Source organism: Mauremys reevesii, linkage group 15 (assembly GCF_016161935.1).
Source record: "Mauremys reevesii isolate NIE-2019 linkage group 15, ASM1616193v1, whole genome shotgun sequence".
NCBI classification, from domain to species: domain Eukaryota; kingdom Metazoa; phylum Chordata; order Testudines; family Geoemydidae; genus Mauremys; species Mauremys reevesii.
Window position 1 is genome coordinate 13,874,627 of NC_052637.1, and position 131,754 is coordinate 14,006,380.

Consider the following 131,754-nt stretch of genomic DNA (forward strand, 5'->3'; position numbering starts at 1 on the left):
AGCAGGCCTGGCACCCCACAGACCTCACAATGTCAACATGCTGGAAGACCTATGACACCCAATGGGGCTGCAGCATGAAGTCCTGTATCGTGGCCACCTCCCACCAGAAGAGGGAATGGAGCAGGTCCTAGGTGGGCCCCTGCAGTAACTCTGGGCTGCCTCCAGGCAGGAGGTGGCAGATATTCTTGGCCAGCTCCATCAGGTGGAAGATGTCGGCATGCTGGTTGAAGAGCTGGCTGGAGAAGGTGGAGCACGAGTGCCAGCTGGAGAGGAGGAGCACATGGGTCCTGCCAGGAGTGGATGGCATGGTGCTGTACCACCAGCGCAGCCAGAAGAGCAGGAGCATTGATGAGAGCAGGAGCACCTGGTGCAGGGTGCTGACTCTGGTGAACATTCTGCCCAGGTGGTGAAGTAGCTGCAGTTTAACATGAGAAGAGGGAAGAAGCCCCCAAACTATCCGTATCTGAGAATTAAATACAGAGGGGGGCAATGTTGATGGTGATTTTAGATCAATATTCAGAAAGAGAGAATCAGAGGGATTAAATATTAGGTGTATGTCTGGTCTGTGCTGGCTGGAGCTGAAGATTCTCAGATGCCCACATCGCTCAGTCTTCTCCAAGCAGAGCGAGCTTTGTTCATGGATGGAGCCAAGGAAGGACACAGTGCAGGGCCCAACACCATCTGCTGGGCCTTTTTCACTCTCTTCTGCCTTCTGGGACTCCTGGTGACTGACCTCTGGTTTCCCAGTCCCAGCAGCATGTGGGCACATGATCAGAGAGATTAAAATGCAAACCTCCTAGATGGGAAAGGCTCCATATCCCATTGTCTGGCCCCCTGAGCCAGCCAGTCTCCCTCACCTGAGACTGGATCGGAGCTGCTGCCCCATAGAGAACCAAGCCAGCCAGTCCCAACTCATTTCTCTGGCTCATGTCCTTTTTCTCCACAATAGCCTCCCCAGCCCCCTGCTTTAGGGCCCCTGGACATCCTTGTTCCTCAGCGTATAGATCGGGGAGTTGAGCATGGGGGCGATGATGCCATAGAAGATGGAGACCATCTTGCCCCGGTCCTGCGAGTAGCTGGATGGAGGCTGTGGATACATGGAAATGGTGGAGCCGTACAAGAGTGACACCATGGCCAGGTGGGAGACGCAGGTGTTGAAGGCTTGAGCTTGCCCTGGGCTGAGCGAATCCTCAGCACTGTGGTAACAATGTAGTTGTAGGAGACCGGGATGAGGGCCAGTGGCACCATCAGGAAGAGACCACTGACAGCAAATGCCTGGGCCTCATTGACAGAGGTGTCGACACAGGCCAGCTTGAGCAGGGCTAGCACCTCATAGAAGAAGTGGTTGACCCAGTTCTGGTCGCACTGGGGCAGCAGCATGGTCAGAATGGTCTGCAGGATGGAGTTGCCAAAGCTGCACAACCAAACAGTGGCTAGATCTAGAAAACTAGATCTGTGACAGTTGGTGGGAGTAATAGGATCCAAATGCCAAGAAATGGATTTGTCATTGAAAATTGATGCTTAGATTGTAAGCTCTTTCCAACAGGGACTTTTTTTTCTTTATTTCTGCTGGTCCTGGTTGTGACTGTGTCTCCTAACTGTGACTCCAGTTTTATTCTTATCCATAAGAATAATATGCCGAGTAATTAAATCATAGAGCAGTGGATCTGTGGCAATCGATAGCAGTCATAATATACTTTAACAGCCCCCCTCTCTGCCTGCCTCCCGAGAACCCTCTCATGGCCAGGTTAGGTCTGTGGTGGCTAGTCTCTCTTTGTCCTCTTCAGGACTCCTTAAGAAATCCATACAATCTGTCTCATGACTAACAGCAGCCCTGCCCGGGGCTCATTCAATAACAGAAACAGTTCAAAACAATCCTCCAGGTCCCAAAAGAAAGCCCATCACAGCAACACAAAAGCTTATATTCAGCTTTGGGGTCTTCTACCACACCCAGGGCTCCTCTTCTGTCCCAGTCACCACTTCATAAAGCCATCACTCCCAGCCCTTCTGAGCTGGAGCTCAACTTGACAGCTTCCACCTCCTGTTCCCTTCCCAGCTGGCTCTTTATTAGGAACACACTTCCACTGGCCGGCCTTGGTTAAACATGTTGCAGGAGCCCATTTAAAATGAAGTGGCAATAAACATGAAGTGGGGAATTAACACCTCTGCAGTTGTCAGACAATGGAAGGTAAGTAGACAGCAGGGTGTGTTACAAATTGTTGTAATCATAGAATCATAGAATCTCAGGGTTGGAAGGGACCTCAGGAGGTCATCTAGTCCAACCCCCTGCTCAAAGCAGGACCAAACCCAACTAAATCATCCCAGCCAGGGCTTTGTCAAGCCTGACCTTAAAAACCTCTAAGGAAGGAGATTCCACTACCTCCCTAGGTAACCCATTCCAGTGCTTCACCACCCTACTAGTGAAAAAGTTTTTCCTAATGTCCAACCTAAACCTCCCCCTCTGCAACTTGAGACCATTACTCCTTGTTCTGTCATCTTCTACCACTGAGAACAGTCTAGATCCATCCTCTTTGGACCCCCTTTCAGGTAGTTGAAAGCAGCTATCAAATCCCCCCTCATTCTTCTCTTCTGCAGACTAAACAATCCCAGTTCCCTCAGCCTCTCCTCATAAGTCATGTGCTCTAGCCCCCTAATCATTTTGGTTGCCCTCCGCTGGACTCTCTCCAATTTATCCACATCCTTCTTGTAGTGTAGGGCCCAAAACTGGACACAGTACTCCAGATGAGGCCTCACCAGTGCTGAGTAGAGGGGAATGATCACATCCCTCGATCTGCTGGAAATGCCCCTACTTATACAACCCAAAATGCCATTAGCCTTCTTGGCAACAAAGGCACACTGTTGACTCATATTCAGCTTTTTGTCCACCGTAACCCCTAGGTCCTTTTCTGCAGAACTGCTGCCCAGCCATTCGGTCCCTAGTCTGTAACAGTGCATGGGATTCTTCCGTCCTAAGTGCAGGACTCTGCACTTGTCCTTGTTGACCCTCATTATATTTCTTTTGGCCCAATCCTCTAATTTGTCTAGGTCCCTCTGTATCCTATCCCTACCCTCCAGCGTATCAACCACTCCTCCAGTTTAGTGTCATCTGCAAACTTGCTAAGGGTGCAGTCCACACCATCCTCCAGATCGTTAATGAAGATATTGAATAAAACCGGCCCCAGCACCGACACTTGGGGCACTCCACTTGATACCGGCTGCCAACTAGACATGGAACCATTGATCACTACCCGTTGAGCCGGACCATCTAGCCAGTTTTCTATCCATCTTACCGTCCATTCATCCAGCCCATACTTCTTTAACTTGCTGGCAAGAATACTGTGGGAGATTGTATCAAAAGCTTTGCTAAAGTCCAGAAATAGCACATCCACTGCTTTCCCCTCATCCACAGAGCCGGTTATCTCATCATAGAAGGCAATTAGGTTAGTCAGACATGACTTGCCCTTGGTGAATCCATGCTGACTGTTCCTGATCACATTCCCCTCCTTTAAGTGGTTCAGGATTGATTCCTTGAGGACCTGTTCCATGATTTTTCCAGGGACTGAGGTGAGACTGACTAGCCTGTAGTTCCCTGTATCTTCCTTCTTCCCTTTTTTAAAGATGGGCACTACGTTAGATTTTTTCCAGTCATCCGGGACCTCCCCCGATCGCCATGATTTTTCAAAGATAATGGCCAATGGCTCTGCAATTTCATCGGCCAACTCCTTTAGCACCCTCGGATGCAGCGCATCCAGCCCCATGGACTTGTGCTCGTCCAGCTTTCCTAAATAGTCCTGAACTACTTCTTTCTCCACAGAGAGCTGGTCACCTCCTCCCCATACCGTGCTGCAGAGTGCAGCTGTCTGGGAACTGACCTTGTCTCTGAAGACAGAGGCAAAAAAAGCATTGAGTACACTAGCTTTCTCCACATCCTCTGTCATTAGGTTCCCTCCCTCATTCAGCAAGGGGCCCACACTTTCCTTGACTTTCTTCCTGTTGCTAACATACCTAAAGAAACCCTTCTTGTTACTCCTAACATCTCCGGCTAGCTGCAACTCCAAGTGTGATTTGGCCTTCCTAATTTCACACCTGCATGCCTAGAACAATACTTTTATACTCCTCCCTGGTTATTTGTCCAATCTTCCACTTCTTGTAAGCTGTTTTTTTGTGTTTAAGACGAGCAAGGATTTCACTGTTAAGCCAAGCTGGTTGCCTGCCATATTTACTTTTCTTCCTACACATCGAGATGGTTTGTTCCTGCAACCTCAATAAGGTTTCTTTAAAATACAGCCAGCCTTCCTCAACTCCTTTCCCCGTCATGTTATTCTCCCAGGGGACCTTGCCCATCAGTTCCCTGAGGGAGTCAAAGTCTGCTTTTCTGAAGTCCAGGGTCTCTGTTCTACTGCTCTCCTTTCTTCCTTGTGTCAGGATCCTGAACTCGACCATCTCATGGTCACTGCCTCCCAGGTTCCCATCCGCTATTGCTTCCTCTACTATTTCTTCCCTGTTTGTGAGCAGCAGGTCAAGAAGAGCTTTTCCCCTAGTTGGTTCCTCCAGCACTTGCACCAGGAAATTGTCCCCTACACTTTCCAGAAACTTCCTGGATTGTCTGTGCACCGCTGTATTGCTCTCCCAGCAGATATCAGGGTGATTAAAGTCACCCATGAAAACCAGGGCCTGCAATCTTGCAACTTCTGTTAGTTGCTGGAAGAAAGCCTCGTCCACCTCATCCCCCTGGTCTGGTGGTCTCTAGCAGACTCCCACCACGACATTACCCTTGTTGTTCATACTTCTAAATTTAATCCAGAGACTCTCAGGTTTTTCTGCAGTTTCATACCGGAGCTCTGAGCAGTCATACTGCTCTCTTACATACAACGCAACTCCCCCACCTTTTCTGCCCTGCCTGTCCTTCCTGAACAGTTTATATCCATCCATGACAGTACTCCAATCATGTGAGTTATCCCACCAAGTCTATGTTATTCCAATTACATCATAATTCCCTGACTGTGCCAGGACTTCTAGTTCTCCCTGCTTGTTCCCCAGGCTTCTTGCATTTGTGTATAGGCACTTAAGATAACTCGCTGATTGTCCCGCTTTCTCAGTCTGAGACAGGAGTCCTCCCCTCTTGCAGTCTCCTGCTTGTTCTTCCTCCCAGTATCCCACTTCCCCACTTACCTCGGGGCTTTGGTCTCCTTCCCCCGGTGAACCTAGTTTAAAGCCCTCCTCACTAGGTTAGCCAGCCTGCTTGCGAAGATGCTCTTCCCTCTCTTCATGAGGTGGAGCCCGTCTCTGCCTAGCAATCCTTCTTCTTGGAAGACCATCCCATGGTCAAAGAATCCAAAATCTTCTCTCCGACACCATCTGCGTAGCCATTCGTTGATTTCCACGATTCGACGGTCTCTATCCTGGCCTTTTCCTGCCACAGGGAGGATAGATGAGAACACCACTTGTGCCTCAAACTCCTTTATCCTTCTTCCCAGAGCCACGTAGTCTGCAGTGGTACGCTCAAGGTCATTCTTGGCAGTATCATTGGTGCCCATGTGGAGAAGCAGGAAGGGGTAGCGATCCGAGGGCTTGATGAGTCTCGGCAGTCTCTCCGTCACATCGTGAATCCTAGCCCCTGGCAAGCAGCACCCCTCTCGGTTTTCCCGGTCAGGGTGGCAGATAGATGACTCCGTCCCCCTGAGGAGAGAGTCCCCGACCACCACCACCCTCCTCCTCCTCCTGGGAGTGGTGGTCGTGGAACCCCCATCCCTAGGACGGCGCATCTCATGCCTTCCAATCAGTGGAGTCTCCTTCTGCTCTGTTCCCTCAGATGTATCATCCACTCCACTCTCTGCACTAGTACCTGTGGAGAGAACACGAAAACGGTTGCTCACCTGTATCTGTGTTTCTCGTACATGGACGTTTCTGGTACTCTTTCCTCTTCTGGATGTCACATGCCGCCAGTTATCCTCACTGGCCTTCTGTCCCCGCTGCGTAGCCTGCTCTGAATCTTCAGAACATTGTGACCACTGAAGCTGATCCTGACGTCTATCCAGGAAATCCTCATTTTCTTTTATGGAACGCAGGGTTGATATCCGTTTCTCCAGACCTTGAATCTTCTCCTCCAATATGGAGATCAGCTTGCACTTTGTACAGACAAAGTCGCTTCTATCCTGTGGAAGGAAGACAAACATGGCGCATCCTGTGCAGGTCACAACGGCAGATCGCTCAGCATCCATGGTCTCTTCCTTCTAAGAGCTCACTCTAGGCGAACTCCCAGGCAAACTCCTTCTGTTTGCCTCTCTGCTGTTCGCTGCTCAGCTGGTTGCAGTTGACTGCCTTTTTATAACAGTCAGGCCCAGCTGTAATGGGCCTGTAATGGTCCCTCCCTCTTCCGCTCAGAGGGAGGCCACTCACGCTGGTCCTTCTGGCCAGGACCAGAGTCTGCAGGACTGCCCCAAGCCCACAATAGGGCTGTGTAATCAATAGTTCTAGTCAGGCTTTAGCCTGGTTTTGGGTGGCCCAAGCTGTCAGCCCTTAAACAGAGTCTATCAGGGCTGGCTTTGGCCTTGGCCTTGGCCTTGGCGGAGCTCAGGCAGCCAGCAAAAAAACGGTCTTAGGTGAGCTGTCCTGGGCTTGAGGAGGCTCAGGTGGCCAGTAAGCAAAGCAGTCTCAGGGCTGGCTTCAGCCTGGGTGGGGCTCAGGCAGCTGGTCAGGGAGGCTCCTCTTCAGGGCTAGGGCTTCTCTGAACATTGTAGGGAGTCAGCCACCCTGGGGTGGGATGGTGGGGGGACGTGGACCCACCCTACTCCACCATGTCCCAGCCCAGGACCCTGGCAGGGGCAGGATTGTCTGCTCCTTCGTTGATGGGGATCCAGCCGCAACATACAGACTGAGCCACCCCTGGCTCGGCAGCCAGCTGCTGCATGGTTGCCCGGGGCCACTTCCTGCCAGCCCGCGGTTTAGTACCTCTAGCCTCCAGGCTTCTTCCGGATCCTCAGGGTACACTGCGGCAGGCACGCGGGGCCAGTCCTCATCAGCGTCTGAGGATCAGGAACAGTCAGGCAAATGTTCCTCTCGCAGATGTGGCCGAATAGGCAGAGCATCCTTCTCCACCGGTCTCTCCAAACTGTGCTGCTGAGCTGGCCTTTTATACTTCCAGCCATGCCCTGATGCTTCCAGTGAGGTGGGCAGGGAAATCTTGGATCCACCCCCCAAGGGAAATGTAATGGTGCCTCCCTCTCCCGCTTGGCAGGAGGTAACTCGGCCTCACTACAGGTCATAAAACCAGAGTCTCAGTTAAGTCCAGGCTTTTGAGTGTCCAGAATGTCACAGCCGCAAGGACCTCCTCACTCAGGGGGTCCAATGGGGAGGCAGATCAGCCTTGTATGTTGATAATGCTGGTGCAGGCATTGCAAAGCATGTCGGGAAGGGTCAAAGGTGTGAGAGTGGAGTGAAAGATTCTTTTACAGGTTGTGAGAGGCCAAAGAGGGAGGGAGAGAGCAGAGAACAGGTTAACTCCACACTTCATCTACCTCAGTCTGAAGATAAGATGCTGACTCCAGCCCAAGGCCACAGGACACATTTGACTCTCGGCTGCCGGCCAAGAAAGATGGGGACCTATTCCACCCCGACCAGTCGTGAGAAAAAAGGATTCAGCTGAACAGAACCACAGGGGCTGCAAAAATGAGCGAGACAGTGAAGACCAGTGCGGGAGGGCAGGGAGACAACCATTTTCACTTCCCTGTGGCTGGTGTGTTTTGGGAAAGCTGAGAAAGCCATGGAAGACCAGTTTGGACTGGTACAAAGAGCACAAGGAACACAGGTCCCTGAACGAAACGCCCCAAAAAGAACCCAGGACTTAAAAACCCTCCTGAGAGCTGAAGCAAGTTGGAGATCAACAGCGCACCCTGGATGACCCGTGAACAAGAGAAGAATTCCCATCCACCCTTTCCCCTCTTCTTCTTATGTTACACCCAGGCTTGGCCAGTCTCGGGTAACGTGGGTATGAGTATGAAAGTGGGTTAGGTCAGGGATGTTAGGGGGCTTATTCCTTCACCCTCTCACTTCCCTGGTCCTTCTCGCATGAACAGAGAGCAACAATACCCAAAATCCAAAGGCGCAAACAATTCAATGTTTATTGGGGTGAACTTCCAGCAAGCATGATTCCAGTTTCCTTCCTTAGTGTCCCCCTTCCCAGCTCTGACACCACAGAGCCTTGCCTGTGTCCCGGTTCCTGTTCCCATCCCCTGTTCCCATTTTCCCCTTTAGCAAGACATGATTTTAATTCCCCCATCCACAGTTCCTGTTCCCATTTCTCCCCCCGCCCCCGCTCCTTCCTGATTGACTGTAGACTATATAGTAAAACTTGAATTTTGCTTAGCTATACCTTAACCAATCATTTCACTGAAATTTAACTAACCAATCCTAACATACTGTAACATGGTTATTTAACCAATTATATTCCACCACCTTAATTGGTTTACACCCAACAAAATTAATTATACAGCAGACAGAAACAATCACAGAACCAGACAGAGACCATGCAAATAAACATACAAAACAACACAGAGGTGAGGATTTCACAACTACATCTATACAGACATAAGGGTTTTCCAGCTGTGTCTATTGATAAGTGAGTTCTTGCCAGACAGGATGCTATTAAACTAAGTTTCCTTTTACATCTTCTACGCTTTACCCTTTCTCTGGAGGTGATAGGAATATCAGGACAGGATTGTATTCCTAACAGCCCAATAGCACCTTATTTCAATGTGACTAGTTTGGAATGTGAGGATGTGACCATACACTTCCCAGCTTATGGCTGCCTAACTACATCTTAGCTGAAGGCCTTAGCCTGTCACAGTAAGAGAAGGCCATTACACAGACAGTGATCTTGATTCTTTCTTTTATACCTCTATAACTAGCTAAGCAATAAGAATGCACCTAAATACTTAAAGTATAGGCCTTTGCAGACAGGCCTGAATGTCTATATCCTAACACTCCACCCCTTTTTTTCTTTTTCTTTTGGGATCCTCCTGCCCAGGTATCCCTGGAAAACCAGAGGACATATGGCGACACATTTCCTGATAGGTCCAGGCATCAAGGTGGAAGGTGTCGATATTCCATTTGTCCCATTGCCCCTTGTGTAGTATAGTGCCCTGCACCTTCTCTCATACGGGCATACCACACTTATTCCAATTAGTGTCCCTGACTTGCCATTATATTGGGCCCGAGAAGGTTGAGTCCGGGTTGTCTTGCACACTGCGGGGTGGGGCGGGCTTATTACATTACTTATAGGTTATCTCCATATTCAGTGTAACACAATTACAGTTAACAATATACAATGCACAGCAACACTGAGTCCTGACCACTGCAGTATGGTCCAACATCCGAGCCACAACCAAAACACTGCCTCTCCTCCTTCGACAGGGTTAAGATCTTAATGTGTCCTGTTGCTGGCAGCTGCAACAAGCTGCCCCTGCAAGTTTTATGTGCTTTTGTCCATATCATAAGTCCGTTGAATGTCCACAGAGAAATGGGTTATTGTCCAAACCAACTTAACAACTTGCTATTTCAGGCAGCATGCCCTGGTTTGATTATTTACAGCAACAAGATTTACAGATCCATTTGTGCACCAGAGTCCAGATAGCAGCGCATAGATGTGTGTAGTTTGGTGGTGCTGGTGTAATTGTGCCCTCAGAAATATGTGCATTTCCAGCAAAACACCTTATACACAGAACACCCAATTGTCTGCCCCTTGCCATAGGCCATGGATCCTGCTCCTGCATAGTCATAGGAGAGGGGCACAGCCAAACATCTTGTGTGATTTACACCATTTTACACACCCCACCATTGATTTCCAGTGAGCTCCTCCCCTTCTCATTATTCCCATAGGGCTTATGGGGCCCACCTTAGTTGCTGTTCCATTTCCAGGCACCATGGTAGCTATTACACAGGTGCTGGCCTTCTAGTTGAGCATTTTGCATTCCCATACACATCTCCCATCCAGGTCAGCCTTTTGAAGCCATCCCCCATCCATGTCATGCTAGCAACAAGACAAACATCACAGACAAACAACACAAAACATAGATCCATTGTGTTCTGGGTTATTCTTCTGCTAGCGCCAGCATGCTTGTAGAGTGTCTGAAAAACAAAAGAAATAATTTCCACCCCCCTGGTGGGGACAGATTATTTCTTAATAATAATACCAATTTCTTTTACAATTTCTTTTGCTAATTGCAGGAAAAACAGAAGAATTACCTCCAGGCTGTCCTTATTTTGTTCTATAGTCAGGCTAGTGAATTACCCCATTCACTGATCATTTATGAAATTTATGAGATGTCGTGCCTCAGTTTCCCACAGCTTCAGATTTCTGCTCTGTACACACACACACACACATACACACACTCCTTAGGGTTAACCTGTCCCCTTTATTTTCAGGTTTGACTTGTTTTTTCACCTCCATTTTCTGGAGGGCCATAATTTGAGTCTTCTAGTAGCTTGTTTGCTGACCAGATGTATTCATTATTCTCAGGTTCTTTGTGCTGCAAAGGGCAGTTTCCTCCTTCCCCCATCAGCTGGGTAATTTGCATTCACAGAGAGGCTTTCTTGGCTTGCCTTTGGATTCAAAGCTATCAGCAGCTCAGAGACTGTTTTAAAAGGGACACATTCTACTTCCACCAGAGTTCTGATTACTTTTCACTTTCATCTCCTGCTCCAAAACACACAGAAATCTGCAAAAGAAAGCGCAACTTATTGTGGCCCCTTTTGGAGCCCTAACAGGATTTTAATTAAGTACCATGTTTTGGTTGTATTTCTTTTACCCCTTTTCCAATATACACTGCACATGTCCTGGGAAATAGTTTAACCTCCATAACATTATAATATTAACCATATTAATTTTACACAAGGTGTAACTGCCTCCGTGTGCCCACAGAGTTTTCATGTACCCCCAAAGTAACAGTCCAATCCTCCAGAGCCACCCCAAGGCTCAGTGTTCCCATCACTGCTGCCCTTTTCCTTTTCTTATGCAAATACAATTTTATTTTGTCTAACATCCCTTGCACTGTGATTACTTTTTTTACACAACTGTACCCCGATTACACTCCCATCTTGTACAACCAGAGACAGCCAGGGGCAGTCAAGTTAAGTTCCAATAGAAACCCCTGACATTCCTTTAGTGATTTTGATTACATTACCCAATAGTCAAATAATTTTGATTAGATTAATCCTCCACCTGCTGCCTGCAGCAGTCCCTTATAGACCATTTCTGTGGGGAAAGGGCCCATTTTCCCTCAAAATAGCCACAAAGGCTTCTGGGGACAGAAGAGTGGTAGTAGGCACTCTACCTGACCCCCTGGTATAATTTAATTACCAAGCTTCCATGCAATGTGACTGCACAGAGTTGCACATACAGTTACATTTATATAACTGGGTTTTATTATTAAACCAAAACCTTTCTTCTTGTAACACCACAACTGTTACCTGTACCATTTTACAACTCCCAAATATTTATTTTCCTCCAAACCCTGTATTATAAATTTTTGCAAAAGGTATTTTTAACTTTTAACTTACTTCTTTAAAATCACTTACTCCTACATTTAGTTCTTTAAGGTAGTGCAATTTGTCTGTAACAACTCAGCCACCAAGTACAATTATTGCCACACAGCTGCCTTAACCTGTACTGTCTTTACCTTGAGGCTGTTGAAAAGGCAGTAAAACATTTGTCTTTATGGTTGCCCATGGATCTTTTACTTTACATAGTTCAGTGGAATACAGCAGACCTCTGTCATACTTTGTTCCAACAAAACCAAAAACCAAAAACATTCAACACAAGTCCCCCAGGACCAAGTCCCAGCTCCTGTCTCTAAAGGGGGTCTGTTAACTCTGTTGTGCCAAATCATCTTTAACCACCCTAACTAATTTACAACACTGCAGCAGCCCTTGCTGAAACAGCACCAAACTTGAAAGATTACTGGCAGCTTCCCATACTGCTGCCCTTACTTCAAACCTCTCACAAGTGGACTGAACTGCCTCCTTTCCCTGGAAGGAATCCAGTCCCCATGGGCAGGGACCTTTTTCCACTACCCATATACCAAGGGAGGGTGGGCTCCTCGGCCACCCCTCATTCCTCTGGGTCCCCTAACACTTCCTCCATTTCCTTTTTAATCTCATCCCAGGCTGACCTCTGCACCTGGTATGGGCCCTGGTTCGTCCTTTCCTTTACCCTGGCTTGCCAGAACCCATAACCACCATCACGAGAGTTCACTATACCCCCTCCAAGCAGCTGCGCGGACTGTTGGAGAGGGGGATTCACAGGCTGCCACTCACCAATCCAATGCGATGCATCCGAGTCACGGCACCAAGATGTTAGGGGGCTTATTCCTTCACCCTCTCACTTCCCTGGTCCTTCTCGCATGAACAGAGAGCAACAATACCCAAAATCCAAAGGCGCAAACAATTCAATGTTTATTGGGGTGAACTTCCAGCAAGCATGATTCCAGTTTCCTTCCTTAGTGTCCCCCTTCCCAGCTCTGACACCACAGAGCCTTGCCTGTGTCCCGGTTCCTGTTCCCATCCCCTGTTCCCATTTTCCCCTTTAGCAAGACATGATTTTAATTCCCCCATCCACAGTTCCTGTTCCCATTTCTCCCCCCGCCCCCGCTCCTTCCTGATTGACTGTAGACTATATAGTAAAACTTGAATTTTGCTTAGCTATACCTTAACCAATCATTTCACTGAAATTTAACTAACCAATCCTAACATACTGTAACATGGTTATTTAACCAATTATATTCCACCACCTTAATTGGTTTACACCCAACAAAATTAATTATACAGCAGACAGAAACAATCACAGAACCAGACAGAGACCATGCAAATAAACATACAAAACAACACAGAGGTGAGGATTTCACAACTACATCTATACAGACATAAGGGTTTTCCAGCTGTGTCTATTGATAAGTGAGTTCTTGCCAGACAGGATGCTATTAAACTAAGTTTCCTTTTACATCTTCTAGGCTTTACCCTTTCTCTGGAGGTGATAGGAATATCAGGACAGGATTGTATTCCTAACAGCCCAATAGCACCTTATTTCAATGTGACTAGTTTGGAATGTGAGGATGTGACCATACACTTCCCAGCTTATGGCTGCCTAACTACATCTTAGCTGAAGGCCTTAGCCTGTCACAGTAAGAGAAGGCCATTACACAGACAGTGATCTTGATTCTTTCTTTTATACCTCTATAACTAGCTAAGCGATAAGAATGCACCTAAATACTTAAAGTATAGGCCTTTGCAGACAGGCCTGAATGTCTATATCCTAACACGGGGCATTAATGCTTTCTTTCTTCCTCTGAGTGACGTGGGAGCATTCCCAACATTCGCCGCTGTTATTTTATTATTTTATTAATAAAGCTTTAAAATTTAGTCACTTGGTGTGCTCCTCCATCTCCTCCCCTAAGATCCTGCGGCCTCAGCCTGATCACCTGATACCCCGGGCAGATTTGTAACATAAATCTTTCACAGGAACACTTATGAATTTAAGTTCTCAGGCTCATCTTTTGAAGGTGTTGTGCAGCTTTCTTTTGAAGCCTCCAACTTAAGTAAGTCCAATAAAGAGATTACCTCACCTACTTTGCCTTGCGCATATCCTGGGACCAACCTGACTACAACAATACTTCAAACAAGTTGTCATGGAAAAGTGCAGCTGTGGCCGTTGGTGGCAGTTCTAGGATATATATGCCAGGGGATGGGTAACAAGACATAACAGAAATGTCTTTATTTTTATTGCTCTTGTAACCATTTCTGCCTTTAATGCCTTATACTTCTACTCACTTAAAATCTCTCTCTTTGTAGTGAAATAAACATGTTTTTTATTTTCTAATCCAAACTGATCCATTGCTGTGTTGAAACTGAATTGTGTGAGTGACTCCATTTAAAGTAGCAAACTGTTGGATATTGATCCCCTCACAGGGACAACAGACCTAAAATATCTGAACTGTCCAGGAGAGGTCTGGGCAGTGCAGAACACACATCTTGGAGGTGTGGGTGGGGATTCTGGACTAGGAATGTGTTGGAGTCACCCCACAGTAACCCAGGCTGGTAGAAGCCAGAGTGTGGCTGGTGTTCGTGGTCAAGCTGCTGGGTAAGAGTTGCTGGACCAGGCTGTGGCTACACACAGACACGCAGGGTGTGACCCACCTGCTGATCCATGAGTGACCCGTGTTGGAATCTACAACAGGAAAACATTGTGGGGCAGCCAAGTTTGCAGTGCAGGGGTGACACAACCCCTCACTAGTCTGGATTGCACCATGAAATCCATGACATCCTGGGAGTTTTTTAGGAACAGGCTAGACAAATACTGGTCAGCTATGGTCTAGGTAATCTTATTCCTGTCTCGATATGGGGGTATGAACCATATCACCTATGGCAATACCCTCTAGTCCTACATGTCTATGGTTCTATGATTCTACTGCCACTGTAAACATGAATCTATTATTTGTATGTACTTCTCTGTGTGGCTGCATACCCAAGTGATTACCTACTCCCCTGTAGAAAGTTATTCCTGAATATGTTTGTGGGTTAGGGGCCCTGGATAAGACAGATTTCAACCCTAACCAAATCTACCAATCTATGGTAGTTTTATTACATTATGAAAATGGCAACACTCTTCCAAGATTTAACTTCTGTAGCTTATATCACTTCAATTAAGCCTCATACATATTTCATTACAGAATACCAGATGTGAAACAGCATGAAGGTATTTAAGAAGCCAATTCAAGTAAAGAGTTCCTCCCACAAGTGTTTGGGTCTTGAGCAGTCCAGGCAAACAGAACACAATTACAACAAAGCTTAAACTTATTCTTCTGTATTTCGTTTTCCGATGTGCATAAGAGGAATATGCTTTCTCGCATAAGTATGTTGTTGAAAATGGTGACAAAACTATAGTAGCTTTTTTGGCCAGCAGGGGGTACTCTTTTCTTGAACTCAGCCAAAAGTTGATCGATGAGAGACTACTGAAAAACCTCTTCAGTTCTTTATCACAGGAGATCTCAATCAATTTCTCTTTTTCCTCAGTGCTCAATATCTTCATTGAGAAAGTGTTATCATCAAAGGGGTTGTGAATCCAGTCATTATCACCTGCCATAGCTGGAAAGTATTGCCTGAATGTTTTGCAAAGTCCTATTGGTGTGCAGTTATATTGGTTTTAGTACACTGATCCAACAGAAGTTTATGTTCTGCCAGGAAGTCATGGTCACGGGGATAGGGCTGCCAGTCCCTGCACCCTCTGGATGATGGGATGAATTGCACCCTCAGCAGATGACACTAAGCTTTGGGAACAGTTAGATACACTGGAGGGTAGGGATAGGGTCCAGAGTGACCTAGACAAATTGGAGGATTGAGCCAAAAGAAATCTGATGAGGTTTAACAACTACAAGTGCAGATTCCTGCACTTAGGAAGGAAGAATCCCATGAACTGCTACAGGCTGGGGACCAACTGGCTAAGCAGCAGTTCTGCAGAAAAGAACCTGAGGATTACAGTGGATGAGAAGCTGGATATGAGTCAGCATTGTGCCCTTGTTGCCAAGAAGTTCCAATGTCATATCAGGCTGTATTAGTAGGAGCATTGCCAGCAGATCGAGTTATTATTACCCTCTTTTCAGCACTGGTGAGTCCACCCCTGGAGTATTGCATCCAGTTTTGGTCCACCACTACAGAAGAGATCTGGACTGTTGTGGAAAATCAACCACATGTTGAGTTTGTATCAGATCAGCCTGAGGCTCCTTTATTGTTACAAGCGCAGGGGGGTAACTGCTCCCAGTAGCTGCCCCCCGATTCAAGAAACATACAAACCTTTTAAAGTTTAAAACCACAGACAAATTACACACACATTTCGTGTTGATTACCTTATTTGGAATATAATTGCAAAATTTAATAAAGGTCAAAAGCAGAAAGAAACAATCATCTCCCTTATTTGGCTTTTCCTGTTATTGTTATTAAGCATCTAGCTCTTCTGTGGTTTGACTTTTCTAATGCTTCCATTGTGATTATAAAAAAACAAGCTTGGCTATGGCAAATTGTGTTTGGGGACTTTCCACTTCGCCTCCTTGTGCCCCTTGTACACAGAAGGCCATTGTTCTGTTTTGGGGACTTTCCATCCCACTTTGGCCTCCTCATGCCCCTTACACACAGAAGCAAGCTCAGCTCATACTTCAGGCCTACTAACTTGACCAAAGTCTGAGGTTCTTTGTAAATTTTCCTCTACAGGACAAATTGGAGAGAGTCCAGCGGAGGGCAACAAAAATGATTAGGGGGCTGGGGCACATGACTTACGAAGAGAGGCTGAGGGAACTGTGGTTATTTAGTCTGCAGAAGAGAAGCCTGAGGGGGGATTTGATAGCAGCCTTCAACTACCTGAAGGGGGGTTCCAAAGAGGATGGAGCTTGGCTGTTCTCAGTGGTGGAAGATGACAGAACAAGAAGCAATAGTCTCAAGTTGCAGTGGGGGAGGTCTAGGTTGGGGTTTTAAACTAAAAACAAATGTAGCTTGCCTTCAAGAATCTCTGCAATCTGCCTAAACAACATTTAGGTGTGATTTTGCTACAAATATCCAATTTCTTTACTATATTAAGCTTAGATTGCATGTTTGTTTTATTTGCTAGGTAATCTGCTTTGATCTGTTTGCTTTTCCTTATAATCACTTAAAATCTATCTTTTGTAATTAATAAACTTGTTTTGTTGTATCTAAGACCAGTGTATGGAAAATATTGCTTAGGGGCGAAAGCTGTTGCATACCTTCCTCCACACTGAGGGTGGGGGCAAATTTTTGTGTATTGCAAAATGGTATAATTTTGAGTTTACTCTTGGGGGGTGGGGGGATGCACTTGAGTACTGGACAGTTCCTTAGCTGAGCCTTCCCATGCAGAGCTGATTTCAGCGTCTCTGTATTTCTGCAGCTGCGTGTGTCCCTACCTGTATGTGTCCTGGTAAAGTGAAGTCTGAAGCCTGAAGGAGGGCTTGGCAGGCTGCACAGCAGTACAGTGTAAAGAGAACCCAGGCTGGTGGGAAAGACTGGCTCAGTGGTACCCCAGTTCAAGTGGCCCCCCACGGGAGATGGGAAACCCACATTCAGCACCCACAAGCCACAGCTTGTTTGGTGCTGCAGTTAATCGACCAGTTTGGCCACGCCCCAGATCAGCTAATCAGGGCTGCCTCCAAACAGCTGTTTGGCAGTTCAGGGAGGGGTTAGGGCAGATGTGGGCAAACTACAGCCTGCCTGCCACATCTCGCCCATGGGACCGTCCTGCCCGGCCTCTGAACTCCCAGCCGGGGACCCTAGTCCCTGCCCCCACCGCTGTTCCCCCTCCCCTGCAGCCATGTGTGCTGCACTCTGGCCTGCCACTCCCACTGGGTGGCATGGGGAGCACAGCAGGCTCTGGCCGGGTGTTGCGGCTGTGAGCTCCTTCTGCTGGTAAGCGGATGGGGAACAGGGAGGGTTGGGAGTGGGAGTCCCAGCAGGCCTGTCGGGGGGTGAGGATGTGGATAGGAGTCAGGAGGGCAGTGGTTAGGAGTCAGGAGGGCAGTCAGGGGACAGGGACTGGGGGGTTGGATGGGTTGGAGATTCTGAGGGGGACAGTCAGGGGGCGAGAAGTGGGAGGGGGTGGATAGAGGGAGGGGACCAGCCTGTTTGGGGAGGCAGGCCTTCCCTACACAGCCCTCCATACAGTTATGCAACCCCGATGTGGCCCTCGGGCCAAAAAGTTTGCCAACCCTGGGTTTGGGGGAGGATGGAGACCAGCGAGCAACAGCAGAGCAGGAGCTTTGAGGGGGAACAGATGAGGGTGGGAAGAGATAGAGTGAGGGCGGGACCTTGGGGGAGGGAGTGGGGACAGGGCAGGAAGAAGCAGAAGGAAGGTTGGGCCTTGGGGCAGAGCAGGGGTGGAGCTTAGTGTATGAGCCTCTGCTACGTGAGTTAAAAGCCCAATGGCACTTAGCTAAGACTGTAGAGCAGATTCATTAACTATCTCTCTCTTTCTCTCATGTCTCAGTGCCACTAGATGGGACAGAACATCATACCCAGAAAGTGTGGGTTACACATATTTATTAACTCAGAAACTCAGCCTTGAAGTTGGAGAGGTCACTCAGTCTTCATGTTGGAGAGGTGTGGTCAGCAGCTACAGAGCAAAGTCAGTGAAAATGCCAATTCAACCAAGAGACATGAGAGCATAAAGTGAAGATTGAACCAAAAAAGGAACTCCCTCGGATGTGCTTCAGTAACAGACTGTTGTAATTATGGGTTCAGGTCACTTGAGAGATACACGGACCGAGATTTACACAAGTGACTCGCAATTTTGGGTATCAGAGTTTTGCCAATGAAAGTCTGGCAGTGCTAGGTCTTCTCCTGAAAGGTGCAGCTCCTAGAAGAATGTGGTTACAACTAAAAAATAATTTAAAAAAGAAACATTTATAGCCCACATTGAAATGGAGCAAAACCGTGTAATGTGACCCAAGTGCGATCTAAATATTAGAAATTTGAAGGCAAAAAAAAAGAACCCAACAGTTATAATTTAATGAAATCTCATGTTTTTAAAGATGATCTCATGATTTTTGGAGCAGGACTCATGATTTTTAAATGCTTGCTCTTCAGGAAGCCCTGGGCACTTGCCTTCTGAAAATCTCGTGCCTTTACGGTATCTCATTTTCATCATCCAAAATCATCTGTCGCTTTCCCAAACCTTAGCCATTGTCACATGCACTTTGGGGGCCAATCTGATGCCTCTTGAAATCAACAGGCCTCTTTCCATTAACCTTGGAGAAATCCCATAGCCAAAGCAGTTCAAAATCAACAATTGGGCTGGTGGGTCCCAAACAAACACATGACATGTGGTCCAGTAAATGGAGTTTCCAACCCTCCAGAGGAGCAGAGACATGAATGGAGGAAGGGCTATTGTGTCTTCCTCTCTCGATAGACAGTGTGCAGTCTTGCTAGCCCAGAGCATTCCAAAAGTGTGTCAGGCCCTAACAATCAGGAGATTGGCTTAAAATCAGAAGGTTTGTTTTAAATACTAAATTTAATTTTCCCCCTTTTCCTTCTGCTTTCTGAGTCTTTAGGTCATTCTGGTGTCATCTTTCCAGTTGTACTAACCAACCATGAGGGGTGAGACGGAGAGAAGCTTTTTTTCAATGAAAGCTGACATCCTGGTGCAATCTCAGAACTCCAAGATCTGATCTACACTACAGACCTATATTGGTATAAAAATCCACCCCCCTGAGCAAAGTAGTTACATCAACCTAACCCCCCTGAGTAGACCGCGCTATGTCAGCAGGACAGGTTCTCCTGCCACATAGCTACTGCCTCTCAGGGAGGTGGATTAACTATGCTGATGGGAGACCTCTCTTGCATTAGTGAAGAGTGCTTCTTCCATGAAAGCTCTACAGCAGCGCAGCTGCACCAATGCAGAGTTTTAGGTGTAGACATGCCCCAGGAGGTGGTGGGTTGATTGGGTTGAAAGAGGGCAGGGGACTTGTATGGCTCGGGGAGGGCAGGTTTTTCTTTGAGGTGGGAGAGGGCAAGGGCAGTTGTGAAGGGTGGAAGCAGGCAGAGGGTAGAAAAGTCCATATGAGCAGGGAAGATGCTACAGAACCCAAAAGAGCACAGATGGTTCCATTCCCAACTACTGTACCAGCTTGGGTCCCCTGAGTGGTTGGGCTCCTCCCCAGCAATTTCTGCAGAGTCCTGTGCATCTCCTTGTTCCTCAGCATGTTGATCAGGGGGCTGAGTATGGGGGTAACCAGGGTGTAGAAGAGAGAGACCATTTTGCCCTGGTCCTGGGATGGGGGCTGCAGGTACATGTAGATGGAATGGAAAAAGTGTAATCACCATATAATGAGACTATATCTCCTGATTTTTCCCCCAAATACAGAGCAGAAACATTTATTGAACAACTCTGTCTTTTCTGCATTATTATTGATAAGCCTACCATTTCCATCTAGTAATGAACCAATACCATTGTCAGGATTCTTCCTGCCCCCCAACATATTTTAAATACTTTTTTCTTATTGTCTTTAAGTCTGCTTCTGTCCTTTTGCTTCCCAGATCAATTTTCTACAATTCCTAATTTCAGATTTATATTCTTTACTGTCAGCTTCCCCTGTCTTTTATTTGTTATAAAAAATAAAAAAGACCCATATTCCATTCCCACACACAGCACTATGCCTGCCCAAGGGCCTAATTGGAGCCTGCACTAATGGGGAGGAAAGGTCCCATAACACATTCCCCAGTACATCTGTGCTGGAACTGGATTACAACCAGCACCCCCACAGAAGGGAAAGATCCCATATTCCATTCCCAACGCTTCACCTTAGGTCAGCCAATCCCCTCTCTCTCTCACACACACACACACCCTTAAAATTGTAGTAATAGATTCATAGCCCTTTAGGACAGAAAAGACTACAAGGTTCATCCAGCCTGACCTTCTGCATCCCGCCTGATACCTTGTGATTGTCATTTTGTTCTGTGTTTCTACAGTGCCTAGCACAAGGGGGTCTGGTCTCCTATATATTTCCACGATGCAGAGAACCAGCTGCTGGTGTGTCAAAACCACTGCTCACCTTGCTGACCAATACTGTCTCATCGTTATTTTGTGCTCCTTCATCTGTCTGTATCTATCTGTTGTCTCTTGTCTTATACTTAGATTGTCAGCTCCTTGGGGCAGCAACTGTCTCTAAGTTCTGTGTTTGTTCAGCACCTGGCACAGTGGGGACCTGGTCTATGACTGGGCACCTCGGCGCTGTCAGCTTAACACAAATAATAAATACTAATACTGTGTGTGGAGATAAGTGATTACACTTGCAGAGCTCTGGGCCCTCTAGTTGGAAAGTTGGTCAGTAGATGATGTAGCAAGAATTTACTAAAGTGAGGGATATTTGAGCAGGAATTCATTGTCTGCTCCACTCACATAACTCATGGATCAATGCCATCTTGAGCAGGACACTCAAATGATGGAGAACAGAGATGAGTAGGAAAGGCTGTTCACATTTGTGAAATTGTTTGAGATTTTAAACATCTGGAATCAGCACGAAGGGTTGAAATCTTGAAAATTTGAATGAACCAAAAATTTGGGTCAATTGAAATGTTTTGTTTTGTTCTGACAATTTCAAAATGTTTTCATTTTTTAAAAATCTCTAGTTAGCTGTAATTGTTGTTGGACCATAAAGATGGAAATTTCCATTTACTAAATGTCCAAATGGGAGGTTTCCACAATTTTGAAGCTTTTTTACTTTTCTCAAAAAATGTTGTCACGCACCGACACCCCACCCCAAAATGTTCAGGTTGGATAAATCAGCATATTCTGACAAGAGAATTTTGATTTGAAAAATTCCCAATCAGCTGTAATGGAGGGTCCACATAGACCAAGATCAAAACCACCTACCACCCTACTGGTAGTGAAAGACTCACTCCATAGACTCTATATCTGTTTCAAGGCATCCCACTTCTGGGGTTGCCATTTCATCAGCTGCTGTTACATATACAAACTGTGTATTTGGTGTATGATTGGCTTCTTATTTTTCAAATATTTTCGAAAATGCAACTCACTAATAGTGGTGATTTCTGAGCCAGTATCAAACAACTGATCTTCACCTCGGCTATAAGTACTTCAGCAGTGAGTCTCCAAATGCTCGCTCACACAAGTCGATAGATATGTTGGCACTGTCCGAGCTCCTCTCAGTGCTGTATGCAGACTGATTTTCCACCAAGGAATTCAGACCATGTAGTGGCAGCTTGCATGAGTTCATGGAAATTCTTACTGGACTCTTCTTTAGACCTCTTCTTCATTTCACAATGGAGGGAGTCATCCCTGGGCCCCAGCGCTAACTGCGCTTTCAGGACCCAAACTTGTTGTGGGTCCCAGTGCTTTACCTGGCTCATTCTCTCCTGGAGCTCATATGAGTAGACCAAAATGGTCCCACGTGGATTCTGTCTCAGCTCATAGAATTCTTTGAGTCTGGTTCTGCTTTGTCTGCATACAGCTGAAATGTCTTCTCTATGTCTGGCTTGTTAGCTGTTGCCATGAACTGTGAATTTGGCCTGGAATTTGAGATGCTCTTCCACAAAATGCACAATGTCTTCTTCAGGTGCTCTCAAAACCTATAGAGCTGCCTTCACTGACTTAATCCATTCTTCTATCCAGATGTGCTCTAGTTTCATTGAGAAGCCACTGAACTCAGATATCTTCTGGTCCCATAGAAGATGGCCCTGATCTCAGCTGGAGCAGGGGCTGTCCCTTGCTTTGTGTCGGTGCAGCGCCCAGCACAATTGAGCCCTCATCTCAGTTGGAGAAGGGACTGCCTGCCGCTGTGTGTCAGTGCAGTGCCCGGCACAATGGGGCCCTGATATCAGCTGGGGAAGGAATTGTAACTTGTTCAGTGTCCGTGTCGCACTTGGCACAGCCCTGATCTCAGCTGCAGCCTCATTGCTACCACAACAGAAAGGAATAAGAATAATCTCTTTGGGAAGGAGAACAGGGATTGTTCCTGGAGGTTCACCAAAGATAGTTGAATTGCAAAGATGGTTGAATTGCAAAGAAGAGGGCAGGGGTGTTGTGTGGGTGAGAGATGGTTTGTGTGGGGTGGGAAAGGGAAGGCAGGTTGTGGGGCAGATTAGGTCAGGCTTGTTCTGCAGAGTGGGAGAGGCCAGAGGGTTTGTTTGGGTGGAGAGGGCCTGGGCTGTGAAGAGAGCAGAAGGCTCCACATGGGCCAGGGGCGGCTCTACAAATCACGCTGCCCCAAGCCGCCCTTCCCCAGTCCCGCAGCGGGTCCCCTCTTCCCGCGGCTCCGGCATCCTGGGGAGGGCGGTATTTGGCTCCGGTTGAGCTCCCGCCGGCATGCCTGCGGCAGGTCCACCGGAGCCCGGGACGAGCGGACCTGCCGCAGTCATGCCTGCGGGAGCTCAACCGGAGCCGCGGGAAGGCAGGACTCGCCGCAGGCATGACTGCGGCAGGTCCGCTCGTCCCGGGCTCCGGTTGACCTGCCGCAGGCATGCCGGCGGGAGATCCACCGGAGCCAAATGACGCCCTCCCCAGGATGCCGCCCCAAGCGGGCGCTTGGCCCGCTGGTGCCTAGAGCCGCCCCTGACATGGGCACAGAAGAGGTTACGGTAGCCAGGAGAGACAGAGATGGTTTTGTGCCAATTGCTCTCCCAGCTCAGACCCCCTGGGCGGTCATGTTTCTCCTCAGTGCCCTCTGCAGCGCTCTGTGCACCTCCTTGTTCCTCAGCGTGTAGATGAGGGGGTTGAGCATGGGGGCCACCATGGTGTAGAAGAGGCCTATTATCTTGCCCTGGTGCTGGGAGTACCTGGATGGAGGCTGTAGATACGTGGAAATGCCTGTGCCATAAAAGATCGACACCACGGCCAGGTGGGAGGCACAGGTGTTGAAGGCCTTGAGCCTGCCTTTCACTGAGCGAATCTTCAGCACGGCAGCGCCGATGTAGCTGTAGGACATCAGGATGAAGCCCAGTGGAACTAGCAGGAAAATCACTGAGCTGGCGAGGACCTCGGCCTCATTGGCAGAGGTGTCGACACATGCCAGTTTGAGCAGGGCTGGCAGCTCGCAGAAGAGGTTATCGATTTGGTTCCGCCCACACCGGGGCACCCTCAGGATCAGGATGGTCTGCAGCATGGAGTTGCCGAAGCTGCACAACCAGGCGGTGGCCGCCAGCTGCAGGCAGAAGCGGTGGCTCATGATGGCCGTGTAGCGCAGCGGCTGGCAGATGGCGGCATAGCGGTCATAGGCCATGATGGCCAGCAGGAGGCACTCGGTGCAACCCAGTGAGAGGGAGATGTAGAGCTGGGCCACGCAGCCAGCCCAAGAGATGGATTTGTGGGTGCCTCGGAAATTCACCAGCATCTGGGGGCCAACACTGGTGGTGTAGCAGAGGTCCAGGAAAGAGAGGTTCCTGAGGAAGAAATACATGGGTGTGTGGAGATGAGGGTCTAGCCAGGAGACCACAATGATGGTGGTGTTTCCAAGCAAGGTCATGGTGTAGGAGATTAAAATGAGCACAAAGAGCAGCCGCTCCAACTGTGGCTGGTCAGACACCCCTAGCAGGATGAATTTCCCCAAGGAGCTTTGGTTTCCATCTTCCTGTGTCCCTTTGCCATACATCACCTGTAGGGGCCAGAAAGAATAAGGGTGAAAAATATCCTGCAGCAAGGAGATTTGTGATCATAGGTGCTACTGCTGTGATTGACAGTGGGTATTTTCGGAGTGGTAGCCTTGAGTCCTAGGAGACAGGTAAGTGTTAAGTGAATGTATTAGGGAAAGGCTAGAATCTTTAATAACCTGGGAATGACCCACCTGCAGCACTGCATACATTTATGCAAAGGTCAGGGAAATCTCTCATCTGTCTGTCTGCAATGTTGTTGTAGTCGGGTCCGTCCCAGGATATTGGAGAGATGAAGCAGATGAGGTAATATATTTTATTGGACCTGTTACCAAGGGTTTTCAGAACCCACAGTAGGGGTAACTAAACTGTTTCACTCCAGGTGGTGTCAAGGATAAATCAATGGGAACACAGCATTTCTGCCTGATGAAATATTAATACAACTACGCGGACACTATCTAAACCTGCAGTTTATTAGATTTAAGCTCACACAGTCATAAGCAATAGATTTAGAGCATCCCAGATATTTACCTAAAATATGGAAGTGTACTGAGTAATTAGCAGCAGGTTGTCAGTGGCCAGTTGCTCACCTACCGGGGAGAAAAGATGTCAAGAAAAACATCTCTCTAAATGGCTTCAGAGGACTGCTCCAGAATCCACTGTATTCACTGGTCTTTTAAAACTAACTTCTACAAAACACAAAGGTCATAATAACCTCTACAAAATCATCACATTCCCTAACTTTCAATAAACTTCTATCAGAGGTGCCCAGACTCCAGGTCTTCCAACCACCAAGGTTTTCAATCTCCTTTGTTGACCTTTCTTTCCCCTCCTCCCATTCAGATTAGCAGAAACTCCCAGCTAGTTTTCACCTTGCCTCTAAAAGCTGTTTTCCAATTAACTCTTAACTATCTGGTGTTCCATTTTATTAATTCATGGTGTCTCAATGCACAGAATATGATTGCAATTACCTTGATTGCATTCTGGGGTACACACATCCATAAAATCTAGGGTAACAGACAAGCTTCCATTGGTGAGAGAGAGAAGCTTTTGAGCTCACACAGAGCATTTCTGCAGGTCTGGGAAATGTACTCAGAGTGTCACAGCTAAATGCAAAGTGAAGCAGATTTTTCAGTATAAGTACTTAAAACATATTTCAATGGACCATTCATGGTGAAATGGTCTGTAACATGCTTCCAGTCATAGAGGGGAAAGGAGGGGGAAAATAAGCTGATGGGGGTGCGGTTAGTGGGATATAAATGTTGTCTCTGTTCAGTCCATGATTTTTAGTGTCCAGCAAAGTTATGAAGTTAAGCTCCCAGGCTGGTCTTTTAATGGTTTTCTGAAGGTTTTCTTTGAGGATGAGGATTGATAAGTCATTAATACAGTGGTCGCTTTGTGTCAAGTTTTCACCCACCAGTGATAGGGTATTTTTGTCTTCTATCATTTTCCTGTGTGAGTTCATTCAAGAGTATAGACATTGTCTGGTTTCATCCACATATTTGTTGTCGGGGCACTTAGTGCATTGGAGGAGATACACCACATGTTGTGATTGGTGTGTTTTAGAGTAATGGATCTTGAATGCCGTGTTGTGAATGGTGTTGATCATCATAGAAATGGAAATATGGCTGCGGGTTTTGTGTCTGTTATTCTGACAGGGTCTGGTACCACTTTGAGTTGGTGTGTCCTGCTCTGTGGGGAGCTTGCTTACGATGCTGAGCATGGTGAGCATGGGGGGTTGTTTGAACGCCAGAAGAAGGGGCTCAGGATGTGGATCCCATCAAGTCTGTGTTGTAAATTCATAATGTTGATAGACACTGAAATCACAAATTGAACAGAGAGGCTGGATATATGGCTCATTATAACAATCTGTGACCCACTGAGCCTCCTCTTCCAGGTTCTCCCGCCTGCCCATTCCCCTCTATGACGAGAGACAAGTTCACTGGCAACTTTACCTTGAACGATCCCTTGAAATATGTGTTAACTATTTAGGCTTCTGTTCCTCTTTGTACTTAGCTGTGACACTCGGAGTACCTTTCCCTGCTCCGTGTAAGCTCAAAACCTTGTCTCTCTCACCAACAGAAAAGTTGCTCCAATAAAAGATATCAGCTCACCCACCTTGTCTCTCTGCATTTCTAAAACAGTGGTCAATATGATACCAAACACTGCACGTACCTAGCATTCATCACATCCTCATTCAATCTCTTCTCCCCACAGGTTGTACATTTTCAACTTTCTCCCCATCCTCACTTTCATCTTCATTCCTGTTCTCCCACCTCTCTCCTTCCCTCCTCTAACTCTATCAGTGTCACCCAAAAGGGCTAAGAATGTTACAAATACTTTGGAATCCCTGACAGGAACATGGGCACCTACTGAAGCTTTTATACCTCTGAATAAGTACATCCATACATGTTAGACTTGGAAGGAGGAAGCGGGGGAGAGAAATCTGAGTGAGAAAGAAGAGAGGGAGGAAGATACAGTTGGTGATGGTTGTCAGAGAGCAATGCTGTTTGTCCATTCATTCAAAAATGGCCTGTGGCCAGAAAGATGAAGACAAGGAGTGGAGATAAGTTGAAAGGAAACAGACTACTCAGTAGCACATTTGACAGGTGTTAGTTAAACTCGCTGGGTCACTGGCTATTGTTTAAAAAAAAAGCTGGGATGAGCTGGGGAGGGGCTGTGGGATTGATGGAAAAACAGGATAAAAAAGTGACTTTGGCAATTGTATTCTGCCCAATCTACTTGCAGTCCCAGACAATGTAGTGATGGCCATGGGGTGACGGGATGACGAATGGAATGATGACATGGGAAGAGTCTAGAAGATATTAAGGTGAGTGAGTGAGAAGGGAGGGGAAGATCTTATCCCGAAGAATGGTCCAGAGGATAAGTCCTGGCTGAGGACTCTGGAGAGCTGGCTTCAGTACCCAGCACTTACACAGAGTCACTGTAGAAGCAGCAAAGAATCCTGTGGCACCTTATAGACTAACAGAAGTTTTGCAGCATGAGCTTTCGTGGGTGAATACCCACTTCTTCGGATGCAAGCAGAGTCACTGGGTGATTTTGGGATAGTGACTTCGACTCTCTCAGTCTGGGGTCCCATCTCAAAAGTGAGAACAATAATCTTCCTTTTCTCCCTCCATTTATCTGTCTTGCCTACTTAGGGGAAAGCAGTGGATGTGCTATTTCTGGACTTTAGCAAAGCTTTTGATACAGTTTCCCACAGTATTCTTGCCAGCAAGTTAAAGAAGTATGGGCTGGATGAATGGACGGTAAGGTGGATAGAAAACTGGCTAGATGGTCGGGCTCAATGGGTAGTGATCAATGGTTCCATGTCTAGTTGGCAGCCGGTATCAAGTGGAGTACCCCAAGGGTCGGTGCTGGGGCCGGTTTTGTTCAATATCTACATTAACGATCTGGAGGGTGGTGTGGACTGCACCCTTAGCAAGTTTGCAGATGACACTAAACTGGGAAGAGTGGTTGATACGCTGGAGGGTAGGGATAGGATACAGAGGGACCTAGACAAATTAGAGGATTGGGCCAAAGGAAGTATGATGAGGTTCAACAAGGACAAGTGCAGAGTCCTGCACTTAGGATGGAAGAATCCCATGCACTGCTACAGACTAGGGACCGAATGGCTGGGCAGCAGTTCTGCAGAAAAGGACCTAGGGGTTACGGTGGACAAAAAGCTGAATATGAGTCAACAGTGTGCCCTTGTTGCCAAGAAGGCTAATGGCATTTTGGATTGTATAAGTAGGGGCATTTCCAGCAGATCGAGGGATGTGATCATTCCCCTCTACTCAGCACTGGTGAGGCCTCATCTGGAGTACTGTGTCCAGTTTTGGGCCCCACACTACAAGAAGGATGTGGATAAATTGGAGAAAGTCCAGCGGAGGGCAACAAAAATGATTAGGGGGCTGGAGCACATGACTTATGAGGAGAGGCTGAGGGAACTGGGATTGTTTAGTCTGCAGAAGAGAAGAATGAGGGGGGATTTGATAGCTGCTTTCAACTACCTGAAAGGGGGTTCCAAAGAAGTTGGATCTAGAATGTTCTCAGTGGTAGAAGATGACAGAACAAGGAGTAATGGTCTCAAGTTGCAGAGGGGGAGTTTTAGGTTGGATATTAGGAAAAACTTTTTCACTAGTAGGGTGGTAAAGAACTGGAATGGGTTACCTAGGGAGGTGGTGGAATCTCCTTCGTTAGAGGTTTTTACGGTCAGGCTTGACAAAGCCCTGGCTGGGATGATTTAGTTGGGTTTGGTCCTGGTTTGAGCAGGGGGTTGGACTAGATGACCTCCTGAGGTCCCTTCCAACCCTGAGATTCTATGATTCTATGTTTGGGGCATGGATTGTGTGTCCCTCATTTACTGTGAGTCTGTGCAGCACCCAAAAGTACAAGGCCCTGATCTCTAGGGTGACCAGAAAGCAAGTGTGAAAAATCAGGACATGGGGTGGGGAGTAATAGAAGCCTATGTAAGAAAAAGACCCAAAAATTGGGACCGTTCCTATAAAATCAGGACATCTGGTCACCCTGCTGATCTCAGCTGGGTCAGGGACTGTCTCTCGCTGTGTGTCTGTGCAGTGCCTGGAAGGATGGGGACCCACCTCTGTGGGAGCTTCTAGGTTCAACTGTAATATAACTTGCTCTACTGAACAAGTGGAGCAGTGGATCCACTGAGGATCTGCACCAGAGAGAGACTGAGGGAGAGAGAAAACTTTAAAAGGAAAGTAAGGTGGGACAGAGGGTTGGTTTCAAAGAGAACTGCTCCTGATAGTCCAGTGAGATCCACCAGTGCAGATCTTTGCACCTGCTGGACTCGCACCAAGGCTCTGTCCAGCCAATTCAGATTGGGGCTACAGCATCTGTGCTATTGATAAGCCTATGCTGGTAACAACCCTGATTTTGGAGATGTGGCAGGAAACATCCATCCATCCTAATCATCATAATCCCCCGGTCAGTCTGTCTGCCTGTCTGTCTCCATTCATTGTGCTGTTCCCTTTCCAACTCCCTCACTCTGCCTATTTCAAACCCCCTCCGCCGCTGACTCACCTCCATTCACCTCTGGATCTGCTCTACCCAGACCGCTCCTGCCTGAACAGCTCCGGTCTGTTTAGATGCTCCGATACCAGGGCAGAGTCTTAGCTGCAATCCTTGCTTCCTTTCACTGAAATCCGCTCAGTGCTTGCAGAGCCCGGAGATGAGACACCCCAGGCCGAGAGGCTGAATGTCTACAGGGCTTGGGAGGAGGGGGGGTAAGGAAACCAGCTAACTCTGTCCACCTGCTTTGTGGGCAGCACACCCACCTCTGGCTCTGGAAACCCGAGCCGGGTGGGGATGCCCAAAGCCTGTGTCAGTGGGAAGGGGCTCCTGAGAACCCAGCGACTGCAGTGCTGGGAACATTAGAAAAGCCAGAGATGAGAGAGAGAGAGTTACTGAGTGTGTGTGGGCTGACAGAGGCTTGGAATGGGTGGATGGAAATAGAGAGGGGGAGTCAGATGGAGAGAAGGATGGATGTGGAGAAAGAGAGGAAGTCAGAGGTGAATTGGTAGAAGAACAGAGAAAGGCAGAGGACAATAAAGAAAGAGAGAGATGGACAGAAGAGGAGAGAGCTGGATAGATGCAGAAATGTACGGTGGACTGCTAAAAGGACGGGTGGCTAGCCAGACCCCTCTGCAGCCATCCTTGTGTCTCCAAGCTTACGGGGATGGTATCTCTATGTGTCTGGGTGGGCTGAGGTCCAAAGCATGGACAGGAAGGGCCCCGCGTCTCTGAGACTGCAGGTGTCTCCTCCCACACAGCTCAGGAACTCCGTCCCAGACTTCTAAGGGCCGTGTGCGGGGAGGGAGACAAACCTTTATGGTTGTCAGAGCTGGAGAGTATGGGGAGAGTTTCCTCCCTGCATCGTCCCCAAGGGGCTGGCACTCAGCTGGTGATGTTTGCAGAGCCCCAGGGACCAGGGTTAACAGTTTTGTGAGGAAAGTTAGGTCAGGCCAGGGGGCTGGTAAATAACAGCTGAACCCTGCTTTATACCCAGAACCTGGAAAAAAGAATTGCATCAGTGTCCAACAGCATAGAACAAATCTTTTCAGACTTCAGATACCTGCATTTACACCTGATGAATAGGCTTGTTCTACACACTACAGAAACTTGGCAATGACCTTTTGCAGAAGGACATGGGGTACTGGAATAACTGGAGAGTTACCTGGTACAGTAGGGTATGTGGCACTGAAGTAACTGGACAATGACCTGATGCAGAAGGATATGTATTATCAGTCTGGCTGGCCAAGGATCTGGTGCCAAGATATTCAGCCCCTGTCTGTGACAGAGGAAACTCTGGGACTGGTGCCAACTCTCCTGTTAGAGTTAGTGCCCTCCAATGGCTTCAGAATGTGACGTGCTGGGCATCGTTAGAGTCTTGGCTCCTGGCTCCAGCGGGGGGATCCAGCAATTGGGGCTTATTAAAAACATGCTATTTGTGACATGGCCTCTGATGAGTCCCCTTGTGGGGCCATTAAAAAGTTTTCTGCTTCAGATTAAGAAGGGAATTGAAGTGAATCCAAAGGGAGTCAAATTCGAGCGAGCCCCCTGAGCAGCGGGAGAGCTTTTGTGTTAATTTCTAGTTGAATAAGAGGGCCCAGAGATCACAGGTATTAGCATGATCCTGTCACTTATACAACATTAAGCAGTCAAACCTGGTTCAGGGTTTTGAGGACAGCGACCTCAGCTGGCTCAATCCCATGGGCAAAACACTAGAAAATTTATGCCAAAGTCTGGAAATGTATTGAATCAGATGCACCAGAGGAAAAAGAATTTCAACCCAAGACATACATCAGTTTGAATCTGCCATTGGCTTGTTTTGAGAACCGAACGTTACCCAAACTTTTCAAAAGCCCCTTTCAGAGAGGATAGCAATTCACATGATTATACAATATCAGGGCTGGAAGGGACCTTAGGAGATCATCTAGTCCAACCCCCTGCTCAAAGCAGGACCAATCCCTGAACAGATTTTTTTCCCGAGATCCCTAAATGGGCCCCTCAAGGACTGAACTCACAACCCTAATTTTAGGGGGCCATTAGACTCTCTTCTTTTGTCAGACAGTAGCTCATAGTAGGAAAGAAAGGGTTTTTGTCTAGTTGATGGCTGTGACTGGTGGTTTCCTATCTTTAACAAAAGACTGACACAGGAGATAGGATGGCCGTACACCTTTTCTAGATATCTGGATAAGAGGTGGCTGGTCAGTCTTAGCATCCAGGACAAGTATGCTGCTCTAACTCATTAGACCCCACTCCCCTCCTACAGACGGGAGAGAAGCCAAGAATCCTGACTCCCAGTCCTGTCAACTAGCTGTCTCTGCAGGGCGGATAAAGGATCTAGCAGCAGGACAGATTGCTTCTAGGTGAACTGGTCTTGTGTATTTAGTGCTGTAGGAAAGGGGTTCTATCTCTGGCTCCACACAAGAGAATGTAGCTGGGTCTGCATTTCCTGACTGATCCACACAGCATCCACTGACAGCATCCACCCCCTGTGGATGTGCCATTGTCCAATGATTTGTGGGAAAATCATTGGACAAGTGTGTGACTTATTCCCTAGTGGGTTCTCTGCTCAGGGAGGCAGCTCCTCCTTATCTAACCATCCAACCATTGCTCTGAATCCTCAGGGGAGATTGGAGAAAAGACCCCACCCCTTTGTCTAGTCCTTGATCTCTTTTCTAGGAAGTGCTAGGTCCCTCCATCCCTCTTCTGAGCTAACTGGCCTGTACACAAAGACCTCCATGGCCAGCTTACGGATCTCCTGCACCTGGTGGAAGATGAGCTGGTACCTCCAGGGCCAGGAGACCTTGCTTGAATCCCTCCATGCCAGGAGTGCCACAAGGTCCAGAGGCCTGGATCAGTGGGGGATGTTGGGCACCCAGGGCTTGAGCTTGGAGAGGATGCCAAGCCAGTGTAGCGGTACCACTTGGCCACCTGGCACAGTGGATCCCTGACTAAGTCATTATAGCAGGTCAGGAGGTAGTGTCACACAGGGCAGGAGGTGGGCAGTGCACTGCGGCAACATACATGCTGTCCTGGCTGTGGCAGTCTTTGAACATGACCAGATAGGCGTTGGGTGAGAGGTGTAAATGGCTTGGGGTTCATGGACCAGGTGGATGATGTGGACGCAAAGAGCGGGTAGAGCGCCTCCAGCGGGAAAAACCTGATAACCTTCAGTGCCATGTGGCTGTAGATGACACAGGCTCCCACCACATTCCCAAAGGGGCTGGTGCCGCAGCGAGCCTGGCACTCTGTGGACGTCATGATGTCCCTGCTCTGGAAGGCCTTCTTATCAAAGAGTACAACCACTGTGCCGAATCCTCAGTGGAGATTGGAGAAAAGCCCCCACTCCTTTGTGTGAGCCTCAATCTCTTCTTTAAGAAGCACTTGTTCTCTCTGCTCTTCCTCCGAGATGACTGGCCTGTACACAAAGACCTCCATGGCCGTCTTGCAGATCTGCACCTGGTGAAAAGGAGGCTGGTGCCTCCAGGCCTGGGAGCAGGCCTAGCACCCCAAAGGCCTCACAATGTCAATGTGCTGGAAGACCTATGATACCCAGTGGGGCTGCAGTATGAAGTCCTGTAGCATGGCCACCTCCCACCGGAAGAAGGGATGGAGCAGGTCACAGCCGGGCCCCTGCAGCAGCTCTGGGCTGCCTCTGGGCAGGAGGTGGCAGATATGCTTGGCCAGCTCCATGAGGTGGAAGATGTTGGGATGCTGGCTGAAAAGCTGGCTGCAGAAGGTAGAGCACGAGCACCAGCTGGAGAGGAGGAGCACATGGGTCCTGCCAGGAGTGGATGGCACTGTGCTGTACCACCAACGCAGCCAGAATAGCAGGAGCATTGATGAGAGCAGGAGCACCTGGTGCAGGATGGTGACTCTGGTGAACATCCTGCCCAGGTGGCGAAGTAACTGCAGTTTAACATGAGAAGAGGGAAGAAGCCCCCAAACTATCCATATCTGAGAATTAAATAGAGAGGGGGCAATGTTGATGGTGATTTTACATCAATATTCAATAAAAGAGAATCAGAGGGATTATATATTAGGTGTATGTCTGGTCTGTGCTGGCTGGAGCTGATGACTCCCAGATGCCCAGATCGCTCAGTCTTCTCCAAGCAGAGCCAGCTTTGTTCATGGATGGAGCCAAGGAAGGACACAGTGCAGGGCCCAACACCATCTACTGAGCCTTTTCACAGTCTTCTGCCTTCTGGGGCTCCTGATGGCTGACCTCTGGTTTCCCAGTCCCCGCACCATGTGGCCAGCAAGCAAAGCAGTCTTAGGGCTGGCTTCAGCCTGGGTGAGGCACAGGCAGCCAGCAAACAAACGGTCTGTAGGAGAGCTGGTTAGGGAGACTCCTCTTCAGGGCTAGGGCTTCTCTGAACAGTGTAGGAGTCAGCCACCCTGAGATGGGGTGGCAGGGAGACATGAGTCCACCCTACTCCACCATGTCCCAGATCAGGGCCCCGGCAGGGGCAGGATTGCCTGCTCCTGTGTTGGTGGGGATCCAGCCGCAACATGCCAACTGAGCCATCCCTGGCTCTGCAGCCCGCTGCTCCATGGCTGCTCCGGGCCACTTCCTGCCAGCCTGGGGTTTGGTACCTCTAGCTTCCAGGCCTCTTCTGGCTCCTCAAGTTACATGGCGGCAGGCACGCTAGGCCAGTCCTCATCGGTGTCTGAGGATCAGGAACAGTCAGGCGAACGTTTCTCTTGGGGACGTGGCCGAATAGGCCGAGCGTCCTTCTCCTCCACCGGCTCTCTCTCAACTGTGCTGCAGAGTTGGCCTTTTATACTTCCAGCCACGACCCGTTGCTTCCAGTGAGGTGGGCAGGGAAATCTAGGATCCACCCTCCAAGGGGAGTGTAATGATGCCTCACTCTGCCCCTTGATGGGAGGCCACTCGGCCTCACTACAGAGTCATAAAACCAGAGTCTCTGTTAAGTCCAGGGCTGTCCAGAATGTCACAACCCCAAGGACCTCCTCACTCAGGGGGTCCCATGGGGAGGCAGATCAGCCTTCTCTAAAGATCCTGCAGCCTCAGCCTGATCACCTGACACTCCAGGCAGATTGGTAACATAAATCTGTCACAAGAAGACTTATGAATTTAAGTTCTCAGGCTCATCTTTTGAAGGTGTTGTGCAGCTTTCTTTTGAAGCCTCCAACATAAGTTGGTCAAATAAAAGAGATTATCTCACCTTCTTTGCTTTACTCATATCCTGTGATCAACCTGACTACAGAAATACTTCAAACAAGTTGTCATGGAAAAGTGCAGCTGTGGCAGTTGGTGGCAGTTCTACAATATGTATGCCAGGGGATAGGCAATGAGACATAACAGAAATGTCTTCCTCACTGCAGACAGTTAGAGGCTGACTTGTATCCTAAATCATGGGAACATATATTCTTGAAACATTTGAATTCTTGATAGTGTATATGATGAGGTCATTTCAACATGCAATGCCCTTCTCAGAATCTTGAAAGAAAAATGCTTTTAACTCAGATTGTAACCTGAACTCTGACCCTTAAAATAATTTACAAATTAATTTACAATTTTTTGAATAACTCTTATGAACTGTCATGCATCTTATTAGTAATTTTTGTAGCAGTCATAGAAACATTGTATGTCATTAAGTTAACTTCTTATTTACCAAGGAGTTCTCGACCAACCTCAGTGAGGAACCGATGTCTAGAATAAATGCCTAATCTTTCCCTGGTAATGTCATGGAGTATGAGTAACACAGGTTAATTTGGGGTCATGCTAAAAAGTATTTCCATTTATCTGTGTTACCTCTGTTGCTTTTCAGTTTATTGGAGTTGTCAATTAATTATCAAACATTAACTAACCATTAATAATTGCTATGATGACACCTAGAGGCATCATTTAACACTGCATTTCCTGAATTTCAGAGGTTTCATCAGATATCCCTACCAATCTATAGACCCAGAATCCAAACCCAATAACTTTGTAACCACTCCGTTTTGCATCTGGTTCTTGGTGCGTGACACTAGATGAGCCCAGGGAAAGTCCACTGGTCTCCATTTCATGTGGTTTCTGCAACTAGTTTGTTCCCCAGCTCTGTTCAGGAAAACATTATAAGCACTGGCAATTCTGAAGTGGTTATTTTTGCAGGAGGATGTATGTCAGGATCCCCATGACCAAATCCCAAATTTGCACTTCTAACTGCACTCTGTCCCTGATGTGGCATGGCAAATTACAGGGTAATCTATCTATTTGTGTTGATTTTAGATCACTTTGAAAAACTGGCTGATAGATTTCTGTTTATCGACTTATCTGTCTACAATCTATGGCTGAAAGGAGTTAATTACATGGAAATACTGAAATAATTTAATGTGTGTAGGTTGTCTAAATGATTATCTCAATTATTACTATTAATTAACAAATAATATCATATATTGTGCATTAAGAAAGATGTGGACAAACTGGAGAGAGTACAGAGGACAGTAACAAAAACGATCAAAGGTTTAGTAAACATGACCCATGAGGAAAGGCTGAAAGAACTGGGCATGTTTAGTCTAGAGGAAAAAAGGCTGAAGGGGGACCTGGAAACAGTGTTCAAATATGTGAAAAGTTGCTATAAAGAGGATGGTGATCAATGGTTCTCTATGTCCATCCAGGGTGGGACAAGAAGTAATGGCCTTAACCTGTACTAACAGAGATTCAGCTTAGCTATTAAGAAAACTTCCTAAGGGCAAGTCTACACTTAAAAAGCTGCATTGGCTCAGCTGCTCTAAGCCTGCTGGAGAGAGCTTTGAAAACCAATAACTCACTTGTGAATACAATCATGACAAAATGTTTGTAGCAACATTCTGTGCAAAGTAATAAACATAAGCTGAAATTAGGTCTGAAATGCATTTACTTGCAGTTTCTTGAACACAAGGGAGTGTAGCCAGGTGTCATCAAAGTCAATAAGCAATCGCCTATCAAGTAGTCAGTCTTAGGCAAGGAAGGGGGGCATGAACAACCCGATCTGCATTTAAACAAACAGCAACCTGGCACATCTTTCACCATGAGACTCCTTATCTCCATCCTCACAGCAGGAATGTAATTTATCAAGGCATAACCCTCAATAAAATTCATTTCAAAGGGGACTGGACAATAAAAGTGGGTGTCAGAAACAACCCAAGGTATATCTTCCTATTCATCTCTCTCTCTTTCCTCTAAGAAGACAAAAGAACAGTCTTTCTCCTTGAATGAGTCTACTTTGTTAAGGTTTAGTAGTAGGAAGCGATTTATTTTTATTTCTCTTGTAACCATTTCTGACTTTAATGCCTTATACTTGTACTCACTTAAAATCTCTCTTTGTAGTGAAATAAACGTGTTTTTTCCATAATCCAAACTGATCCATTGATGCATTTAAACTGAATTGTGTGAGTAACTCCATTTAAAGTAGCAAACTGTGAGATATTGCTCCCCTCACAGGGCACAGACCTAAAATATCTGAACTGCCCAGGAGAGGGCTGGGCAGCACAAAACTAACATCTGGGGGGGAGGGGAAATTCTCAAATAGGAATGTGTTGGGGTCACCCTATTAAGCAGGAACTGAGATCTTGCCTGTGGTTAACTGGATGTACTCTAGGCTCTACACCTCAGATTCCCCACCCAGCAGACTTGTGCCCCCAAAGCTCATCTATCAATGGAAAGAAAACTAAGGACAGAATTAACTATAAAGCAAACTGGTTTATTAAACAGTGACTCAAACAGGAAACAGTAACTTGTAGGACCCCCAGCAAAGCAATACACAAATTGGGGGAGTGATAGCTCAGTGATTTAAGCATTATCTTACTAATTCCAGGGTTGTGAGTTTAATCCTTGAGGGGGCAATATAGGGAACTGAGGTAAAAATCTGTTTAGGGGTTGGTCCTGCTTTGAGCAGGGGGTTGGACTAGGTGACTTCATAATATTCCATAATTGAGACAGACCATTAATATTTTTCTATGCTAGGTTGAGAAGTGAATCAAAGTGTGTCAAGAGGGATCCAACCTCGGGGAGCATTACACATGCTGGGGAGAAGCGCAGCACAAAGACAACTAACAGGAGCATACCAGTCTGCAGGCTAGATCCCACCTAGGTCCTTCCAGTCCCCATCTTCAACGGTGGCCAGTGACAGCTTCAGAGGAAGTGTCATCACACGCTTCGTGGACAGCTGGGAAATTTCTTACTAACCCCTGTAAGTCCGCGTTTCACTTACACCTTAGGGAATGACACCTCTACAAAAACATGCCCACACTGTCCAGTGTAACTGATCTCATCTGCAGTGTAAACCAGGGATAAAATCATCAGGCAATAATGCTAAATCTCCTCCTGCCAAGACGTTCTCAAAACCATGAGCTCAGCAGTGATCTAGTAATGCAATATGGGGCTTCTTTTTCTCTAGGGGGCTCTGGCTCCGATCCAACCCCAGGTTGAGCGGACTGGCTCAGACATGTGTCTATATCAGGGGTAGGCAACCTATGGCATGGGTGCCGAAGGCTGCACGTGAGCTGATTTTCAGTGGCATTCACACTGCCCGGGTCCTGGCCACCAGTCCAGGGGACTCTGCATTTTAATTTTAATTTAAATGAAGCTTCTTAAACATTTTAAAAACCTTATTTACTTTACATACAACAATAGTTTAGTTATATATTACAGACTTATAGAAAGAGACCTTCTAAAAATGTTAAAATGTATTACTGGCACGTGAAACCTTAAATTAGAGTGAATAAATGAAGATTCGGCACAGCACTTCTGAAAGGTTGCCGACCCCTGGTCTATATCCTAACATTCTGTTCTATTTAGGTGTCTGTGCGGGGAAAATAACTGGGCACTTTTCAGACCTAAAAATAAATTGAATACCTATACCTATCTGTCTAAATCCTGATGCTATCTATTTACCTACCTACCTACCTACCTACCTACCTGTTGTTTGCAGTTTTATTGTAGCCATGTTGGTCTCAGGATGTTAGAGAGAGAAGGTGGTGAGATAATCTCTTTTATTGGATGAACTTCTCCATGTAGCTTGACAGAAGTTGGTCCAATAAAAGATATTCTCTCTATCTAAAACTTCAGTCAGTATAGAGAGCCCAGAGAATGAAGTGAAGCTGGAGGCATATTTATTAACTCAGGCACTCAGCCGTCAGGTTGCAGAGGTGAGGTCGGCCACTACAGAGCAAAGTCACTGTATAAAGGGAAGATTGAACCAAAAGAGCAACTTCCTTGGCTGGGCTTCAGTAAAAAATTGTTGCAGTTAGTGAGGGTCAGGCTACTAGAGAGGGAAATGAACCAAGATTTACAAAAGTGACTGGTGATTTTAGGTATCTGATTTGATGCAGTGTTGCCAATGAAAGTCTCACAGTGCTAGATCTTCTCCTGAAAGCTGCAGAGCCTGGAAGAATGTGCTTACAATTAAAAAATAGCTTTAAAAAGAAACATTTCTAGCCCTCATGGAGATGGAGGAAAAACCCTGCAATGTGATACAAGTATGATCTAAATCTCAGAAACTGGAATGCAAAGAAAAAGAACCCAACAGTTATAATTTAATTAAATCTCACAATTTTAAAGACAATCTCACGATTTCGGAGCATGATACATGATTTTTAAATGCTTGGTTTTCAGGGAGCCCGGAGCACTTGCCTTCTGAAAATCAGATGCCTTTAAGGTGGGGATTTTCAGGATCCCAGTGCCCTTGGATATTTTGGCATACTAGGAGAGATTTTACCTTTCATCACCTTAGTCATCATTTTCAGCATCTCCCCTTGTTAGGCAGCCAGTTTCTGGACAGCTTCTTTTAAACTTTCTGGTGTTAACTGTGTTTGGGGAAGAATTGTTTTCCTGGTAGCTGCATTACCTAGGCCTCCACTTTGTGTACAGGGGTTGGGCTTGGCCATCTCTTACACAGGAACTTCCTCTAATTCAGACCATGTAATGGCAGCTTACACGAGTTCATGGAAATTCTTACTGGGCTCGTCTTTAAACCTGTTCTTCATTTCACAGTGGAGGGAATCATCCCAGATCCTCAGCACTAACTATACTTTCAGGAACATATTCATTTCCCGAACTTCTTGTAGGTCCCAGCATTTCACCTGGCTCATTCTCTCCTAGAGGTCATATGAGTAGGCCCGAATGGTCTCACCTGGATTCTGTGTCAGCTCATAGAATTCTTTGAGTCTGGTTCCAATGGTTACTTTGTCTTATACACTTCTAAGACAATCTGAAATGTCTTCTCTATGTCTGGCTTATCAGCTGTTGCCATGAACTTCCCTGTGGATCTGGCCTGGCCTTTGAAACACTCTTCCACAAAATCCATATGATCTTCTTCAGGTACTCTCAACACCCATAGAGCTGCCTTCACTGATTCAATCCAGTCTTCAATTGTGATGTCCAATAGTTTTGCTCAGAAGGCACTAAACTCATATATCTTCCTGTCTCATGCAACATGGCCTGGATCTCACCTAGGGCAGGGACTGATTCTCAATGTGTGTGCAGCACCAGGCACAATGGGGCCCTGATCTCAGATGGGGTAGGGACTGCCTCTCGCTGTGTGTCTCTGCAGTGCTCGGTACAACCCTAATCTCAGTCAGATCCTCTTTGCTACTGCAGTAGAAAGCAATAAGAATAATCTCTTTGGAAAGGAGAGCAAGGATTATTCCTAGAGGTGCAGCCAGGATGGTGCTTGGTTGTATTGCAAAGCAGAGGGCAAGGGGGCCATGCAGGATGACAGAGGAGTTGTGTGGGGTGGGAGAGGCCAGGCAGGTTGAAAGTGGGGGTAGGGCAGGTTGTTCTGTGGGGTGGGAGAAGTGGGCATGGAGCACAGTGGGGGCAGGGCCTCGGGGCGGAGTGGGAGTAGAGCACGACCAGGGAAAAGAAAAAGATGGCGCCTGTGAGTCTCTGGCCCACGAGTTGATGTCGGCAGAGCCCATGCTGATTTCAAGCCAACAGCGAAAGTCCACACCTCGGCTGGCCACAGAGGGAGCTTTGAGGAAGGCCTCTCTCCAGCACAGATCCCACTGGGTGATCATCCTATAACTATGGCCTGCATTCTGTGCCTAATTGTATGAGTTTACATTTGGTCATATTGAAGTGCAAATTGTTCGCTGGGGCCCAACTTAATAAGCCATCCAGATCGCTCTATAAGAGTGACCTCTCCTCTTTTATGTTGCCTGACTGGAGCTGCGTCCCCAAATATAAAAGTCAAACTATGCCTATGGTTATGCACGACAGGTATAATAGGCCAAGGAAGGCTAAGCCTCCCCTGGCAGAGCTGCTGCCAGACACCTGGGCCGTGGTGGCCCCGCCTGTGCTCTGCCCCTTCCCCCAAAACCCCCACTACTCGTCGCTGCCTGACTGAGTCCCTCCTCTCCTCCATGCCAATCCCCCCTCCCAGAAGTCACCACTGCTCACCATGTTCCTCCTCTCCTCCTCCCCATCTTCCCTGAGACCTGCATCACCTGCCACGGCCTGGTGAGTCCAACCTCTTCTCCACCTCCCTCCCTCGTGAGACTGCCTGCTGCATCCCTCCTCACTCCCCTCTCCCTTGAATCTGGCAGGGGCTCAGCTACTGCTGGTGGCCTGGAGCTTGGAACTCAGACTGGCTTGTGGCCTGGAGCTCAGGGTGGCCTGAGCCAGGGCAGCTCAGGATGGCTCTGGGCATCCTGGGGGTTGGGGCGGTTTGGCCAGGAATTCTCCTGTTGCATTGGGTGGATGGGCCTTGCAGCTCCAGGGGGCGAGGTGGCATGAAAGGGGAAGGGTAGGGGTGGGGCCTCAGGCAGAAGGGGTGGGGATGGAGAGCTAGCCTCCCTGAAGGGGGGGTTCACCCGCTTCCCATGCCTATTGTTTTAAAGTGTGTGGCCCAACAAAGAAAGGATCAGTGTGTGTATGGGGGCTGCAGCTATTTACCTGTCTCCTATGTAAAGTAAGCATGGTGGAACAAAAAACAATGGAAGCTCCATTTGCATAGAAATCACTGGAGGGCTGCTAGAGGGGAGAGCTCTTACAGGCTGGAAAAGAGGGGTCCTTCAATTAAATGGGGGCTGAAGTTGCTGGGAATTGAATATGGGTGAGAAACCTGCTTGATCAAAGCATGCATCTTGCTAGATTAAGTTTAGACTTTTAGAAGCATGTTTTGCTTGTAGCTCTTTCTAGCTTTATTCCTTATACTTGAACTCACTTAATCCTATGTCTATTTTGTTAGTAAAATATTTTCATTCATGCCATAAACCAACTCATTGCTCTGTTTAAAGGCAAGGGTGTATTTACGCCCAGTTATGTTAATACGCTGTGATGTGCTTTTGTGTCTTCAAAGCAACAAACAAACTTGATTATTTCTCTGAACTATCCGGCAGAGAGCTGGACATTACAGGTCATACAGTTTTGGGGAAAATTTGACACTGGGAGTGTGTTGGAGTCATCTTGCTGGTTGTAGCCATGGCTGGTGAATGGCAGAGTGCAACTCACACACTCCCCTCAACACACACACACACACACCCCACCACTCACAAAGACACACTCACACATGCTTTCTCACACACACTCCTCCAACCCATAAGCATTCTCTCACACACTCTTCTAAGCCCTATCCCACACTCTGTTTCCCACATACACATAATCTATTACACACTTCCCCAACACATTCTTTCACGCATGCATACACACAGTCTGTTATCCCCCCAACAGACACATACTCACATGCTCTCACACACACACACTCACACTCTCACATACTCCCCCAAACACTGACACACACTCACACACACTGAATGAGGGTGCTGGATTCCACATGTCATTTCTTAACTCGCTCATGGAGTTTAATATCTTCTTTCATGAAGACAGTTGAGAAAAGAATGTACTTAAATTGCAAGGTCTTTGGGGCATGGCTACATCTTTTCATTCTACATGTGTGGACTTTACCTAGGACAATGGGGCCCTTGATTGTTGGCCTCTAGGGGTACGTTTACATTTCCAGTGAGCTGCCCATGGCAGTGAGTCTCCTAGGCCAGATTGAGAGACTTAGGCTAGTGGGGATTTTACTAGCACTGTACAAATAGCTGTGTAGACAGCGCTCTGAAGTTGTGGCTTGGGCTGGAGCTCGGGCTCTGTAGCCTCGGGAAACGGGTGGGCTTGAGAGCCCGAGTTCCAGCCCAAGCGGCAACTTGAAAGCACTGTCTACACAGCTATTTCTACAGTGCTACTGAGAGCCTACTAACCTGAGTCTCTCGACCGAAGCTGGCAGTATAGATGTACCCTTTGTTTGACTGCAATGTGAGTAAATAACTAAATAAATAATATACTTCTTCTTGTAGTTGATAGGTGTGGAAACAGGGTTAAAAGATTTAAATATAAGCCTCTCAGTTGTAAGAAACAGAGCAACTGTCAGTAGAGTCAGCATGACCCAGCCTCGAGATAGTGATGTTTTGAGAACAGAAGTGAGAAAATACAGGAATGGGCAGGACATAACAAACAAATTGCAGATGTTTTTAATTAATGCATGCCATTAAAATGTATAAATGCTTGTGTGATATTGCTTGTACTTCGAAGAAACCGAGGCAGAGGTGCTCTCTGTCAGCTGTATTCTTCCCTTGCAATTGCATGTCCTGAATAAAGCTGTCTCTGATTTTGTTGCTTCCAACCTGAGAGTGGTGTTTGTTTCTTCCACAATATTTGGTACTGTGACTCAGATGGCTATGCCCAGCTGAAGCAGTGACCGCTACTACGGACCATTCCCCTTCGAACCCCAGGCACCAGCTTAGAGGTAAGATACCTTTTGAAATCTCTACTGGGGTGTCAGAGGAGGACTGATCCTGGGGCCGGCTGTCCCTTTGGGCTCACGCCATGCGAACTTTTGCTTATTCAACAAGATCAGACGCAGAGTGGTGTTGGGGAATTGGTTGTTCCATGTAAGATTAGTTGTATGCATATGTGGGGCTGGTAAATGTGTTGTTGCCCCAGGGTAAGCCAATGTGTGGCTTAGGTCAGACCTATTGAGTTGAGGGGTTGCGGTAATGCCCTCAGGGCTTGGCTACACTTACAAGTTGCAGCGCTGGTGGAGGCTTTCCAGCGCTGCAATTAACACCCCGTCCACACTTGCAGGGCACAACCAGCGCTGCAACTCCCTGGTTGCAGCGCTGGCTGAAAACCCATCCCGGCAGGGGTATAAGGAGTGCAGCGCTGGTGACACCAGCGCTGCTCAGCAGGTGTGGACACTCACCAGCGCTTTACCTGTCCTCCAGGGAATAAGGAGCTATCCCAGAATTCCTGTTCAGCAACTCTGCACATCAGTTTGCACTCTACTGCTCTTGCCTCAGGTGACCCGCCCTTTAAATGCCCCGGGAAATTTAAAAATCTCCTTCCTGTTTGCTGCAGCCAGGTGTGGAGTGCAATCAGTTAATCAGTTACAGGTTACAGGTAACCATGCCTCCACGCGGCAAACGAGCCCCAGCATGGAGCACAGGTGAATTGCAGGACCTCATCAGTGTTTGGGGTGAGGCATCTGTTCAGGCACAGCTGCGCTCCGGCCGTAGGAATTACGATATCTTTGAGCAGATATCAAGGGCCATGCTGGATAGGGGCCATGAACGGGACGCACTACAATGCAGGGTGAAAGTTAAAGAGCTGCGGAGTGCCTATTACAAAGCCCGAGAGGGGAATCGACGATCCGGAGCTGCTCCCACGACCTGCCGTTTTTACAGGGAGATGGACAAGATACTTGGGGGTGACCCCACTGCCAATCCCAGGATAACGATGGACACTTCTGAGCAGGCTGGGGGACAGGAGGAGGAGGAGGCTGCGGGGGGGGGGAGAGGAAACCGCGAGTGAAGCTCCTGGGATGGGGGAAGAAACCGCAGATTCCCTGGAGGCATGCAGCCAGGAGCTCTTCTCAAGCCAGGAGGAAAGTACCCAATCGCAGCAGCCAGCAGTTGCAGAAGGACAAGCAGAGGAGCGGGGTACCGGTAAGCGGCTTTTATTTTCTGGGTGGAAATGTTTCTGGAGAGGAAGGGGGGTTATGGATGCATGCATGGCAGCGTCTAGATGTGGAATAGCCCGTTGATGTGGTCTATCACGTCGCGGTAATCTGCTTCAGTTATCTCAGCAAAAGCTTCATCCAGAGCGTGGGCAATATGCCTGCGCAGGTTTATAGGCAGAGCCACTGTGTCCCTTGTCCCAGTGACGGTGACGCGTCCGCGCCACTCTTCGGCCAGTGGGGGGGGGACCATTTCTGAACACAGGCACGCCGCATAGGGTCCTGGGCGGAATCCACATTGCTGCTAAGCATCCTGGAGCGCCAAGCGGAGTCTATAGAGTCACTCGTTGCCATGCAAGCAGAGCACTACCGTGCTACTCCCCCACCCGCCCCGTCCTTTGTGCCTTGTGCCCCAATGTCAGCTCAAACCACCTTTCCCCAGCATCCAGGCTCTTACCACCACCAGCTGCCTCCAACACCTGTACGTTCCCCAACCAGCCCTGATACCTACCACCACCCTTACCCTCTGCATTCAACCCCCATCACCATGCAGTATATGAACCCTGAAGTGCAGGATTCATTAAACAGCAATCCAGACATGGCATATGCAAACTTGTGACTGTACAGTTCACCAACCCACACCCTTGCCCTCTTGTGTTAATGAAATATTGTGTGTCTGTCTGTCTGTCAAGGAAGTTTTTTTCTTTTCAATAAAACAATTCTTGGCTTTGAAAACAGTCTTTATTATAGCAGATAGTGAAAGATACCTTAGCCCAGTAAAGAAAGAGGCACTGCAAATCATATTATTATTATGGATAATAGAATAACAGTGTAAGCAGTGCAATTCACTCCCATGCAAGGCAGCAAACATTACTGTTGGCTTTCAGCCTCAAATTCTTCCCTCAAGGCATCCCTAATCCTTGAAGCCCTGTGCTGGGCCTCTCTATTAGCCCTGCTCTCTGGCTGTGCATATTCAGCCTCCAGGACTTGAACCTCGGTGGTCCATGCCTCACTGAATGTTTCACCCTTCCCTTCACAAATATTATGGAGGGTACAGCAAGCGCTTATAACCGTGGGGATGCTGCTTTCCCCCAAGTCTAGCTTCCCATACAAACATCTCCAGCGAGCCTTTAAACGCCCAAAAGCACACTCCACAGTCATTCTGCACCGGCTCAGCCTGTAGTTGAACCGGTCCTTGCTCCTGTCAAGCTTCCCTGTATAGGGTTTCATGAGCCAAGGCAGTAACGGGTATGCGGGGTCTCCAAGGATCACAGTGGGCATTTCGACATCCCCTACTGTGATCTTCCTGTCTGGGAAAAAAGTCCCTGCCTGCATCTTCCTGAACAGGCCACTGTTCCGAAAGATGCGTGCATCATGCACCTTTCCAGGCCAGCCTGTGTAAATGTCAATGAAACGCCCGTGGTGATCCACAAGCGCCTGGAGAACCATATACAAATACCCATTACGATTAACGTACTCTGATGCCAGGTGGGGGGGGGCCAGAATAGGAATATGCGTCCCATCTATCGCCCCTCCACAGTTAGGGAAACCCATTTGTGCAAAGCCATCCACAATGTCCTGCACGCTCCCCAGAGTCACGGTCTTTCTTAGCAGGATGCGATTAATTGCCTTGCAAACTTGCATCAAAACGATTCCCACGGTCGACTTTCCCACACCAAACTGGTTCCCGACCGACCGGTAGCTGTCTGGATTTGCCATCTTCCAGATTGCAATAGCCACCCGCTTTTCCACCGTCAGGGCAGCTGTCAATCTTGTGTCCTTGCGCCGCAGAGTGGGGGCGAGCTCAGCACACAGTCCCATGAAAGTGGCTTTTCTCATACGAAAGTTCTGCAGCCACTGCTCATCATCCCAGACTTCCATGATGATGTGATCCCACCACTCAGTGCTTGTTTCCCGAGCCCAAAAGCGGCGTTCAACGGTGCTGAGCATTTCTGTGAATGCCGCAAGCACTGTAGTGTCACACGCGGCAGACAAATCCATATTGATATCATCGTCGGACTCCTCACTGTCACTTTGGAGCTGAAGGAATAGCTCGACTGCCAAACGTGTTGTGCTGGTGACACTCATCAGCAGAGTCCTCAGCAGATCGGGCTCCATTTGCCACAGAAATCGCGATTCACAGAGAGTAACAGAAAGACACTCACAATGGCGCCAAACGCTGCCGGAAAGAGTGAATGCTGGGATGTGAAGCGATGCACCACGGGGCGCTGGCAAACAGGAAGCGGAATGACCCGCACACTTCCTTCCCCTTCCCACAATACTCAGCGCCAAAATGGGACGAGGTGCTCTGTGGGATAGCTGCCCACAATGCACCTCTCAATACAGCGCTGGAAAGTGCTGCAAGTGTGGCCACACTGCAGCGCTGGTAGCTGTCAGTGTGGCCACACTCCAGCGCTGGCCCTTACACAGCTGCATGAGCAGCGCTGTAACTCCCAGCGCTGCAACTTGTAAGTGTAGCCAAGCCCTCAGAGAAGAACACAGGTGTGTTCAGTCCGGACAGAGGGGTTGTGGTGACGTCCTCAGATTTAAAAAAAAAAAAAAAAAGAGGTGGAGGAGGAGGAGGAGGAAAAAACGATGCATTGTGGTACAAAGGAATAGAGGCCTTGGGGTGTGTGTTTGCCAGTGTGAATGAGGGTCACCAAAAAACGCCCAGAGCTCCCTGCAAAGCCCACAAGCTCATGACTGGGGATATCTCTAACGCAAGCTCGGTGGCTGCATCTTAGTGGATCGGTAAAAGATCCTGACTACGGTGGCTCTCTCTGCCTGGCATCATCTGGCAAGGGGTCTGCCTGGGCCTAGGATTGTGTGACCTCCATCTTCCCTCCCCCTCACCTCCCCGCATGAATCACTGACTGATCTGATCACCTTACTGGAGGCAATTAGAGTACCCGGCATCATCTCTCTGAGACTAGCTGATGCTCTTTGCTGAAGGGAGGGGTAGGAGGGTCGTGGACATCCTCGATAAACCTTCCTGTGTGAGTGCCCAAGGAATGGTGTGGTGATTTTAGCTTTATGAGCCTGTAGCAGGGTGACCACCCACTCCAGCCTGGAAGGTGTTGGAAAAGCCCTGCGGAGGGCAAGGTAAAACCCTGGCTGACTGGGGGAAGTGGCTGCAGCTGGGGCCACGCCCCAAAATGAGCAACAGGGCCTTATAAGAAGGCCAAGGACACCAGGAGAAAACAGTCTCTGTCTGCCTGTAGAGGGAAATGGGCCAGGCTGCAGGGAGCTGGACATAAGGTACCTGAGTGAAGCAGGGCTGGGGAAAGGCAGAGGAGCTGGGGAGCTCCAGCCTGGAAAGCCTCAGGCTGCAGCCTAGCATTGGGCTAAGAGGTACGGGGGGGTTGCAGCCCGGGGTAGGCCAAGGCAGCAGGTCCAAACCCAACCTTGCCAGTGATGAGTGGCTGATACTGCAGTCTGCCCCAGGGCGCAGGGGCTAGACAATGACTGGCAGTAGCCATATACTGAGGTGAGGTGGGGATAGTGGGTGGGGGTTCCCTGGGAAGGGGAGACCCTAAGACTGAGGGGTTACTGCCAGGGGGCAGCACTCCAGGTAAAAGGGCACCAGGTCCAGGGAGGGACACGGGGGCCAGAGGACAGGTGGATCACAGGCCTGCAGAGGGTGCTCCAGAGCTGGAATGAGCTAATTCCCAGGAGTCACCAGCAGAAGGCGCCACAGGAGTGAGTCCGCACGTCTACAGAGCCGCTGCACTCAGTTGACAGGATAGAGACGTGTCTTAGTTTATGAGCCGCTGCACCCACACACGCTTAGAGAATGGGCAAAAATCAGTCCAAGGACTTGTAATTACTTAGAGAATTGGAATTTTTACACGTGTGATGATCCATCTAAACAATTTCCACTAGAAGGTACCTTCGATTCAAATGGGATCATACATCTTAAAGGTGCTCTCTAAGACACAGAGTGTAGGATTTAAAAAGCATCCAGATGCCTCCCTACCCAAATTATTTTTTGTTAACCTGTTGGCTTCTTTATATCCCCAATTAGTTAAGGCTGAAAGCAATGAGGGATAGGAACCGGTTAATTTGAAAAGGCAGCTTGGTCTAGAGATAAGGAGAAAGCTGTTTTGTGTTCAAGGGAAAGAATTGACACACACCATGCTAAGCATAGAAAATAACAAAATTTAGAGGCTGCAGAGATGGAAAACACAGAGAAAGGAGGAGCCGAGCTTCGTGTCCCTGGAGCCGATGTGGCTTGGGGATGCTGAAGAAGCCGCAGTCTGCCAGCCTGGACTGGAATACCGAGCAAAGCATCTCTGAATGAGATGCCCCAGGAGACCTCAGGGCATAAAAGAACAGCCCTCCCAAGAGCGGAAGCAGGTTGGAGATTGCACAGCGTATCTCTGGACAATCTGTATAATCTCCCGTCCACCTCCCCCCCCCCCCCTTCTCTAGACGTTATACACAGACGTGGCCAGTCTGGACGTATATGTGTGAGTATGAAAGTGGCTTAGGGCTTGCGGCATTAACCTTTTTCTTCCCCTGAGTGATGTGGGAGCATTCCCAACACTCTCTGTTGTTGTTTTATTATTTTATTAATGAAGCTTTAAAATTCAGTCATATGGTGTGTTTTCTTTATCTCCACCCCTACGATCCTGTTTTCTCAGCCTGATCAACTAAGACCCAGGCATATTGGTAACAAAAATCTATCCTTGCAACAAAGCTCGTTGCCAACTCTGTCCACATATCTATTCAGGGGATACTATCATAGGATATAATCACATCAGCCACACTATCAGAGGTTTGTTCACCTGCACATCTACCAATGTGCCAGCAATGCCCCTCTGCCATGTACATTGGCCAAACTAGACAGTCTCTATGCAAAAGAAAAATGACACAAATCAGACGTCAAGAATTATAACATTCAAAAACCAGTTGGAGAACACTTCAATCTCCCTGGCCACTCAATTACATACCTAAAAGTCGCAATATTTCAAGAATAAAACTTCAAAAACAGACTCCAACGAGAGACTGCTGAATTGGAATTAATTTGCAAATTGGACACCATTAAATTAGGCTTGAATAAAGACTGGGAGTGGATGGGCCATTACACAAAGTAAAATTATTTCCCCTTGCTCCCCCCACACACACAGTTCCTCACATCTTCTTGTCAATTGCTGGGAATGGGCCATTTTCATTACCACTACAAACAATTCTTTTTTTTTCTCCTGCTAATAATAACTCACCTTAACTGATCATTCTCCTTATAGTGTGTATGGTAACACCCATTGTTTCATGTTCTCTGTGTGTGTATATATACTCCCCAGGAGTGCAGCCCAAACCAGCTATCATTTACTACCGGCAGTGGTGGGGTAGGATGTTTCGCTCTGAATGTGTTCAGTAACACAAACACTCTTTCCTTGAATAACCTGCCCTTTACCAACAGCTCTCCTTACTCAATCACATCCAATAGCCTCTCTTTCCCTTTTTTTCTAAGCCTTACCCAAACTTTCTTTCATTTTTAAACTTTTCTCACTCTAGTCTTTCAACTTTATTCTCTCAATGTATCCAAGCACAAACACACAAAACACTTCCCCTATTCAAACACACACACACACACAAATTTCAAAATAGCCACCAGCACTAAACTTCGGCACCAATGGAAATGGGGTTTGAGGGCAGGACAAAAGCCCCAAATGGAGCATGAAAACCTGTCAAAAAATGCATGGTGATAAATACTATTGAGGGATATACTACTATTGCTCTACATACTGTGCACTGAAATATAGGTACAATATTTATATTCCAATCAATTTATTTTAGAATTATATAGTAAAAATGAGAAAGGAAGTATTTTTTCAGTAACAGTGTGGCTGCGACACTTTTGCATTTTTATGTCTGATTTTGAAAGCAAGCCATTTTTAAGTGAGGTGAAACTTGGGGGTATGCAAGACAAAAAAATCAGACTCCTGAAAGGGGTACAGCCATCTGATAAGGTTGAGAGCCACTGAGCTACATAATTGCAACCTTAACTGTCAACCATAATTGCAACCTTAATTGTGAAGGGGCTACCTTCCCTCCAGGATATTGCTGCTACAAAATTTCCTGATTAGGTCAGGTGCTCAGCAATTTGCATAAATGAAGCTATCATCGCTGGAGGTAAAATAGGGAAATACCCTTAGCTATCTTATGTTTCAAAACATTATTGTTGTTGGAAATTAACAAATTCCTCAAGGGGATTCACACCCCTTTTGAGAGGAATCCATACTGAATTATGTTGTGAACTCTCTCTGCTGAGATGAAAACAGACGTATGTATGAGTTAGATATATACATGTGTGGGACTTCCAGAAAAAAATTAATTGCTTTGGTACTAGTAAACTGGTGTCTCCTTATGAAAGGGTGTGACCAAAAGAGGGAGGGAACTATACAAAGGTGGGTTTTTACATTGGAAATTCACTTCCTCTAGAATTTTTTATTCCATATTTCTCAATATTTGGAACATACTGATTGGTAGGAATTTTTGAACCACTGTTTTCTTTTGAGCCAGCCTTCTTCAGGCTATATAATGAAGGTTCTCACTTGATGACTTGTCCTACTGCTGGAAACATGAACAGATTCTGTAAGTGAAACTGCTGCACTGGGAACACTGCTTTGAGCCTGGGAAAGATTGCCTATTCACCCATCTTAAACTTCAGTTTTTGTTTTGCATCAGTAGTATACAGCTCAATAGTATTCATCACCATGTATTTTTGACAGGTTTCCATGCCCCATTTAGGGTTTATGTTCTGCCCTCCATCTCAATTTCCATTGGCACCAAATTTGCCAGACCCAAAACCAGATGCTCAGACTGCTGAAACTGCAGGTGATGCTTATTCTATAGGCCTGTACTATCCAGAGTTGAGGGAGAAATTTGGTATTAAGCCTATGCGAGTTCATAACCATAAAACCGTGATGCATGCAATTGTGCGAGCACCTGTGCACGGAATCATTAAGCACGGCCTGAGAGAGATAAAAAATGAGAATTGTCCTGGGTACACCATGGATGTCCCTGGTCAGAGGCATCACAACTGTGTGTACTGGTCTTTAGATGATGTGAACTGTAAAATTAAAGAAATTAGTGGTAGTTTGTGTATGGAGAGTGTGTTAAATGCCATCATCACATTGGGATACACACTACAGTGCCTGTGTTTAACCCAGGACTATTTAGCTCTAGGGCCAGAATTGGTGGACAAGATGACAGAGGCCAAGGACCCAAATAGCATTTTAGATGAAATCAAACCGACAGATAAATGTTTAATGCAAAATGTTGAACGTCTTCTTCATTCAGCAAATTACAAAATCTTGCTAAAAATCCCACTAAGTTAGAGTGTGTTTTGGGAACAAAACAGGCCGTTTTGTAAAATAAAATGTTAGTTGAAAATAACTGTGTGAAGCGTGCTTTTATGGAGTTCAAGGGGTGTGGGCTTTGTCAAAAAGGCAGTAGGTTGCCCCCGTAGTATACACGCAATTAGGTTACAGTTTGTCAACAACAACAAGAGATATATGAGTGGTCTGTTCCTCTAACAAAGGCCCATCCAGCCCTGGTGCTTGTGCATGAGGGATATAGGCTTCTGGGGTGTCTGGACCATTACAAAGCAGCTCCAGAACCCCTCTTAAATCAAACCATCTTCCGCTTTGCTTGTACCTTTTCATTTTCCACCCCAGGCCCTTTGCATTAGGACTTAATCATGACCCCGCTGATTTCAACAATGACTCAGGTCTCTCGTCTACTGTTTCCAATTATTTAATGCTGTACAGCATTTAGAGTTACAGCTTGCATAAAAGTGTTTTATAAAAATAAACAAAAATGCATTTTCTAAGGACTTAGACAAGTTAATAATCAACAAAAATGTAAATGTTGCTTTGCAGGCATTGCGACGAAGTATCTTTAAGTTTCTTTTTGTTAATATTTCTGATAGGCCATAGGACAGGGGAGATAATATCTCCTAAATTGGGAAAGTGCTTCTGAATGACAAACTCTTGCCCATGCTAAAGCATAACTACTAACACAGAATGGCTTCCTACAAAACTGTTTCACTAAAAAAGTTATCAACATTCCCCCTAAAACTCAGGACAGCTTACTTACGCCCCACCCCCACCCCATAACCAGATCTCTGTGACTGTGGGTTTTTTTAAAATTTGTTTATCCTTGGTTTAGATTTAAAAAAAACAGAAAAGAAGAAAAAAAAGGGGCAGTGTAAGACTCCTTATCTCTGGTAAAAAAAAAGGAGAAAAGAAAACCGCAAACTTTTTTTTACATAAGCTAATTTTTTCTTGTGTTTTTTGTATAAATCCAAACTTTAAAAAGCAATCTTGTTTATTTTTTGTTAATTTTTTTTAATTAAAACACATCTGTAAACTCCCCTCAATTGCCAGTTTTCATATGCTTACCCAGTTGCTGTTTTGATACTCTAAAAACAATATTTTTAAAAGGATAGGCTGTATCTTAAGCCTTTTTAGTTCATTAAACTTGTACAAAATATCCCTAAGAGGGGCCTTGTTTTGTTACAGCTCAGTCAATACTGCTTTCTCATGTTAAACTTTAAAAAAAACAAACATAATTCTTCCAATAGGCCTCACTGCACACAGAATATCCTTTAAAAGGTCATGTTATGTTATGTTCCATGTCAGTCAATGCTGTATTTTCATGTTAGATGTTTTTTAAAAAAACCTTTATATAATGAAACACTGCATGTTTAGCAAGTGTTCAAAGTATGGGGGGGGAAATCAAGGGGTGGTGGTGTTCTTCAGAGAGGCTGTCTCTGAGCTTCATGCAGTCACAAAGCAATATTTTGTCTTTTACAATCAGTAAATGAAATAAAATACTTGTTATAACTTTCACAAAGTATCTTTCAATGCATTCTCACCATTTGTTAAAACTTTAACAGTGTTTAAAAAGTAAGGAAAGAATTCTGTGTGAAAAAACAAGCAAACTGAAGGGGTGACCCCTAGAGCCTTGCTAAGGCAGACTATAGTGCATGGATCACTGGCTAGCCTAATTAGTCTTATCTGTTTTAAAATAGAGAAAGCCACAGCTCCAGCCTGTGCTGTATTATTTTAGTAAAATCTATGGACTCAAAATAAACACAGCAGCTTATACCTGTGTCCAGTGATGAGCTGCCAAAATATTAACAACCGGTTCCCTCCTCCTCACCCCATGAGGGGTCATGCCCCCCCACTCCTGTCCCATCCAACCCCCCCATGTTCCTTGACAGCCCCCCCCATGCCCTATCCATCCCCCTTCCCTGTCCCCTGACTGCCCCTTGCCACCCCATCCAACCCCTTCTCTCATTCCTGATGGCACCCCGGGGCCCCTACCCCATCCAACCACCCCTTCTCTCTGTCCCCTGACTGTCCCTGGAATCCCTACCCCTAACTGCCCCCCACTGCCCCATCCAACCCCTGCTCCTTTCTGACTGCCCCCCCAACCCTTGCCCCCATTCAATCCCCCTGTTCCCTGCCCTCTGACTGCTCCAACATTAATCCACCGCCCCGCAACTCCCCTGCCCTCTATCCAACACGCCCTCCCTGATCCCTTACCTTGCTGCCTGGGCTGGGGCTGGGACCCTGACGCCCGGGCAGGAGCCGAGCCCCGCCGCGCCGCCCTGCCGGCCCGACCCCGGGGCAGGCGCCGAGCCCCGCCACGCCACGCCGCCCTGCCGGCCCGACCCCGGGGCAGGACGGATCCGAGCCGCACCGCGCCGCCCTGCCGGCCCGCCCCCGGGGCAGGACGGAGCCGAGCCCCGCCGCGCCGCGCCGCCCTGCCGGACCCCGGGGTAGGAGCCAAGCCCCGCCGCCCAGCCTCACCTCCCCTCCCCCGCCCCAGCTTACCTGCCTCCCTGCCTGCCTGCTGCTTGTTCAGGCTTCCCGCGAACATCTGATTCGCGGGAAGCAGGGGAGGGGGAGGAGAAAGGGGGCGGAGCAGGAGAGGAGGGGAAGTGAGCTTCCGGCGGAGGTTTTGTTAAATAAAGCCCTTATAGAACTGGTTGTCCTGGAACAACCGGTTCTAAAAGGGCTGCTAAATTTAACAATCGGATCGCGTGAACCGGTGCGAACCGGCTCAAGCTCACCACTGCCTGTGTCTCAGCACACGGATTGCAAACATTTAAAATTCTGATAACTCAACAGAAAAATTCATACTTAAATCTAAAAGTCCTAAGAAAATGAAAGCTTAATATAGCTCTCACATGAATTTGTTAAAAGGTGGGAGGAAAATAACTCTCTAATCCATTGGACTACAGAATAAGGGTAATATAAACTAGCTGTCACTAAGGTTCTGTGGTTTTCACTCTAGGGTGTTTTCTACATGCTCTTTTTTTTAATTGAAACACCTGTAAATAAAGGTCTGTGTCTTCATATAGGCTTGTCTTTTAAAGTGTTTATTCCTTTACAAAATTTAATACAATTTTCACTTGTATTTGTTGAAAAGCAGGCAAAAAAGCAGCCTTCTTATCTCTGATCCACTGGCTTACAGAGGCTGTTTTTGCCGACAGCGGCTTTGCTGTTTCAAACCATCCTTACTAAAAAATGACCAGTGCTAGTCTAAAACATAGGGGGAAACTTTTTTTATCACTATATATTACTTTTATAAACAGGTTTTGTGCGTTTTAACCCTGTATTGTTTCTGCATGCTCACTTTTTATTAAAACACCTATGCCAAAGGGTTAAATGAAAAATTGTTTCTTCAGATAGGCTTGTTTTTCAAAGTGGTCTGTGGGTTTAACCCTGGGTTGTTTCTGCATGCTCTTTTATTGAAACACTCCTGAAAATAAAGGGATGTGTTTTCATATAGGCTTGTCTTTTCAAGTAATTATAAAGCAGAGCTTTATTCCTTTACAAAACTTAATGTAACTTTTACTTGCATTTGTTAAAAAGTTTAGGAAAGAGGCAGCCTTCTTATCTCTAATCCACTAACTCACAGAGGCTGTTTTTACTAAAGAGGGGCTTTGCTGCAGCTTCAATTGGTGCTTTCTAAAAAGTAGTCCATGTTAATTTTAAGAGGTTTTCTCTCTGTTTTAGACTGTTCATTACTAAAAGCTTATGGTTTTAACTTTTATTAAAGCCCCTATGTAAAAGGCCTATGTGGTGAGAAAAATGCTTGTGGTCTGCTTTTTTAAATAAGAATAAGACAGTGGTGGGGGGAGGATTTAGTGTGGGGAGAAAAGAGAGATGGCTCTTGTTTAAAAATCTTGGGACTCTAGGATTGGTTCAGGAAAATGAATTCTATGACGCTGCTGTAGAACAACATCTGATTGTTCCGATCCAAAGGCAGTGATAACAAGTCTGAGGGAGAGTAAGCCTGGGACGTTGGTTCATTCAGCAAAAAGGCTTGGAATGGTAAGATCTCTCCCTCTCTGATTCAACCACATGCTGTCTATCTTTGCCCTTTGCAAAAGGGCTCTCTTTTCCCTTTTCTTGCCCTGGTCTCTCTTTTAACCTCTCTTTATATGTTTCTCTTATATTTAACTCTTTTTAAATGCTTTTTTTCTTAACCTACCCTTGTATGTAATAGTTTAAATGCTTTTCTATTATCTTTTTTATCATATGCTTACTAAGCAGGCTCTGCCTTAGTAAATTCCTTTTTTAAACCTAGTTTTCAATATTATTTAATGTTTTAAAATGTTCTTTTTTTAACTGACCCTGATATTTACTGTTTTAAATGTGTTTTTCTTAACCTGCCTTTCTAGTTTTTACCATATGTTTACTAAACAGGGTTTGCCTTAGTTAATTCCCTTTTTAAAACCTAGTTTTCAATATTTTTAATTTTTTAATGCTCTTTTTAAACCTAGCCTGATATTTAATACACCTTTTACATTTATTTCAAAATTTTCTATTCTTTAATAACCTGCCAAACTAAGCATTTAAAATCATCTCTCCTTACTCAAACTCACAAAAAAAATTCTTACATAACTTGCCTCTCTTCTTTCAAACTAGCCCTTTAAAAACAAAAATCTCCTTTTTTTCCCTCTAAGTTCTCTTTCTATTTTTTAATAACCTACCAAACTAGACCTTTAAAAGCATCTCTCCTTACTCAACCTCATCATATAACCTTTCTTTCCTTTTCTACTCTAAACTTTACCCAGACTCTCTCTTTTTAATCTTTAAACTCTCATTCTATTCTTTCAACCTTTTTCTCTAAATGTATCAAAGCACAAACACAAAACACTCCCTCTATTCAAACATTAAAAAAAATCAAAATGGCCAACTGCTCCAAACCAGTAAAAAATACATGGTGATGAATACTATCAAGGCCTATACTACTTACATCTTTCTCTTTGTCATCTCATACATTTCTTTCCCTCTTCTTTTCAGACAGTTATGGTTTTGGATTTGTTTTTCAGTGCCACTTTCTGCTCTGTAAGGGTTCATTCCAAATGCCATTGAAATTGATGAGAAGATTCCCAATACTTTCCATGAGCCTTGGATCATGCTCTAATGGTAACTAGTGTGGTGTGGGTTGTTGTTGGTTTGATGTTGGGTTTTTTGTTTGTTTTTTTTGTTTTTGTTTTGAGAGAGAGAGAAAGAGAATGCATACCCATCTATGTGGGTATTTTATGGTACAATTAGGTCATCAAGGGCCTGATCCTGAACCATTGAAAGTAATGGGAATTTTGTCGTTAACTTCAATTGGGGCAGAATCAGACCCTGACGTTGTAAATACATTTATTGTCATGAACGTTGTGTAATCTTGTCAGAGAGTGCACTAAGATGTTGGGGGACCCTGTAACAGGTTGGGACTCACCACCTGGCACCTCCTGCTGGTGACTCCGGGAATTAGCTCTGTCCAGTGGAGCGCCTCCTCCTGGTGGTGTCCCTTCCGTCGTTCTGCCCTCTGTTGCTATCTCTGGACCCACGTTGCTGCCTGCTTGGCAGCGTCCTCTTTGAGGCCACTGCCCTCCGGCAGTGCCCCTTAGTCCATCTGCACCCCGTTCTGGGGGTAGGTGATCAGCAGTCCCACACTCCACTCACCATGTCCAACCGCCCTCTGAGTCCAATCCCTCTTGTCAGGGATCTGGCGTAGTACAATGGCCACTCCCTATGGCCAATGGCTTGGTGTACTGCAAGGGAGGTGGGGGGGGACCCAGGACTGCCCACTACTCTGGGTCCCGGCCCAGGGACCCTCTGGTGGCAGCCTCACTGTCCTCCTTCTCTCCCCTCATCTGTCTGCTTCCCTGGGCCGCTTCCCCGACAGCCCCTTGCACCCGTTAGTCCCTTCCCTTCAGGGCCTGTAGCCTGGCAGCTATGGGCTCAAGCTCTCTAGCCTCCCCGAGCCATGGCCAGCACTGCACTGTCCATGGTGCTAATCTCTACCCTTGGAGTCTGACCTTCCCCTCTCAAAGGTCTGGGACAGACTGCTCCCTTCCTGAGCAGCCTTTATATATGTCTGAGCCTGGCCCTGATTGGCTGTCTCCAAACTGGGTTCTGATTGGCTCCCCATAAGCCCTTTTCTGATTGGCTCCCTGTCTGCGCAGGCACCCTGGCCCATTCTCACAGGGAGTGGGGTAGTCTGCCCCACTACAGAACCATTTACAATTTCTCTACTCTCTTCAAAGCTGTGGCACAAATCAAGGACAATATTCAAATGCCAGGGATGATTCCATGAGATTCCTCATGTTCTTGACTTTTGTAGGATCAGTGTTTAAAGCAAGTCACATTATTCAAAGGAAATTTTTGACAGTTTTATTTCCTGAGTGAAATTGGTGCCCATTTCAGAAGGAAAAAAAAGGGGGGAGATTTTATTCTGTAGTTATTTGGGTAATTAGTTTGTACTTGAAATTCAGGGCTGGTTTCCTTCACACCCTTATCTGGATTTTAGCTCTGCTGTGGACTGGTTTGTGTATTTCAGTGATGCCACTTGCCATCTGGATTTCAGAGAATGAGTTTGCTTCACTGACTGCATCATTCATTCACTGCACCATGCTTTTCTTTGTGCATATGTCCCCAGTGTGTTCCAGGCTGTTTCTCCTTGTGGCTGTACTATGGTCTGAGAGTTTCTCTAGATTTCCAGAACCTTGCCTTGATGATCCTGACTACGATGAGCTGGTGAAGATTGCAGAAAACGGGCTTGGAAAGACAGCACATCCAGTGGAGGTGGTCATTGTAGGGGCAGGCATAAGTGGACTCACTGCTGCCAAACTGCTCAGAGATGCTGGTCACATGGTAATTCTATGCACAGAGAGGTGTCAGAGCAAGGCAGGGAGTCAGTGCTGCCTTGAGTATTTTTCATTATTTCTTTTGTGAGGAATAAAGGTTATTAGGCTAAAGAATGATTAAAAATGAAAAAGGGGATTTCACACACAAGGAAGGAAGGAAGGAAGGAAGGAAGGAAGGAAGGGCTCACTGACAAAGGAAGAGATTTTTCAAAGGCAATAATGGGACTTTAGATGCCGAACTCCCATTGTATTTCAATACGATTTAGGCTTCCTCTTCCCATTTCTGTTTTGGAACATTTCCCTGAACCTTCGTTAATTTAAAGCTGAAGGATTTACAGTAACTATCGTAAGAAATAGAAAAAGGAACAAATCCCCAAAAAGCTACATTTTCAAAATAACCCCATCCATTATAAAGTGGCAAGTTACAGGAATATTGTTTCAAATTCAAATATCTGTACAGGGCATACATTCTCTCACAGAAATCTAAGCATGGGAGAATTGATATGCTATTCGTAGCCTTCACTCTGCCTTCTTTTTATCTTCTTTACATGCCACAAACAACAGGGCTGAATTTCAGTCCAGTGGAGAAATACCTTTAAATTATCTTCACCCCTGCATAGAGGAGTCAGTGCAAGACTTATGAACTATTTAACTTCCACATAAATCCATTTGTCTTTAAGGCCAGGATGTACATAGAAGCCTAGGGAGCTGTAAATCCCAGTCTAAGCTCTTTGTGAACTCCAGTCACCCTGATTCTATGGAAAACTTCTAGACAAAATGTTCAAACTTGGGTGCTTAAAGTTAAGCAACTACAGGAAGGTTACCCAAAGCACAACAGCAGTTATGTGCAGCATCTATCTGTGCTTTCGAAAATCTTCCCTCTAAATCCTTATACCAGCATGTAAGGCCCAGACCTTGCCTTCACTACAAATTCTATTTGTATTCCAGCAGAGCCGCCTAGTTTAGATGCAGCTTATGTTGACAGAAGGAGTTTTTTTCTGTCAGTATGATAATGCCACCTCTCTAAATGACATTAGCAATGTCAACAGAAGCACTGTTGTGCTGTCACAGCTATGTTTATACTGGGTTTTTTGCCTGGGGTGTGTGCTGTTTTCATACCCCTGACCAACACAGCTAGGCTGACAACACCTGGGACCGTAGAACTGGCTTTCAGATTTTTTTAGACACACTCAGATTTGGCATCACTCTGCTCCCATTGACTGCAGTAGGTGCAGTTCAACCAACACGGAGCACTTTTGAAAATCACACCTTAAAGAAATGGGTGCAATTTTCAGAGGTGCAATGTACCTAACACCTTTATTGATTGAGTTAGGAACTGGTGGGTGCAGAGACATCAGGGCACTTATTTATTTGCCTGAATGTAGATTCAGTTGCCTAATTTTAGTGACCAAGGTTTGAAAGTTTTGTACTTTGCACCTGCTTGTCCCATTTTCCATGCTTGTTCTAGGTTACAGTTCTGGAAACCAGCGGTCGTGTAGGAGGACGAGTCAGGACCTATCGAGATGACACACAAAATTGGTACGTGGAGTTGGGAGCCATGCGTTTGCCAAGCACCCACAGGTAATACAGTTTCCACTCCTCAGCCATGTAAGTTGTTCAAGAAAGGAACAGCCCAGTTGTGCAGGATTCTGCTATGGTTAACAATGAGATCAAGCATCCTAAAAGAACTTGCTGACTAGTGTCATTGACATGGGTGGGATCTGGCCAGTAGTAAACAATGCACTCAGCAATAAGTGTTTTCAGGATTAGGCCCAAATTATGGAACTGATCATTAGTAAGAGCATGACTGAATTTCCATGAAACCATCAGAAAAACTCCCATTGATCTTAATGGAAGTTGTATCAAGCCCTGAGTCAGAATAAAGCCAGATAATAGATATTGGCTGTTCATTAGCCAAAATTATTTAAACTGAGTTGCACTATTTCATAAAACACTTTACCCAATGGTTTTGAGAGGAAGTATATGAACAAGAATAGAATAGAATATTTTTTCAGTACAATTATATGGAACAAATGCTTATTAAAAAAACAAACACAAAAACCAGTGTGATAAATATACCCTGACTTCAAGGGAAACTACCATGAACTCAAATTACAATTTAGAAACAGAACAGCCAGATGGGATTATTATGTACAACAGCTGTAGTTACCAGTTAATGGGCCAGTCAGTCAGCTACTACATACCAGGTATCTCCATTTCAGTCAATGGAACTACACCTGTTTACACTGGGATCAGGATCTATCAATTGATCTATCTAGCTATCATTTATCTATCTATCATATTCCTACAGCATGAAGAACATCTGTTGGAGTCAGGAAGTTTCAGGAAGGGAACGAGACAAATCACATATTTACCTTACTATTTTTATAGCCAGAGGAGCATATAACTTGTTTTCATATTTTTTGACTCTCCCCTTTCTTTCTTTTCCAGAATTGTTCGTGAATTTATTAGGCAATTTGACCTTAAGCTAAACAAGTTCTCTCAGACGGATGACAACGCCTGGTATTTGGTTAATGGTGTCAGGACCAAAGCTGGGAAGGTCAGACAGAACCCTGATATCTTGAATTATACTGTGGCTCCCTCAGAGAAAGGCAAATCTGCTAAGGAACTTTATGTTGGAATTCTGCAGAAGGTATGTTTATTGGTCGATTGTATAAAGGAAAGTAAATTACCAGGCCTGATTCTGAAAAATGGCCCTAACTTGTACTGCAGCACAGGAGGTCTCTTCTTCTGTAGTATGTGCTGGTCTCCCCGTCTCTTTTCCCAACACATCCCTTCTCAACACCATTCCAATCAGAATACATTTTGTGTCAGGGGAAATCTAGCCTGCTGCCTTAATATAGCTATAATTCCCCTTACTGTGCCATGAAGGGGATTTACCAGGCAGATTATCTGGCCTTGGTTCCCTTTCACTTTCACCCATGTGAACCAGGAGTAACGACAAGTGATCTCTCTCCCCCACACACACGCCCCTGAAAAGAAACATCTGTTTTTGTTTCCTACACAGTGAATTTGGAATCAAATCCTGCCATTTAACTACAGCAGAGCTGGAGACTATGCCATGCAGCTCAGTTCCATTCAGTGGGGTCTCATGGATACACACAGGAATTAGGGTCTAGTAGATAGGGCATTGCACTAGGACTCAGGAGATGTGGGTTCAGTTGCTGCCATAGCTATGTGCTCTGTAAAATGGAGCTGATTCTTTCCTACCTCAAAGGAGTATTTTGGGAATAAAATCCATCAGTGATTATGAAGCCTGCAGATATCATGCAAATACCTAGGTAGTTAGATAGGATAACAGAATTTGGTCCAGTGCTTTTGTGAACATATTTCTCTTTCTGTCTATGAATGTTTCCATGCATGGTTCCAACACAGGCCTTAGACCAGTTCCAGAATCTAGATTGTGGAGCATTGCGGGATCAGTATGACTCCTTTTCCACCAAGGTAATGGATATGGGCCTTCGAGTACCTTTAAATCCAAAAGATAATGGAAAGTCTGAAATTATTGCTCTGAAAGAGGTATAAAATGCACCTGTTTATCCTGATGAAACCTAATGATGCCAGTTTTCATGTCGAGGTTGTCCTTTATTCAAAGCACCAATAAAATAATGAGGGAAAACATCATATTGTGAAACTCTGCACAGTCTATTGGGATTGGCTTCTCCTTTTGGCAGCCTCAGTGGGCAGGGTTTTGTTTGTAGCCAAGATTATGGGAAATAAAGGACTGAGTGCCAGAAATTTCTTATTTCCTTCAATTATTATTTTAATATTGTTATGCTGGAAGGTATTAATGGTGGCAATCAAACATATCTTTGGTCTATAGTTAGCCACAGACCTGGTTAAAGTAGATGGGCATGCTAAACACATTTCACTCAGGTTAAATGGAAGAAGCAATTAAGCTCCTTTCTGGAGTTAGATAGTTAGAGGCAGTGGAAGCCACTACCCAAGGCAGTATCAGGCTTCATGGGTAGGCCAATCATAAACTAAGCTGTAGGGATTGAGGGTTTCCCTAGGATTGATTGCAGAGGTTAGACGCTTGATTGTTTGCAGCTGTGTCTGTGTGTGAGAGGGGGAGAAATCCAGGAGAAAGAGAGAGTAGCAGTGGTTAACATGGCCCTTTGAGGAAAACAAAGGACAGAGCTTCTTTTGGTCACAGTATTTGCTGGAAAGGCAGACTTGCATTGCCGAGCAGGGACATTGCCTCCTGTTGACTGTTTCTACTCTGTTCAGGGAAACAGGACTTTGTAGCCTTTCTTTTTAAATAGACAGGATTGCACCAAAGAAAGACCTGACTCATATCCTCAATCTCTCCTTCAAAGAGAAAGAACCAGGCAAGGCCTTGGATATTGGCAATGGCTCAGACCAAAAAGGGGCAACAATATCATCATCATATAAAACTTGAAAATAACCATTTATCTTCTCCTTCCTCATGGTAGTCAAATCTTTCCCCAAGGATACCTCCACAATGTGCTTCTTGTGCCTAAAGGGAGAACAACTTTCCTCCCCTCCCAGGAGTACTTGATTAAAGAAGGGAAATTAAGCCATGGGGCTGTACAGATGATCGGAGACTTGATGAATGAGGAAGCTGTATTCCACAGGTCATTTCTTAACTCTCTCATGGAGTTTAATATCTTCTTTCATGAAGACGGGTGAGAAACAAATGTATTTAAATTGCAAGGTCTGTGGGGCATGGCTACATCTTTTCATTCTACGTGTGTGGACTTTACCTAGGACAATGGGGCCCTTGACTGTTGCCCTCTAGGGGTACATCTACATTGCCAGTGGGCTGCCCATGGCAGTGAGTCTCCTAGGCCAGGTTGAGAGATTTAGGCTAGTGGGGATTTTACTAGCACTGTACAAATAGCTGTGTAGACAGCGCTCTGAAGTTGCAGCTTGGGCTGGAGCTCAGGCTCTGTAGTCTCGGGAGACGGGTGGCCTTGAGAGCCCGAGTTCCAGCCCAAGCGACAACTTGAAAGCACTGTCGGCACAGCTATTTCTACAGTGCTCCTGAGAGCCCCACTAACCTGAGTCTCTCGACCAGGGCTGGGAGTCTAGCTGCCACCGGCAGTGTAGATGTACCCTTTGTATGACTGCAATGTGAGTAAATAACTACATAAATAATATCCTTTTCCTTGTAGTTGATAGGGGAAGAGGCAAACACTCCAGCTTACCAATGGGAAACACCACTTGTGGCAGTTAGAGTGTGCAGAGACAAGCACTGTCTGTTATCGATTGGGTCACATTGTCAGCAATATACTCCTTGATTCCTTAATTTGGGCCATAATTTTGACTCACCCTGTGTAGCACAGTCTGAATTCCCCTCCGGGGAGGTCTGTGTCTCACTTACGCCTCAGTTCCCCCTTCTGTAAAATGACAATAATAAACTTTTTTGGTCTGCCTTGTCTAGCTGGACCATACACTCTTTGAGGCAGGATCTGTCTCAGACACAGACCTTACCTCAGGGGGCCCTACTTTATTGTCCTTAAAAGCAATTGTAATACTGCTACTAATGTAAATCTTTCACCCGTCACTTCTTGTTTCTTTCAGTTTTGATGAGATCACAGGGGGATTCGACCAATTGCCCCACTCCTTCTACCAGTCTGTGCCTGGAGTTGTCCAGCTGAACTGCACAGTAGAGCACATAATATCCAAGGGTGACAAGGTCCAAGTATTGTACCATAGTGCAACTGACACATGTAGCCCCTCCTTCATGATGGCTGACTACGTCCTTGTCACAGCCACAGCAAAAGCCACAAGACTTATCAAATTTATGTCACCACTTTCCTCCAGTAAGACCCATGCCCTGCGCTCCATTCACTATGCCAGCGCCACCAAGGTTGCCTTGGCCTGCACTGAAAAGTTCTGGGAGAAGGACGGGATTCGAGGTGGGCCGTCAGTCACAGATCGCCCTTCCAGATTCATCTACTATCCCAACCACAACTTCTCTAGTGGGGTGGGGGTGATTGTGGCTTCCTACACATGTAACAATGATGCTGAATTCTTTCTTTCCATGAGTGACGAGAAGTGCATCAATGTGGTGCTGGAGGACCTGGCAGAAATCCACAAGGTATCTAAGGACCACCTCCGGTCCATCTGTAATAAACACGTGATATATAGATGGAACCTGGACAAACATTCCATGGGAGCATTTGCCTCGTTTACCCCCTACCAGTTTGCTAACTATTCTGGGCCTTTGTTTCAGAATGAAGGGAGGGTCCACTTTGCAGGAGAACACACAGCCCAGCCTCATGCCTGGATCGACACTGCTATGAAATCTGCTGTGATAGCAGCAAGGAACATCCACAGGGACAGCTATGCGTTGTGGGGGAAACATCAGCTGCTGAAGCAGCAAGAACAACAAGAGCAGAAGCAGGAAAAGGTTGACTCAGTTTAAAAAGTTGAACTTTAATTGCTTTGTGGGTGTTTAAGGAAGGCACAACTGCACCGGACACTGAGGAGGGAATTAGAAACTGCACTGCTAATCTCCTTCCCAGGGACAGATCCTCAACTGGTGTAAATTGGTTTATTTCATTGAAGTCAATAGCGCTAAACCACTCAAGACCAGTAGAGGATCTGGCCCCTAATCCGGTGTATGTAAATTGAGATTGTTTTGTCTCCTTTGAAATATTAAATAGAACTACTACAGTATAGAAATCATTGGTTTCATTAATCAAAATCATTATTGATCAAATACAAAGCACTAGCCTGTTCTTTATAAATAGAAAAAAATATATTCTTCTGTAGCATTGTAGAGGTGCGGACTCACCCCTGCGGCGCCTCCTGCTGGTGACTTCTGGGAATTAGCTCGATTCAGCTCCGGAGCGCCCTCTGCAGGCTGGTGATCCACCTGTCCTCTGGCCCCTGTGTCCCTCCCTGGACCCGGTGCCCTTTTACCTGGGGTACTGCCCCCTAGCAGTAATCCCCTCACTCTTAGGGTCTCCCCTCCCTGGGGAACCCCCACCCACTATCCCCACCTTTTCTCAGTATATGGCTACCGCCAGTCATGGTCTAGCCCCCATGCCCTGGGGCAGACTGCAGTATCAGTCTACTCATCACTGGCAAGGTTGGGTTTGGACTTGCTGCCTTGGCCTACCCCTGGGTTGCCCTCTGCAACCCCCAGTACCTTTTAGCCCAATGCTAGGCCACAGCCTGGGGCTTTCCAGGCTGGAGCTCCCCAGCTCCTCAGCATGTCCCCAGCCCTGCTCCCCTCAGGTACTTTGTCTCTAGCTCTCTGCAGCAAGGCCCATCCTCCTCTACAAACAGAGAGAGAGTCTTCTGTCTGCCCCTGGCTTCTCTGCCTTTATAGGGTCAGCTGAGTCTGTTTGGGATGTGGCCCCAGCTGCAGCCACTTCCCCCAATCAGCCCAGCCTAAAAGCTGCTTTCTCCAGCCACAGCCCCCTCCCAGGGCTGTTTTTACCCCTTCAGGGCAGGAGCTGGGATCCAACCTGCTACAAGCATCCTATCAATAAAGGAATAGATGGAAATAATCCAATATTGCTTTATTTTGTTCTTTAGTTGTAAACTATGACATTTTGCAGTAGTGATGCTATGAAATAGGTAAGGCGGAGAGAACAGCTTATTCCTAAACCAATTCTAGTCAGTTGCACTTTTCAAAACATGTTTCTAACATGCAGATAAACAAAACCAGGCATGCACTGATGGCGTTAAATCCTGGGCCCTGACTAGACTAGAATTGTTGATCATGTTATCACTCAGGTTGATTGAAATGTGGGGTGAACTCCCATGATGCTGAATGCAAATATAGATACTCCCCAGATGGATGGATGTTGGTCATGGTTCAATTTAGAGTTCAGGAACCAGATCGGGAAAAAATGTTTGTGTCATTGAACAAACAAGGGCACAAATTTTAGTCTAGACAGGGCCCTCTGGGTGATTTCTTTTTAAAGAAAATGTGAATTAAACATTTTCAGATGTTGATGAGGTACATGAGTGTGAAATAAGCCGTTTCTCTGCCACTGCAGGATTTGTTTTGAGAACGGGTTCATCCTGAAACTGAGCATGTAATTTGGCTACTGATCCTCTCATGGAATAGAATTTCACTCCGGGCCTGATACTACCACACTTCCTTGTCTTATGTAATATCTAAGTCCTGGTCTGCTCTATAAAATTAGGTCATCATTACTAATCCACATGCCTGATTGGCTTAGTTAAGGCAACCCAAGTCTCCAAGTAGGCAGCACTAGGGCGACTGAGGAATTCTTCTGTTGACCTAACTACCACCTCTTAGGTAGTGGGTTTATGTACACCAGTGGGAGAATCCCTCCATTTGGTATAAATTATGTCTACAGAGAAGAGCTACAGAGATGACACTGTAGCATTTCAAGGGCAGAGAAGACATTTTCTGATTAGCCCCACGGAGCACAAGATTGAGCAGTTGCTCACACAGAACATAAAAATGGCCATACTGGGTCAGACCAAAGGTCCCTCTCTTCTGAGGGGGACAGTATCCTGTCTTCTGACAGTGGCCAATGCCAGGTGCCCCAGAGGGAATGAACAGAACAGCTAGACATCAAGTGATCCATCTCCTGTCACCCATTCCCAGCTTCTGGCAAACAGAGGCTAGGGACACCATTCCTGCCCATCCTGACTAATAGCCATTGATGGGACCTATCCTCCATTCATTTATCTAGTTCTTTTTTGAACCCTGTTATCATTTTGACCTTCACAAAATGTATTGGACAATGGGATGTTCTGATAACAGGCTGTTCTCAAAAATCTCAGCTTGTTAAAGTATTTAGAACAATCAGGAGATACTACAGCAAAATATTTCCAATCCCAATCCTTGGGGGATCAGTTCTGGAGTTTTAACACAGATATCAGCAATAATAAATGTAATAATGATAATTACTCCAGCCAGGACAGGTTAGGCATTTTAGAACTCACTACTCAAAGAATTAAATGTAAGCATAAGAGAGAATAAAATGATGATATGCACAGACCAGTCAAAAAACTAAAACAACAGCACTGTGATCCTTAGCGAACTTTGAAAGAATAAAATTACAGAGAATATATGTGCCTGTGCATTGCGACAGGAAGTACCAAGAAGTAACAACAAAAATAATATAAGTGTGTGTGTGTGAGAGAGAGAGATAGAGAGAGTGTGGCTGTTTGGGGGACTGTGAGGGAGACTGTGTGTGTGAGAGAGAGAGAGCGTGTGAGTGTGTGTCTGTTGGGGGGTGACATAGACTGTGTGTGTGCATGTGTGAAAGAGTGTGTTGGGGAAGTGTGTGAGAGATTGTGTGTATGTGAGAAACAGAGTGTGGGATGGGGCTTGGAGGAGTGTGCGAGAGAATGCATGTGGGTTGGGGATGTGTGAGAAAGCATGCGTGTGAGAGAGTGTGTATGTGCGAGACAGCATGTGTGTGTTTTGAGGGGAGTATGTGACTCTGTGTGTGTGTGTGTGTGTGTTGCAGGGAGTGTGTGACAGAGTGTGTATATGAGGTCACACCCAGAGTGTCTGTGTATAGCAGCAGCCCTGGTCCCACACACATGGACCCCAGCCCTCTGCTAGCAGCACACCATTTTAACTCCTCTGGCATCCACCAGCCTTGGTTACAACCAGCAAGATGACCCCAACACACTCCCAGTGCCAAATTTCCCCCAAATTGTATGCCCCGTAATATCCAGCCCTCTTGGATAGTTTGGAGAAATGATCAGGTTTGTTTGTTGTTTTGAAGACACAGCTTATTAAATTAACTGGGCATAAATACACCCTTGCCTTTAATGAGTCAGTTTATGGCATGAATGAAACAAATTTATTAACAAAATAGACATAGGATTAAGTGAGTTCAAGTATAAGGAATAAAGCTAGAAAGAGTTACAAGCAAAATATTCTTCAAAAAGTCTAAACTTAATCTAGCAAGATGCATAGAATCATAGAATCATAGAATCTCAGGGTTGGAAGGGACCTCAGGAGATCATCTAGTCCAACCCCCTGCTCAAAGCAGGACCAAACCCAACTAAATCATCCCAGCCAGGGCTTTGTCAAGCCTGACCTTAAAAACCTCTAAGGAAGGAGATTCCACTACCTCCCTAGGTAACCCATTCCAGTTCTTCACCACCCTACTAGTGAAAAAGTTTTTCCTAATGTCCAACCTAAACCTTCCCCTCTGCAACTTGAGACCATTACTCCTTGTTCTGTCATCTTCCACCACTGAGAACAGTCTAGATCCATCCTCTTTGGAACCCCCTTTCAGGTAGTTGAAAGCAGCTATCAAATCCCACCTCATTCTTCTCTTCTGCAGACTAAACAATCCCAGTTCCCTCAGCCTCTCCCCATAAGTCATGTGCTCCAGCCTCCTAATCATTTTTGTTGCCCTCTGCTGGACTCTCTCCAATTTATCCACATCCTTCTTGTAGTGTGGGGCCCACAACTGGACACAGTACTCCAAATGAGGCCTCACCAGTGCTGAATAGAGGGGAATGATCACATCCCTCGATCTGCTGGAAATGCCCCTACTTATACAACCCAAAATGCCATTAGCCTTCTTGGCAACAAGGGCACACTGTTGACTCATATTCAGCTTTTCGTCCACCGTAACCCCTAGGTCCTTTTCTGCAGAACTGCTGCCCAGCCATTCGGTCCCTAGTCTGTAGCAGTGCATGAGATTCTTCCGTCCTAAGTGCAGGACTCTGCACTTGTCCTTGTTGAACCTCATAATATTTCTTTTGGCCCAATCCTCTAATTTATCTAGGTCACTCTGTATCCTATCCCTACCCTCTATCGTATGTACCACTCCTCCAAGTTTAGTGTCATCTGCAAACTTGCTGAGAGTGCAGTCCACGCCATCCTCCAGACCTCCTCCCAACACACAGGCACAGTCTCTTTTACCACAGTCCATCCAACACACACAATCTCTCTCACACACACACTTGTATTCAGGGCCGGCTCCAGGTACCAGCCAACTAAGCACGTGCTTGGCACGGCACCTTGGGGCGGGGCGGCACTCAGGGGTTTTTTGTTGTTTTTTTTTTGGCTCGGCGGGGCAGTGCTGGAGGGTGTTTTTGTTTGTTTGTTTTTGTTTCGGTGGCATGGCACTACAGGGGTGGGGGGTGGGTGGCGTGGTGCTTGGGGGGGCAGGGGTTTGGGCGGCACGCCATTCGGGACGGGAGGGGCTTTGGGTGACGTGGCGCTCGGGTGGCCGGGGGCTTCGGGTGATGCAGCAGTCAGGGGCGGGGGTTTGGGCGGCGCTGGGAGGGGCTTCGGCGGCGCGGCGCTTGGGGACGGGGGCTTCCGCAGGGCTTTGGGTGGCGTTTGGGGGGTGGGGGCTTCGGGTAGCATGGCGCTCGGGGGGGCTTTGGGCGGCACAGCGCTCGGGGGGACAGGGTCTTCGGGCAGCGCAGCGCTCTTTTTGTTTGCTTGGGGCAGCCAAAAAGTTAGAGCCGGCTCTGCTTGTATTATTATTTTTGTTGTTACTTCTTGGCACTTCCTGTTGCAAGGCACATATAGTCTCTGTAATTTTATTCTTTCAAAGTTCGGTGAGGATCACAGTGCTGTTATTTTAGTTTTTCGACTGGTCTGTGCATTTCATCATTTTATTTCTCTCTTATGCTTAAATTTAATTCTTTGAGTAGTGAGTGCTAAAATGCCCAACCTGTCCTGGCTGGAGTAATTCTCATTAGTACTTTTACTACCATATCGTGCTTTGTCATTCATTATTTGAAATGGTACAATCAACTAATAGTATCCTTCTAGAATGTAAATTTAGCTTATACAAACCTTAGCAATGCCAGTTTAAAAAACAATTAGTTAAACACACACTGGGCAGATGAAGCTTACTTATTTTCAAATGGTACTTTTAGTTTTATCTATAAAATAGCTTAAAATTTGTATGAAAATAAATGCAGTTCCAAGTCTGATACTAATAGTAATGATTGAGTTAAATGTTAGTGAGTCACGTACATGATTGTGATCAGTAAACATAAATGCTAAAATAATTAGAAAAATAAATTCCCCCTTCTTAATAAAAGAAGAAAAAAACCTTAATTGCTTATGTTAAAGTTACATAAATACGTTTTTAGTGGAGTGAAAAACAATTCACTAAACTAGAGCAGACAATGGCAGTAACACAGAGTGTGTCAGAGAAAGGAAGGAGGTTTTATTTATCTCTCTTAAAGATGGTGTACAAAGTATCAAATGTGTGTTTCTGATATCTGTGTTAAAGCTCCAGAACTGATCCCCCAAGGATTGGGATTGGGAATATCTTGCTGTATTATCTCCTGATTGTTCTAAATTCTTTAACAATCTGAGATTTTTTAGAATTTTTAAGAAAGCCTGTTATCAGAACATCCCATTGTCCCATATATTTTCTGAAGGCCAAGATTATAACAGGGTTCAGAAAAGAACTAGATAAGTGAATGGAGGATAGGTCCCGTCAGTGGCTATTAGTCAGGATGGGCAGGGATGGTGTCCCTAGCCTCTGTTTGCCAGAAGCTGGTGTGAAAGTAGAATGAATTATATTGTAAAAATAAGAATGGATTAAAGAAATGTTGTATGTACCTTTAAGCAGAAATAAGAAATGTTGAAATACAGGTGCCAGGAAAAGAAACATTAGGCATAAACAATGGTGCTAATGGCAAAACATTAACAGAAGATGGGTAATAGTAAGGAAATAAGATATGCATGCCTAGCCCAGGTAAACTTATCTGATTCTGCCTCCTTTGTTATCTTGTTAAGTTCTCACCCTTTTATCTGTATAAATAAGATAGTTTGTGTCTTGCATGGTGCTCACATTATCTGGGTGTCATTAGCAGAGCGCTGTGCTAATAAAACAGAGTGGTCTGACAAACTGTGAGTCCTGAGTCTAACTTTGACAATTTGGAGGTTCCACCGAGATGGCAACCGTCTTCACTGGGGCTGTGTGATTCCTGACTGTTTTTGTAGGACGACCATGGCAGCCGGCACCTGGGCATTTGGCCCGAGCGGTCCTCCACCAGAACAGAAAGGTGCACGACCACAGTGAAGTCTACGCCATTGAACCTGTTGGTTCCCACTCTGTTCTGGTAGGGATCCCGGGATCTGACATCAGGAATCTGGTCAGGTAATTATTTCTGTGTTTTGTCCGGACTGAGGACTGTTCTGTCTCTGTGTCTATCCGTCTTCCTGTGGAGTGTTTGAGTCTGGGTGCCATCTCCGTCCGGGGATCGGCCAACCAAGGGGTTCCTGTCCCTGCGGTCTGAGTGAGTGGAATCTGCACAATTGCAGCCGCACCACACTTTGGGTAAATCCCTGGGTGTGAAAGCAAGGGCAATTGAGGCAGTAGCCTGTGGGCTCCTTTTGTGTGTTGCACTGGGCATTGCTCTCACGAACCCGAATTTCCTTCTTGTGCGATTGGTGTGTGAAGTCCTCCTGTATGGGTAACCAGATGTCTAAGTCAGGACAGTTCCCTAAATGAACGCTGGCTCATTTTATATATTTAGGATGGGTCCAGACTCCTGTAAGAAGGGTCCGGACTCCTGTAAATATCTGGAAAAATGGTTCTAGGCTAACTCAGGGGGATCCCAAAACTCAGTGGCCACTGTTAAAATCTTGGAACAAAGACCGAGTGGACGTCTTAAATGACAAACTCGGCCAACCTAAAACTAAATTGGCTAAAGAGGTTAATTGTTTCATTCAGTGGTGGGAAGAGGCAAATCGTAGCTGGACAAAATCAAAACTCGCCTCTCTCAAATATTCAAATAATAAGTTAAAAGCTTTATTAAAAGCCTCCTCTCCCACCACCAGACCGAGCGCTCCCCTTTACCCCGTTCTCAAAAAAAACCAAAAAACAAAAACAAACCCTCCACCCTGGATCGATCCAACGCCCTTAATACTCCCATCTCATTGTAAAAAGGACAAAAAGCCCCTTGTTCTGTTCCCCTTTGTTGTCTGCCTCAAAAACTGATTCTTTAGAGTTCCACTACCAATTCAGCAAAGAAGGTGGATTCCTCAACTAGCCCCCACCCTTCCTGGTCCCTTTCCTTAAACATTTATTTCAAAATTGTGAAGTGACCACAATATCACTCATAAACGGTTCATTGGAAAAAAGCAGGATCGGGCCCAGAAAAGCAGGCGAGCAACAGCCGAAAGCTCATGCTTAAATAAATTTGTTAGTCTTTAATAAATTTGTAAGCCACAAGTACTCCTGTTTTTTTAACAGATAAAGAAACTGAAAAACAGGTTGGAAGCCCTAAGGGCATAGTGTAAGAAGTAAGAAAAGCAGTAAGTGCAAGCATGAACCCCTGGAACAATACCTAAAATGGTGAAATCTGAGGTGATAAAGGTGTTATTTTGGGAGATAAACAAGTGATTTATGGAAAGAGAGTGAAAAGTTAACTCTACAAAGGCTGGAGAGAATTAAGCAGTTAAACTTTGTGAAAATGTTAAAAAGGACCATGTTAAAGAGAGAATTCTTGGTTTCTTTGCAGCCATTCTGAAGGGAAAATGGGCCCTTTTCCAAAAGAATGCCTGTAAATAATCCAAATATATATAGAGCTATGTAAAAACAAAGCAGTGTAAAGGAATAGAAAATGTGTATGTATCTATTTGTCTGTGAAAATATGTAAAGTTCTAAGAAGCTAAACCAGCACATCTGGTTTGTAAAACTCCTGTTTTGTAGGTGTAAGATAAATTGGTTTTGTTTTTGTTTTCAATGCCACTAAAAATTCATTTGACTCTTAATTCAAAGTTGCAAAACTGACAGACCTTTTTGCAAGACACAGGTAATTAGTGTTGTTTGGTTTTGGGATTTAGCATTTAACCCTTAAGGGGTAACTTGATTCTTTATAACATTTAAAATGTTTTTTAAATAAAAACCAAGTCATGGCTGCAATAGGGCAGTCAAAATCAGGAGAATAGGGAGAGATTCTGGAGTCTTTTTGTTTGGTTGGTTGTTTTTTTTTTTTTTTGTAACAATAACAGATAAGAGCTGTAGTAAAAGAATAAAAAAAATTAACAGTGCCCCTCTGAAGCAACAGCAGAGGTGAGGTGCACAAAACAAAAAGAAGCAATGTTAAAAACATTGAGCCTTAAAATGGCTCTGTGTAATCAGACTGTCACTTTTAATAAGGGTACATGAAAACTCTGTAAGAAAAAAGAAACAGTTACATCGTATGTAAAAATTGATATGGCTAATGTTTAAAAAAAAAAAGTTGTAGTATAGAAGGAATGTGCTTTTTCCCTAGGACATGTGCAGTGTATATTGTAAAAAGGGGTAAAAGAAATACAAATGAAATATGCTACTGAATTAAAATCCTATTAGGGCTCCAAAAAGAGCCGCAATAGACTGTTTTCTTTTTCAGATCTCTGTGTGTTTTGTAAGCAGGAGTTGAAAGTGGAAAGAAATCAAAACTCTGGTGAAAGTTGATTGTGTCCCTTTTAAGACAGAGTCTCTGAGCTCTGCTGATGGCTTTAAATCCAAAAGCCAAGCCTGTGTTGATGCAAATTACCTAACTGGAAGGTGAAAACTGCCAGCACAAAAGAAATTGCCTAAATAAAAAAAAAAACATGGTATAACAAGATATCTTTAATAGATTTGACGCTAATGTTATTGTTAATATTAAACATTGAAATAAATGTAAAGTTAGTAAGTACCCCTGTAACAACGTATAGTATGTATGATTTTTGGAAAAATCCTTTAAGGTAATATGGTAATGATGCTTCTCAGCTATTACCTGTAAATAAACTTAAAGCTTAACACAGCAGGAAAAACATTACAAACTTGGTCTGTTATATAAGAAGAAAAACTTGAGGTACACCACCTCATGAATTTAATAACTAAACAGTGGAATAATTTCCCCATAACCCTTAAAAAGTAGAAGCCATTAAAACCTGGCATGCCTATATAAAAAAATACCACAGGAAAATATGGGGGTAATTCCTCTGTTTTCCCTGCAATCAGCAAGGGTATTTGTAAAAGAAAGAAATCTTTTAAGCGACAATCAATGCCACCCTGAAAGGGGTAGAAAAATGTTTTTTGTCTTTTAGAAAATCAGAAAAAGCTAATACCAGCTACAGAACAACCTATTACAAAAACAAATGAAAGTTAAAAAAAACATACTGCAATAGCTATGAAATATACTGAAATGCAGATATTTAGAACATAAAATGTTTTGGGTAATATAAAAAAAAATTAAGGTTTTGATACATCTGTTAAAGCAAAAAAAAAAATGTTTAATACCTATCAATATAACTGGATGCAGTATGTCTCCAGTACGGTAAGACAAAATTTGTTAAGTGAAGAAATTGTTGTTAAAATTGCACACCAACAGGCTCTGGAAGCAAAGATATGGAAAGTTAGCCCACTCCACAGATTGCACCTGGCATCCTTCTGGCTACCTCAGACCTCAAGCCAATTGGGCTGGGGAGGAAGGGAAACTATTGGACACTAGAGGTTGTACCAAGTAAACTCCTCAAGTGGATATGCTTATCCATGCCTGTTGCTCCAAAGCCCTGTAGTAAAAACATCTCACTAGGATCCTGTATGTGGAATAAAATTAATAATTAGGCCAAAGTATTGTATAATGGGCAATGTGTGTGTTAATTATTGAAAAGAAGTGTTTTAAAAGGATAAAAGTGTTAGCAACCCACCAGTAGACAAATGTACATGTAATGTAAGTACTGTGTTTACCAATAATCACATTTACTATTTGCCACAACCAAAAAGTCTCAGCTTACTGTAAGCACTGATTTAGCTGAGTTCTCTATCAGTCTTGGCATTAAATGGCAAACAGTTACCAATTATCTGTGTAAAAAGGTAACAGTTCCTAAAAACAAAAACAAACAAACAAAACAATGTGGGAAACAGAACCATTCATATTATCTGAATGGACTCCCACAACTACTGGCATACTAATGTTACTACCCCTAATTGTTTTTGGTTTTAAATTATATGTGTTTAACTGAAATCTTTAAAATATGCTGGTGAATAAAACAAATGTATGCAAAGCTAGAGCCTCAGGCCCAAATCACCTCCCAGTATTTTTACTACATAAGAAGTGACACTGGCGATTAATAATCTTAGTGTCAAAAGGGGGATATGTAGGAGCTGGACTTTATAATGTATAATTTGATTTCATCCTGCTAGCCATCCTTTTTGAATAGCAGAATGAAATGACCCTCTGGGACTATAAGATTCTGTTTTCCCATATGCATTACAAATTGGGCCCTCTCTAACTCTTTGTTTTAAGATTTAGGTAGTAAGAGACAGGATTCTCTATTGTGTCTGTGTTAAGTAAATTAGAGAAACATTGAAGGCCTGGGTCTCAATGTAAATTGTCTTGGTTATTAATTGTAAAACTTAGCAAGGTTTAATTTGCAATGCCTTTTTGCTCAATATAAAATACTACTGTTTGTATTCTCAATCTGTTTGTGTGAATGAGAAATGAATGCATCAGGAAAAGATAAGGTGTGAAGGCCATTGTTATAGCCAGAGTCAAGGAAAGAAGCAAAAAGACTTAAAGAGTATCAAAGAATCATCAAAAGCAACAAAGAATCCTGTGGCACCTTATAGACTAACAGACGTTCTGCAGCATGAGCTTTCGTGGGTGAATACCCACTTCTTCAGATGCAAGATGTCTTGCATCTGAAGAAGTGGGTATTCACCCACGAAAGCTCATGCTGCAGAATGTCTGTTAGTCTATAAGGTGCCACAGGATTCTTTGTTGCTTTTACAGATCCAGACTAACACGGCTACCCCTCTGATAAAGAATCATCAGGCACTGCTTACTACCCAGACAGCTGTTAAACTGTCTGGCATCCGCAGCATGAATACATGCTTTGCCGTGTAAGAATGCACCACCCCCAGCGAACCAATCATCACCTCAGGACCACGCAGAGTCAATTTTGACTCCAGAAGATGACGTAGAGGAACAGCCTGCAATACCTTACAATCTACGTTCTCGTAAGGGTTGCCAGAAGCAGACGACTACCTAAAGCAAGGCCCAAGAAAAAGCAGTAGTGAGCCTAGCGCCTGCTGCCTGGTGGACATAAAACTGTAACTACAGTTCCCTCAGTTGAGGTTGTCAAAACCAGAAGGGCCCTGCCTCCAACATGTGGTGCCTGTTCCTCGGCTGTTGGTGTCTGAATGTCTGGGGAGTCCACAATGACAATTCTTTTATCCAGCAGCAAGTGTGAATAGCTCAGACCCTTAATATTTCTAAATGCTGGGTCTGCAGCCACATCCCAGCCCACTCTCAAACTGATGTTCCTGTCCTGGCTATCCCACTCAATTCCCCAGACCTCACTGGAGGACCTTGTCCGTTTAACACAATATGGAACAGTAATGACACCTGGGAAGAGACTATTGGCAGTTCCTTTAACTCACTTGGGGGAGTAATACACCAGGCCAAAAAAAAAAAAAAAGGCTCCTGAGGTTAAAAGAAGTAGTTAAAATAATGGCAAATAAAACTGGAGAAAGTTTAAGAGCCCTGGCCAAAGAAACAGGGGCAATCCGACAGGTGGCCTCCAAAACCGTCAGGCATTGTACATAGTGCTGGCGGCCAAAGGAGGGACCTGTGCTCTCATTGGAAAACAATGTTGTGTGTTTATACCTGACGATACCAATGAGGTAATAGATCACGCTAGCCACTTAGAACAAATCGCATATCTTCCCCATGAAGAGCCGAGTTCTTTATGGAAGTGGCTAAGTAACCTATTCAATTTCTCTGGCATAGGAAACTGGTTGTTTCAGGGAGCCCTGACTATCCTGTTTGGAATCCTAATAATTTTTGTATGTTTTCAGTTAGTCTCCTGTTGTACCCAAAATTGCGTAAGGCATACCACTCAGGTGACTGCCCCAGAACAGAGTGCTAATATGATAATTTTGAATATTGCTGATGAACAAAGAGATAAAGAATGGTTAATATGTGGAACCCAGTAAAATTTTGGTCATGGCGTGAGCTTGACCAAAAGGAGGGATTGTGAAAGTAGAATGAATTATATTGTAAAAATAAGAATGGATTAAAGAAATGTTGTATGTACCTTTAAGCAGAAATAAGAAATGTTGAAATACAGGTGCCAGGAAAAGAAACATTAGGCATAAACAATGGTGCTAATGGCAAAACATTAACAGAAGATGGGTAATAGTAAGGAAATAAGATATGCATGCCTAGCCCAGGTAAACTTATCTGATTCTGCCTCCTTTGTTATCTTGTTAAGTTCTCACCCTTTTATCTGTATAAATAAGATAGTTTGTGTTTTTCATGGTGCTCACATTATCTGGGTGTCATTAGCAGAGCGCTGTGCTAATAAAACAGAGTGGTCTGACAAACTGTGAGTCCTGAGTCTAACTTTGACACTGGGAATGGGCAACGGGGGATGGATCACTTGATGATCACCTGTTCTATTCATTCCCTCTGGGGCACCTGGCATTGGCCACTGTTGGAAGGCAGGATCCTGGGCTAGCTGGACCTTTGGTCTGACCCAGTATGGCCATTCTTATGTTCTATGTGAGTAACTGATCATACGAAGACCCCATGGGGTGAAAAAGAAAATGTCTTGTCTGCCCTTGAAATGCTACAGTGTCATCTCTGTAGCTCTTCTCTGTAGACAAAATTTATGCCAAATAGAAGGATTCCCCCATTGGTGTAGATAAACCCCCTCCCTGAGAGGTTCCTCAGTCACCCTAGTGCTGCCTACTCGGGGACTTGTGTCGGCTTAACTAAGCCAATCAGGAGTGTGGATTTTCACATGCCTGCATAACTTAGTAATGATGACCTAATTTTCTAGAGCAGACCAAGGCTTAGATATTACATAAGACAAGGAAGTGTAGTAGAATCAGGCCCGGAGTGAAATACTATTCCAAGAGAGGATTAGTAACTGAATTACATGCCCAGTTTCAGGATGAACCCGTTCTCAAAACAAATCCTGCAGTGGCAGAGAAACGGCTTATTTCACACTCATGTACTTCATCAACATCTGAAAATGTTTAATTCACATTTTCTTGAAAAAGAAATCACCCAGAGGGCCCTGTCTAGACTAAAATTTGTGCCCTTGCTTGTTCAATGACACAAACATTTTTTCCCGATCTGGTTCCTGAACCCTAAATTGAACCATGACCAATATACATCCATCTGGGGAGTATCTATATTTGCATTCAGCATCATGGGAGTTCACCTCACATGTCAATCAACCTGAGTGATGACATGACCAACAATTCTAGTCTAGTCAGGGCCTAGGATTTAACGCCATCAGTGCATGCCTGGTTTTGTTTATCTGCACTGTTAGAAACATGTTTTGAAAAGTGCAACTGACTAGAATTGGTTTAGGAATAAGCTGTTCTCTCCGCCTTACCTATTTCATAGCATCACTACTGCAAAATGTCATAGTTTACAACTAATGAACAAAAAAGCAGTATCCGATTATTTCCATCTATTCCTTTATTGATAGGATGCTACAGAACAATTATTTTTTTCTATTTATAAAGAACAGGTTAGTGCTTTGTATTTGATCAGTAATGATTTTGATTAATGAAACCAGTGATTTCTATGGAGACTCCTACACTGTAGTAGTTCTATTTAATATTTCAAAGGAGACAGAACACTCTCAATTTACATACACCGGATTTGGAGCCAGATCCTCTACTGACATCCCGGGATATCCTCCAGGGAGATTTGGATGACCTTGTAAACTGGAGTATTAGTAATAGGATGAAATTCAATAGTGAGAAGTGTAAGGTTATGCATTTAGGGATGACTAACAGGAATTTTAGTTATAAGCTGGGGACGCACCAGTTGGAAATAACGGAAGAGGAGAAGGACCTTGGAGTCCTGGTTGATCGCAGGATGACTATGAGTCGGCAATGTGATGTGGCCGTTAAAAAAGCTAATGCGGTCTTGGGATGCATTAGGCGAGGTATTTCTAGTAGAGATAAGGAGGTGCTAGTCCCGTTATACAAGGCGTTGGTGAGACCTCATTTGGAGTACTGTGTGCAGTTTTGGTATCCCATGTTTAAGAAGGATGAATTCAAACTGGAACGGGTACAAAGAAGGCCCACTAGAATGATCCGAGGAATGGAAAGCCTGTCGTATGAAAGGAAACTTGAGGAGCTCGGTTTGTTTTCCTTAACCAAAAGAAGGTTGAGAGGAGATATGATTGCTCTCTTTAAATATATCAGAGGGATAAATACCAGGGAGGGAGAGGAATTATTTCAGCTCAGTACTAATGTGGACACGAGAACAAATGGATATAAATTGGCAGTCGGGAAGTTTAGGCTTGAAATTAGACAAAGGTTTCTAACCATCAGGGGAGTGAAATTCTGGAACAGCCTACCGAGGGAAACAGTGGGGGTGAAGGACCTCTCTGGCTTTAAGATTAAGGTTGATAAATTTATGGAGGGAATGGTTTGATAGGAGAATGTGATTTAGTCAATAGGTCAATAACGTGCGACCACTGGTAATTAGTACCTAGGGTCAATGTTGGGATATTGAAAGTCTTTTTCCTGAGTGTCTGGCTGGAGAGTCTTGCCCGCATGCTCGGGGTTCAGCTGATCGCCATATTTGGGGTCGGGAAGGAATTTTCCTCCAGGGTAGATTGGCAATGGCCCTGGAGGTTTTTCGCCTTCCTCCGCAGCATGGGGCAGGGGTCGCTTGCTGGAGGATTATCTGCTACTTGAAGTCTTTAAATCAGGATTTGGGGACTTCAACAGCTGAGTCAGGGGAGAGAATTATTTCAGGAGTGGGTGGGTCAGCTTTTGTGGCCTGCATTTTGCGGGAGGTCAGACTAGATGATCATAATGGTCCCTTCTGATCTTAAGTTCTATGATTCTATGATGACATTGAGTGGTTTAGCTCTATTGACTTCAATGGAAATACACCATTTAAACCAGTTGAGGATCTGTCCCCGTGAAGGAGATTAGCAGTGCAGTTTCTAATTCCCTCCTCAGTTGTGCCTTCCTTAAACACCCACAAAGCAATTAAAGTTCAGTTTTTTGAACCCAGTCAACCCTTTCCTGCTCCTGCTCTTGTTGTTCTTGCTGATCTTTCCCCCGCGACTGATAGCTATCCCCGTGGATGTTACTTGCTGCTCTCACAGCAGATTTCATAGCAGTGTCGATCCAGGCATGAGGCTGAGCTGTGTGTTCTCCTGCAAAGTGGACCCTCCCTTCATTCTGAAACAAAGGCCCAGAATAGTCAACAAACTGGTAGGGGGTGATTGAGGCAAATGCTCCCATGGAATGTTTGTCCAGGTTCCATCTCTGTATCATGTGTTTATTACAGATGAACTGGAGATCCTCCTTAGATATGTTGTGGATTTCTGCCAGGTCCTCCAGCACCACATCAATGCACTTCTCGTCACTCATGGAAAGAAAGAATTCAGCGTCGTCGTTCCATGTGTAGGAAGCCACAATCACCCCCACCCCACTAGGGAAGTTGTGGTTGGGATAGTAGATGAATCTGGAAGGGCGATCTGTGACTGACGGCCCACCTCGAATCCCGTCCTTCTCCCAAAACTTTTCAGTGCAGGCCAAGGCAACCTTGGTAGCAGTGGCATAGTGAATGGAGCGCAGGGCATGGGTCTTACTGGAGGAAAGCGGTGGCATAAATTTGATAAGTCTTGTGGCTTTTGCTGTGGCTGTGACAAGGACATAGTCAGCCATCACTGAGGAGGGGCTACATGTGTCATGTGCACCACAGTATAATACTTGGACTTTGTTACCCTTGGATATTATCTTCTCTACTGTGCAGTTCAGCTGGACAACTCCAGGCATAGACTGGTAGAAGGCCTGGGGCAATTGGTCGAATCCCCCTGTGATCTCATCAAAACTGAAAGAAATAAGACGTGACGTGTGAAAGATTTACATTAGTAGCAGTATTACATTGCTTTTAAGGACAATAAAGTAGGGCCTCCTGAGGTAAGGTCTGTGTCTGATTCAGATCCTGCCTCAAAGAGTTTACACTCCAGCTAGACAAGATAGGTCAAAAAAGGTTTATTATTGTCATTTTAGAGGCTTATTGTCATTTTAGAGGAAACGGGGGCTTAAGTGACACACAGACCTGGGGCCCAGAGGTGAATTTCAGCCAATACCAAGGAATTCAGATTGCGCTGTACAGGGTGAGTCAAAATTATGGCCCAGATTAAATAATCAAGGAGTATATTGCTGACAGTATGACCCATTCGATGACAGAGATTGCGTCTCTCTGCACATTCTAACCCGGGTTGAGAAACTTGGGTTAGCGGGGTTCGCAGTAGTGCTGTAGAAATAGCTGTGTAGACAGTTCTTTGAGGTTGCAGCTGGGGCTGGAACTCAGATTCTCAAGCCCACCCGTATCCCTACACTACAGAGCAAGAGCTTCAGCCCAAGCCACAACTTCAGAGCGCTGTCTACACAGCTATTTGTATAGTCCTAGTAAAATCCCCACTAGCCTAAGTCTCTCAGCCTGATCTAGGAGACTCAGTGCCATGGGCAACCTAGTGGCAATGTAGATGTACCCCCAGAGACCAACAATGAAGGGCTCCATTATCCTAGGTAAAGTTAGGGTGACCAGACGCCCAGTATTATTGGGACAGACCCGATTTTAACACATTTGTCCGTCATTCCCAACCGCACATTGGTTGGGATGCCCTTTGTCCCTATATCGGGGACCACTCACCATGAGTCACCGCCAAAGTCCCTGGGCTGGCATGGTGGTGCTTCCTGGGGCAGCTCCCGGCGGAGCACCCGCCTGCCGGCAGGAGCCTACAGTGCTGGCAGCCCCTAGGCACAGAGGCGGAGGGGGTCTCTAAATGCTGCACTGGTTCCCTCCTGCCCAATCAGAGCTGCGGGGGTGGGGCTTGCAAGTGCCGGCAGCAGGCAGAGAGCCCTCTGCGCCCCCCCCACCCCATCCACCCAACCTGACCCGACCTGACCTGACCCTAGGAGCAAGAGGGACCAGCCGGATGCTTCCCAGGAGCTTCCCCAGGTAAGCACCACTGGGGACTCCTCACCTCGCCCCCCCGCCAGGTCCCTGTGGCTCTTAGGGTCAGAGCCCTATGCACAGTGCAAAAAGCTGGAGAGCACTGCCCCGGGCTCCCGCCATACCGGGAAGCGCAGTGAGCCAGCGCGGCTGCGAGCTGGGGGAGAAGCCTGCCCTGAAGCAGTGGTGCAGCGCCACTGGTGGAGTCGCCACCGCCTCGCTCCAGGCAGCTGGAGGGCGCCCCAGCACTGCCCTGCTCCGTAGACTGCATAGCTCCGCTCCCACTCACCATACAGACAGCTCCATGAGGTGCGCGGGCTCCATTCAGTGCTGGGCGCTGTGCACGTCAGCGGGGTAAATAGCAACCTGGCCCTCACCACGCTGCCCCCACATGGCCAGCAGCCATGACCCAATGAGGGTGTTTGGCTGGGGATTGCAGCCTGCAGTGGCCGGAGGTGGGAAGGGCACCAAGGGGTCCGTGGCAGAGAGCAGGGGCGTGTGGTGCCTCGATCTGGGGCAGTTTCCCATGTGCCCCCCAACTATCTCCCGCAGCAGGGGTGGGGGTGGTTATAAAGCCAGGTGGGAGAGTCACTGGCCACTTTGGGTGAGCCTGCCCAGGGCCGGTGCTTCCATTTAGGCAACCTAGGCGGTCACCTCGGACGCCAGGATTTGGGGGGAGCGGCATTTTGCCGCTCACGGCGGCAATTCGGTGGCGGGGGGGTTCTTCTGTGCTCCAGGTCTTCGGCGGCAATTCTGCGGCGGGTCCTTCACTCGTTCCGGGACCTGCCGCCGAAGTGCCCCGAAGACTGGGAGTGCAGAAGGACCCCCCTGCCGCAGAATTGCCGCCAACGACTGGGACCGCGGAAGGACCCCTGCCTAGGGTGCCAAAAACCCTGGCGCTGCTCCTGAGCCTGCCCCACAGTTTAAGTGCAGGGTTAGTGGGACTTGAGTCAGCTGAGCTGTGTTAGGGAGCCCTGGGCTTAGGGTGACCAAAGATCCCAATATTAGAGGCTTTGTCTTATATAGGCAATTATTCCCCTCCCCCATCCCTGGCCACCCAAAAAAAGTGTCCTGATTTTTTACACTTGCTATCTGGTCACTCTAGGTAAAGTACACACATGTAGAAAGAAAAGATGTAGCCATGCCCCAAAGACCATGCAATTTAAGTACATTCGTTTCTCACCCATCTTCATGAAAGAAGATATTAAACTCCATGACAGAGTTAAGAAATGACATGTGGAATCCAGCATCCTCATTCATCAAGTCTCCGATCATCTGTACAGCCCCATGGCTTAATTTCCCTTCCTTAATCAAGTACTCCTGGGAGGGGAGGAAAGGGAGGAAAGTTTGTTCTCCTTTAGGCACAAGAAGCACATGGAGATATCCTTGGGGAATGATTTGACTTCCATGAGGAAGGAGAAGATAAATGGTTATTTTCAAGTTTTATATGGTGATGATATTGTTGCCCCTTTTTGGCCTGAGCCATTGCCAATATCCAAGGCCTTGCCTGGTTCTTTCTCTTTGAAGGAGAGATTGAGGATGTGAGTCAGGTCTTTTTTTGGTGCAATCCTGTCCATTTAAAAAGAATGGATACAACATACTTTTTGCCTCCTGATGATTGTTTCTACTGTGTTCGGGGAATGTCCCTGCTCAGCAATCCAAGTCTACCTTTCCAGCAAATAGTGTGACCAAAAGAAGCTCTATCCTTCGTTTTCCTCAAAGGGCCATGTTAACCACTGCTACGCTCTTTTTCTCCTGGATTTCTCCCCTTCTCACAGACAGACACAGCTGCAAACAATCAACCGCCTAACCTCTGCAATCAATCCTAGGAAAACTGTCAACCCCCACAGATTAGCTTATGATTGGCCTACCCATGCATCCTGATAGTGCCTTGGGCAGTGGCTTCCAATGCCTCCCACCCTCTAACTCCAGAAAGGAGCTTAATTGCTTCTTCCATTTAACCTGAATGAAATGTCTTTAGCATGCCCAATTACTTTAACTAGGTCTGTGGCTAACTATAGACCAAAGATATGTTTGATTGCCACCATTAACACCTTCCAGCATAACAATATTAAAATAATAATTGAAGGAAATATGAAATTTCTGGCACTCAGTCCTTTATTTTCCATAATCTTGGTCACAAACAAAACCCTGCCCACTGAGGCTGCCAAAAGGAGAAGCCAATCCCGATAGACTGTGCAGAGCTTCATAATATGCTGTTTTCCCTCATTCCTTTATTGGTGCTTTGAATAAAGGACAACCTCGACATGAAAACTGGCATCATTAGGTTTCATCAGGATAAACAGGTGCATTTTATGCCTCTCTCAGAGCAATAATTTCAGACTTTCCATAAACATTTGGATGTAAAGGTACTTGAAGGCCCATATCCATTACCTTGGTGGAAAAGCAGTCATACCAATCCAGCAACTTTTCACAGTTTCTGCTCCGGAACTTCTCTATGGCCTGTGTTGGAACCATGCATGGAAACATTCATAGACAGAAAGAGAAATATGTTCACAAAAGCACTGGACCAAATTCTGTTCTCCTATCTAAACTACCTAGGTACTTGCATGATATCTGCAGGCTTCATAATCACAGATGGATTTTATTCCCAAAATACTCCTTTGAGGTAGGGTAGAATCAGCTCCATTTTGCAGAGCACATAGCTATGGCAGCAACTGAACCCACATCACTTGAGTCCTAGTGCAGTGCCCTATCTACTAGATCCTAATTCCTGTGTGTATCCATGAGACCCCACTGAATGGAACTGAGTTGCATGGCATAGTCTCCAGCTCTGCTGTAGTTAAACGGCAGGATCTGATCCCGAGTTCACTGTGTAGCAAATAAAAACAGGCGTTTCCTTTCAGAAGTGCCGAGCACCCACAGCTTCGGGGATGCGGGGTGGTAAATCACATGTCGTTACTCCTGATTCACGTGGGTGAAAGTGAATGGAGAACCAGGGCCAGATAATCTGCCCTGGTAAATCCTCTTCATACCACAACAAGGGGAATTATAGCTCTGATTCCCCTGACACAGGCTGTATTGTGGATTGGAATGGTGTTGAGAAGGGATGTGTTGGGAAAAGAGAGGGGGAGACCAGCACATACTACAGAAGAAGAGACCTCCTGTGCTGCAGTAGAAGTTAGGGTCATTTTTCAGAATCAGGCCTGGTAATTTATTTTCCTTTATACAATCGACCAATAAACAAACCTTCTGCAGAATTCCTTCATAAAGTTCTTTAGCAGATTTGCCTTTCTCTGAGGGAGCCAGAGTATAATTCAAGATATCAGGGTTCTTTTTGACATTCCCAGCTGTTGTCCTGACACCATTAACCAAATACCAGGCGTTGTCATCCGTCTCAGAGAACTTATTTAGCTTAAGGTCAAATTGCCTAATAAATTCACGAACAATTCTGCAAAAGAAAGAAAGGGGAGAGAAAGGGGAAAAGAGAGAGTCAAAAATAAGAAAATAAATTATATGCTCTACTGGCTATACAAATAATACAGTTGTAAGTATGTTATTTACATCATTCCCTTATTGAACTTTCCTGATTCCAACTAATGTTATTAATGCTGTAGGAATATGATAGATCTAGATCCTGATCCTGATGTAAACTGATGTAGTTCCATTGACGAAAAGGGGGCTACCAGCTATGTAGTAGCTGAGGGCTTGGCATATTGACCGGTAACCACAGATATTGTGTATAATAACCTCATCTGATTGTTCTGCTTCTAAATTGTAGTCTCAGTTTATGGTAGTTTCCTTTGTAGTTAGGGTATATTTATGATACAGCTTTTTGTGTTTGTTTGTTTTTGGTTGTTTGTGCTTGTATTTTTGTGTTTTAATAAGCTTTTGTTCCCTATAATTGTGCTGAAAAAGATTCTATTTTATGCTATTCTATTCTATTCTTGTTCTTATACTTCTTCACAAAACAACTAGGTGCAGTGTTTTATGAAACAATGCAACTTATTTCAAATCACTTTGACTAATGAAGAGCTCATATCTATTGTCTGGCTTTCTTTTGACTCAGGGCCTGATACAACTGCCATTAACATAAATTGGAATGTTTCTATTGGTTTCATGGAAATTCGACCATGCACTCACAAGCAGCCAGTTCCATAACAAGACCCTGATCCTGAGAACACTTATTGCTCAGTTCATTGTTTACTATTGGCCATAATCCTACCCAGGTCATTGAGACTAGTTACGGCAGGAAATATTACATCTAGCAGCAAGTTCTTTTAGGATGTTTGATCTTATCCTTAACCATAGCAGAATTCTGCAAAACTGGGTTGTTCCTTTACCAAACAATTTACATGGCTGAGGAATGGAAACTGTATTACCTGTGGGTGCTTGGCAAACGCATGGCTCCCAACTCCACGTACCAATCGTGTGTATCATCTCGATAGGTCTTGATTCGTCCTCCCACACGATCACTGGCTTCCAGAACTGTAACCTAGGAACAAGCATGGAATAGCATTTCCACTCACTTATGTGGCACCTGCACAATTTTAGGCACAAAGGACAAAACTTTCAAACCTTGGTGACTAAAATTAGGTAACTGAATCTACATTCAGGCACCTAAATAAGTGTCCTGATGGCTTTTCACCCACCAGTTCCTAACATTATGTACATTGCATGTCTGAAAATTGCACTCATTTAAGGTGGGATTTTCAAAAGCGCTCTGTGTTGGTTGAACTGGACACACTGCAGTCAATGGGAGGAGAATGATGTCAACTCTGAGTGCATCTGAAAATCTGAGAGCCAGGTCTACATTACCAGGGTTTGTCGGCGTAGCTGTGTTGGTCCGGGGTATGAAAAACTACACACCCCAGGCAACATAAGTATGCTGGCAAAACCCCAGCGTAAACATAGCTAGGACAACACAAGAGTGCTTCTGTTGGCACAACTAATGTCATTTGGGAAGATGGTGTTACCATACTGACAGAAAAAACTCCTTCTGTCAGGATAAGCTGCATCTAACCTAGGCAGCTCTGCTGGAATAGCTATCCTGGCAAAGAATTTGTAGTGTAGGCAAGGTCTGAGCCTTACATGTTGGCATAAGGATTTTGAGGGAAGATTTTCTCAAGCTGCATGTAACTATCATTGTGCTTTTGAAAACCTTCCTGTAGGTGCTTAACTTTAAGCACCCAAGTTTGTACATTTTGACTGTACATTTTCCAAAGCATCAGGGTCCTCAGAATTCACAAATAACTTAGACTGGGATTTTCAACTCCCTTTGCTTCTACACTCATCCCAGCCTTAAAGCCTAATGGATTTATGTGGGAGTTACATAATTCATAAGCCTTACACTGACTCCTCTGTAAACAGGGATGAAGATCATTTAAAGGTATGTCTCCACTGGGCTGAAATTCACCTCTGTTATTTCTGGCATGAAAAGAACATAAAAAGAAGGCAGACTGAAGGCTACCAATAGCATTTTAATTTTCACATGCTTAGATTTCTGTGAGAGAATGTATGCCCTGCACGGTTATTGAAATTTGAAAGTATATTCCTGTAACTTGCCACTTTCTAATGGATAAGGTTATTTTGAAAATGTAGCTTTTGGGGTATTTGTTCCCCTTTCTATTTCTTATGATAGTTACTGTAACTCCTCCAGCTTTAAATTAACGAAGGTTCAGGGAAATGTTCCAAGACAGAAATGGGAAGAGGGAGCCTAAATCCTATTGAAATACAATGGGAGTTCGGCACCTAAAGTCCCATTATTGCCTTTGAAAAATCTCTTCCTTTGTCATTGAGCCCTTTCTTTCTTTCTTTCTCTTTCTTTCTTTCTTTCTTTCTTTTGTGTGAATTCCCCTTGTTTCATTTTTAACCATTCTTTAGCCTAATAACCTTTATTCCTCAGAAAAGAAATAATGAAAAATACTCAAGCCAGCACTGACTCCCTGCCTTGCTCTGACATCTCTCTGTGCATAGAATTACCATGTGACCAGCATCTCTGAGTAGTTTGGCAGCAGTGAGTCCACTTATGCCTGCCCCTACAATGACCACCTTCGCTGGATGAGCTGCCTTTCCAAGCCCATTTTCTGCAATCTTCACCAGCTCATCGTAGTCGGGATCATCAAGGCAAGGTTCAGAAAATCTAGAAAAACTCTCAGACCATAGTACAGCCACAAGGAGAAACAGCCTGGAAAGCGCTGGAGACATATGGACAAAGAGAAGTGAGGTGTAGTTAGTGAATGATGCAGTCAGGGAAGCAAACTCATTCTCTGAAACCCAGATGGCAGGTGGCATCCCTGAAATGACACCAATCAGCCATGGCAGAGCTAAAATCCATACAAGGGTGTGCAGCAAACCAGCCTTTAGTATTGCCAGATGATGCATAAGAGCAAACCAGCCCCTAACATTACCAGTATACAATGACGATCATTTTAAGGTATATCTACACTGGAGCTGGGTGCGTCATTTCCAGCTTGAGCTGACAGACCTGTGCTCCTCTTACTGAGCTAGCATGCTAAAAATAGAATGGTATCCACAGCAGTGGAAGCATGGGGTGGGGAGGAGGATATTCCTAGGATCTTGGACAGAATCATGTTGGGACAGGTACCCCTTCCTGCTGCTTACACCACCATGGTTACCCCCACATTATAAGATCCATGGGGAATGGGCTGTCATTTAAAACATCTTTGCACTGTGGCTAGCACAATGAAGGTGAGAAGCCTGGGTGAGACCTCTTGGATCCACCACACAAGGAGTTGTCGACAGCCTAGGTAGAGGAGTTCAAATATATAATTAATCTCTGGTAGAGTGTGTGTGTCAGTCCCACCCGTGATGCGCCATACCCGAGTCCTAGGGACAGGGTAGCAACCTGAGGAGAGGAGCTGCAATGTAATGAGCATAATGGGCAAGAGTTGCAGAAGTGATGTTGTGTGACCAGCTTGGGACACTTGAAAGAGGGCTGGTTTTCAGATAGCAGGAGTCCAGGCTTTTCTGAAAAATGAAGCCCCTTTAAGACACCTCAACTGGGGCACACTGAAATTGCTCTTTACCCTGTAGCTAAACCACAAGACAGAGGTTTGATACAGGAATTACAAGATGAAATTCTATGTCTTGCATTAGGCAGGAGTCAGACTAGAAGTAGGGCCAGCTCCAGGTTTTTTGTCACCTCAAGCAAAAAAAATTTTGGCTGCCCCCCACTCCCACCCCAGCCGTGGGCTCTCACCCACCCCTCCACCAGTGCCCTCCCCAACCCACACCCCCTACCACCCCAGCCCTGGGCTCTCTCTTTCCCCCACCCCAGCCCTGGTCTCCCCCCGACCAGTGCTGACTCCGCCCGCTCACTCATCGTCTCCAGCCAGTCCGGTGCTGGCAGGGTCGGGGTAAGCAACGGGGCTCTTGGGTCACGCCTCAGCCCAGGGTCCCTCTAGCCAGGGCTCCCGCCTCCAGGACTGGCCGGGACCTGGGAGGGCAGAGCTGGAGGACCGCCCTGGCAGGGGGCTGAGTTGCTGGGGCAGGGTAACCCAGGGGGGAGCGGAGCTCCAGAGAGCGCAATGCAGGCCCTGCCCGGCAGCGCCCTGCCCTCTATGGCCCTGCTGCTGCTTCTGGCCGCCCTACCACAGTCCCTGGGCAACTCGGGCCGCTTCTCCCAGCCCCGGCTGCGGTGCTGGGGGGTGGCCACCCTGCGGCACCTGCAGGCAGCTCCGTGTACCCCGCAGGGCGGCCTCCAGTCTGAGTGTCCTCCACTCAGAGCCTGCCCGGCCCAGCCACAAGGTGCAGGTGCTGCTCCCCTGCGGCGGAAACTGCAGCAGCCCCAGGGTGCCCCCCATGCATGACGCGCTGCTGCTGCCAGGGCTGGCTCTAGGCTTTTGCTGCCCAAAGCGCAAAAAAAAAAAATGGCCAGAATGCCGCCCCTGAAAATGTGCCGCCCCAAGCATATGCTTGGTTTGCTCGTGCCTAGAGCCAGCCCTGACTAGAAGATCACAATGGTCCCTGCTGGACTTAGGGTCTGTGAAATAATAAGGCATGCAAAATCACTAGCCATTGTTAAAAGTCTTGGCCCAAAAGACACAAAATCTTTGTTAACTTTAAGGTCTTGTCCACACTGCAGATCTTTTCCCAAAAAATTCAAACCAGTTTCAAAATCAGGTGGAGCTACAGAGTCGATAATTTTGTTGTTGGCCATAATCATATTTATAACCAGTTTAAATAATTTGGCTATCAGGAGGCTTAAGTAAACCGGTTATAAGAATGATTCCGGCTGCTTGAGCCTTGTCCACATTTGGGTTCTAACTAGTTTCAAACTGATTTTAAAACCAGTTTGAATCTTTTAATACATTTCCCCAATGTGGACAAGATTGTAGTAAAAGGTGCTACTTAACTTTAAAGTTCAAAAGTATTTATAACAAGGAATATTAAAGACATTTAAATAAAACTTTTAGGCACACTTGGTGAGATTTTTGAAAGGGCTCAGTGTTGACCTAAATTTTCTCCCACTAAAGTCATTGAATCTCCACGCTGCTACAGTGCTTTTACTCGATTGGCTATTTTGGAAAAAATGGTGATTAGACCTCTCAGCTCCTCAAATAAATTTAGTTTTCTAGAAATGCCCTAGTTCAGAGCCCAATCCTTTAAACTATAAACAGATTCATCCGCAATGCACAGACATTCAGTTCTCAGTGAAGAGAAACACAGTTCAGTTTCCAGTTTCAGGTGGAAGCTGTTACCCAAAGAACCACAGAATAAGATTTTTTTTTCTCTTCCCTTCTCAAACAGGTTTCAGTTTCACTCAAGAAACTAAACAGTACCAAAAATTTCCTTTGGACAACGTGACTTGCTTTAAACCCTGATCTACTCTGGCTCACATGAGGAATCTCATGGAATCATTGCTGGCACTGGAACAGTGTCCCTGATTCTTGCCCCAGTCTTGAACAGTTGTAAGTGGGACCCCCCAGCATATTATTGGATGGCACTTTCCCAGAGTGTTATATGGTGGAGGGATAGCTCAGTGCTTTGAGCTTTAGCCTATTAAACCCAAGGTTATGAGTTCAATCCTTCAGGGGGCTATTTAGAGATCTGGGGCAAAAATCTGTCTGGGGATTGGCCCTGCTTTGAGCAGGGGGTTGGACTAGATGACCTCCTGAGGTCCCTTCCCACTGTGATATTCTATGGTATTAGCATCAATTGATGTAAAGTCCTACAGTCTAATCATGCTGCTGTTGAAGTTAAAAGCAAAATTGCCATTGCTTTCAGTTGTTCAGGATCAAGCCCTTAGTATGACCAAATTTTCCCATAAAATACCCACAAAGGTGGGTATGCATTCTCTTTTTTAAAAAATCACAATGCCACCAAGAGGGTGTGATCCAAGGCTCATGGAAATCAGTGGGAATCAACTTCAAGGGAGCAGAAAGGGGCACTGAAAAACAAAACCCAAGACATATTTATCTAAAAAAAGAGTGAAAAAGAGTGAGAGGTTAAAAAAAAGAGAAAGATGCAAAACAAGAAAGCAGCTGAAGATGGACTAGCACACATCCTTTCCTAGCCCGAAAGCAATTCTCCCAGCGCAGAAGTTTCACTTACAGAGTCTGTCCATGTTTCCACCAGCAGTACTAGTCATCTAGTGAGCACTTTCATTTTATAGCCTGAACCAGCCAGTCTCAGAGAAAAAAAAAGTGGTTCAAAACTTCCTACCAATCAGTATGTTCCAAATACTGAGAGAGACGTAATTAATAATTCTAGGGGAAATGAATTTCCAGTCTGACACAATTCTATGTCTCTTTCTGTCCCACCCTTTGATCAGGTGACACCAAGTGACTGGAACACAAGTTACTTATTTTTCTGGTAAGTCCCACACATGTATACATCTATCTGTCTTCCTCTCAGCAGACATAGTACAATGCCTAATTCTGTAATTTGGCAAAATCTCTATGAATTTTTCTGTCTATTGCCTGCCTAAATCTGAAGAAATCTGTGCAAGGCACAGGGGTAAATGGATGGAATTTCTGTGGATATTTATGCTACACTCCTGAAAGCAGTTAAATATCCCTCACTTTGCATCCCTCCATTGGATTCCCTTGTCTGCCCTCTCAAGGCCAATCCCCACTCCACCTATAATCTCTCATTTGATATCTAAATGTCAGCACCCAGCTCTGATCGGCCCATGATACCAGCCTCCTTGCCTACTTCTTAGAGCCGCCCCTGCTGGCCACACCCCAGAGCTGCACTCCCAGCCAGAGCCCTCACCCCCTCCCTCACCCCAAGCCCCTGCCTCTGCCCCTGCCCCAGCCCAGTGAAAGTGAGTGAGGGTTGGGGAGAATGAGCCACCGAGGGAGGGGGGAATGTAATGAGTGGGGGGCGGGGCCCCAGGGAAGGGGCAGGTGTGACATTCCCCTCTGGTGTTATCTGGACCGGTGATCTGCTAGGTCACTCCAATCCTTGACTCTGGGAGCCAGCCTTACCCTGCTCTGCTGTGAGAAGCCCCATTCCTGGGCTGTTCACGCACAGCCTCTGGCATGTAAGCTGCTCCTTGGAATCTGCAACTGAATGACACTAGCCACTATCTCCGGTCCCAGACAAAACCCTAGGAACCTGTCTTGCAGTGTCCAGTTATGCCCGCTGGATGCTGCAAGTTATACGAGTTCATCAGTTTAACAAAGAAATTGATATGTACGAGGCTTGTTATCCCCAGAGGAGCCTCTGACTTCAAACCAAATGCACTGCTTCAGGTAGAATAAACAAACAGATGTATTAGCTATAAAGTGAGATTTTAAGTGATTATAAGTCAAAACATAGCAAGTCAGATTTGGTCAAATGAAATAAAAGCAAAACGCATTTTAAGCTGATCTTAACACTTTCAGTGCCCTTAAAAACTTAGATGCTTCTCACCACAGGCTGGCTGGTTGCTCTTCAGCCAGACTCTCTCCTTTGATCATCACTTCAGTCACTTGGTGGTGTCTGTAGGTGTCAGTGGAAGAGAGAGGAAGAGCATGGCAAACGTCTCTTCCTTTTATCATGACCTTTCCTCATTCTTGGCTTTGCCCCCCCCCCCCGCCCTTCAGAGTCAAGTGGGCATTACTGAGCCTCTCCAAGCAAGGTCGAGCAATTCCCTTGGTGTAGCCTCATGCAGGTGAGTCATTGTATTGTAGCCGCCTTGCTGGACAATGGCTGTTGATGGGTTGTTTGACACGCCACCCGGGCACTGGTTATTTTCCTTGCTGTTGCCTCTGGGGAGCTAATATCTGGCTGATTCCCCCAACTTACAGCATGTTTTAGTGACCACCATACAACACAATTCTCATAACTTCATATGCATTAATGATACACACATATATGGATAGAGAAATTACTTTCAGCAGAGCATAACCTTTCCCCTGATACTTACAAGGCATGCTTTATATGTAAGATCATGATTATATGAAAATGAAGAATATGGGGGTTACAGTATGCTCCCCCAAGGTATAGAATGTCACAGCAGGGCTACGGTGTTAGGTTTTGTGTGATTAGAAAGTTGGAACCTTAGCTCTGTCTCCTCGTTGTTTTTGTGGATACAGACTAACACGACTTCTCCTCTGATACTTAACTCTGGCTGCTCTCTCCTCCCAGCCCAGAAAAAACCCTCCTTCCAGCTGGACAACTGATATCAACATCTCTGAAGTCCTGCCTCTGTCCTTTGTCCTCTGTCCCAGGTAAATAGGCCACCTGGGCCTCATCTCCTCTGAGCCTCTCCTCTCATCCGTCCTTTGTTTCCCCACTAGTTGGAACTGGCTGGTAAGGTCACCAGGGTCCTCTCTCCATATCTCATTGTCCTCCCATTGGCCACAACCAGCTGTGACTCCCAAGCCGGGCCTCCCAGTCACCAGGTCACCAGTCACTGGGGTATCCATTCTCCAGGCTGTTCACTGACCCTCTGTAACAACAAACTCCCACCACCTTGTTAAACCAGTAACACACAGGGAAACTGAGTCCCAAACTGTCTGCATGCAAACCATTTAAAAACAGGACCCCCACCGCACCCCACTTTGTCACAGTTGTCTTTTTTTGTTCTGTGTTTATACAACACCTCTCATAATTGGGTGCTGGTCCTTATGAGAGGAAACTCAGAGAGCTTGACTTTTTTAGCCTAACCAAGGCTGAAGGGACATAGGATTTCTTTCTATAAATACGTCAGAGGGATAAATACAAGGGAGGGAGAGGAGTTATTTAAGTTAAGCCAATGTGGACACAAGAATAAATGGATATAAACTGGCTATCAATAAGTTTAGGCTTGCAGTTAAGTAAAGGTTTCTAACCATTAGAGGAGTGAAGTTCTAGAACAGCCTTCCAAGGGGAGCAGTGGGGGCAAAAAACCTAACTGGCTTCAAGATTGAGCTTGTTAAATTTATGGAGGGGACGGTATGATGAGACTGCCCACAATAGCATATAGCTGATCTGCGACTGCTAGCAGCAAATATCTCCAATGGTTGGTGATGGGACACTAGATGGGAAGATCTCTGAGTTACTACAGAGAGTTCTTTCCCTGGTGTCTGGCTGTTGGGTCTTGCCAAAATGCTCAGGTCCAACTGACCACCATATATGGGGTTAGGAAGAAATTTTCCCCTGGACCAGATTGGCAGAGATCTTGGGGGGTTTTCGCCTTCCTCTGCAGCTTGGGGCATGGGTCACTCACAGGTTAAAACTAATGTAAATGGTGAATTCTCTGTAACTTGACATCTTTAAACCATGATTTGAGGACTTCAGTAACTCAGCCAGAGGATCGGAGTTTATTACAGGAGTCGGTGGGTGAGGTTCTGTGGCCTGCAACATGCAGGAGGTCACACTGTCCCTTCTGCAGGGACAGATTTCCAATTAGGCACAGTAGGCACGTGCCTAGGGGCACAGGTGTTCTAGGAGCACCTAAAAGTTAAAAGTGGATTAAAAGTTAAAGTTAATGCACACAACTCCCCTGCAGATGGGCGGGCTCCTGACATGGGTTGGTGGCCGCTCAGCATGTGGGGCTGGAGCAGGGTGAGCGTCCAGGTCAGCCACGTAGGGGGCGCAGTGAGCTACGGCCAGGAGAGTGGCTACTAAAGGTGCTGGGAATGTTCCAGTCCCTTCCCAATCTCGGCTGTCCCACTGCTTCCGCCCCATACTGGGGAGGGAGAGGAAGGGGCATGGATGGCACACATTTACTTGCACAGGCAGAACAGGAGTGCAGCTGCCATGCCAGGCCACAGGAGGGACGGAAGGAACTCGGGGACTGCTAACTGTGGGGAGAGGTACACTCCCCCCCCCTTGCACCTTGCTTGGGGCAGGTGGGCTACGCCCCAGCTTGGGCTGGGAGTGCCGTGCGTGGCAGATGGTCTCGTGCCTTCTCAGAGAGGCTGTGCTTATATTTCTTTTTGTTTCATTTTTAATGGAAAACATGAAGGTCAGCTGTAGGAAGGGGGTTGCGGGGTGGGCCTAGGGACGCATAAGATGTAAATCCAGCCCTGCCCTTCTATGACTAGCACTCTATGCACTACAACGACAACGACAATAATATGTGCATAACTTTATGCATGTGAGTAGTCCCACTAAATTCAAATTACACATGACTGTAAATGTTGGCAGGATCAAGGTCTTATTTAACTTTTTTTTTAAATTATCATTAACATTATTCAGTACTTATTACAGGTGGACAAAAACTGGGAGAAGGCAGAGGGGAATTTCATGAAAATTAGGTTGAAATTCAAAAAATCCAGGACATTTTCCACTGAAATATTTTCAACCAAGTTTACAGCTGGGAGATTTTTCAGGAAAATTTCATAAGCTCTTTTGCCCTCATCTTTTAATGGACATTCAAAATGTCCATGAAAATGTTTATCATTTAGGAATTTAAAAAAAAATCAACCAGTATAACATCTTTCATATCTTTCATTCCAAAAGAACTCAGAGCCCTTCACAGACTATAACCAATATCTGCAATCCTTACTCCTATGACTGGTTCCCATCTAGTACTCATAAAATAAAAGAAACTCATCCACACAGCAGCTGGAAGGCATCATTCCCAGTTTGGGTAGACATACATGCTCAATCTCCGCATTTGTGTGGCCACAGCAGCATAGGCAGCGGCTTTGACTAGCTACCCACATACATACCCAGGGTGTCCGGAGGAATTGAACTCAGGTGGCCAGCCACAGCTGGGAATTGCACTTTCCAGCTACAGTATACACATACGTATAGAAGCGTTAATCAGGAATTCAGTCTTACATAAGAACGGCCATACTGGGTCAGACCAAAGGTCTATCCAGCCCAGTATCCTGTCTACTGACAGTGGCCAATGCCAGGTGCCCCAGAGGGAGTGAACCTAACAGGTAATGACCAAGTGATCGCTCTCCTGCCGTCCATCTCCACCCTTTGACAAACAGAGGCTAGGGACACCATTCCTTACCCATCCTGGCTAATAGCCATTAATGGACTTAACCTCCATGAATTTATCTAGTTCTCTTTTAAACCCTGTTATAGTCCTAGCCTTCACAACCTCCTCAGGCAAGGAGTTCCACAAGTTGGCTGTGCACTGTGTGAAGAACTTCCTTTTATTTGTTTTAAACCTGCTGCCCATTAAATTCATTTGGTGGCCCCTAGTTCTTATATTATGGGAACAAGTAAATAACTTTTCCTTATTCACTTTCTTCACACCACTCATGATTTTATATATCTCTATCATAGCCCCCCTTAGTCTCCTCTTTTCCAGGCTGAAAAGTCCTAGCCTCTTTAATCTCTCCTCATATGGGACCCATTCCAAACCCCTACTCATTTTAGTTGCCCTTCTCTGAACCTTTTCTAATGCCAGTATATCTTTTTTTGAGATGAGGAGACCACATCTGTACACAGTATTCAAGATGTGGTTGTACCATGGGTTTATATAAGGGCAATAAGATATTCTCTGTCTTATTCTCTATCCCTTTTTAAATGATTCCTAACATCCTGTTTGCTTTTTTGACTGCTGCTGCACACTGCGTGGACATCTTCAGAGGACTATCCACAACGACTCCAAGATCTCTTTCCTGATTAGTTGAAGCTAAATTAGCCCCCATCATATTGTATGTATAGTTGGGGTTATTTTTTCCAATGTGCATTAATTTACGTTTATCCACATTCAATTTCATTTGCCATTTTGTTGCCCAATCACTTAGTTTTGTGAGATCTTTTTGAAGTTCTTCACAGTCTGCTTTGGTCTTAACTATCGTGAGCAGTTTAGTATCATCTGCAAACTTTGCCACCTCACTGTTTACCCCTTTCTCTAGATCATTTATGAATAAGTTGAATAGGATTGGTCCTAGGACTGACCCTTGGGGAACACCACTAGTTACCCCTCTCCATTCTGAAAATTTACCATTTATTCCTACCCTTTGTTTCCTGTCTTTTGACTAGTTATCAATCCATGAAAGGACCTTCCCTCTTACCCCATGACAACTTAATTTAGATAAGAGCCTTTGGTGAGGGACCTTGTCAAAGGCTTTCTGGAAATCTAAGTACACTATGTCCACTGGATCCCCCTTGTCCACATGTTTGTTGAGCCCTTCAAAGAACTCTAACAGATTAGTAAAACATGATTTCCCTTTACAGAAACCATGTTGACTTTTGCCCAACAATTTATGTTCTTCTATGTGTTTGACAATGTTATTCTTTACTATTGTTTCAACTAATTTGCCTGGTACTGATGTTAGACTGCAATTGCTGGGATCACCTCTACAGCCCTTTTTAAATATTGGCATTACATTAGCTATCTTCCAGTCACTGGGTGCAGAAGCTGATTTAAAGGACAGGTTACAAACCATAGTTAATAGTTCCACAATTTCACATTTGAGTTCTTTCAGAACTCTTGGGTGAATGCCATCTGGTCCCAGTGACTTGTTACTTATCAATTAATTCCAAAACCTCCTTTAGTGACACTTCAATCTGTGACAATTCCTCAGATTTGTCACCTACAAAGGATGGCTCAGGATTGGGAAACTCCTTAACATCCTCAGCCATGAAGACTGAAGCAAAGAATTTATTGAGTTTCTCCACAATGACTTTATCATCTTTAAGCACTCCTTTTGTATCTTGATCGTCCAGGACCCCCCTGGTTGTTTAGCAGGCTTCCTGCTTCTGATGTACTTAAAAAACATTTTGTTATTACCTTTTGAGTTTTTGGCTAGCTGTTCTTCAAACTCCTTTTTGGCTTTTCTTATTACACTTTTACACTTAATTTGGCAATGTTTATGCTCCTTTCTGTTTACCTCACCAGGATTTGGCTTCCCCTTTTTAAAAGATGCCTTTTTATCTCTCACTGCTTCTTTTACATGGTTGTTAACCCACAGTGGCTCTTATTTAGTTCTTTTACTGTGTTTTTTTAATTTGGGGTATACATTTAAATTGAGCTTCTATTATGGTGTCTTTGAAAAGTGTCCATGCAGCTTGCAGGGATTTCACTCTAGTCACTCTACCTTTTAATTTCTGTTTAACTAACCTCTTCATTTTTGCATAGTTCCCCTTTCTGAAATTAAATGCCACAGTGTTGGGCTGTTGAGGTGTTCTTCCCATCACAGGAATGTTAAATGTTATTATATTATGGTCACTATTTCCAAGTGGTCCTGTTATAGTTACATGCCAGAACAGAGAGGGAAGGGCTAGCTCAGTGGTTTGAGCATTGGCCCACTAAACCCCAGGTTGTGAGCTCACTTCTTGAGGGGGGGCACTTAGGGATATGGGGCAAAATCAGTACTTGGCCCTGCTAGTGAAGGCAGGGGGCTAAACTCAAAGACATTTCAGGGTCCCTTCTAGTTCTATGCTATAGGAATAGCTCCGTATGTATTTATTTATAGATCCTGCACTCCACTCAGGACTAAAACAAGCGTTGCCTCTCCCATTGTGGGTTCCTGTATCAGCTGCCCCAAGAAGCAGCCATTTAAAGTATAAAGAAATTTTGTCTCTGCATTTTGTCCTGAGGTAACATGTACCCAGTCAATACAGAGATAATTGAAATCCCCCATTATTATTGAATTCTTTATTTTGATGGACTCTCTAATCTCCCTTAGCATTTCATCATCACTATCACTGCCTGGTCAGGTGGTCAATAACAGATCCCTACTGTTATATTCTTATTAGAGCATGAAATTACTGTCTGTAGAGATTCTATGGAGCATGTGGATTCATTTAAGATTTTTACTTCATTTGAGTCTACATTTTCTTTCACATATAGTGCCACTCCCCCAACCCCGCACAACCTGTTCTGTCCTTCCGATATATTTTGTACCCCAGAATGATTGTGTCCCATTGATTGTCCTCACTCCACCAGGTTTCTGTGATGCATATTATATCAATATCGTCCTTTAAAACAAGGCACTCTAGTTCATCCATCTTATTATTTAGACTTCTAGCATTTGTGTACAAGCACTTTAAAAACTTGTCACTGTTTATTTGTCTGCCCTTTTCTGATGTGTCAGATTCTTTTTTATGTGAATGTTTCTAATCTGATCTGGCCCATACTTTATCCCCCTCCATCGTCTCCTGACTAAAACCTAAATAAATCTCTATCAATAGACTGTCCTCTAAAAGAAGTCTCTGTCCAATCCACATACTCGTCTGCAGCAATTGGCTTTCCCCCATCTCTTAGTTTAAAAACTGCTCTGCAACCTTTTTAATGTTAAGTGCCAGCAGCCTGGATCCACTTTGGTTTAGGTGAACCCATCCTTCCTGTATAGGCATCTTCTACCCAAAAGTTTCCCCAGTTCCTAATGAATCTAAACCCATCCTCTCTACACCATTGTCTCATCCACGCATTGAGACTCTGAAGCTCTGCCTGCCTACCTAGCCCTGCATGTGGAACTGAAAGCATTTCTGAGAATGCCACCATAGAGGTTCCAGATTTCAGTCTCTTTCCTAGCAGCCTAAATTTGGCCTCCAGGATGTCTCTCCTACCCTTCCCTATGTCATTGGTACTTATATGTACCACGACCACTGGCTCCTCCTCAGCACTACACGTAAGTCTATGTAGATGCCTCGAGAGATCCGCAACCTTCACACCAGGCAGGCAAGTCACCATATGGTTCTCCCAGTCATCACAAACCCAGCTATCTATGTTTCTAATGATCGAATCTCCCATTACTAACATCTGCCTTTTCCTAATGACTGGAGTTCCCTCCCCCAGAGAGGTAACCTCAGTGCAGGAGAATACCCCAACATCATCTGGAAGGAGGGTCCCAACTATGGGAAGGTTTCCCTCTGCTCCTGTTGACTGCTCTCCTTCCCTGAGCCTTTTATTCTCCTTAATAGCACAGGGGCTGTCTGACTGGAGGTGGAACAAATCTACAGTGTCCCAGAAAGCCTCATCAACATACCTCTCTGCCTCCCTTAGCTCCTCCAATTCCGCCACCCTGACCTCCAAAGCCCGTAAGCGGTCTCTGAGGGCCAGGAGCTCCTTGCACCGACTGCACACATACGCCACCCGACCACAGGGCAGGTTATCATACATGCTGCACTCAGCGCAATAAACTGGATAGCCCCCACTCTGCTGCTGGGCTTCTGCCTGCATTCGCTCCCTCAGCTACCTAGGTTAATGATCGGGTTTTTGTTTACATCAAGAAGTTTTGAATATAGTTTAGTTTAAAGGTTTTAAAGAATGGCAAGTGTACCTCACCCTGTTCCCACTCCCCTTCCAAACTCCCTCTCAAAAGCCCCTGTTAGCAGCCCCTGGTCGCTGACTCACTGCTTCGTAAAGCCCTGACTTTCCTGATAGCCCCGCCCCATGACTAAGGCTCAGCCAATGAACAAAGGCTTCTAGATATCAAACCTTGTTTAGAAGCTCACAGATTCCATCTGCCAGCCACAGCACATGGTCCTTCAAACAAACAAACTAACTAATAAACAGACAAACAAACAAACACAAGCTCAGCACACAGCAAGTAACCCCCAAACACAAACACACACTACAGACAGCCACTTACCCCATGTCTTCCTCACATGATGCGTAGGGCCTGTAGGCATGGGAAAGTTTGGCCAGTTATACCAGTGTATTTATACCAGTATAGTTTAAATCAAAATAGTTATACCGGTATAACTTCTCAAGTGGACACGCTTAGTCCAGAATCAGACTGGCTTGTTATGGTTTAGTTTAAACCCCTTCCAAAGCACTAAACTGGATAAAGTTACCTTATTCTGTAATGAGTGACTATGGGGCAGTTATATTGATATAAATAGATCAGCTTAAATTCACACTTTAGTTTACATAGGTTCCTTTGTAGACAAGCCCTCATTGGGTTTGGTGCAGGTTCCTCAAAGGTATTTCGGGTCCTAACTTTCACTGAGAGCTAGAAGCCTAAATACCTTTAAGGATCTGAGCCTTTGTCCTTGATGAGCCTGGTTTACTCACTGTTTTTCTTCCCCACCCCCTTTCCCCCAAGGAAATCATGGGTGCCATATATAATGGGCGAGGGGTGGCTAAGCCTCCCCTAACCCAGGCCGGGACCTTGCCCATGCGCCGCCCCAACCAAGCCCCCCCCCTCATTCCCCCTCTCCCTTGAAGCTAGCAGGGGCTTAGCTTGACACAACAGGGCAGCTGGGGTGGGTGGGCCAGTGCTCAGGCCGGCCGGCGGTCTGGGACTTAAGGCACCGGTGGCCTGGGACTCAGGGCAGCTGTGGTGGGCCAGCTGGGGCTCGGGCCTGTTTGGCCAGGGTACAGTGGGTGGGGGGGGGGTTGGACTCCAATGGGTGAAGGAGGGTAGAAGGGAGGTAGGGGCGGGGCCTTGGGCAGAAGGGGTGGGGCCAGGGGGCTAGCCTCTCCAAAGCGGGGGTTCTTCTTTGAGTGCTTGTTCGTGTTCATTCCAATCAGGTGTGTGCACGCGCATGTGCATAGTGGCCGGATGATTTTTCCCATAGCAGCATCTGTCAGGTCGGTCTGGGCACCCCCTGGAGTCACATCTTCATGGCATCTAATATACAGCCCTGCCGATGGACCATCCCTTCAGTTCCTTCTTACTGCCAGTGACGGTTAGCTGGAACTTCCTGTAGCCCTTGCTTAGCAAGCACATTCTATAGTTCTCTGTATACAGTTACCTTAGTTATTATTAGTAATTAGAGTTCTTAGTAATTAGAGTTGTTGGGGGTCCTCCTGCCCATTCCGACTCCCCAGAGCCATGGTATGCCAAGATCCTCAGGGTTTGAAAACTGTGTGGCCTCCTCGTGTTTACGGTGCCTAGGGGTGGGTCACCAGAAGGATCGCTGTAAGAACTGCCCTGAGTTCCGCCCTAGATCTCTGAAAGAAAGGGAACCGTGGCTTAAGGTGATCCTCATGGAGACAGCTCTATGCCCCCATTTCGACTCGGGCTCAGGGGACTCGGCTCCTAATACATCGTCCTCGCTGCGGAGCATCCCGGCACCATTGTCAAGCTTGGCACTGGGAAAAGACTCGTCCCAGGACACTCGGCATGGCACCTCAGGAGGCCCGGCAGAGAGCAGGTACTGATCCCACTCTCCAGTGCCTTGGAAGAAAAAGAAGGCAGACAGCCAGTCACCTCCGGCTAAATCCAGAGAAGTGAGATCCCAGACGGGCCACAGCTCCAGATCCCCTACTAGGGCCGTGTTGACTCCTGCTCAGGCGAGGCAGTTGAGTCCGGGTTCCCCATGCTCACTGGTCCCTACAGGCCAGCAGCTACTGCTCATAGACTCATACACTTTAAGGTCAGAAGGGACCATTATGATCATCTAGTCTGACCTCCTGCACAACGCAGGCCACAGAATCTCACCCACTCACTCCTGTAACAAACTCCTAACCTAAGTCTGAGTTATTGAAGTCCTCAGATTGTGGTTTGAAGACCTCAAGCTGCAGAGAATCCTCCAGCAAGTGACCCGTGCCCCATGCTGCAGAGGAAGGCGAAAAACCTCCAGGGCCTCTGCCAATCTGCCCTGGAGGAAAATTCCTTCCTGACCCCAAATATGGCGATCAGTTAAACCCTGAGCATGTGGGCAAGACTCACCAGCCAGCACCCAGGAAAGAATTCTCTGTAGTAACTCAGATCCCACCCCATCTAACATCCCATCACAGACCACTGGGCATACTTAGCAACTGATAATCAAAGATCAATTGCCAAATGAATTGCCAAAATTAGGCTATCCCATCATACCATCCCCTCCATAAACTTATCAAGCTTAGTCTTAAAGACAGATATGTCTTTTGCCTCCACTACTCCCCTTGGAAGGCTGTTCCAGAACTTCACTCCTCTAATGGTTAGAAACCTTCGTCTAATTTCAAGTCCAAACTTCCTAGTGTCCAGTTTATAGCCATTTGTTCTTGTGTCCACATTGGTACTGAGCTTAAATAATTCTTCTCCCTCCCTAATATTTATCCCTTTGATATATTTATAAAGAGCAATCATATCCCCCCTTGGCCTTCTTTTGGTTAGGCTAAATAAGCCAAGCTCTTTGAGTCTCCTTTCATAAGACAGGTTTTGCATTCCTTGGATCATCCTAGTAGCCCTTCTCTGTACTTGTTCCAGTTTGAATTCATCCTTCTTAAACATGGGAGACCAGAACTGCACACAGTATTCCAGATGAAGTCTCACCAGTGCCTTGTATAATGGTACTAACACCTCCTTATCTTTGCTGGAAATACCTCGCCTGATGCATCCTAAAACCACATTAGTTTTTTTAACGGCCATATCACATTGGTGGCTCATAGTTATCCTGTGATCAACCAATACTCCAAAGTCCTTCTCCTCCTCTGTTACTTCCAACTGATGCATCCCCAGTTTATAACTAAAATTCTTGTTATTAATCCCTAAATGCATGACCTTGCAGTTTTCACTATTAAATTTCATCCTATTACTATTACTCCAGTTTACAAGGTCATCCAGATCTTCCTGTAGGATATCCTGGTCCTTCTCTGTGTTAGCAATACTTCCCAGCTTTGTGTTATCCGCATACTTTATTAGTACATTCCCACTTTTTGTGCCAAGGTCAGTAATAAGAAGATTAAATAAGATTGGTCCGAAAACTGATCTGTGAGGAACTCCACTACTAACCTCCTTCCAGCCTGACAGTTCACCTTTCAGTACGACCCATTGTAGTCTCCCCTTTAACCAGTTCCTTATCCACCTTTCAATTTTCATATTGATCCTCATCTTTTCCAATTTAACTAATAATTCCCCATGTGGAACCGTATCAAATGCCTTACTGAAATTGAGGTAAATTAGATGCACTGTGTTTCCTTTGTCTAAAAATCTGTTACTTTCTCAAAGAAGGAGATCAGATTGGTTTGGCACGATCTACCTTTTGTAAATTCATGTTGTAATTTGTCCCAATTACCATTGACCTCAATGTCCTTAACTACTTTCTCCTTCAAAAAATTTTCCAAGACCCTTACATACTACAGATGTCAAACTAACAGGCCTATAGTTACTCGGATCACTTTAATGCTGGAGGCTTTCAAAGCTGCTTGGGACCTGCTGCACCTTACAGTGCCTTTTTTGCCCCTGAGGAGGGAAGAATCTCCAGTGCTGGCCCACCCCGCCCCCAGGTGCAGTTAAGAGGGAAGCCAGCTGTGATATCCAGGCGCTCCCCCCTCCATGTCCCTCGGCACCAGCTCACTCGGCATCAACCTCAGCACCTATCTCAGCATCACTGACTTTGGCGCTGGCACTGATACAGCGCAGGCACCGATGACCCCGGGGCTGATGCCGGCGACAGGCCCACCATCTTCGTCGGTGCAGACAGGGAGATCGGCACTAGCTACATCGACGGCTCCTCCGGTCTCACTGATGGCTTGGCATCGATAGTCCCAGCGCCGATGAGCACCCCATCGGCACTGACACTACTCCGAGAGTCATGGGATCTCGTAGTGGCGGATGGCAGGGAGCATCTACTCCTTATAAGTGCTTCTTCATCATCATCGCCAAATGAGGCATTGGCAGGCACAGCAGTAGCCCCAGTGCTTGAGGACAACAGGGTGCTGCAGCAGTTGCTGTGTTGGGCTGCTTAGGGTCTGGGCATTAAGCCAAGGATGTAGTCAAGGAGGCTGATCCCATGGCGGACATTCTCGCCCCCTCAGGACCTTCTCATATTGCCCTCCCACTGATTAAAACTATTGTGAACACCACAAGACCCTGTGGCAGACCCCTGCTCTCTTGCCACCCACTGCCAAGCACAATAAGAGGTATTATTTCGTGCCCCCCAGAGGGTACGAACATTTATACTCCCACCCACTCCCTGACTCTCTTGTTGTGGACGCTGCTAACCAGCATGAGCGGCAGGGTTTCCAAGGGCCTTCCCCAAAAAACAGAGAGGCTAAGCAACTAGACGTGGGAGAAAGGACTATTCTACACGGGGACTGCAGCTCCATATTTCAAACCAGCAGGCCGTCAGCAGGTATTCGTATAACACCTGTGCAGCGATGGACACATTTCCAGAGCTCCTCCGTTTGGAATCCCGAGCCGAGTTCTCGGTCTTGTTGGAGAATGGGAAGCTAGTTTCCTGGGATTCCCTCCAGGCCACATTGGATAGTGCAGATGCTGCCACTAGGGTCATGGCTACTGGGGTGGCAATGAGAAGGGGCTCCTAGCTCCAAGTCTCAGGGCTCCCTTACGAGGTCCAATAGACCATTCAGGACCTCCCATTTGAGGGTGTGACTCTTTTTTCTGACTAGACAGACAAGAGGCTGCACAGCCTGAAAGACTCACGAGCCACCCTCAAATCTTTGGGCCTGCACACTCCCGCCACACAGCAGAGACACTTCCGCCCACAACCTCCTCCGAGATTCCATCAGCAGAACAGCCAAGACAGTTCTCAGAGGAGGAACAGGAGTGGCAGGAAGAGACAACACCTGTCTTCAGGCCACAGTTCTGGCCATCCCGAACCACCTTCTAGCCCTAAACCGGCCTTTTGAAGGTGCAGTCGAGGATGGTGCACCGGATCAGAGACTGGATCTACCTCACCTTACCTTTTCCTCCCAACTGTCCCTTTTCTGCAGTGCAAGGTTCCATATCACTTTGAACTGCTGGGTGCTCCGCATGGTAGAGAGAGGATACTCCATCCAATTCTGTGCCCTTTTGCCTTTCCACCCTCCTTCCCCATCCCTCTTCAGGGACCCCTCTCATGAGCATCTCCATATCCAGGAGGTACAGTCGCTCCTATCGCTAGGGGCAGTGGAGGAGGTTCCTCTGGAACAGGGGGCGAGGGCTTTTATTCCCAGTATTTCCTAATACCAAAAGCCAAAGGCAGCCTCAGGCCTATCCTGGACCTGCGAGAATTCAACAAGTTTGTGAAGAAACTCAGGTTCCACATGGTCTCCTTGGCCTCCATCATCCCCACACTAGAACCTGGAGTCTGGTATGCTGCCCTCGACTTGAAGGATGCATATTTTCACCAAGCCCCACAAGAAGTACCTCAGGTTTGTGATCAACAGTACCTACAACCAATTTACTGTCCTCCCATTCAGCCTGTCAGCAGCACCTCGAGTCTTCACCAAGTGCATGGCAGTCATCGCCATATTCTTGCAAAGGCACCAGATACAGGTTTTTCCATACCTCAACGATTAGCTGATTAAAGACTGCTCCAGGACCAAAGTGGAAGCTCAGGTTGGATTTATCAGAGACACCTTCGACAGCCTGGGTGTACTTCTAAATAAAGCAATATGAACTCTGTCCACCGTCCAGAGGATAGAGTTCATAGGGGCAGTACTCAAACCAGGGCATACCTGCCACAGCCAAGGTTTCAGGCCCTCAACGATATCATTCGAGGCCTCAGAAGTTCCCACCACTACAGCAAGTAACTGCCTGAAACTTTTGAGACACATGGCTGTCTATACCTACCTGGTGCAGCATGTCAGACTCAGGCTTTGACCACTTCCGTCATGGCTCATGTCAGTCTATCTCCCAGCCTCAGACAGCTTGGACACGATCGTGATCCTGCCTCGCCCTGTCCTCAACTCCCTTCTGTGGTGGATTGACACTCAGGAGGTGTTCTCACGGGTTCCTTTTGCTGCACCACAGCCATCCCTGTCACTGGTGGCGGACGCATCAGACTTGGGCTGGGGAGCTGATCCAGGAGACCGCAGGACTCAAGGCCTCTGGGCTCAAGCAGATCTGGGTCTCCACATCAATGTCAGAGAGATGAGAGCAGTGAGCCTAGCATGAGAGATCTTCCATCCTTACCTAACTGGACAATGTGTATCAGTTATGACGAACAATACAACAGCAATGTTCTATATCAACAAACAGAGAGGGGCACTCTCCTCTTCCTTGTGCCAGGAAGCCCTCATGCTTTGGGACTTCTGTGTAGAACATTCAATACTCCTGCAGGCGTTGTACCTCCCCGGGGTACAGAACGAGCTGTCGGACCACCTCAGCAGGTCGCTTCACAGCCACAGGTGGTCCCTTTGCCCAGGCATTGCAATTTCAATCTTCCCGAGGTGAGGTTTTCCCCAGATAGAAGTTTTCGCCACGCAACACAACAGGAAGTGCCAGCAATTCTGCTTTTTCCAGAATCACAGCCCTGGCTCCAGCGTGGATGCATTCCTCCTCCATTGGGGAGGGTCTCTCCTATCCACAAATCCTCTCTTTTCCACACATACTGCTCATTCTCAAGGTGCTTCTCAAGATCCGCAGAGATTGGGCTCAGGTCATACTGATAGCACCGGCCTGGCCCCATTAGCCCTGGTACACATCTCTCCTAGACATGTCCGTGGGAGCCCCGATTACCTTGCTCCTTCCCACACAAGATCACAGGCATCTCCAACACCTGAACCTCCAATCGCTTCATCTCACGGAGTGGAAACTCCATGGTTAAATCTGTTGGCGCTTTCCTGTTCAGACTAGGCTAGACAGGTCCTCCTTGGCAGTAGGAAACCCTCTACGAGAGCCACATACCTTGATTTTCAATGCTAGCTTTGGTGCCACTCATTCTGGACTCCCTCCTCCATCTGAAGCAGGAGGGATTCTCGATGTCTTCAATAAGGGTGCACTTAGCCGCCATCTCGATCTTCCACCTGGGCATGCAGGACCAATCTGTGTTTGCTAACCCCATGGTCAGCTGATTCCTAAGAGGGTTCAACAGGCTATACCCTAATGTCCATCAGCCTGTCCCAGCCTGGGACCTCAACTTGGTCCTTTTTAGGCTCATGCTCCCTGCTCTACCTTTCTTACAAGGTCACGTTCCTGGTAGCAATAACCTCGGCCAGGAGGATGTCTGAGCTCAGGGCCCTGACTTCAGAGCCTCCATAAACCATGGTTCAGCTCAGACCTCACCCTCCTTTCCTCCCAAAGGTAGTGTCGCAGTTTTACATCAACCAGGACATCTTTCTCCTGGTCTTCTACTGTGACAAAGTTCCTCCTCTACCTTGGTGGGTCCTGCACTTATTGGCAGATTTGCTCACCTCAGTGATCTTCCCCTCTGGTGGAACGCACAGTCTGGGTCAACTCCTCCTGTGTCTGATCAGGAGTTGGGAGGTTTGGGGGGAACCCAGGCCCGCCCTCTACTCTGGGTTCCAACCCAGGGCCCTGTGGATTGCAGCTGTCTATAGTGCTTCCTGTAACAGCTGCATGACAGCTACAACTCCCTGGGCTACTTCCCTATGGCCTCCTCCAAACACCTTCTTTATCCTCACCACAGGACCTTCCTCCTGGTGTCTGATAACACTTGTACTCCTTAGTCCTCCAGCAGCACACCCTCTCACTCTCAGCTCCTTGCGCCTCTTTTTCCCCAGCTCCTCACACACACCCCACAAAATGAAGTGAGCTCCTTTTTAAACCCAGGTGCGCTGATTAGCCTGCCTTGATTGGCTGCAGGTGTTCTAATCAGCCTGTCTGCCTTAATTGGTTCTAGCAGGTTCCTGATTACTCTAGTGCAGCCCCTGCTCTGGTCACTCAGGGAACAGAAAACTCCTCATCCAGTGACCAGTATATTTGCCCTCTACCAGACTCCTGTACCCCACTGGTTTGGGTCTGCCACACTACCCTAAGGCACATTCCAGTGGCAGGGAGCAGAGGATCCACTCTCTGGATGTCTGCAGGGCACTGGCCTTTTACATTGAGAGAACGAAACCATTCAGAAAATCGGTCCAGTTACTTGTGGCAGTGGTGAAAAGGATTAAAGGTCAGTCTGTGTCATCCCACTGCATCTTGTCATGGATAGCATCCTGTATTCATGAGTGTACAACCTGGCAGCTGTTCCTGCACCTCCAATCACTGCACACTCCACCAGGACGCAGACTTCATCTACAACATTCCTGCCTCAGGTCCCCACTCAAAAAAACTGCAGGGTTCTCCCTACACACTTTTGTCACTCACTATGAGATTACCCAGCAGGCCAGGGATGATGTGGCCTTCAGACAAGCAGTACTCCAGTCAGTGTAAGACTCCGACCCCGACTCCTGAGCTTGGGCTTTTGAGTCACCTGATTGGAATGGACATGAACAACACATCTCAAAGAACAACAGTTACAAGAAGGTGAGTAACCGTTTTTTCACACGCCATCCATGCTACTAAATAAGTAAGTTAAGGTTCACTTCATCTGAGAAGTGTAACTTTAAATTGGCACTCCCCAGATTTTTAAAAGTTCAAGGTTTAGTGATGATTTTTTGGATTTTTTTTTTATCCTAAAATTCTTGAAATGTAACATGCTCTTAACTGCTGATCTGTGACCACAGTCAGAACTTCACTTTACTGGAATATTTGTATATGTTGTAATAGCTGATGTTTCACCCCTTGCCTGGGCCCCACTTCCTCCTTCACTTTCCTTCTGAGTTTATGCATCTGAGCTTGTCCCAGACCTCTTTGCTTCCCATTTATGTCAGTGAAACACAAAAGTGAGCACACAGGCTGGTAAGACAACCTGAAAGTTTCCTTAGTTGTGTGGTTTCGTCTAGCCCTGTTACTGTCTCAGCAGTTTCTCCTAACTTCCACAACCTCACAAAGGGGACTTCTAAGCTGGTAGTGACCTGGTTTAAGAAATTTACAGTGGCTCTACAAGTGAAGGGAGCATGTTTATAGTAATATATATGGAGCTATACCTATCTCATCATACTGAAAGGTCATTGAGTCCAGCCCCCTGCCTTCACTAGCAAGACCAAGTACTGATTTTTCCCCAGACCTCTAAGTGGCCCCCTTAAGGGCTGAACTTACAAGCCTGGGTTTAGCAGGCTACTGTGCAAACTACTGAGATATCCCTCAGATGAGAACAGTGGTGTAATGCAGAGTACAGGGCACTATGCCTATCTCTTCTGCCAAGAGCCTATAACGGGGCATGGGAAACAGAATAAGGTCAGGTCTACACCAGAAACTTATATCAGTATAACTGCATCTCCCAGGGGTGTGAAAAATCCACACCCCAAAGCAAGGTAGTTATACCAACTTAACCCCAGGTGTAGACCATGCTCTGTCAGCAGGAGAGCTTCTCCCACCGACATAGCTACCACTTCTCAGGGAGGTGGATTAACTACAATAACAGGAGAGCTCTCTCCTGTCAGCATAGAGCGACTTCACTAAAGCACTACAACAGCACAGCTGCGCCGATGAAGCCATTATAAATGTAGACTTGTGCATATCTACCGCTTCTCAGAGAGGTGAGTTAACTACTGTGACAGTCTATACCCTTATTTTCATCTACGTACAAGACTATGATAAACTTTGTACAAAGTATGCCTTGTGAGGTAGCATTTGAAAACTCATAATTTGCTGACCAGTATTGTGCTGGTAAAATATGCATAGCAACATTGTATATAAAGTTATAAGATTCTACTGTATGTTATTACTAAGACATATTCCAAATCTGGGGAGACTGCAACAAACCAGTTCCTCAGAAACAAGAGGCAAACTTATGTCTCGGCCAGGTGTCAACAAGATCAAATAGTTTATCACATGGTCAAGAGGTCATTCTTTGTCTCTGGTGGAGCTGGAAAAGGTAAGGCTATATACTTTGAGCACCCATGCAAAAAAATTACCGAGTGCTTAGCACCCACCAGGAACCAGCTACACACCTGCCCCCAGTGACTCCCGCCCACCGGCAGCCTCACAGATCAACTCCTCCCCTCCTTCCTAGCACCTTCCACCTACTGGAGGCCATGTCAATCAGCACCTTGCAATGGGAAGGAGGGGGAGGAGCAGGGATGGGGCACGCTCAGGGGAGGAAACGGGACTGGACAGGAAGAGGCAAGGGTGGGGGTTTGGAGGAAGGGGTGTTGTGGGGGCGGGGCCCTGGGCTGAGCGGGGGTTGAGACCCGTGGGGAAAGTTGAAAGCTGGCATCTGTGGCATCACGCTCAGTGCAAACACACCCTAAGGTTCTAAATCCAAGTGATGAAAAGCTTCTCATCCACTGTAACCCCAAAACTGGACACAGTACTCCAGATGAGGCCTCACCAATGTCAAACAGAGACGAATAATCATGTCCCTCAATCTGCTGGCAATGCCCCTACTTATACAGCCCAAAATGCCGTTAGCCTTCTTGGCAACAAGGGCACACAGCATATCTACCACTCCTCCCAGTTTAGTGTCATCTGCAAACTTGCTGAGGGTACAGTTCACGCCATCCTCCAGATCATTAATGAAGATATTGAACAAAACTGGCCCCAGGACCGACCCTTGGGGCACTCTGCTTGATACCGGCTGCCAACTAGACATGGAGCCATTGATCACTACCCGTTGAGCCTAAGGTTCTAGCCAGATTTCTATCCACCTGGTAGTGCAGGGGGAGGGATAACTCAGTGGTTTGAGCATTGGGCTGTTAAACCCAGGGGTGTGAGTTCAATCCTTGAGAGGCCCATTTGGGGGAACTGGGGTAAAACTCTGGGGTTTGGTCCTGCTTTGAGCAGCAAGTTGGACTAGATGACCTTCTGAGGTCCCATCCAACCCATGCTTCTTTAACTCGCAGGCAAGAATAGTGTGGGAGACCATATCAAAAGCTTTGCTAAAGTCAAGGAATAACATGTCCACTGCTTTCCCCTCATCCATAGAGCCAGTTATCCTGTCATAGAAGGCAATTAGGTAAGTGAGCCATGACTTGCCCTTGGTGAATCCATGCTGACTGTTCCTGATCACTTTCCTCTCCTCTAAGTGCTTCAAAATTGATTCCTTGAGGACCTGCTCCATGATTTTTCCAGGGACTGAGGTGAGGCTGACTGGCCTGTAGTTCCCCCTGGATCCTCCTTCTTCCCTTTTTTAAAGATGGGCACTACAGTAGCCTTTTTTCAGTCAGCTGGGACCTCCCCCGATCACCATGAGTTTTCAAAGATAATGGTGAATGGCTCTGCAATCACATCCGCCAACTCCTTTAGCATCCTTGGATGCATTATCTCTGGGCCCATGGACTTGTGCTCATCCAGTTTTTCTAAATAGTCCTGAACCACTTCTTTCTCCACAGAGGGCTAGTCACCTCTTCCCCATACTGTGCTGCCCAATAAATTTGGACAATTCTGAGAGTGAGCAAACAGAAAGGATAATTTTATTTAAAAGGAAAAGTCTTATACACAAACCAGAAGCAAATTGGATATCCAGTTCAAATCGGTATTTTTTACTTGAACCAGAACCAAATCTGTACCTTAATTTTGGCCTGTCTAATGAACCTGAACCAGAAGCAAGATTGAAAAAAAAAGGTTACGACCCCAGCAAAAAGTGGATCGGCCAGGCCTGTCCACTGGGATAGGGTCCACCCAATCTACTTCCTTAGTTGCACTGCTGCAGCAGAGTGGAGTACGGGCATTCTTCCTTGAGGATGCAGAGGGAACCCCAATCCTGGGAGGTCCCGGAGTGGTATGAGGATGAGTGGGTTTTGCTCCCAGTGGGGGGTGAGATGAAGGGGAGAGGAATGGAGAGCAGGCACCACTCCAGTTGTGCTTCGGAACTGAAGCTTGATGGTAAACAAACTTTGGGCTGCACTATTGACACTTGTACAGAGGATTGTTTCAGCACTAGATTAAATACCACAGTTAGTAACCCTGCACTTTCCTCCTTGAATTCCATCAAAACTCTTGGGTCAAGGCCATCTGGTCCTGGAGACTTTTTACTGATTAATTGTTCAATTTCCTCTAAAATCTCTTCTTTTAACACATCACCGTGGGAAAGTACTTCACATTTGTTACGCAAGAAGGATAGCTCTGATGGAGCTATTTCCTCCACGTTCTCTGCAATTAAGACCTATTCAAAGACTTAATTTAGCCTCTCTGCAATGGCTTTGTCTTCCTTTTCACAGTGTATGCATCTAATAGCTTGCTTGCAGGCGTCCTTCTTCCACTGTATTTAAAAATCAACTTACCGTTAGTTTTTGCATTTTTAGCGAGTTGCTTGTCAAATTCTTGCATGTCGTTCATTATTATACTTTTACACTCAACCTGCCAGAGTTTGGACTCCTCCCTATAATTCTCATTAGGATTTGATTCCCATGTTTTTAAGGATGGCTTTTTTCCTCTAATGGACAACATTGCAGTACTTTTTCACAATGGTGTGCACCCACTACATCACTGATGCTTGAAACAGAAGGCACCCAAACCACAAGATTGTGCATTAAGAATCACCTCTGTTTTCACACAGTGAAGAGCCGAAGAGGGGATGGTGGTATTGGAACAAGCAACCTTTCAAAGTCTAGAATTTAAAACAACCAAACAAGGGTAACTTCTGCCTTCTAGAAAGCCAATCCACTCTCAGATCACCAAAGAGCCCTCAAAGATAAGCTACATGTCACAGCTTTCTCTACTTTGAAAGACAGCATTGCTCAAGAAAGAGAAGGTAAAGAGGTGGTTTGGTTTTCAACACTCAATGCCTGTTTAGAAAACAGCCATGCTAACATCAGAACGGCCACACTGGGTCAGACCAAAGGTCCATGTAGCCCAGTATCCTGTCTTCTGACAGTTGCAAATGCCAGGTGCCCCAGAGGGAATGAACAGTAATCATCAAGTGATCCTTTCCCTGTCACTCATTCCCAGCTTCTGGCAAACAGAGGCTAGGGACACCATCTCTCCCCATTCTGGCTAATAGCCACTGATGGACCTATCCTCCATGAATTTATCTAGTTCTTTTTAGAACCCTACCATAGTCTTGGTCTTCACAACATCCTTTGGCAAAGAGTTCCACAGGTTGACTGTGCATTGTGTGAAGAACTACTTCCTTTTGTTTGTTTTAAACCTGCTCCCTATTAATTTCATTTGGTGATCCCTAGTTCTTCTGTTATGGGAAGGAGTAAATAACACTTGCTTATTTACTTTTTCCACACACTCATGATTTTATAGACCTCTATCATAACCCCCGTTAGTTGTCTCTTTTCCAAACTGAAAAGTCCCAGTCTTATTAATCTCTCCTCATACGGAAGCCGTTCTATACCCCTAATAATTTTTGTTGCCATTTTCTGTACCTTTTCCAATTCCAATGTATCTTTTTTGAGATGGGGCAACCACATCTGTGCGCAGTATTCAAGATGTGCACGTGCCATGGATTTATATAGAGGCAATATGATATTTTCTGCCTTTTCTTTCTATCCCTTTCCTAATGATTCCCAACATTCTGTTCACTATTTTGACTGCCGCTGCACATTGAGTGGATGTTTTCAGAGAACTATCTACAATGACTCTAAGGGTATGGCTACACTTACGGTTTGCAGCGCTGGTAGTTTGCAGCGCTGGTCATCCAGCTGTGCAGGGCCAGCGCTGGTGTGTGGCCACACTCACAACTACCAGCGCTGGTGTGTGGCCACATTTGCAGTATTTGCAGCGCTGTTGGGAGTGATGCATTATGGGCAGCTATCCCAGCGTTCAAGTGGCCACAACGTGCTTTTCAAAAGAGGGGGGTGGAGTGGGGTCTAGTGTGACAGGGAAAGAGAGAGGGGATTTTTGGAGCCAACACCGTGTGTTTAGCTTCCTGCATTGAAAAATCAGAACATGTTTCTGACCCCTTAGTCTTAACTCTTAATTGCAAACAGCCTGCCTCCAACACGGACTGTGGTGTACTGTGACAGGGAGCAGGGAAGAGAGAGATTGGAAAAATCACAAAATGTTTGCAAACCCTGCATCCAACACTGTTTTCCCTGCCTCTCATTTGATCGTTCACAGCCAGGTACAGATAGCTCCTGTTTGCTGTGATCAGTGTTTGTTTTTTTAGATAAGCAGTTCAACAGAGCTCCGATCGGCTCCGTTCTGTTTCATTCACTCTCCCTGCCTGCCTCTCATTTGATTGTTTACAGCCAGGTACAGATGATCACAGCAAACAGGAGCTCTGTTTGAAAACAAAGAGAGGCTGCATAACAAAACAAAGAGAGTAATTTATAAAAGCATTCTGGGATACACCTTATACCCTGGAGGCCAATCACAGCGCTGGTGTGTGGCCACACTTTTTGGGGTATGGCTACACTTACGGTTTGCAGCGCTGGTAGTTTGCAGCGCTGGTCATCCAGCTGTGTAGGAGCAGCACTGGTGTGTGGCCACACTCACAGCTACCAGCGCTGGTGTGTGGCCACATTTGGAGCATTTGCAGCGCTGTTGGGAGTGCTGCATTATGGGCAGCTATCCCAGCATTCACGTGCACCAACGTGCTTTTCAAAGAGGGGTGGAGGGTGGTGTACTGTGACAGGGGCGGGAAGATAGAGAGTGGATTTTTGGAGCCAACACTGTGTGTTAGCTTCCTGGATTGGAAAAATCACAAAATGTTCATGAGCCCTTAGTCTTAACTCTAATTGCAAACAGCCTGCCTCCAACACGGACTCCCCGCGGTGTACTGTGACAGGGAGCGGGGAAGAGAGAGAGTGGATTTTTGGAGCCAACACTGTGTGTTAGCTTCCTGGATTGGAAAAATCACAAAATGTTCATGAGCCCTTAGTCTTAACTCTAATTGCAAACAGCCTGCATCCAACACGGACTCCTGTGGTGTACTGTGACAGGGAGCGGGAAGAGAGAGTTTGGAAAAATCACAAAATGTTTAACAGCCTGCATCCAACACTGTTTCTGCCTCTCATTTGATCGTTCACAGCCAGGTACAGATAGCTCCTGTTTGCTGTGATCAGTGTTTGTTTTTATAGATAAGCAGTTCATCTGTTTCATTCACTCTGCCTGCCTGCCTCTCATTTGATTGTTTACAGCCAGGTACATCACGGAGCTCCACAACAAAACAAAGAGAGGCTGCATAACAAAACAAAGAGAGTAATTTATAAAAGCATTCTGGGATACACCTTATTCCCTGGAGGCCAATCACGGCGCTGGTGTGTGGCCACACTTGATGACCAGCGCTGCAGCACCAGCGCTGGAATCCTTATTCCCCATGCTGCGTGAGCCAGCGCTGCAGCCAGGGAGTTGCAGCGCTGGAAGTGCCCTGCAGGTGTGGCCACTTACTAATTGCAGCGCTGGTGGAGGCTTTCCAGCGCTGCAAATCGCCAGTGTAGCCATACCCTAAGATTACTTTCTTCAGTGGTAACAGCTAATCTAGATCCCATCATTTTATATGTATAGTTGGGATTATGTTTTCCAATTTGCATTACTTTGCATTTATCAACACTGAATTTCATCTGCCATTTGATTGTCCAGTCACCTATTTTTGAGAGATCCTTTTGTAGCTCTTCACAATTTGCCTGGGACTTAACTATGTTGAGTACTTTTGTATCATCTGAAAATTTTGCCACCTCACTGTTTACCCCTTTTTCCAGATCATTTATGAATATGTTGAATAGGATTGGTCCTAGGACAGACCCCTAGGGGACACCACTGTTCACCTCTCTCCATTCTAAAAACTGACCATTTGTTCCTTCCCTTTGTTTCCTATCTTTTAATCAATTACGTATCCATGAAAGGACCTTCCCTCTTATTCTATGACAGCTTACTTTACCTAAGAGCCTTTGGTGAGGGACCTTGTCAAAGACTATCTGAAAATCGAAGTACCATATATCCACTGGATCCCCCTTGTCCACATGCTTGTTGACCCCCTAAAAGAATTCTAGTAGATTCGTGAGGCATGATTTCCCTTTACAAAAACCATGTTGTCTCTTCCCCAACAAATTATGTTCATCTAAGTGTCCGACAATTTTGTTCTTTACTATAGTTTCAACCAGTTTGCCCGATACTGAAGTCAGGTTTACCAGTTTGTAATTGCCTGAAACACCTCTGCAGCCCTTTTAAAAAATTGGCATAACATTAACTCTTCTCCAGTCATTTGGTACAGAAGCTGATTTAAATGAGAGTTTACACACTACAGTTAGTAATTCTGCAATTTCACATTTGAGTTCCTTCAGAACTCTTGGGTGAATACCATCTGATCCTGGTGGCTTATTACTGTTTAACTTATCAGTTTGTTCCAAAACCTCCTCTAATGACACCTCAATCTTGGACAGTTGGACAGATTTGTCACCTATAAATAATGGCTTAGGTTTGGCAATCTTCCTCATATCCTCAGCCATGAAGACCAAGGCAAAGAATTTATTTAGTTTCTCCGCAATGGCCTTATTGTACTTGAGTGGTCCTTTAGCAGTGTCCAGTGGCCCCACTGATTGTTTAGCAGGCTTCCTGCTTCTGATATACTTAAAAAAAATTTGCTATTACTTTTTGTGTCTTTGGCTAATTGTTATTCAAAAACTTTTTGGCCTTCCTAATTATTACAATTTTTACTTCATTGCCAGAGTTTATGCTCCTTTCTACTTTCCTCACTAAGTTTTAACTTCCACTTTTTAAAGGACGCCTTTTTGCCTCTCACTGCTTCTTTTACTTTGTTGTTTCACCATGCTGGCATGGTTCTCTTACTATGTTTTTAAATTTGGGGTATACGTTCAAGTTGAGCCTCTATTCTGGTGTCCTTAAAAAGTTTCCATGCAGCTTTCGGGGATTTCATTTTTGGTGCTGTAGCTTTTAATTTCTGTTCAATTAACTTTCTCATTCTTGTGTAGTGCCCCTTTCTGAAATTACAGTGTTGGGCTGCTGGGGTGTTTTCCCCACCACAGGGATGTTAAATTTAATTATATTATGGTGAATATTTCCAAGTATTCCAGCTATATTCACCTCTTGGACCAGATCGTGTGCTCCAAGAAACAGTCATTTAAGTTGTCAAGAAACTTTATCTCTGCACCCCGTCCTGAGGCGACATGTACCCAGTCAATATGGAGATAGTTAGAATCCCCCATTACTATTGAATTTTGTATTTTAATAGCTTCCCTAATCTCCCTGAGCATATCACAGTCACTATCATCATCCTGGTCAGGTGGTCAGTAATATATCCCTACCGCTATATTCTTATTATTACAGCAAGGAATTACTATCCACAGAGAAAGCAGCAAAGAGTCCTGTGGCACCTTATAGACTAACAGATGTATTGGAGCATGAGCTTTCATGGGTGAATACCCACTTTGCTGCTTTTACAGATCCAGACTAACATAGCTACCCCTCTGACACTATCCACAGAGATTCTATGGTACAGTTTGGTTCATTTAAGATTTTTACTTTATTTTATTCTGCGCTTTCTTGCACATATAGTGCCACTCCCCCACCAGCACGACCTGTTCTGTCCTTCTGATATGTTTTGCACCCTGGTATTACTGTGTCCCATTGATTATCTTCATTCCACCAAGTTTCTGTGATGTCTACTATATCAACATCCTCATTTAATACAAGGCACTCCAGTTCACCCATCTTATTTATTCTTTTAGCACTGGTATACAAGCACTTTAAAAACTTGTCACTTTTTAGCTGTCTGCCATTACATGATGTAATTGAATGGGGCTTTTTTTCATTTGACTGTTTCTCATCAGATCCTACCTGTATTTTATCATCTTCCATCCTCTCCTCCTTACTAGGACATAGAGAAGCTCCATTAATAGCTCCTCCCCTAAGGGATGTCCGAACCACATGCTCTTCTGTACCCATTGGATTTCCAACAGCCTTTAGTTTAAAAACTTTTCTATGACCTTTTTAATTTTAAGTGCCAGCAGTCTGGTTCCATTTTGGTTTAGGTGGAGCACATCTTTCCTGTATAGGTTCCCTGTTTCCCAAAAGTTTCTCCAGTTCCCAATAAATCTAAACACCTGCTCCCTACATCATCGTCCCATCCACACATTGAGACCTTACAGTTCTAACTGGCCCTGCGCATGGAACTCGAAGCATTTCAGGGAATACTACCATGGAGGTCCAGGACTTCAATCTCTTACCTAGCACCCTAAATTTCACCTCCAGGATGTATCTCCTAGCCTTGCCAATGTCATTGATACCTACATGTACCATGACCACCGGCTCCTCCTCAGCACTACACGTAAGTCAGTCTAGATGTCTCGAGAGATCCAAAACATTCACACCAGGCAGGAGAATCACTATGCAGTTTTCAAGGTCATCACAAACCCAGCTATCTATGTTTCTAATGATCTAATCACCCATTACTAATATCTATCTCTTCCTAATAACTGGTGTCCCTCCCCTGGAGAGGTATCCTCAGTGTGAGAGGATACCACAACATCATCTGGAAGGAGGGCCCCAACTATGAGATTGTTTCCCTTTGCTCCAGTTGGATGGTCTCCTTCCCCGAGATTTTCATTCCCCTCTACATCACAGAGGCTGTGAGACTGGGGGTAGGACTGTTCTATTGTTCTACTGTGTCCCAGAAAGTCTCATCTATGTACCTCTCTGTCTCCCTTAGCTGCCGCATTGGGTGCAATAAACAGGATAGCCCCCACTCTGTTGCTAGACTTCTGCCTGTATTATCTTTTTACTCCTGAAGCTTATTCCTTGGTTGTTGTTTTGTTTTTATTAGAGGGTGTTTTTGTCGTAAAGTTTAAAGAATATAAGTTTATCTAGGTCCCTCCCACACACACATACACTCTAGCCCTGTAAACTCCCTCACAAAATTCCTCTGTTCTCTAGCTCCACTTAACAGCAGGCTTTTAAAGCCCTGGTGTTCCTGAGTAGACATGCCCCCTAGTTAAGGGTTGATGGGTGTGACGGTGCACCCCATAAGGCTTTATGGAAATATGCTTATGAATATTTATATGACATAACTGGAATATGTTTTATGCTACATATCCCATGTAACATATCTCTGTAAAGGTTGTGATCTACTGAATCTATTCATCCAATTTTTATGCATGTATCATTTTTGTATTTGTAGTTATGAATATTGGCTGTGTACTTGATTTTTAAGTAGCCTTAGTAAAGCATTTGGTCAGCTTCTTGAGAAAGGAATGTGCAAATTAAGTGCCCAATCAAGAAGCACTTAATGGACAATGAATCTTGAAAGGCTTTAATCCACATAAGAAGTCTACATGAGGATGTTCAATGTAGCATGTGAACCATGGCTGCTACCTGTAAGTTCTGAGTCATGCATGGACATGTGACTTGCCCATGTGACTCTAAAACTCCATCTTGTAGCTGGAATTCTACACAGGGGAAAGGAGGAGTATCCACACACAAGAAAAAGTCTATTTAAACCCCTGGGAGACCCCTCCATTTTGTCTTCAGCTGGCTCAAGAGATAACCTATCCACTCCCAAGGCAACCTGAAAGAAACTGGAACAAAGGACGGTAACTACAGGGTGTATGAGTGATTGCTGGACCCAGACTAGAAGGAGACTAATCTGTAAAAGGAAGCTCACTGGAACTCCTCTGAGAGTGAGGTTTTATCTATATTCAGTTTTCTTACAGTATTAGGCATAGACTTATGGGTTTCATTTTATTATAATTGGTAATTCACTTTGTTTTGTCTGTTACTACTTGGAATCACTTAAATCCTACTTTCTGTATTTAATAAATCACTTTCTACTTATTAATTAACCAGAGTATGTATTAATACCCGAGGGGGCAAGCAGATGTGCATATCTCTCTATCAGTGTTATAGAGGGCAAACAATTTATGAGTTTACCATGCATAAGCTTTATACAAATTAAAACAGATTTATTTGGGGTTTGGACCCCATTGGGAGTTGGGCAAGGAACACTTCTTAACCTGTTTATAATTAAGCCTACAGCTGTTAGAGGACGTGGTTCAGACCTGGGTCTGTGTTTGTGGCCGGCAAGCGTGTCTGGCACAGCCAGGCAGGATACTGAAGTCCCAAGCTGCCAGGGCAGGAAAGCAGGGACAGAAATAGTCTTGGCCCATTACCTGGCAGTTCCCAAGGGGTTTTCTGTGATCCAGCCCATCACAATGGGTGCTAAAAGGCTTAGGGATCAAAGCCTCATTAAGAAGCTCTCAGCCTTGCCTAGCAGTTCCACCACAATCATTTGGTCCTCAAGAAACAAGAATATGCATTACCTGGAACCTGTCTTCAGCCAGGGTCAGCCAAAGTGGCTTGGAGGGGTTGATTTGTCAACTCAGCTGTTTTTTTCACTTCCTCCCTCAGGCCAGGGGCAAGCTCTGTGGGGCTCTGGTGGCTGGTTCAAAGCGATCGATGCAGGCTGGCTGCCTCCCACTCCAGGGGCAGCATCACGTGGGGACTTTGACTGGGGTGCTACACCAGACAAATCTTAGTTCAAGTATATAAAGGCCAGCTGAGGGCTGACACAAATCTTCCATGGAGCCAAAAGGCTAAAGGTGGCCTGCCACCCTCCTCAGCTGCCTTCCCGTCTCATGGGAGCCCCGGCCTGAGCTGCTGGTCCAGGGACAAAGTGGCAGGCCCACCAGCTCTACTCTTTGGACGCAACAGATTGACCCACTGGCCGCAAATCTTTCCAGCCAAGGTTTCCTCCTCAAGTGGAGCCCAGTGGGGCCCACAGTCCCCAGCTGGAGAAGCCACATGAGAAGACTCCAGCTGCAGCAGAAGGTGTGGAGGCTTACGAATCGATAACTCCTGTTAGGGGAGAGGCTTAAATTGTCTACCCACAGCTGAGGATCAGCACCCCAATCCCGTTAAGGTCAGAAGGGGGCATCCAGATGGGCCAAAAAGGAGCAGCTGCAGAAGGCTTGTACCAGGCCTCAGCCTTAGAAAATGGCTTTGGTTTCTTTTTCTCCACCCCATTTTGGCCTTAATTCTCTAGGGGGGAAGCCCACCTCCTCACTGGCAGAAGTTTCTACCTAGTGATAGCCAGACGCACCTTTCTGCCCTTGTCTTTGCCCCATTTGGTCACACTCAAGTGGCTGCCTATTGCATAAAAGCCACAATGGTAGCTATGGAGCAGCTAAAGTGACTCTTGTGGGATTTGAACCCACAACTTTTAAATGGCAACAGGTCCTAACCATCCCAAGGGCTGTTTATCAAAAGTCTAACAAACTTTCCATTGTGGCACAGCACCATTGCAGGTGCTAGCAGCTACTCTCCTCTCTCTACTTTGCAACACTCCAATTGCTGTAGTAAAAGAAGGGGAAGAGCGGAGGAAAACAATTCATTAACAGGGAATTGAACGTAGATGGCTTATTTAGAAGGCAGCTAGGCTAACCACTAGGCCACCAACAGTGCCTTAGCAAAGCCCCACAAGACACATCACCTAGAACCTGTCTTCAGCCAGAGTGCAGCCAAAGTGCCTCTGGTGGGTGGGTGGCTTCAGGCAACAACTCTGCTGTTTTTTTCACTTCCCCATGAGGCTGGAGGCAAGCCCTGTGGGGCTCTGGCAGCTGGCTCCAAGCAATTGATGCAGGCCATTGGCCATCTGCTCCGGGTATAACATCACATGGGGACTGTGACTGGGTGCTACACAGGACAAATCCTAGCCCAGATGTCTATAGGCCAGCTCAGAGTGGACAGAAACCTTCTGTGGAGTCGAAGGGCTAAAGCTGGCTTGATCTTCATCTTCACTCTGAGTAGAGATGGGTAAAGGGGGCCTTAGTGCCAAGAAGAGCAGCTTCCTGGCTGCCACCTCTTGAAAATCAGCCTTTGAAGCCAAGCCTTTGCCTTTTCTCTCAAAATCTGCGCCCAAGGGGGTCCTCAAGAAGGATTGAAAAGGGCCCTCAGTGCCTGGCGTAGGAGTTTTTCTTCCTAATGAGGTGGTGAGGGTGATCCTGGCAATAGGGCTCTGATGCCAGAGCTGGACACGGACACTCCGCTGAGAAGAGTATTCATCCAGTGGAGGAGGCAGGCAGGGGGAGCCTGCTGGGATGAGTGTCCATCCAACTCCCCTCTTCCCCTCCCTGGGGTCCTGGGTTGAGCAGGTGGCTGAATGGGCCTGGTGTCACATTATTGACTTGAACTGGGACCATATAGAACATGGTTGCAACCTGTAGTGGCACCAAATCTGGTATAAAGGCGGTAAAATAAGATATCTAAGACAAGGTTATGGTTGGCTGGTTATGATTATGCTATTTGTATGTATGTATCATTTTTGTAGTTGAAGTTATGAATATTGGCTCTATACTGTCTGTATTTCAAACTTCTGCTATGCTTCTGGGTGACACCCCAGACAAGTTGGTATCAGCTCTGCCTAGCCTGCTTGATGGCCCATTAAGGACCATCAGCTATACAACTGACCTATTGAAAGAAGGCAGATATGCCTTGTAACTCAGCAAAGTATGCAGGGACTTGCCCATGTGACTCCAGACTCCATTTTGCTGTAATTTTCCACATTAAGAACAAAGAGGGGTACTTACACCTGGAAAAGACTATAAAAGGCTGATGCCTCATCCCCATCTTGTCTTCAATCCTGCTTCTTACCTCTGGAGGGACTTTGGAATGGAAGCTCTACACAAAGGACTGAATGACCCATCCCAGCTGGTCTTGATTTGAACCTGCAGTTTATTCTAACACTGCTACAAGCCTGAACCAAGACTTTACCATTACTATATGTAATTGATTCCATTTAACCAATTCTAGTTCTCATCTATATTTTTCCCTTTATGAATAAACCTTTAGATTTTAGATTCTAAAGGATTGACAACAGTGTGATTTGTGGGTAAGATCTGATTTGTATATTGACCTGGGTCTGGGGTTTGGTCCTTTGGGATCGGGAGAACCCTTTTTCTTTTATTAGGGCATTGGTTTTCATAATCATTTGTCCCCATAACGAGTGGCACTGGTGGTGATACTGGGAAACTGGAATGTCTAAGGGAATTGCTTGTGTGACTTGTGGTTAGCCAGTGGGGCAAGACCAAAGTCCTCTCTGTCTGGCTGGTTTGGTTTGCCTTAGAGGTGGAAAAAAACCAGCCTTGGGCTGTAACTGCCCTGTTTTAAGCAATTTGTCCTGAATTGGCACTCTCAGTTGGGTCTCGTCAGAATCAGCATCGTTACACCTGAAGCCCATGACCATGAGCCTCCCACCCTCCTGACGTGCCTCCACCACTCTTAGGAACACCGGCCTGAGCTGCTGGGCTCAGGACTAAGGGGTAGGGCCAACAGCTCAGCCCTTTGGATGCAAGAGGTTGACCTGCTGGCCGGAAATTCATTTGGCCAAGGTTTCCTCCTCGAATGAAGCCCAGTGGGGCCCATTCTCCCCAGTATAAGAAACCACACAAGAAGGCTTAATACTCCAGCTGCAGCAGAAGGTGGGGAGGCTTATGAGTCAACATCCCCAGTTAGTGGAGAGGCTTAAATGTCGGCCTCTTCAATGCCAAGCCAGGTATTGCTGGGCCCCATATGCCTACCACTAAGCAGCAGCACCCCAACCCTGCTAAGGCCAGAAGGAGGCACCCAGCAGGGCACGAAAGCAGCAGCCGCAGAAGGCTTGCACCAGGCCTCAGCCATTGAAGGTGGCTTTGGTTTCTTTTTCTCCTCCCCATTTTGGCCTTAATTCTCTAGGGGAGAAAGCTCACCTCCACACAGGCAGAGGCTTCTACCTACTGGTAGCCAGGCACACCTTTCTGACCTTGTTTTGGCCCCACTCAAGTGGCTGCCTCTTCCATAAAAGCCACAATGGCAGGCAGGGAACAGCTAAAGTGACTCTGGTGGGATTTGAATCCATGACCTTTGAATAGCTGTATCTGGGTGGTGGGATAAGGGTGTGTGATCAATGCAGAGACCCCCTATAGGGCAGATGTGAGTACCGTTGGCAGAAAAAAGGCTGACACCCTTAATCTAGCAATCGATGTCCGCCTTCCCACTCCAGAATGTGTTGGGAACAAAGAGATCAGGTGACCTTTTCCCCAGGAAACAGACAAAGGACAGAGGAGGGGTTACAGGGAATTGGAGACTGAGCTGGTGGAAACTAGTCTGTCTCCTGTTCTGGGACTCGGAGCAGGGAGTCCAGGGCACCAGGCCTAGATACCCTAAGCTGGACTTTGCTGAAAGTTCCTAATTTCTGTGCTTGCAAGATCTGTTCTACGCTGTGTTCCTATTGACCAATAAACCCTTCTGTTTTACAACACTGGTTGAGAATCACTGCTGACTGGGAAGTTGGAGTGCATGGCCCTTGGGGGGCGGGGTTAAGGCTTCCCCAGATGTCCCATCCAGGTGGATTCACTGCGGGGAACCACGGAGCGAACAAGGGTGCTGAATGTTCTGAGGTTAGACCCAGGAAGCACCGAAGCCAAAGAAACTTCTTGCCATGGTGTAAGGGTGCGAGAGAGGGGAATCACACTACACCAGAATCTGGGCTGGCTTCACTCATGTAACATGTTTCTGTATATGAAACAGAGATTATAAGTTGTTTTGTGCTTTAGAATAAGTTATACTTTATGCCTTTACATTTGGTTAAGGTATTTTGACCATGTATTAGATATGGAGTCTAAAATTCAAAATGGCGTGCCTGCCAAACAACAACTGGACTCCATCTTTGTTTAGCTTCTTGTTGAAGTTTTCGCACCCTTTTGGAACTTTGGCTGGAAAGGTAGCCAATGGTCAGCATAATAAGTTCCAGCAGGGGAGCTGCCAGTTTTACCTCAGAATTTTGGCATGCTTGTGCCTATATAAACTTTGAGCACTCCCTCCTAACTGCTGACCATCCTAGAGGCAGCCACGGTACCATTGTATTTGTGCGGTGAAGTGGACCAGAAGATCAGAAAATCATCACCTCCAAAGTAAATGGAGCATTAAGAACTGTAACTGTGCTTGCCTAGCTCTGAACCCCACATCGTTTTCAAAGAAAGGTACAGAGGTCCTGTTAATTGCTCACCCTTGGGTGATCGCAGAGCCAGGCCTCTCTTTATCACCAGCAGGTCCTGTTGATCTCTATTTAAGAAGTGGTTGAGACCCAGGATCCATCAGTTGCCTGTGACAATGATGTTGTAACATCTACTGCCTATCGACAACTAAAAACGGTGTATTATCTGGGGTAATTTTGTTTTGGGTATATTTATTTACTGCCAAGGCACCTACTTGGTTGGACCTGGGTTTTAAACCCAAACTGTCAAACCACATCTCACTGTTGGGGAAATTTTGTTTTGAGTATATTTATTTATTTATGATAGGGATAAGGGTCCAAGATTCTGCTAATTAGCTACAAGGTATAGCTGGCCTATACCATCCTCACCAACATAGTTAACGTTGCGGGGTTAACACTCAGAAGAGTTCCAGAGCACCCAGACTGACCCCCATGACAGAGGGGAAAAGCGGGGCCTTGGTGCCAAGCAGAACAGCTCCCTGGCTGCCATCTCCTGAAAATCAGCCTTTGAAACAGGCTTCCTCCCAAGACCAGCCCCAGACCCCCACTACCCCTTCCAGGCAGGACAAAAATGTTAATGATTATTATTCCCCAATTGCATCAAATCCCTGTGCAATATGTGTTACACCCAGTGTTCTTTAATTTAACAGTATTAAGCACAGCTATAGTTAAAAATGGGGTTTCACTTGGCCCTGGTGAAAAGCAGCTATAAGTTGCTATCTCCATGCTAAACAGGTCACACTGCAATAAAGATAGGTACCATTAATAGTAAGAACAGCATGGACAAAGAGTGACGAGTGGCATTATATAATATATATTTTCAGAGTTAAAAACAAGCAGCATGCCTAGTCTTGCAGTCCAGCAGCTATTCTGTTCAAGCTAGTTTCTGTTGAAAGAGGACAGTCTCCAAAAAACCTGAGGTTTTTATAACATCCTAACTCTTTGTTTCAGAGTCTGTAGTTAGCAGGTTGATTCGATCACTTAAAACTCTGAATTAATAGATACTTAAGGAAATTAGGCAGCCTTCCCCAAAGTTCCCTTTTGTGATCTGAGGGGTGGGGGAATTAAGTTGTCTGCACAACTGAGATGCTTTTTCTTTTTTTTAGTTTAAATACATTTTTTCTGTTTCAATGAAAAAACAGCACTGTAGGGCCTTCTTACAGTATTAAACAGTAAATCACCATACACAGCAATCCTTAATGTTACTAATAACAATGAATGTCTTTTTTTAAAAACATGTTTCTTTCATGCTTAAAGTTTTGGGTTGTTTTGAAATAAAATGGATATATCACAACCATAGTAAACACTCTACAAATACCCATAGCTTAAATGCTTGTTCTATAAAAGTATGGTGGAGGTTTGTGAACCCTTGAAACATTTCGGTTTTGGGTTAGACCCTTGTTTATTTTTGTAAATATATTATTTTAATGACTTTCATTTGCTAGAAAGAGTGACCCATAGCATTCAACCAACTCCTGGGTTATATTTAACCTGTCCAATAGAGTTCTACCAACTCCTGGGGTTATATTTAAATTGTCCAATAGAGTTCCATCAACTCCTGGGATTATATTTAAACTGTCCAATAGTTTCTACAAACTCATGAGGTTTTATTTCATTTAATATTAATCAGAGCTCACCATCCCCACTCACCCACCTCCCTCCCTTACTGTGGATATTCACCCATCAAACTTAATTACTGATCACAACATTTAACCCTGATAGCAACAAGGGTGGGTTATCACATTTAGACTTACAGACTGAATAGAGTCACCCTGGCTATTCAGTGGAGGGGTGGTTAAACCATCAGCTCAATAGGGTGAGTCAGCTCTAGTGTAGTCAAACACATGTCTCAAATATCCCTGTTTTATATAAAAGCCTTTTTTCTTTTTTGGCTGTTATTTTTAAGCACATGTGGGAGAGGGGCATGTTTCCTCACAAGACTCTACTACACACATTTCAGCTTTTTGTTGTAAATGGGTCTCTTTTACACAAAGACACAAGAGCGAGTTTCTCACAAAATATTTTTTTTATTTAACAACACATACAGCCCTTGAAAACAAACCAAGATGCTCCATCAGAACTTTAATCTTCCTTAAGGGCCACACAGACCTTCTAACAGAAACACAAATAGTCACAAAGCCCTTTTCAGCTACCGAGTTTTATATCGCATGTTTGTCCCCTCACCATTCTCTAACCTAATCCTTTTAGGTTTCTTAGGGTATGTCTACACTATGGGATTATTCTGATTTTACAGAAACCGTTTTTTTTAAAACAGTTTTAAAACAGTCGAGTACACGCGGCCACACTAAGGACATTAATTCGGTGGTGTGCGTCCATGTACCGAGGCTAGCGTCGATTTCCGGAGCGTTGCACTGTGGGTAGCTATCCCATAGTTCCCGCAGTCTCCCCCGCCGATTGGAATTCTGGGTTGAGATCCCAATGCATGATGGGGCAAAAATAGTGTCGCGGGTGATTCTGGGTAAACGTCGTCACTCAATCTTTCCTCCGTGAAAGCAACGGCAGACCATCATTTCGCGCCCTTTTCCCCTGGATTGCCCTGGCAGATGCCATAGCATGGCAACCCTGGAGCCCGTTTAGCCTTTTGTCACTGTCACCGTATGTGTACTGGATGCTGCTGACAGACGCGGTACTGCAGTGCTACACAGCAGCATTCATTTGCCTTTGCAAGGTATCAGAGACGGTTACCAGCCCTATAGCACCGTCTGCAATTGGAAATTGGCGATGATGGTTATCAGTCCTTTTGTACCGTCTGCAATTGGAAATTGGCAATGACGGTTATTGGTCCTTTTGTACCGTCTGCTGCTGTCATGGGTGCTCCTGGCTGGCCTCGCTGAGGTCGGCCTGGGGGAGCATGAACAAAAATGGGAATGACTCCCCAGGTCATTCCCTTCTTTATGTTTTGTCTAAAAATAGAGTCAGTCCTGTCTAGAATATGGGACAAGTCTACTAGAGAACAAGAGAGCACAGCCGCTCTGGGTCAGAGCCCCAGAGATCCCGCAGAAATGATGAGCTGCATGCCATTCTAGGGGTTGCCCCTGCAACAACCCCACCCGTTGCTTCCCTCCTCCCACACCCCTCCTGGGCTACCGTGGCAGTGTCCCTCCATTTGTGTGATGAAGTAATAAAGAATGCAGGAATAAGAAATATTGACTTTTTAGTGAGATAAAATGAGGGGGAGGCAGCCTCCAGCTGCTATGATAGTCCAGGCAGTACAGAATCTTCTTTAGACATGAAAGGGGGCGGGGAGAGGAGCTCAGCCTCCATCTGCTATGATGAGGACGGCTTTCAATCATTTTGTACCGTCTTCCGGGAATGACCAGGAGTCATTCCTATTTTTGCCCAGGCGCCCCTGGCCGACCTCACCAAGGCCAGCCAGGAGCACTCACAGGACGATGAGGATGGTTTTCAAGCCTTTTGTACCGTCTGCTGTTAGGAAAGGAAGGGAAGGGGATGATGCTGTGCAGCGCTGCAGCACCGCGTCTACCAGCAGCATGCAGTAGACATACAGTGACATTGAGAAAAAGGTGAGAAACTATTTTTTTCCCTTTGCTTTCACGGGGGTAAATTGACGACATATACCCTGAACCACCCGGGACAATGCTTTTGACCCTTCAAGCATTGGGAGCTCAGCCAAGAATGCAAATGCTTTTCGGAGACTGCGGGGACTGTGGGATAGCTGGAGTCCTCAGTTCCCCCTCCCTCCCTCCATGAACGTCCGTTTGATTCTTTGGCTTTCCATTACGCTTGTCACGCAGCACTGTGCTGAGTCCCTGCTGTGGCCTCTGTCTATCATAGCCTGGAGATTTTTTCAAATGCTTTGGCATTTCGTCTTCTGGAACGGAGCTCTGATAGAACAGATTTGTCTCCCCATGCAGCGATCAGATCCAGTATCTCCCGTACAGTCCATGCTGGAGCTCTTTTTGGATTTGGGACTGCATGGCCACCCGTGCTGATCAGCGCTCCACGCTGGGCAAACAGGAAATGAAATTCAAAAGTTTGCGGGACTTTTCCTGACTACCTGGCCAGTGCATCCGAGTTCAGATTGCTGTCCAGAGCGGTCACAATGGTGCACTGTGGGATAGCACCAGGAGGCCAATACCGTCAAATTGTGGCCACACTAACTCTAATCCGACATGGCAATACCGATTTCAGCGCTACTCCCCTCATCGGGGAGGAGTACAGATATCGGTATTAAGAGACCTTTATATCAATATAAAGGGCTTCGTTGTGTGAACGGGTGCAGGGTTAATTCGGTTTAACGCTGCTAAATTTGGTATAAACGCATAGTGTAGACCAGGCCTTACAAATAGTCTTTTTCTTACGCAGGGTTCTGTAACTTTTTGTGCAGACCAGACAGTCAATATAACGCTGTAAGCAGGCATCCTCTGGTTTGGTCATTTTTTTTAAAACACTGTCAGGGTCTTGACCAAATTGCACAGCATTTACCAAGGTCGCCCCTTGTGCTAAATTTTCTTGGGTTAGGCACAGACATTGCATAGCATAACCTCTGGCAATAACAGTGTTTAATATGCTTTCCAAACACAGGTCAGCGCACAGGTCCCAGAGCTTGCAGTTTATACCCTCCAAAGTCCAACTCACGCAATCATGGTGTCATTGGGCTGGCGCATCTATGACACATTCCTCGCAATCTTCAAAAAGATTATTTTTTTTAAGGCAGCGATTAAGGACAGCATCAACAGCAACATGTACAATAGAATGCATGACTTTTTTATGCTCACAACGTGGCACTGGCTCAGTTAGTTCCATGCCAAGCCTCCTCATTAAATCCATATGGCCATCATCCTCGGCGTCCTCGTCAATGATTTGTACCAGCATTGAGCAAAACCAAGGCGGGCCCAGTTCATCTTTGCTGTCAGGAGGGATTGTGCTCAGGTGGCCAGCCAGAGCTGGGAATATCTACCCAAGCTGTGAATTGCACTTTCCAGCTGCAGTATATGTGTACACATAGACGTGTTATGCTGGAATTCAGTCTTCCTCACATGATGCATAAGGCTTGTAGGCATGGGAAAGTTTGGCCAGTTATACCAGTGTATTTATATCATTATAGTTTAAATCAAAATAGTTATACTGGTATAACTTCCCAAGTGGACACGCATAGTCCAGAATCAGACTGGCTTGTTATGGTTTAATTTAAATCCCTTCCAAAGCACTAAACTGGAAAAAGTTACCTTATTCTGTAATAAGAGTGACTATGGGGCAGTTACATTGATATAAATAGATCAGCTTAAACCCACACTTTAGTTTACATAGGTTCCTTTGTAGACAAGCCCGCATTGGGTTTGGTGCACTTTCCAGCTACGGTATACACATAAGCTTAGGAGCTTTCATGAGGAATTCAGTCTTCCTCACATGCCCTCATTGGGTTTGGTGCAGGTTCCTCAGAGGTACTTTCAGTGAAATAGATGTGAGCTAGAAGCCTAAATACCTTTGAGGATCTGGGCCTTTGTCCTTGATGAGTTTGGTTTACTCACTTTTTTTCTTCTCTGCCCCCTTCTGCCCAAGGAAATCATGGGTTGCAATTGTAATGGGCCAGGAGAGGCTAAGCCTCCCCTAACCCAGGCTAGGACCCCCCCACACCCTCCACCCCAACCAAGGCCCGACCCTCATTCCCCCTCTCCCCTAAAGCTGGCAGGGGCTTAGCTTGACCTAGCGGCC

The 131,754-nt window shown here is 45.9% G+C and overlaps 3 protein-coding genes and 1 pseudogene across 3 annotated transcripts; 1 reads left to right on the plus strand and 3 right to left on the minus strand.

Moving 5' to 3' along the window:
• Positions 1–967: 967 nt before the first annotated feature.
• Positions 968–18,704, minus strand: LOC120383099 (annotated as a pseudogene).
• Positions 18,705–23,189: 4,485 nt separating this feature from the next.
• LOC120383101 (putative olfactory receptor 2B8) lies at positions 23,190–32,445 on the minus strand. The gene is made up of 2 exons (XM_039500726.1): positions 32,209–32,445; positions 23,190–24,155 (listed from the first exon to the last, which is right to left on the minus strand). Exons 1-2 carry the CDS (start codon positions 32,443–32,445, stop codon positions 23,190–23,192), a joined length of 1,203 nt encoding a protein of 400 aa, XP_039356660.1.
• A 348-nt stretch (positions 32,446–32,793) lies between these two features.
• Positions 32,794–73,725, plus strand: LOC120383102 (L-amino-acid oxidase-like; the record flags this gene model as incomplete). The annotated part of the gene is made up of 8 exons (XM_039500727.1): positions 32,794–32,923; positions 58,092–58,306; positions 59,768–59,880; positions 60,751–60,952; positions 61,696–61,764; positions 62,833–62,969; positions 63,868–64,636; positions 73,702–73,725. Coding segments are annotated over exons 1-8 (1,659 nt in total), but the record flags the coding sequence as incomplete, so codon positions are not given.
• Positions 73,726–80,082: 6,357 nt separating this feature from the next.
• LOC120383683 (L-amino-acid oxidase-like) lies at positions 80,083–91,768 on the minus strand. Its single transcript, XM_039501848.1, has 7 exons — positions 91,750–91,768; positions 88,156–88,370; positions 86,556–86,668; positions 85,423–85,624; positions 84,607–84,675; positions 83,396–83,532; positions 80,083–81,081 (listed from the first exon to the last, which is right to left on the minus strand). Exons 1-7 carry the CDS (start codon positions 91,760–91,762, stop codon positions 80,232–80,234), a joined length of 1,599 nt encoding a protein of 532 aa, XP_039357782.1. The 5' UTR covers positions 91,763–91,768; the 3' UTR covers positions 80,083–80,231.
• Positions 91,769–131,754: the final 39,986 nt, after the last annotated feature.

What these genes read in the sequence shown, in the direction of transcription:
- LOC120383101 (XM_039500726.1), bottom strand. Translation starts at nt 32,445, where the DNA reads ATGACGTCCACAGAGTGCCAGGCTCGCTGCGGCACCAGCCCCTTTGGG. An exon ending in TGCCACAGCCAGGACAGCAT is followed by an intron (nt 24,156 to 32,208) that starts GTATGTTGCCGC and finishes TGGCCCCTACAG; the next exon opens with GTGATGTATGGCAAAGGGAC.
- LOC120383683 (XM_039501848.1), bottom strand. An exon ending in TCAGAGATGCTGGTCACATG is followed by an intron (nt 86,669 to 88,155) that starts GTAATTCTATGC and finishes GCTTGTTCCTAG; the next exon opens with GTTACAGTTCTGGAAGCCAG. An exon ending in ATGAAGGAATTCTGCAGAAG is followed by an intron (nt 84,676 to 85,422) that starts GTTTGTTTATTG and finishes GTTCCAACACAG; the next exon opens with GCCATAGAGAAGTTCCGGAG.